The 135,561-nt window shown below is 45.9% G+C and overlaps 16 protein-coding genes across 35 annotated transcripts in view; 9 read left to right on the plus strand and 7 right to left on the minus strand.

Moving 5' to 3' along the window:
* The window catches only part of LOC100472320 (ankyrin repeat and KH domain-containing protein 1), a 120,740-nt gene extending 119,552 nt beyond the window's left edge, over positions 1–1,188 (plus strand). For all 3 annotated transcript variants that reach the window (XM_034656122.1, XM_034656123.1, XM_019795673.2), the window contains 2 exons: positions 264–428; positions 698–1,188. In XM_034656122.1, coding sequence (XP_034512013.1) covers positions 264–428; positions 698–757 — 225 coding nt within the window. In that variant the 3' untranslated portion in view covers positions 758–1,188. The remainder of the gene's footprint in view (positions 1–263; positions 429–697) is intronic.
* Positions 1,189–4,859: 3,671 nt separating this feature from the next.
* EIF4EBP3 (eukaryotic translation initiation factor 4E binding protein 3) lies at positions 4,860–9,587 on the plus strand. The gene is made up of 3 exons (XM_011220253.3): positions 4,860–7,025; positions 8,141–8,314; positions 8,477–9,587. Exons 1-3 carry the CDS (start codon positions 6,923–6,925, stop codon positions 8,503–8,505), a joined length of 306 nt encoding a protein of 101 aa, XP_011218555.1. The 5' UTR covers positions 4,860–6,922; the 3' UTR covers positions 8,506–9,587.
* A 146-nt stretch (positions 9,588–9,733) lies between these two features.
* Positions 9,734–15,779, minus strand: SRA1 (steroid receptor RNA activator 1). Its single transcript, XM_011220172.3, has 5 exons — positions 15,645–15,779; positions 15,392–15,517; positions 10,782–10,987; positions 10,358–10,466; positions 9,734–10,203 (listed from the first exon to the last, which is right to left on the minus strand). The coding sequence occupies exons 1-5, from the start codon at positions 15,667–15,669 to the stop codon at positions 9,992–9,994; spliced, it is 678 nt and encodes a 225-aa protein (XP_011218474.3). The 5' UTR covers positions 15,670–15,779; the 3' UTR covers positions 9,734–9,991.
* APBB3 (amyloid beta precursor protein binding family B member 3) lies at positions 15,721–22,590 on the minus strand. 12 transcript variants are annotated; one of them, XM_019795712.2, is made up of 13 exons: positions 22,105–22,588; positions 21,481–21,644; positions 21,322–21,398; positions 20,718–20,778; positions 20,327–20,510; positions 20,077–20,204; positions 19,820–19,825; positions 19,520–19,655; positions 19,297–19,381; positions 18,980–19,063; positions 18,597–18,712; positions 18,271–18,519; positions 15,721–15,855 (listed from the first exon to the last, which is right to left on the minus strand). In XM_019795712.2, the coding sequence occupies exons 1-13, from the start codon at positions 22,444–22,446 to the stop codon at positions 15,790–15,792; spliced, it is 1,698 nt and encodes a 565-aa protein (XP_019651271.1). In that variant the 5' UTR covers positions 22,447–22,588; the 3' UTR covers positions 15,721–15,789. The 12 variants fall into 12 exon arrangements, with proteins under 12 accessions (XP_019651271.1, XP_019651256.1, XP_019651244.1 ...); XM_019795697.2 differs by lacking the exon at positions 15,721–15,855 and adding an exon at positions 16,421–16,978 and having other exon boundaries at positions 18,271–18,462; positions 22,105–22,589; XM_019795685.2 differs by lacking the exon at positions 15,721–15,855 and adding an exon at positions 16,421–16,978 and having other exon boundaries at positions 19,520–19,634; positions 22,105–22,587.
* A 29-nt stretch (positions 22,591–22,619) lies between these two features.
* On the plus strand, positions 22,620–24,688 carry LOC117801477 (SLC35A4 upstream open reading frame protein). Its single transcript, XM_034656127.1, has 3 exons — positions 22,620–22,770; positions 23,756–23,854; positions 24,459–24,688. Exons 1-3 carry the CDS (start codon positions 22,756–22,758, stop codon positions 24,654–24,656), a joined length of 312 nt encoding a protein of 103 aa, XP_034512018.1. The 5' UTR covers positions 22,620–22,755; the 3' UTR covers positions 24,657–24,688.
* A 360-nt stretch (positions 24,689–25,048) lies between these two features.
* SLC35A4 (solute carrier family 35 member A4) lies at positions 25,049–27,006 on the plus strand. The gene has a single exon (XM_002912563.4). It carries the CDS (start codon positions 25,086–25,088, stop codon positions 26,058–26,060), a length of 975 nt encoding a protein of 324 aa, XP_002912609.1. The 5' UTR covers positions 25,049–25,085; the 3' UTR covers positions 26,061–27,006.
* An 853-nt stretch (positions 27,007–27,859) lies between these two features.
* On the minus strand, positions 27,860–43,961 carry LOC105235977. The gene is given in 18 exon segments (XM_034655627.1): positions 27,860–28,092; positions 28,094–28,141; positions 28,220–28,378; positions 29,197–29,361; positions 29,940–29,984; positions 30,285–30,382; positions 30,741–31,218; positions 31,290–31,498; positions 32,575–32,708; positions 35,987–36,103; positions 36,181–36,267; positions 36,757–36,839; positions 37,114–37,191; positions 37,568–37,687; positions 37,832–37,879; positions 37,955–38,040; positions 41,654–41,768; positions 43,863–43,961. Coding segments are annotated over 18 exon segments (2,283 nt in total). The 3' UTR covers positions 27,860–27,978.
* A 5,860-nt stretch (positions 43,962–49,821) lies between these two features.
* Positions 49,822–51,695, minus strand: CD14 (CD14 molecule). The gene is made up of 3 exons (XM_034656128.1): positions 51,612–51,695; positions 51,134–51,258; positions 49,822–51,044 (listed from the first exon to the last, which is right to left on the minus strand). Exons 1-3 carry the CDS (start codon positions 51,685–51,687, stop codon positions 49,932–49,934), a joined length of 1,314 nt encoding a protein of 437 aa, XP_034512019.1. The 5' UTR covers positions 51,688–51,695; the 3' UTR covers positions 49,822–49,931.
* A 3,350-nt stretch (positions 51,696–55,045) lies between these two features.
* On the plus strand, positions 55,046–62,118 carry TMCO6 (transmembrane and coiled-coil domains 6). Of its 5 annotated transcripts, XM_019795652.2 has the most exons (13): positions 55,046–55,496; positions 55,673–55,785; positions 55,892–56,005; positions 57,704–57,819; positions 57,924–58,107; positions 58,348–58,452; positions 58,629–58,714; positions 58,946–59,062; positions 59,282–59,393; positions 59,508–59,694; positions 59,855–59,949; positions 60,342–60,509; positions 60,752–61,020. In XM_019795652.2, the coding sequence occupies exons 1-13, from the start codon at positions 55,085–55,087 to the stop codon at positions 60,863–60,865; spliced, it is 1,923 nt and encodes a 640-aa protein (XP_019651211.2). In that variant the 5' UTR covers positions 55,046–55,084; the 3' UTR covers positions 60,866–61,020. The 5 variants fall into 5 exon arrangements, with proteins under 5 accessions (XP_019651211.2, XP_002912662.2, XP_034512020.1 ...); XM_002912616.4 differs by lacking the exon at positions 55,892–56,005 and having other exon boundaries at positions 60,752–62,118; XM_034656129.1 differs by having other exon boundaries at positions 60,342–61,020.
* On the minus strand, positions 61,089–63,483 carry NDUFA2 (NADH:ubiquinone oxidoreductase subunit A2). The gene is made up of 3 exons (XM_002912562.4): positions 63,323–63,483; positions 63,094–63,200; positions 61,089–61,292 (listed from the first exon to the last, which is right to left on the minus strand). The coding sequence occupies exons 1-3, from the start codon at positions 63,421–63,423 to the stop codon at positions 61,201–61,203; spliced, it is 300 nt and encodes a 99-aa protein (XP_002912608.1). The 5' UTR covers positions 63,424–63,483; the 3' UTR covers positions 61,089–61,200.
* Positions 63,484–63,591: 108 nt separating this feature from the next.
* IK (IK cytokine) lies at positions 63,592–75,829 on the plus strand. The gene is made up of 20 exons (XM_011220111.3): positions 63,592–63,754; positions 64,290–64,356; positions 66,251–66,343; positions 66,834–66,893; positions 67,938–68,105; positions 68,276–68,390; positions 68,854–68,924; positions 69,022–69,068; positions 70,163–70,326; positions 71,439–71,547; positions 71,891–71,930; positions 72,091–72,310; positions 72,562–72,580; positions 73,258–73,336; positions 73,617–73,697; positions 73,948–74,005; positions 74,954–75,042; positions 75,241–75,349; positions 75,522–75,556; positions 75,641–75,829. Exons 1-20 carry the CDS (start codon positions 63,739–63,741, stop codon positions 75,666–75,668), a joined length of 1,668 nt encoding a protein of 555 aa, XP_011218413.1. The 5' UTR covers positions 63,592–63,738; the 3' UTR covers positions 75,669–75,829.
* A 2,361-nt stretch (positions 75,830–78,190) lies between these two features.
* On the plus strand, positions 78,191–83,086 carry WDR55 (WD repeat domain 55). Its single transcript, XM_011220099.3, has 7 exons — positions 78,191–78,473; positions 81,313–81,413; positions 81,496–81,583; positions 81,674–81,853; positions 81,950–82,049; positions 82,131–82,300; positions 82,385–83,086. Exons 1-7 carry the CDS (start codon positions 78,283–78,285, stop codon positions 82,701–82,703), a joined length of 1,149 nt encoding a protein of 382 aa, XP_011218401.1. The 5' UTR covers positions 78,191–78,282; the 3' UTR covers positions 82,704–83,086.
* A 156-nt stretch (positions 83,087–83,242) lies between these two features.
* Positions 83,243–85,923, minus strand: DND1 (DND microRNA-mediated repression inhibitor 1). Of its 2 annotated transcripts, XM_019795638.2 has the most exons (4): positions 85,648–85,923; positions 85,398–85,515; positions 84,549–85,010; positions 83,243–83,864 (listed from the first exon to the last, which is right to left on the minus strand). In XM_019795638.2, the coding sequence occupies exons 1-4, from the start codon at positions 85,669–85,671 to the stop codon at positions 83,413–83,415; spliced, it is 1,056 nt and encodes a 351-aa protein (XP_019651197.1). In that variant the 5' UTR covers positions 85,672–85,923; the 3' UTR covers positions 83,243–83,412. The 2 variants fall into 2 exon arrangements, with proteins under 2 accessions (XP_019651197.1, XP_034512023.1); XM_034656132.1 differs by having other exon boundaries at positions 85,398–85,923.
* A 146-nt stretch (positions 85,924–86,069) lies between these two features.
* Positions 86,070–99,072, minus strand: HARS1 (histidyl-tRNA synthetase 1). The gene is made up of 13 exons (XM_002912560.4): positions 98,898–99,072; positions 98,530–98,619; positions 93,431–93,550; positions 91,241–91,336; positions 90,468–90,593; positions 89,691–89,798; positions 89,441–89,539; positions 89,116–89,209; positions 88,813–88,940; positions 88,477–88,719; positions 87,137–87,253; positions 86,816–86,962; positions 86,070–86,474 (listed from the first exon to the last, which is right to left on the minus strand). The coding sequence occupies exons 1-13, from the start codon at positions 98,985–98,987 to the stop codon at positions 86,403–86,405; spliced, it is 1,530 nt and encodes a 509-aa protein (XP_002912606.1). The 5' UTR covers positions 98,988–99,072; the 3' UTR covers positions 86,070–86,402.
* Positions 99,073–99,130: 58 nt separating this feature from the next.
* Positions 99,131–106,668, plus strand: LOC100470062 (histidyl-tRNA synthetase 2, mitochondrial). The gene is made up of 13 exons (XM_002912559.4): positions 99,131–99,442; positions 100,814–100,888; positions 101,154–101,273; positions 101,399–101,494; positions 102,592–102,717; positions 102,823–102,930; positions 103,189–103,287; positions 103,577–103,670; positions 104,006–104,133; positions 104,227–104,466; positions 104,631–104,747; positions 104,954–105,100; positions 105,865–106,668. The coding sequence occupies exons 1-13, from the start codon at positions 99,335–99,337 to the stop codon at positions 105,922–105,924; spliced, it is 1,518 nt and encodes a 505-aa protein (XP_002912605.1). The 5' UTR covers positions 99,131–99,334; the 3' UTR covers positions 105,925–106,668.
* Positions 105,920–113,463, plus strand: ZMAT2 (zinc finger matrin-type 2). 2 transcript variants are annotated; one of them, XM_034656133.1, is made up of 6 exons: positions 105,920–106,051; positions 107,898–107,991; positions 109,495–109,618; positions 111,026–111,099; positions 111,557–111,702; positions 112,417–113,455. In XM_034656133.1, exons 1-6 carry the CDS (start codon positions 106,013–106,015, stop codon positions 112,558–112,560), a joined length of 621 nt encoding a protein of 206 aa, XP_034512024.1. In that variant the 5' UTR covers positions 105,920–106,012; the 3' UTR covers positions 112,561–113,455. The 2 variants fall into 2 exon arrangements, with proteins under 2 accessions (XP_034512024.1, XP_002912604.1); XM_002912558.4 differs by lacking the exon at positions 105,920–106,051 and adding an exon at positions 107,412–107,565 and having other exon boundaries at positions 112,417–113,463.
* The last annotated feature ends 22,098 nt before the right edge of the window (positions 113,464–135,561 follow it).

The following is a 135,561-nucleotide window of genomic DNA, read 5'->3' on the forward strand; positions in this document are numbered from 1 at the left end:
TGAGGGTATTATATGTGTTCATCAAAGTTGGGAAATTTCCTGATGATTTGATACTGGATTTAGTCGGGGTTTTTTTCTACTTGTTGAAAAGTATTGCTGATGCAGGTAAACCACTTCTGGTTTTTCAACACTGTATGATGCTGTATTTTTAAAGGCTCCTCGGGAGTTCTGTGGATGAAGGGAAATTAGGGAGATCTAAGCTGGTATTATAGAATCATCATTTCACTTCAGGATTAAACTTTTCTTTCTGCTTTCTTTCATAGGGTCTGCCAATTTCCATGTATGGAGGCACCATAATACCCTCTCATCCTCAGCTTGCTGATGTTCCAGGAGGACCTCTGTTTAATGGACTTCACAACCCAGATCCTGCTTGGAACCCTATGATAAAAGTTATTCAAAATTCTACTGAATGCACTGATGCCCAGCAGGTAAAATAGACTTAGTGCTCTCTTACTTTGTCATGTCATTCTTTTAATTCTTTGGGTAATGCAAATTCTGAATATCAAATCATGACATCTGACCACCTTCATCTAAATTAAGTTTTTCAATATCAATATGATGCTACTAAACATTTTATCTCATGTATGTATATTCTTCCTAGGCAGAAACAGTGAATTGCCATTGCATTTATATATTCATTTTGTAAATGTCTAAAGATTCCTAATTAGAAATTCCAATTTTTCCTCCCCCTTTTCAGATTTGGCCTGGCACGTGGGCTCCTCATATTGGAAACATGCATCTCAAATATGTCAACTAAGTTAGAAGGTCTTATTCTTTAGCCTTGTTGAGAAACCTATGAGCTTGGAAGAACCCTGGGGATTTTTTTTTTTTTAATGTGCCTAACTAAGAAATTTTCTCTGAGGCGTTAGCAATGGAAATTTGATTGCCCATTGTATAAGAACAAAGTGATTTCCTATCCACCTGATTATGTTCTCTGGTTAGTTTAGCCATTTTGAACCTAGTGCTTTTGGCTAAACATACTGAATGCTACTTGTATGCAGAAGAGAATTAGATGATTACATGTTTCAACCTTTTAGGGTGGTAAATACATGTACAATTGTTTACATACTTAAAAGGAAAAAGTTGAGTAAATTTCTTGTCATATAGTGGCTCTACTTAATGTAGCCTGTATTAATGTGAAATATTTACCAGAATATTCAATAAAAAGATGAACAGTGTTTAGAAGTGGGGTGTGATCCTTTCAGTGGTCATGCAGGTATTACCCAATCTACAATCCTATTGAACCAGGTTGTTAATACTGTATTTCTAATAGGCGTCCACGTTTTACACTTTAGAGATCATTTTTAGACTGCCTTGAGAAAGCGTTTTGAAGACTAGTTATCTGCCTATTCTGTGTTAAGCATTCCTTATTTTTTTGCTCTCTGCCATCTCATTTTGTAAGTGGGAAATTTTCAAGCCCCTGCAATGTGTCTTATGTGACTTTAGCAGATAGGCCTTTGCCGGGGTTAACTCCTTATGGATCATGAATGTCAATAAGGACCATAGGATTGCAATCAGATGACACTGAACAAACCTAGGGACACCCAAATCCTCAACTTCAGGTTCTTTTTTGCTTCCTTTTATCTAAAAACTTATTTGGTTATAGTGTTTTATGTTTTATTTGGGTTGAGACAGGAGTGGGTGGGAGTGCCTCCTGTAATACTGTGGTATTGTTGAATCAGCGGAGTAATCTTTATAAATATGTGACTAATTCTGGGCTTGGTTCCACAGCCCCAAGTATGAAGAGCCAATATGTTTAACAAGCTAAACACAGGAACACTAGAATGGATTGCCTTGGCCAAACTATAGGCTATGCCAAGAATCTGATGCAATATAGAAGGAAAAACAACCCTCTGAAAAGAACAGTCATCAACTTTTTCATGTTTTAATATAGTGGAATTTCCTGGTTTTATGTATAGGCACTCTAGAAAAGAAAACAAGAAAATGCTTCAGGCCAATAGAGAAGTCAAAACATGTATCAAGGCAAAGAAGAATGTACAACAAAATAGTTACTAGTGGCAGAGCCATACAAGCAGCACTTTTCAACTTTCATACCACCAGGAGTTCTTCCTCTTCTCTCCCTGGCTCCTAAAGCCACCACTAAATGAGACACACCAAGTTCTGTGTTAGACATGCCTGGTTCTTTTGTCTTCCCTATCATCTTACATATGAGAGCTACTTTAACCTCATTTCTTGTTTTCTATTTTGAATGGATTTGGAAAGTATCACAGGTGTTGAAGTGACTGCTTTTTTAGTGCTTGATAACCACATCAAGTATTCTCAAGAGACCCCTTGGATCACCTATATATCTTGCTTTTTCTGTTTACCACTAACAACAACAAAAATCACCTAATATTAGTGAAATGAATGAAACTACTCTTGATGAAACATACACTAGTACGAGATAATATTAAGTAAATTATTCAGTGGGACAAAAATGTTTTTCCTGTCTTAACAGTCTACAATACATTTGAATTATCTGGGAGAGCCCTTAAACCCTATCTTCTGCACCGTGAGAATAACAGAGTGAGAGATTGTATCTGAGGTCAGGAACTAGAATCCATGAGAAGAGGGGACAATGAGGAGAAACCCCTAGGAGAATTAGGAAAAAACAGGAGCTGTGTGGTCGGTGGTAGTTATTCAGGATGCCCTCCTCCTTGCCCTCTTATCAGCACGGCCTTCTTTTCTTTCTGTTTGGATCCCTCCTCCCCAACCCATTTTGCCTGCTATAATCTCTTCTTCCTCTGTCTTGCCTCTTCCTGGCATTACTTTACTGCTCTTTTACCAACCTGAACCTTGGATTAATACTAGCTCAGGTAAGAACTTAATTACTTTAAAAACATTTGAGGGATTTGGGGGGAGGCAGCATGGGAACAGTGGAATAAGACAAGCCTAAATTCTGTTTTCGTTTCTGTCGCTTGAAGCTCTATGTCCTTAGGCAAGTCATTTTTCATTTCTGGGCTTGCTTCACTTTCCTCATCTGAAAATAAAATTGAACGTAAATGAACTCAAAAAAGTCTCCTAGTGCTAACACAGATTTTCTCCTTTTTCTTGTCAATGAGAATATACGGGATGGGAGTACTGGAAGCCAATAGAGTGTTTACATTACTGAACTTTGAGAGCCCCTACCATTGGGTCTCACATGGAATCAGAAGCCTGCTGTTGTGTGGGACAGTACTGATTTGAGATTTTAATAGAGGCAGAAGAAAACCTTGCACATTCATAGTGAGACCTCAGAACATTAAGAAACATCCTGTTGAGGCATAGATCAAACCCCATGAGAATAACAGTTCTTTCAAGGAATAAAACTATATCATCGAGGTTTCTGGACCCACTTATTTCAAGTAGTAGTGTAATAAAATTCCACCACCAATAAAATTATTGATGTTTTAAGACCCTTTAAACCTATTGTGGCTACAGTGTGCTGACTTGCCCTTTTATAGGCCAGTCTGCTTCCTTCAGTCCCTGCTCTCAAAGGGGAAATCCCATCACCTCAGCTAACCAGACCGAAGAAGAGAGTTGGACAGCCAATGGTGGCCTCTCCTAACCAGAGGTAAGAAGTCTCAGGACTTGGAACTACAATTTTCATCTCTTCTTGTAGGTTCTGGCCAAATCCTCCTCCCATCCTCGAAGTTAGCCCATGAGGGGACCAGCTTCAGTTTGAGGCGGCTTGTAGAAGGGGAAAGGCTAGTCATATTACAGTTTCAAGCCAAACAAAAAGGAGTAGTTAGTATACTTGGTTCTGTCCCACTGTTCAAGACCTTTGGACTGCATTGTAAACCCAGGAAGTGGCAAATAAGCCTGTAGGAAAACAGCTTCTGAACATCTTGTTCTCTAGCCTAGATCTCTTCTACCAAGAAGCGTTGCTGGTTGTGACATCTTCCCAGTGGACCCTGTGCTGGGGTGAGGGGCTCTGATAACACTGTATTTTCTATTCATCCTTAAAGATTTGTCACCATTTGCCATCAGGCAGATTCTTCACCTTTACTTTATTCTGTAGCAAATGAGAGAAAGATGGTTTTAAGTATCCAGAACTTATGTGTATTAAGACCACTTCCAATAAAGAGCCTAAGGCTGGACTCTAAGACCTAATAAGGAAAATAGGGTCGTGAATCTCACCACCAGACTGCCAACCTGTTTTGATTACTTTCGCTTCCTGTTTTATCTTTAAGCTACTGGTATAAGTCCAAAGTAGTTTGTCTGGTAGCAGAGACCTGATATTCCCTTAAAGGCTTAATCATAATCAGATCACTGGGGTTGGAGCCTGGGCATAGGTCTTTTCTTTTCTTTTCTTTTTTGCATGCTTGTCTGTTTTAAGCTCCCATATTCTAATGGGTAATCATTGCTGAGCCTCTGATTTAAACTCTCGGTCCTTCATCCAGATTGCATGCATGATGTATCTGGCTTTCTCTCTAAGGCCAACAACCTATCTCTAGTTCCCCACCCCTTAGAGCACACAACACTGCAAGAACAGTACGCGTCTAAGCAATAGTATTAGTTTTTTTTTTTTAAGATTTTTTTTTTAAAGATTTTATTTATTTATTTGACAGAGATAGAGACAGCCAGCGAGAGAGGGAACACAAGGGGGGAGTGGGAGAGGAAGAAGCAGGCTCATAGCGGAGGAGCCTGATGTGGGGCTCGATCCCAGAACGCCGGGATCACGCCCTGAGCCGAAGGCAGACGCTTAACCGCTGTGCCACCCAGGCGCCCCTTTTTTTTAAAGATTTTTATTTATTTATTTGACAGAGACAGCCAGCGAGAGAGGAAACACACGCAGGGGGAGCGGGAGAGGAAGAAGCAGGCTCATAGCAGAGGAGCCCGATGTGGGGCTCAATCCCATAATGCCAGGATCACGCCCTGAGCCGAAGGCAGACGCTTAACCGCTGTGCCACCCAGGCACCCCTAAGCAAATAGTATTAAAGTAGTAGTACCTGCTGCTGTCATTTTGTAGTAGATTAACAGAAGGGTGACCTCACTGCCACAGTGATCCTTCTTGAAAACTTTTTAGTCTCTTTTGGTGAACCCTCTTCTTCCACTACCTCTTAAATAAATGTTAATGTGCTCAGGCCTCTTCTTAGGCTCTATCTTCTGTCCAGGTGATCTCATCCCACACTCTTGGATTTCATAGGCACCCAGGTCTGAATCACAGACCAGATTTCTCCCCCTGAGCTTCGACCCGTGTATCTACCTTTTTACTGTGCCATTCCATCTCAGCATTCCACACATATTATACATTCCCCAATATAAGATACACTTCTCTTGTTTTTCCTGGTATATTAGGGGGTACTACTATTACCAAGACTTTCAGATCAGAAGACTGGAAATTATCCTAGCTTAGCTCCCTCTCTCTCACCCCGCTCTTAATCCATCACCTTCTCTTTCCCTCTCTGTGTATGGGGATCCTGACCACTTCTCTCCATCCTCATAGCCACTGCCCTTCGGTCCACCCCATTTCACTAGGCCAGAATCTTCACCTTCAGTCTCACTGTCCTCCATCCTATTCCTTACTCCCCCAGCCAGACTTATCTCAAAAACTGAGTTGTGATAGACGGCTCCCCACAGTCTGCTCCCAAGCCTTACTCTCCAGCACTGTAAGGAAAGACCCTTCTTCTAGGCATACACGCCACTTTGTAAGAGGCTCAAAAACATTTTGGAACAATAAAATATAAATATCCTTGCTACCTGAAGTGTTACTGCAGACCTAGGGACTGCATCATCTGGGATCTTACTAAAAATTTAGAATCTCAGGTCCCACCCTAAACTTACTGTATCAAAATCCTCATTTATAAGATCTCCAGGTGATTTATGTGCACATTAAAGTTTGAGAAGCACTGAGTTATTAAACACAATTTTTTTTTTAATCAGTGGAGAAATCAGAGTTAAGGGAAAATCTGATGAAGTCAGAACTGAAGTAACATTAATACTGTTAAATACATGAAGTCCAGTGGTCTGTACTTAATTGGGGGCTGGGTGGTAATACCAAATTTGAGGAAATTGGAAGACAACTTGATCAACATTTTTAGTATATGTAGGTACTAGGCTTAATACTTTCTCTTCCACCACCCCTCTCCTGCCTCCTTTCATATTACAGTGCCTACATCAAAAAATCCCCTAAGTCCAGACTGTCTGATCTTCCTTTCCAGGGGACTAAAGAGCAAGCACTCCTCAACAACCCCCTGCCCTTCCTTAGTTTCCGGAGGTTCATTAGCTGTGGCAGCAAGATCAAAGAGCAGGCCTCTCCTATCCCTCAACATCAGTTCATCCTTTAGTCAGTCCTTCTTCCAAAAAGGCCACCCTCCCTCCCTGACCTTCCCGTTCCAGCTGTGCTCCAGGCCATCGGGCCACTTTTTACGCTGGACTGTAATTGATTAATGGGAGGCAGTCCCCAGCTGTGCTGAAAGGCACAGGCTTTCGAATCAGATACACTCAGGTCTGAATCTCAGCTCCCCCTCCTACAAGATATGACTTTGAACCAGTGACTTAACCTCTCTGGGCTTTCCTTTCCTCACCTGTAAAATGTGGCTATTAATGGTACTTTACTGTCCAAAACTGTTGGGAGAAATGGGTGAATTAACACATGGCAGTAATGTGTGCCATACCTCACCGGTCCCGGCGCCCGGTTTAAACAGTAAATAGCTGAGTGGCTGCAGCACTCATGGTCACGCTGGCCAATGTTGAGCCAGGAGGAACTGGAGGCCTGTGCGGGGCTCGGGACTCCTTTACCCTTCGCCCAGTCGGGCCTGCCCCCTCGCGAGTAAGGCGGGACCGTCGGATTGAGTGACGGCTAGTGGCCCGCCCCGGGCGTGACGTCGTCCTGGTGTTGTTGCTGCGGCCGCACGTGGTCCGCTGAGTCCGCTTCAGAGTTAGCTGCACTCCGTGTCCTCGGCAGCAGCCGATTGCCTTCCTGCTCGTCCCGCTCGCTATGTCCACATCCACGAGCTGCCCAATTCCCGGGGGCAGGGACCGGCTGCCCGACTGCTACAGCACCACGCCGGGGGGCACGCTATACGCCACTACCCCGGGAGGTCAGCGGGCCGGGCTGGGGGTCCGCGGGCATTGGGCACGCGAGCGCGTTCGTCCTGCTGCGCGGGGCGGGAGTGAGGAGGTGCAGGCCTTGGATTCTGTCCGCAGGCTCTTTTGCAGGTTGTAGCTTTTGCAGGGGGTGGGGGATGTTTGGAGCTGAAGGCAGTTTCCTGAAACCTCAATAATGCACCGTCGCTTAAAGCCTAGCTTCCGGGTGACTGTGGCCTGGGTTCTGGGTGCCTTGCTCACCCGGCCCTCCCGACTTGGCCGACTGGGATTAAGAGCCGAAGCCTCAGCTGAGCGTGGCCTGAGCAGAAAGCACCCGATCTTACAAAGCGTCTGGAGCAGGACTCAGGCAGTGGGGGCCGGACGCTTTCGGTATCTGTGGCTGGGCTGGCTAGCGGCTGTTTGGTTGGGCTGGTTGCCTGGGATCTGGAGCTGCTGGGCTCCTGACCCAGGGTTTCCTGCCACGTGGAGGCAGAGGGGAGGGGCAAGAACAGGGTAGGGCCCTTTGAGGACAGAACTGGGGCCAAATTTCTGCAGGCTGGGGCTGAGCCTGATAGGACTTGGGAGGGGTCAGGATAAGAACAGCCTGTCCCTGTGTTTCACACGGAAAGCAACTGTCCAGAGGAACACAGCTTCTCCCTGCAGGGTATTGGAATTTAGGTGGCAAGCAGGGGTGAAACTCCTTTTTACATCGGCTGTTTGGCTTCCTTAGCCAACTGCCTGAAGGGCTAACGCCCCCCACCCCCAACCAAAGTAGGGAAGTCCCAGAGCCAGCAGAGTCAGACAAGAACAGTCTGAAGTACCTGAGTTCTCCCGTTTTGTGTTCCTCCTAGAACTGAGACCTGAAACTTCCCTAAACCAAAAGCCCCTGCCTGGACCAGCTGGGAGGCCCCACTTGCTTTATGGCACTTAGTCACATCTTGGTTAGGCCTGGAAGTCTTTAGGTGCTCTGACGCCTAGTCAGCTGAGATCCCAGCTGGGCTGCAGAGGAGCAGCCCTTTAATACATGGGGAAACATGAGTCCCAGGTCCCTAAAAGGCCTGTGTGTGACACCCCATACAGCTCTGTACCCAAGCTTCAGCCTCTTTAACTAGTCCCTACCCGTTGACAGGCACCAGGATCATCTACGACCGAAAGTTCCTGCTGGAGTGCAAGAACTCACCCATTGCTCGGACGCCCCCCTGCTGCCTCCCTCAGATTCCCGGGGTCACAACTCCTCCAACAGCCCCACCCTCCAAGCTGGAGGAGCTGAAGGAGCAGAAGGAGACAGAGGAAGAGATACCCGGTAAGGAAAGCAGGGCCTAAAATTAAGTGTTTGAGTCCAAATTGAGCCCCTGTTAAGTAGAGTGGGGATTTAATGCTGAGAGGGGTTTCTGCACTGATGCTAAGCTTGCTGAGCTTGGAGACTCAGCCCAGCAACCAGTCCTCCTGCCTTCTCTTTCTCCAGATGACGCACAATTTGAAATGGACATCTAACCCAGTGCAGATGATCCGGTGTGGAATTAGAGGAATCCCTCATACCGCTGCTGCCATCACCTCTTCCTGGTGTATTCCAAACATCAGGTGGCCTCATGTAATCTGGAAGGGAGTGACTTGTGGTTCCGGGCCTCCCTTAGTTCTGAGGCAGCTAGACCAGGGATAGGAGTGGGCAACGTGCCAAGCCCTTAGCTCTACTTTCCCTTCGGTCTGTAGGTACTCCTCCCAACCCCCAGCCCTCCATCATCAGAGGCTGAGGCTAGGACTGAGGGATGGAGTATGTCACTGTCTGATTGCTTAGTAAAAATTCAAAGAAATGCTTTGACTCTGGTGTTCTCAACACTGATCTTCCCATCTCAGCCATACAGCTGAGGCCCCCAGCGACCTGGTTAAGATCAGAGGTCCCAGGTCCCTTCCCAGCTGTCATTGGGCCCACCTCTAGCAGCAGTTAGAGCCTAAGGTAGGCCATGGGGGCAGGCTATAGGAGCGGCCAAACCATAAAGAGCAATAGCCTGACCCCTGCCAAGGGCTGTTCCAGCTTTTCCAGTAAGCAGCCTTCCTGGAATTGGGCCTCTCCAGCCGTCCCTCCCTATCTGTTCCACAGCAGGAAAAAAAGAGGCACTGTCCTAGAGTTTAACCTTCTCCAGGCTCTCCCCATGCCTTTTCTGCCTTCCACCTGTAAATATCGTCCCCTATTCCAACACTGAAAACCTATATCCTCCCTTCTCAGCATGATTTGAACCTCTATGGCCCCTTCCACTTGGCTCTCTTGTCCTCAGAGGGTTAGAAGAGACTTTAGGGCCCAAGATGAGGTAGCAGCTTACTTGACAAGTCAGATAGAGTCATGATCCTACTCCTGACCACCCCCCCAACCCCCAAGAAAGTCATGATCCTGTATATCAGCAATCTAGTCTTTTTCTCCTTCAATTAGCTGTGTTCTAATCTCTGTAGCACTGTGTAGCTCAATGGTGACAGTGCAAACAGGGCAGTCTCCTTTTCTAGAGGGAAAATTCTCCCCTGCTATTTGAGCTTCTGTTTTTATGCTGAAACGAAATTATCTAAAAATAGAGATACTCAGCCCAGCAAGGAATGTGTGTTTCCGTCTATTTTGGGGGAAAGTGGCAGACAATAATTGGTCATGCCTAGCAAAGCCATTCATGATGAATGGAAGAAGAAGAGAGTAGGGTACACAGGGAGCAAGGCAGTCAAGAACACCACAAGCGACTAGTATGGCACAGGAAGGGCTTCTCTCTCCTACCCAGGGCCCACTATTAAGATGTTTTTATTGAAATGCATATGTTATGGGTAATAGGTGACTTTCCTGTTACCCAGGTGGCTGACACCTCTTCCCCCAGAGATGGGTGGGTCAGGCCAAGGATCCCAAAGAGGCAGACAGTCTCCCAAATGGTAAGAGGGAGCCAGGTGAGAGAAGGCCTCCCTGCCAAGGTATAGGAAATGGTGTGAGGTGAGTTGGGATCCCACAGGATTATGGAGCCTCTTGGACGCCTGGTGCCATCTGGTTCTCCTCAACTGTGGCTGTAGATTTCTCTTCGTCAGCCTCTTCCTCTGAAGACAGATTCCTCTTTTCTGCAATTAATCTTTTAACTCCCACCATCCACTGACTGACCTCAGTCACATGGTCGACCATGAGTGAACGGTGGATGTCATCTGCTGCATCCCACTGGTGACTTGAAAGCTCTGAGGAAAGAGAGGAGGTAAATAAGCAGCTTGGGGCGAAAGACCTAGCTCCCACTCCTCTCTTTGCAACCAGTCAGAATCTCAGCATCTCTTCCAGCTCAGCCATCCAGGACAAGTTGAGGGAGCTAGGCTATACCAAAAGACCTACCCATACCTCGCACCAGCAGAGCCATCCTCTTCCTCACAGGCACTGACAGCTTCCCTCCGGCCCACTGTTCCCGCAGCAGAGCCAGGCGTCGGCTGATGTCATCACATACTTGCTTCTGAGAGACAGAAGCCCCCTCCAAGTCAGTGCTGCTAGCCCAGCAAGGGCAGGGGAAAGGCAACACCAAATAGATAGTGGACCTGGTTTCTCTGGCCCAGAAAAATAATCTTAAGAGTTCTGGTTAGAGGCCCCACTGAGAATCTGATAAAACTTAGGGATCTCCTCCCAAGAAAAATGTATATATGGCTAGAATTTTACAATTTCCAGAGTTTCTCAGAGCCTCAGAAACTCATTCTGGAGTGCTGCTTTACAAGTAAGAAAACAAAGGACCGCCGTCCTTTTATGCCCCCACTGGTGTGCCAGGGCTTATTACCTTTGTGTGGCCACGGCAATCCTCCAGTGCCTCTTCCAAAGGTTTGAGCACATCTTCCAGCAGAGTTTCAGATTCGATGACTGGGAAATTTATTGGCTCCACACCAGAGGCAGGACAACTCCCCACAGGTGGGGGTCTGGAACCCTTACTTAAAGGAGGTGGAGGCCCCACAGGGGGGATCCCAGGGGAAGTCTGTGAGGTGGGGACTGAAAAGGTAAAGGGAGATCAAGCAAACATGGCTAAGACAGGCAAAAAGCTCGATTCTAACTTCATCCCTTCTAGGGGGCTACTCTCTGGGACAAATTCGTTCACTCAAAAGTGTGTATTTCTGAAGTTTCTACCAAGTGCCAGACAATGTGCAAGGCACCAGAGACAGTAGTAAACCAGATGGATTAGGTTCCTGACCTCAGAACAGAAATTCTAGGGAAAGGAAACACAAACACACATAGAGATACACACACACACACACACTAAAATTACCAAATTATGTTGCATGCTACAAAGAAAACATGATGTTATAAGAGGAATAGTAGGGGCGCTTGGGTGGCTCAGTCAGTTAAGCCTCGGACTCTTGATTTCGACTTAGGTCATGATCTCACGATTGTGAGACGGAGCCCCAAGTCAGGCTCCGCGCTCAGTCTGGAGTTGGCTTGCTTGAGTCTCTATTCCTCTCCCTCTGTCCCCACCACCCCCACATCCCCCACCCCACGCACGCCCACTCTCTCAAAATAAATAAATAAAATCTTTTAAAAGGAGAGGTATAGTACAGGGAACCACCTAGACTGAGTGTTCAAGGAAGGCCTTCTGAGGTGACTTCTAAGTTTATCCTTGGTCACCCACTATGTGGCACGTGGCAGGTTACCCTTAACCCCTGAGCTTGGGTTCCTTTTCTGTAAAATGGGGATTATCATGGTAGTAGCACTTACTTCACAGGGTTGTAGTGATGATTAAGAAAGACGATAGGTGCAACTGCTAGATTACTGTGTAGCAAAAAGTGTTCACAAAATTAACAGCTAGTGGATGAGACAGACGCAGCCACAAAAAATCATGTACTAGGCAGAGGCAAGGGCAGTGCCTAAAAGCCAGGGTAAGTCCCAACTTGTTCAGGTTACACCAACCAGCCCTGCATGGCTAAAAAATTAACACTGAAGAAAGCAGTATTAGCAGTCTCTGGGGAAGCAAGCAGGGGTCCAGACCGTATAGGGCTCTGGAAGAGTTTGTTCTTGAGCCTAATGGTCATGGGAAGCCATCATGGGCAGGTTTATAAAAGCAGGGGGTGATGTGACTAGATTTGTTTTTTTAAGACATTCACTCTGTATGGTCTGTGAAAAATAGATGAGAATAGGTCAAGAATGGAGGCATGGACAATAACTGGGAAGTTAAAGGGGTAGTCCAGGAAAGAGACTCCTGGCATGGACTAGAGAGAGAGCAGATGAGGGGAAATGGAGTGGTCTGACATTTATTTAGGAGAAGGGAGCAACAGGACTTTGTGGATGGGGAGTGAGGGAGAAAGGAATCAAGGATGACTCTTGGTTTTTGCCTGTAGTAATGGGATAGTGGAAAACACTATGGAAAAAGAGAAGAACAGAAAAGTCAATTGACTTCTAGGCATTGACATTCATATGGATGATTAATTCGTCTCATAGTTTGGCCTCTCAGTTTCTTGAGCTCCTCACCTCCAATGATGATTTTTCCCACCCTTCCTCAGCCTCTCACTCCTGTCTGCCTTGTTCTCAACAACACTGCACCATCTCCAAAACCTGACCAACCCCCCTATCCTTCCAGCCCAATCAACCAGATTTCATGCATTAAAATCATTCCTTTGTAGACACTCTTACTCACTTTATCCCCTCCCACTGTCCCACTTTCCTGGTAAACTCAACTTGCCTGCACTTGTCAGAAGGAAAAACAGAACCATGCTGTTGAGTTACACTTTAAATTCATGGGTACAGGTATTAAAAGGTACCCAACACGGCCTGGAATTCCTATCCTTTGCCTCGTTTTTCAATTCTTCTGAACTCTTTTCACATTTTCTCTCTGAATTTTACTATCTTCTCCCCCTACTTTTCCTTTCCCTGCATCCTACATCCGACAGTGTCACTACCCAGGAACTCTCTCATCTCCTCACCACCAGTTCTACTAATCGGCCTGTACCTGTGGCCACTTTCCTTCCTCTGAGAAATGAAAGTTTCCTGCTCCTATCCGAGGCCATCTTTCCAGCTATACTAATGCCAGCCTCTTGTCTTCTCTAGGTTTCTCTCCTGCAGTTACCCTGTTTTCCTGCCCCACCAGTTCTCCCACTAGAGAATCATCCAGTCAGCATACAAACATGCTCTAGTGTTTACCATCTTAAAAACAAAAATCCTCCTTTACCTCACATTCCATCCTTAGACACAGCCTCATTTTTCTGTCTCACAGCAGAATTTCTTGATGAGCTGTATAGTCTACAGTTAGTCTCTCTACTTCTTTTCACATTCTCTCCTCAGCCCATCCAGCTGGGTTTCTACTCTCATCACTCCAAACTGCTTCTGTGGTAACCAGTGTCTAATTTAGCTCGGCAAATCCAGTGGGCCCTTCTCTCTATCTGTCCATCCATCATGGTTGAGTCCAAATTTTACTCTGAGTAAATTTTACTTTTCTTCTTGCTTCTTTAGCTATTTCTCAGGCCCCTTTGTAATTCCTTTTCTACGCAACCTTGAAATGCTAGAGAGCCTCAGGGCTCCATCTTGGATCCTCTTTAGGCCTCTATCCACACATTCTTCTTAAGTAACCTTATTCAAGTCCACAACATCAAACACCATCCACACAACCATGACTCATTTCTGTAATTCTGGCCTAGACCTCTCCCCACAGTAGCCGCCCAAATTTAACATGTCCAAGACAAAGCTTGCTTTTCCCCTCCCCCCAAACCTTTATTGCCCCCCATTCCCTGGTTTCCCATATCTGTGAAAAACACCAGCCAGTTCCTCAAGCAAAAAATTTGTTACATTCTTCTTTCTCTCACCTATATATATATTCCTACCGGCTTCCTCAGTAACATATGCCATATCCATCCAATTCCTGCTACCTCTATACTCCCACTCTTGTCCAAATCATCGTTAAATCTTGCCCATGTTACTGGAATAGCCTCTTAATTTGCCTTTCCCCATTTTTGCTAAAATCTGTTTTCCATACAGCAGGCACAGTGATCTTTTTAAAGATGTACATCAGTCAGTGTTTCTCAATCTGGAGAGATTCTGCCCCTGGGGGCAAATGTCTGGAGGTGCTTTTGGCTGTCACAACTGGGTGAATGCTACTGGCATCTAGTGGGTAGAAACCAGGAATGCTACAAACATCCTACAAAGTACAGGACAGTCCCTCACAACAAAGAATTATCTGGCCCAAAATGTCAGTCATGCCAAGGTTAAGAGACCCTGGGTTGTGGGACACCTGGGTGGCTCGGTCAGTTAAGCACTCGTATCTTGATTTCGGTTCAGGTCATGATCTCAGGGTCATGAGATTGAGCCCGTCAGGCTCTGTGCTGGGCATGGAGCCTGCTTCGGATTCTCTCTCTCCCACTGCCCCTCCCCCATTCACTCCCTCTTTAAAAAAAATAAATAACAATAATAATTAATAATTTAAAAACCCTGGTTTGTGTCATTCCTCTGCAGTGCTCAGTGTGGACAACACAGGGGTGCTGAAAGAACTAAATCTGAGCCTGTTTGGGGCATACCTCCAACTGTTCGCACAGGACAAGCTCAAAAGTAAAAGCATCCTTTAAACTTTTTGACAGCTTCCAATTTTACCCATTTTAAAATACAAACTCCTTATCCTGGTTTACCAAAGCCACTCTGATCTGGCCCCTGCCTACTTCTCAGATTTTAATTTCTCTACCTAACCCACTGCGCCCTAGCCATTAGGTATTCCTTCAGTCTCTGAATTTGCCAAACTCGTTCTCAGGGTCTTTGCTCTGTTTTCAGCGTGTGGAATGCTCTTCCACCTGATCTTTGCTTGGCTAGATTTTAACCATTCAGCTTAAATGTCAGCCCTCAGCCACCTTAGTTACAAAGTCACTCTTGCATTACCCTGTTTTCTCTGCAGAGCCCTTACCACTACTTAATTTGTCTAGGCTACACTCTAGCTTTGGAGATAGACATGAAAACACAAACCTTTTTTTGTCTTGTTCACTGCTGTCTAGTTTGCTCTCAAGCAGTGCCTGGCTCAGACATGCTCAGTAGATAACACTGATTGGATGAATGAATGAATGAATGAATGAACGCAGTAAGTCTGGATGCTTATCATACAACCTAGTGAAGATGTAGCACAAGACGAATGTATCACTATGGTATTCAGGTTGGAAAAAAACGTGAAAACAATTTGAGAATAAAAACTATATAAAAAACCGTAGGTCTGGAAGAGCTCACCTACAGTGAAAGCAAAGAGATTCTATTGAAAATCACCATTTACTACTGACCTAGACAGGAGAAGAGGAGCCCGGAAAGGGGCCTCCCCTGTGCCCCTTTGTGGAGTTCAACCTCTCAGACCTCAGAGCAGCAAAAAGGGCCCTCGGGCCAAGTTTATCCCCGGCACCGCCCTCTTGGCGGGTCTCCGCGCACCGGGCCCCCACGCACCTCTGGGGGAGCCATCCTGGGGAGCGGCGACCCTCTTGGTGAGCGGCGTGCGCTTGGGTCCACCAGCCAGGGTCTGCAGCCCGTACGAGAACTGCGGCGGGTCGTTCCAGCCACGCTCCTTGTTGCCTGCGGAAGCGAGGGGACATGTGAAGCGAGCCCCGGAGAGACCAAGGCTCCACCCCCCCGTACAGGAGCCGCCCTCAGCATGGGTAGGGGGACGACCCAGCGCCCCCAGGCCGCCGGCCGCGCTCACCCGGCTTCACGTACAGCTCCGCCATCTCCACTTCCGCAAGGCCAGCAACACATCGCGTCACTTCCGGGGCGGCCGTCCACCCGAGCGGGGTGGGACAGCCCCCGGGCCGGCTGGTTGCCAGGAGCCCTCTACGTTGAGCGGCTGTTCAGAAATGCCGGGGAGCCGCTGTGGGAACGCTGCCCCAGCTCCCCGAGGAACTCGAAATCTCCAGCTAATAAGGCATCAAGGCCCTGATCAGAAGGCACTGAAGGGGGCTGTTTTCCAAGAGGCGGCGCTCTAGGAGCCCTAATCCCCTGTAGGTTCAAACTCTGTCACAGTTGCTCTCAGGAGTAAGTTTTAACCACCAGACCTCCTGCCCCACAAAAGTCTCTGCGTGATCTAGCCAGGTGGAATTCTAGAACCTCACCTCTGTCTACTGCCCTGCACATTTATACTCTCTGGAATCAGTAACTAGTACTCATTTTCCTTCAGTACGTAGGTTAAGTGTCTCACTGGAGCCTCCACAACCCTGAGATTTCCTAGTTGTACTATCTTCTACCTTATTTAATGCTTGTTCATCTCCCCTTCTGAAGGAGGAACCCAGATTTTATATCCCCACCGTCTAGCACACAGGCCTTAGAAAATACGTTTGTTGAAAGATTGAAATTAGATTTCCGCCACACCCATGTCCTCATGTGACTACAGGCAGCCACCAACACCAAGCAGAGACACAGACACTCACCTCACACGGGTGTTAACCCCCAACCCTGTCCCAGGCCCAATATACTCACACCCAGTGAGGTCACTGAGGGATTTTTATTTGTACTGATTTTGCTATAAAGTGTTGCTGAGGTAGAGCCAACTGTCCAGGGCTGGACAGGGGCAAGGAACACAGGGACCGAGGGGAAGGACAGCCAGGGGCCTGGGTTATGGTGCAGGGCCTCTCAGTCATCCCTATAAACATTAATAAACTGGGCAATAAACAGAGGGTAGGCAAGAGCCAGAGGGGCAGGCAGAGAAGTCTTCAAGGAGTGAGAGGCTACAGACCCCTGGAGAATGAAGGGGTATAGAGTTGGGCATGGATCCAGAGCCTCCTTACCCAGTCCTCCTGGATTAATTTAGGGCATATGGAGCAGAGAGGGTTTCAGGCGGAAGGCATCAAGAAAAGAGAAGACACCCCGCTTTCGAGGGGCTGCCCCTGCACCCCCAACCCCTCCTTTGAGCAGGGGGAGCGGCAGGGGACCTCCTGGGGAGTCCACGGAGCTGGTCCGCTTGAGCCGCAGGCGGGCACGGGCCTGGGCACCCCAGGCCTTGCCTCGAGCTGCAGAGGCCACAAGACACTTCTGGTACTGAACCTACGGAAAAGGGGAATGTGAGGATCCAGCTCCTTTCTGCCCCTGGACTCCCTGAAAGCTTCTGCAGAACAGGCAACTGGCCATGGCTTCAGTCTGGTATGAAGGAGGCTGGTAGCTGGCCCTATCTGGAGCCCCTACAGCACTCCCAGGGAGCTCAATAACAGAAACAGAAAATTTGACGTTTACTGAGCTGAGCATTTAAGGAGAGCTGGACACCGTGCTAAGTGCTTCACGTAATCAAACTTAATCCAAAGTTATTCATCAGGTGTTATTACCGTTTTGCAAATGAGGAAATTTTGGTTCAGAGAGAATATACATGACTTGCCCAAGGTCACCTATGCAAAAAATGATAGAACTGGAATTCAAACTTACCCATAAGGTACCTTAAGTGGTCTTCCTGATCCACAAACTTAAATTCACTGCTCAAAACCTTTCAGTGGCTCAAAGTGACTTGCGACAAAATAAACTCATGACCACAATCTCTAAATTCTTCCATGACCTGGCGTTTTTTTTCTGCCCCATCTCACTTCATCCGCCCCTCCAGATACACTAGATTCTTTTAGGTGCCGTAATCCACTAATATTGCTCTCATCTTCGCAGCTGGGCATCCTTGTATTTGGCACACCTTCTGTCCCATTCCCCTTCACCTAACTTCTTCCTCGGACCTTCAACTCTCAGCTTTCTATCACCTCTTTCAGGTAGCCTTCTGGAATGGGCTGTCTTCTCCATCATCCTGTGGTGTACAACTCCCTTCTGGTCTCTGATCCAACCTGAGTGTTTGGGTGTTCTGTGAGGGCAAAGTCTGTGCCTTCGGTATCAATGAATTCCCAGGATCAAGTATGGTGCCTGGTACCCTGTAGGCACTCATGTTTGTTATGGAAAGAGTAAGCTGAATTCATAGAGTGCAAGCATCCCACATTCCAATGCCCACAGGTGCCAGGAAATATCCTAAATGAGACAAACAGGAGAGATAGTGCCCACCCTACAGCGAACAGCCCCTACACAATTCAGCTGAATGTTGAAATTTATGTGTGTTTACCCAGTATCGAGGTTCTGATATTTTAAGAGAAACAGGAATAGTAATTAATACGTAAAATGTCCTGGCTCTAAATGTTAGCAATTAACTTAAACTTATTAAAAACAACAAGAGGGCCAAACAAGAGTAGTTTACTATAGTCAGCCCTGGGATTACTGGTTGGGGATTTCTGGAGCGTGCCGATCCTGAGCCCCAGTCACCAGCACACAGCAGCTGCAGGGCCACCCCCACCCACCCATTCCCACCCGTAACTCACCATACAAGCAGCCTGCACAGCTTCAGAGAGTCCCCCTGCATGGGGCTGGCACCAGAAGGCTGCACACTGAAAGCTCTGACGGCCCAGGTCAGCAATGAGGCCAAAGGTGTGAGGGTCACGGCCAACACCAATAAAGGTCACAAGGCGCACAGGGCACTGCCATAGTGGTTCCTCCTCTGCACCAGCTTCTGCCTGCCCACACCAGGCCTGGTCACCAGAGGACCGGGCACTGGCTGGACCCTGTGAGCTCTTTCAATAGCAAGCAATGAGCCCCTCAGCATCCATCCCACCCCTCCACATCCCCCAACTTCACCTTCTTCTGGTACCTGAATGGGATGTGCAGTCATCAGAGAGTCAGACACACTGAGCATGGCAGGGACCCAGGTATCCTGGTCCCCTCGGTTGGTGAGGGTACAAATGGCCTCATTCAGCACGTCCATGCCTGGGGGGACATGCCCACCATAGTGTCTCCCAGATGTAAAGAAAGAAGGGATCTTCAGGGAGTGTCTAGGCCCCTCTCACTGACCTGGGATTCAGAGACATGGCAATAAAAGGGCTGGGGCTGGGCTTAGAATCCTGAGTTGGGAAGGATGGCACATTCTAGGCCAGACAGGGCCATGGGAGCACTCTGAAAAATGGTGGCAGATCCTACCATACCCACCTTCCCTGACCTCATGTAGCCCACCTCCTCAGACAGCTCAGTCCTCACCCATGGCTTTGTTGACTGGCAAGGTCCCCATGTACAGCGCCTCGTACTTCTGAGCAGCTTGACTCACTGCATCCAGTAGCTCCACTGAAATGTACACACAGCAAGTTGGCCTGGGCGCTCTCTCAATGACCCCCTTACCCACCCTTCTGAGAACTGGAGCTAGCAGAAAGAAGGCCACAGGTGCTTCTCCAATTCAGAGTTTGGGATCCCTGGAACCAGCACACATCAGAAGTCCCACATCTCCAGGGAAGTACTAAACAACCCACACTTTCACTAAAGTAACCTCTTACTGCAATGCAGGACCTCCCTCCCCATACCTTGCTGTGGCAGGTCCTCAGGGGAGATGGGGTCTAGGGAGGAGCAAGGGGAATCACCATTGACACCTACACGCTCTGACAAGATCTGAAACACAATGCAACCAGCATGAGATAAAGGGAGAGGGGAACTGAGGTAAGGAGCCAATACTTCCCGAACCCAACCACCTTGGGAGCTTCAGACCAGCTCCACACCCACATTCCCTGCCCCACTCTTGGCCCTTACCTGGGCACAGAGCCCCTGCAGGGCACTGGCGATGGCCTTGGCAGGGACATCACAGCGAAACACATGGCACTTGAGCATACAGCTGTCTTTGTCACCCGCCACAAAAGCGAAGTCCCTGGCAGGGTCAGAGATGGGGCTGGGACAGGGGCAGGGATGGGCAGAGATTGGGGTAGGGTAGAGGCTGGGTAGGAACAGGGACCTGTACTGCTTGCAGGACAATGGAAAGTCAGGCAAAGGACGTGGCGGCGATAGAACAGGGAGATCAGCGCTGGGGCTCAAGGCACTGGGGCTGTCGCTCACCTGTCACTGTTCCGGAAGCATGTGGGAGCACAGGAGAGAATCAGCCCAGCCTCTCAGGCTCTCCCCCATCCGTCCCTGCTGAGCTGGGCCCACCCTCCCAACCAGAGCTGGACCAGGCAGGGGAGGTAGAGCTTGGGTCCATGTCAGAGGATCTGTGTCCGGGGGTTCAAGTACAGAGGATCAGCATCAGTGGGGATCACAGCCTGCAGGGGGGAGGGAGGAGCAATGCTCACTTGTGGGGAGGTAGGGGTCCTCACCGGCCCTTGGAGCTGCCCACACCCCACACACGGATGTGCACCAGAGGCTGGCAGTGGATCAGACTGTGGTCCAGAGGATTCACCAGGCTCATGGCATCCTTCTTTAGGATCATCAGCATGTTCTGACCCTGCCAAGGAAAGGTCAGTCCAGAGCTCAGATGAAGGTGGTTGCCACAGAGAACAGGCAATTCAGCAACAACTGTCTCTGCTGGGCCCTGGGCCGAATCCCTTGAAGGCCCAGCCAGCTCACCTCGCCCCAGGCACCCTCTGGGGGCTGGCTGCGGCTACGGCTGCGCATCTGAGCCAGTTGCTGGATGCAGTTATTGACTGCAATACTGCTCTTCCCTGGTACCAGATCCTCTTCGGGTACCTCTACCCAACCCAGGGAGCGGACTGCAAAGCACTGACGGGTTAGGGGAAAGGACAGGAGGGCCCTGAGTGAGTGGAGGCGGACATGGAAGTGGAACAGGAGGCAAAATAAGATGGGACGTGTCACAGTTTCCACACACATAAACCTTCCAGTACCCACTCCCTTCACCCTTCATAATCTCTTCTCAGCCCAATCCCACCCCTGACCTTTCCCTTGGAACAATCCACCACCGCCACCACCATTCCTTGGGCCCTCAGGCCCAAGACACTACCTTAGCCCCTGGTTCCATGCTCTGGATGTAGGATTCCTCACCATACCAGGACAGAGAGTTCCTGGAAGAGTGGAGAGCTCATAAGGTGACCACACTTCCTACAGAAGGGACAGTGGGGAAACCCTGACTGCCTGACGTCATGAGATGTAGGATAAGACCCAGAACATAGTGCCCCAAATATAAAACCAGAGTGGGAGAGGGCCCAGGACATATTATATAAATGTAACTGAGAGTGTGGTTTAAAATTTGAACAAAAAAATTCAGGACATGGGACATAGAATAAAAGTTGCAAATATGGAACAGGATCCAAAACATGGACCAGAACCCCAAATTGAGAAAAGACTCTAGAACACAGGACAGGAACCCCCACGGAAAGAGCTCAGTACAGTGGCCAAGATCTAGAACATGATTTATCAGTACCCAGAATAGGGAAGAACACGTAGCAAAACACAGATCATGGAACAAAGGACAAACTTCAAAATACCAAGACTAAAAAATGGGACAGAGCCAAAACCTGGGCTTGAAAGCAGAATGTAAGTCCAGCTGCATCACTGAATGCCACAGAACCCCAAGTCTTTCATTAGGTCTGGCCTATCCCTGTTACCTGCGGTCCAGTGAGCTCTCCAGACTAGAGAAGGATCTCCCCTTGGGGGGCCGAAGTCCCCAAATCCCTTCCGTCCTCTGTAAAGAGGGAACTAGGTCAGTGTGACAACAGGCCTAGATCCACACACGGACTCAGACCCCCTTCTCCCACTCCACCTACCGTGCCTGGGTCCTCTGCATCTCCTGTCTCCCAGGTTGGGCGCTGCCACTGGGTGCTGCCACTGGGCACATGCCAATAGTAAGTACCTGCAGCATCGCGTATCTTTCTCCAGCCAGGGGGCAGTCCTGGCTCCCCCTCAAGACTCTGGTCCCCCCACAAGTCATCTACCGGAACATGGGATGGGGAGAGGAATCACGGGATTGGAGAGGGAAGGCATATTAGTGAGTTCAGAATAACCCTGTCAGAACCCTCCCTCCAGGGGCGCCTGGGTGGCTCAGTCGGTTGAGCCGCTGCCTTCTACTCAGGTCATGATCTCAGGGTCCTGGGATCAGCCCCACATGGGGCTGTCTGCTCAGCAGGGAGCCTGCCCGTCCCTTTCCTCCCCGCTTGTGCTCTCTCTCGCTCTCTCTCAAATTAATAAATTAAAATTGAAAAAACAAAAAACAAAAAAACGCTCCCTCCATCCCAAAGGGAACAATCCTTAGGATGGAGGTCCAGAAGGTAGGTCCTTTACAGCGCAAAGATCCAGGGTTCATTTGTCCCCTGGTCCTCACCCTAAGACATACCCCGTCAACTCTTTCACCCTCAGCTCCCCATCCTCCCATTGAGCCCCTCCGTGCACACCATCGCAGTTGACCAGAATGATGGCCAGCATGTAATCCTTGCCCAGCATAGCCCCGACCGCGTCCCCGCCGGCCTTCGCCGGCCCGCAATCTCAGCCCAGCTCGACCTCCGGATCTGCTGTGCCCACAAGCCCAGCCTCTCTGCGCTGGCCGGGCCAACAGGCGCCGCACAAATACGAGATGGGGTACGAGCCAGATCCCAGGGGCGGGAAAGGACGAGCCCGAGCAGCGCCGCCCGCCGAGGGGTGGCGCGTGTAAACAGGCCTCTGGATCCCCAAGTGGGTGCGCGTTTCCGTGCGTGGCTCCGGGAAAGGCGCACCGACGCCAACGGCCCCACTGACATCACGCCGCAACTGTGAGTTCATCAAAGGGCGGACGACCAGCCAGACGAACGTGCACAGCGCGCACATGCGCACGAGTGAGCTCTTCGCTTCCAGGTCGTGTGCGCGCGCGGACACGCAGCTTGTGCCGCGCCGGAGGCGTCACGTGGGAGTACCTGAGAGACGGAGACTACCCGGGCTCCGCCGCCCGAAGAGCACCTTCACCCTTTCCAAAAATGCCCCGGAAGTGCCTCCGCCCTCAGTAAAGATGGCCGTATCACTTAGCATGAGGGGGGTGGGGCTGCGCCTGCGCAACAAGTTCGGCGGGGAAGATGGCGGATGACAAGGTGAGTGGATGTGGGGGTTTTCCGCAGTGTGGGATGGTCTTCACACCGTCCTTGGGAGAGACGACACTGGAGTCTCTCTTGCGTAGGGGTGCCGTTTATGGGGTTTTTCCTCTTGTTGGGTTTATACTCCTGTCGACTGCCTCAACATTGGGGAGTGGAGTAGCGGAGCACTACATGAGGCAAGCAGAGCCGGGCATCTCCCAGGTGTTCTCTCCCGGGACCCTCACGATCCTTAGTTACTGGCACACACTCAAACACACTCACCCTGACACACTCCTCACTCTTTCATTCCCTAGCCCCGCGAAATTTCTCTCCCAGGAAGACGACGTTTCCAAGCCACACGGATACGCACATTCTCATTCAGACTCTATCGCGCTTACGCTGAATTTCATACTTTGAGGTGATCAGAGCCACTCAGTTCATTTATCCATACTCCTGCAGACAGCCACCCCACCCCCACCCCAGCTAGCGCATCCAGTTACACATTCAGTGTGAGAAGCCCAGGCAGAAATCAGATTTATCCCAGAGCGTCCAGGGAACTGCCTCAGGCCATTATTCACCATTGGTGTGAAGCTCAGCACCATCCGCACATTTTCTAAGTACTTACCAGTCTTTGTGTTAGGCTTGGGGACCCAATAGGCCGACCGGTTGCCACTTTCAGGTAGCTTATAGTCAAGTCAGTCAGCCCGATAAATTTAATTGAAGGTGCTAGCTGTTCCTCTTGCCTCTTGCCTCTCTGCACACTGCTTGCTATACAAAATTCTGTAAGGGTTGTCACAGATGAAGATCCCATCTGTCACTCCCTCCGTGGCTCCCGTGTGAATTCACTTTTGAATGTCTTTTCTTTGTTACCACCATCTTCTCAGGAAGTTTTTGTAAGAAGAGATTTCTCATGCTCGCACCCCCACCCACCCAGCCTCTGATAGACCTGAGCGGAGAATGGGGCTGCGTTAACCTGCTGGAGGCGGCTTCTTTCTTGTTCTAGGATTCTCTGCCCAAACTTAAGGACCTGGCATTTCTCAAGAACCAGCTGGAACGCCTGCAGCAGCGTGTGGAAGACGAAGTCAGCAGTGGTGTGAGCCAGGTAAAGTCGCACATGCCTACCACCCTCCCCCACCACCACCGTTGGGCTGCATGGTCCTATATGCTTTTGAATGGGTAATAGAGATTTATTCAGCAAATGGTTATTGAGGGCTGTTTCACTGTGACCCCAAGGAAAGTTTCCCTAAGAAAATGACACTTGAACTGGCATCTTAAATAGAAGTTAACTAGGTAAAGAGGAGAGGATAGAACATTTCAGGCAAATGGAACAACATATGCAAAGCTTTCATGGTTGGAAGTAGCATGATGAACTTGGGGAGTGAAAATAGTTTAGTTTCGCTGCACTAATGGGAAGCATGATAGGAAGTGAGGCTGGAGAAGCAGGCAGGGGTCAGATTCCTCAGAGACATCTCTGTACCTTTGTGGTAGGGTTCTGTGGTTGGAGTCTTCTAACCACAGCGTTCTGAGATTGTGTGATCAGGACTTCTAGGTTCTTTTTCTGCCTCCAGAACCTTGAGAAAATCTTTGAAGAGAATACTGCAGAGTAAGGAGGAGCAGGTGGTGGGATGCTCTAGGGCCAGCTTGAGTAGATCCTGGGTAGAGAAGGGAGACCCTGGCTGAGTTTCTTCCTTCATTTTGCTCCACAGGATGGCTCGCTCATGTCCTCCCCATTCCTCAAGGGCTTCTTAGCCGGCTACGTGGTGGCCAAACTGAGGGCATCAGCAGTGTTGGGCTTTGCTGTGGGTACCTGCACTGGCATCTACGCAGCTCAGGCATATGCCGTGCCCAATGTGGAGAAGACATTGAGGGACTATCTTCGGTCATTGCGAAAGGGGCCTGACTAGCTCTGGATCTCATGGGGGAGGAAGGATGAGCACCTCGGGCCTGCAGGTAGAGGCCTTTCAACCACAAACACCATATTTGGCTTCCCCACCTCTCACCCTTTTGCTGTCTCCAACTTGCCCACAGCCTTCATCCTTGCTTTCCTTCCTGCAGAGGGTAAACAGTGGCTTATCAGCCAGCAGTTTGGACGCCCCTCCTTAACCCCATGGGACTGGCCCCAAGACTGTAGCTTCTAGGGCCACACCAGCCCCTTCCTCTTCTAGCCCTGACTGTGGAGTTTGCAGCTGACTCTGATTCTAAGTATTCTCTCTAGCGATGTACCACGGCTCCTCCCTCCTGCGAGCTGGCTCCATACTGATTTTCCCCAAACTTGTTACAATTCCCGCTACTCCCTTGCTGGCTACACAGGCCACCCAGGGTCTGGTTTGGGCATGAGTGTAGAGGATGGGGGTTCGCCAGGCCTGGGCCGACCCAGGAAGGCCCGCTGGACCCTGATGCTACTCCTATCCACTGCCATGTACGGTGCCCATGCCCCGTTGCTGGCACTGTGCCATGTGAACGGCAGAGTGCCCTTCCGGCCCTCCTCGGCTGTGCTTCTGACTGAGCTGACCAAGCTACTGTTGTGCGCCTTCTCTCTCTTGGTGGGCTGGCAGGCGTGGCCCCAGGGGGCCCCACCATGGCGCCAGGCTGCCCCCTTTGCACTATCAGCCCTACTCTACGGAGCTAACAACAACCTGGTGATCTATCTACAACGTTACATGGACCCCAGCACCTACCAGGTGCTGAGCAATCTCAAGATTGGAAGCACGGCCCTGTTCTACTGCCTCTGTCTCCGGCACCGCCTCTCTGCACGCCAGGGCTTAGCACTACTGCTGCTGATGGCAGCAGGGGCCTGCTATGCAGCTGGTGGCCTCCAGGACCCCGGGAACACCCTTCCTGGACCCCCTTCAGCAGCTGCTGCTGGCCCCATGCCCCTGCATATCACTCCACTGGGACTGCTGCTTCTCATCTTGTACTGTCTCATCTCAGGCCTGTCGTCCGTGTACACAGAACTGCTTATGAAGCGACAGCGGCTGCCCCTAGCACTTCAGAACCTCTTCCTCTACACTTTTGGTGTGCTCCTGAATCTAGGTCTGCATGCAGGTGGTGGCCCTGGCCCAGGCCTCCTGGAGGGTTTCTCCGGATGGGCAGCGCTTGTGGTGCTGAGCCAGGCACTAAATGGACTGCTCATGTCAGCTGTCATGAAGCATGGCAGCAGCATCACACGCCTCTTTGTTGTGTCCTGCTCACTGGTGGTCAATGCCGTGCTCTCGGCAGCCCTGCTGCGGCTGCAGCTCACAGCTGCCTTCTTCCTGGCCACGCTGCTCATTGGTCTGGCTGTGCGCCTGTACTATGGCAGCCGCTAGCCCCTGACCACCTCCACCCAGACTCCTGACCCTGTTGATTGGGCACCACCATCAGAGCCACCTCCCAGGCCTCCCGACCCTTCCTCAGCAGCCAGCCCTGTAACAAGTGCCTTGTGACAAAAGCTGGGGAGGTGAGAGCAGCCAGGTTAGTCTCTGGAGATGCGTAAATGAAAGGTTACCCCAGGAGACTTGAAGACTGGGTTTGATTAAAGAAACTTCCCAGAAGTTCATCCACACTAAGGAATTGGGGGAGCATCAGTACCTAGGCCTTAGAAAAGACCCTACCCCGATGGAGGAGGCTCCTTGCCTCATCCTGCATGAATGCAGTTGTTTCAATCAGGGTATGGGCAGCAGTTGGCTTTCCTTGCCTCCTGTGGTCGCCCCAGCAGACCCATTACCCCCAGGCCTGGTGTGGGCTACTCCAGCCCCGCTTTGGTACATGACTCCCCCATTAAAGACATTCACCCTTCACTGTAATGCAGGAAAGCCCAATTGCCACAGCTTTTATACCAATCACCCGGGCCCCTCTTCCAAGCTCCCCTAGATCCAGCAGCACCTGGAGACAATGCCCCATGCTCCTTCCACAGCACTGCTCTCCACACCCATCCAGCCTTTGTTCTGGAAACCCCAGAGAGGGCTGGAGCTTGACTCATCTCAGGGAATGTTGCCCCTGGGCCCTGGCTTAAGGCTACACTCCTGACCTCTCTGCTCACCCCAAGGGCCCTCTCAAAGCCCACTGCCCCTCTCTGCAGCTCCTAGGAGGTACCATTCTTCTCACTCTGGGTCCTGCCACTGCCTAGCAGTGCCCCAGCTCTCAACAGTTTAGGGAAGCTCTACACAGAGTGACCTGGAACCAGGCACAGGGAAATGTGGTGTAGCTCAATCAGTGTCTCTAACTATGTAAGCAATAAAGTCTTAATAAAGTGTTCTGGGGGTGCAGGTGGTTCCTACAATTGGCTACGATAGTCCTGCGTCTTCTTTGTTGTGTAGCTTCACTCAAACATAATTTTGTTCTCCTAGTGCCCTGAATGTCTTAATGCTCGAGTAACTTACAGACTGGGAGAAAAGATTCTTTTCCCCTAGTTGTTCCCAGGAGCATTATTTCCTTTCGGGCTCCATGGAGTGGAGACTGTCCTCTGTCAATAGAACTTTCCAAATTTCTCTGAAGCACAAAACTTGGGCGCTAGGGAATTCGGAGGGATTCTTGGGAATAGAAGGTATGGGCCCGGCAGGACAAACTAGATTTTAGGCTAGAGAACTCATGGGTTCAGTATGGTTTTGATTCACATTTCCTCTAGTTCCCTCGATATTCCTTCCTGTCATCTCTCATAGCCAGAGGAACATGAGGCCCTGCTCCCATGGGAGAATACCAAGTAAACTTAAAAAAAAATAAAAAAGAAAAATAAGAGTGAGACCTATTGGAGAATCTTAGGAAGTTGCGTAGAGTTCGGGAATCTTTTTTTCTTTTTTCTTGTTCCTTAATGTCCCTAAATGATACCAATACACTGCATCTTGTGAACCACTATGTGCAGTGTAGAACTATGGCCAGCCAGGCTTGAATTTGAATTCTGGCTCTGTCACTTATTAGCTGCCTGTCCTTGGGCAGTTACTTAACCTCTCCAAGCTTTAGTTGCCTTACCTCTGAAATGGGGGTCCAATGGCACCTACCACTGTATGGGATAGTGGGGAAGGCTAAAATGAAGTTGTGGATATTCGGCGCTTAACAGGGACTGGCACAATGAGACCTGGTTAGTAGTATTGTTAATTATCCATAATGAAGATTAGCTTGGTTATTGTGTCCCAGCTCCCTCTCCCTTCTAGGCCCCTTAAGAATGAAGAGACAGGAAGCTGCCCCTGCAGGATTACTGATCATCAGATTTCTCCCCAGGGCTGCAATCCGGCAATGACAGGCCTCGGCCTAGTCTGCTCCCTGCCGAAGCTGCTGCTTCTGGGCTTGGAGCTCCTGGTTCTGCGTGGCCAGGCTGATGTTGTCTTGCAGGACACCAGCCAGCAGGCTGCGGTGGTGATGCTCTGGTGGTCACGGCCTGCTCCTCCCACAGCCTTCGCCAGGCTCGGAATACCTGTGCCCAGATTCAGAGATGCTCGTCAGTCAGCCAGCCTTGGAACCATTTCAAGGGCTGCCTTTTGGCCTCACTGACCTGCAGCATATGGCGTGTCCGAGCTCGGGCAGCCTGCACGTGCAGGTCATAGAGGGCTGCGAGGTCCTGCTCCGCAGTGTCCTGCTCTGCCTGAAGGGCCTCCAACTGGAGTCTCAGCACCTTCTGCTCCCGGGACCATCTCTGCCTCTCCTTGCCGGCCTTCAGTGATAATACATATTCTTTGTTCAGTGCCACCTGTGTGCCAGGCTCTGTTCTAAACACTTCATGTGTATTATTTCATTTTATCCAATGAAAACCATATGGGGTAGTTGCCATTTTAGTTTTCCAAATCTGGTAGATACGGAAACTGTGGATCAGAGAAGTGACCTAACCTGCCCAAATTCACATGGCTAGTGAGGGACAGAACTGAGATGACATGTGCCTTTCAGTGGTTCTCTGTCATTCTTAGGGTAAAGTCCAAATTCAGAGGCATGGCACACACTGGTTTCTTTAGCCTCGCCTCTGACTCTGCACCTGTCAGGCCCTGCCAGCTGGGCAATTTGCTATACCCAGACTGTACCTTGCCACTGCTTCCCTCTGGACCTTTGCTCATACAGTATTGTCCTCAGAACATATCCCAACCCCCATGGACACAAATTTTCTTAATTTGTTCAAACAAGTTATATTTACTCAGTGCCTCTATGTGATGAGTACAGACTGCCCAAGCGGAGCTCAGTCTAGTGAATTCCTCTGGCTGATTTCTTTTTTTTTTTTTTTTTTTTTTTTTTTTTTCTCAGCTAAATGCCATCTTCTGTAATCCACTCCAGCCTGGGTCAGGCACACCTCTTTGTTCCCACAGGCCCTTAGCTCCCTGCATCACAGCACTTAGCACTGAAAATTGCTTCATCTGTCCCCCACAAAGCTGTGAAGACTATGAGAGAGGTTATGGCCCAGTATGTTGTGATTGAGGCTGGACCCCAGCACACTGCCTGGACCAATTAGAAGGAGCCTCAAGTCCCCTACTTGACCCTCCTTACCTCCTTTGCAGCCACCAGGCCTTTGACCTGGTCACCTGCCACCTCCTCCTCCTGTTCCAAATGCTTCAGCTCCTCTTGGATCCATATTTGGTGCTGTTCATGCAGTCTCTTCCTCCGCGCCTGGGCCAAGAAGAACTGCAGGGCCACATCTGGGACCTCCCAGGCCTAGGTGGCATTAGTCTAGGCTCAGCCAGAAGCCCATGTGTGTCCACAGCCTTGGGACTCAGGGTCCAACTTTTCAACAGAACCCCACTACCAAGACTGCTCCTAGAACTACAGCCAGGACCTAATGGCCTTTAAGAGCCTGTAGCCTGGACAGAGACTTGAAGGTCATAGGGACAAAGGGGAGGTATCGGCCCTACCAGTAGGTGCCATGGAGGCCTGAAGGATCCTATACCCCTAATGTGACCCAGTAGGAAAACAGCCTTCCTTCCCATGCCCCTCCCTTAGGAACCACGTAGCCTTTTGGGTCTTCTTTTTGCCAGAAGCTCCATATTTCTCCCTGATGTCGCGGCAGGGAAGCAGTAGACATATTAACTGGGCTCTGCAACTCCACTCCCCCAGCAGCTTCCAGCTGTTCTGGGGCACGTGAGGTATTACCTGTTCCTCAGAGTCCCTAAGAGGATGATTTTGGTGGAGCCCGAGTCCTAGAGATGCTGTTATTCCTACCACTGGAAGAAAATGCAGCTAAGCCCAGTAAAGGTGGAGAAGATACCCAGCTCCACCCCAAGCCCCAAACCCACCTTCAGGCTCTCCCTGGAAGCCTGGGCTGTGGTGTGCTGTTGAATCTATCACCTGCTGAGAAAATAGTAGGAGTGAGAATTCCATACCCTTCTTCCCAGGATAGTGTGAGTTAAGCTCAGGGCTTTAAAATCAGATAGATCGGGGTCCCAGCCCCTCCTCTCCTCAGCTGTGTGACCTCAGGCAGGTGACTAGTCTTTTGAATCCATGTAAAATAGAGCTGATGAAAGTTGTAGAGAGCATGAAATAAGATAAGGCACCCAAACCACAAGTGACAGGCACTGTTCAATAAATGGGAGCTTACATGCCTAATTCCCGAGCTGTAAAAACAAGTTGTAAGTAATTACGAAAAGGGCAGGGGAGGTGGACAGGAGCCGCATTCCAGCCGCACTGTGGCAAATCCTGGAAGACAGTGCCCCCTTCTGTACAGAACCGGCCATGCAGTCTAAACACATGCAAAAGTACCATGTTGAGTCTAAAGGCTTGGTATGTTTGCCCCTCTGTTACCTTGTATCAGTGACCCTGAGATACCCAGATCACCTCTCTGAGCCTCAGTTTGCTCACCTGAAAAATGTAAGCAGTATTATCTTCTCTGCTTAAAAAAATTTTATGGTTTCCCCGTTGACCTTCAAGATGAAGTCCAAACATCTCAATAAATTTACAAGGCCCTTTATGACCTGGCCCCTGCTTCACTTTTTTTTTTTCCCCACTTCACTCTTCAATCCTTCTCTCTTGACTCTTCTTCAAACTATTCTCCAGCAAAGTGAGCTACTTGCAGTCCCCAAAAGAGATCAAGCTCTCACTTATTTCTGAGACTTTGCCTGTTATCTTCTGTGCCTGGAATGTTCTCTCATTTTCCTGGCCACCTCCTTCAGGAATTAACTTCCTCCATGAAACATTCCTTCCTTCTCTTGCCAAGACTAACTTAGATGCCCCATAGAACCCTGTGTTGATAAGGCCTTCAGAGCATTGATCATCTTGTTGTAATTGTTTCTTTCCAGAAATTGTAAACTCCATGAGGACAGGGATTTCCCAGGGTCTACATAGCACTGTGCCTGACACATAGTGAGAAGTCAGTAAACGTCTGGGAATCAATAAATTAGTGAATGAAGGAAGGGCCTCCACATAGTGCTCTGCAAACAGGACAGGAAGCCAGACATCAATGGGGCTCCTAAGAGGTTGAACGAGAAGACCTACCTGTAGTGCTGGAAGCCCCACAGCCTCAGCTTTTACCCTTTCGAGCATCCGGCTTCTTGGGCGCTGGCTCCAGGCTTTTACCACCTGTAGAGAGAGGGTTCAGGGAGCCTCCAGCCGTTGCTTTCTCAGGCACCTCCAGGCCTCACCTTGCTTACCTGCAATTCTCGCAATGCCCTGCCCAACTGGCTGAGCCCACTCTCTTTCAGGTTGTCTCCAAGGAGGCCTGAACGCAGGCTCTTCAGGCCAGCACGGCGGACCTGGGCCTCTTCTACCGCATCCCACAGGGTAGGCCTCACCTGTTTCACCTGCATCCTCCTTCCCTCGGCCCCTAACAGAGCAGCCCAGAGCAAGCTCAGGGAGCCACCTAGTGAGGGGAGATTCAGAGTGAACCACTCCTGGATTCCAAAGGACGCCACCTGTAATACTTTTAATTTTTATTAATAGTGCTATTTATAAAGACAGCTAATATCTATCAGGTGTTTACATGTGCTTGTTGGCACCACGCTAAGGCTTTGCACGGATCCCCTTTTCATCCACATAACACTCCAGTGGGGCAGCAACTCTAATTTGTCTTACCCCCGCACTTTCTAGATGAAGCAAATGAAGCTAGCTCAGAGAAGTCAAGCAACTTCCTGGTGAGTAGCAGAGCTAGAACTCAAGTCCAGTTCTGTCTGGCATTAAGGCCTGGGCCCTTAATCATGGTACCAAACTGGCCAGCGTATACACACACTTTTGTCCTTCACTGCTTTTCCTTGAGGGCATGAACTGCCCTAACTTATCCTCCTTACTCCACAGGGCCTGGCACAGTACGTAGTCTGGGAGTATATTAGTCAAATTAATGTACTTTTGTTGATTGGGAGACAGAGAGCCAGGCTCTTTTTTTTCTTTTACCTTTGTTATAGAAAATTTCAAACATATACAAAGTAAAGGAAACCCATCTATTTATCACCCACCTTCAATAATTATCAACTCTTGACCATTCTTGTTTGATCTATACCCTCCACTTGACCTCCCACACGTCTCTGACATCATATCATTTCACAGAGGCCCGATATTTAATAAGTGTGTGAAAACAGGCAAGTTCTTTCCCTTCTCTGATCCTCCCTTTCCTCACTTATAAATTAAGCTTCCCTCTCTTTCCTCATCTAAGTTGGATGTGTCTCATGGGGTTATGGTAAGAATAAAAGGCATTGTATAAAAGTTCTTGGTAAACTGTTGAAAGTCTCTGAAGGGTGAGGAGTTGCTTTTACTACTGGCCCTGCCTCTCCAGACTTTGGCAACCTAACCATCCTGGGTCCTTTCTGAATCCTGGCCCTCCCAGAGGGTCAGGCTCTCTCTGGACTGCGGGTGGGGCTGCAGCTGATTTGGTGAGAGGGTGAGTCAGGCATAAGTTAGATCCCAGAGCTTCCCCTAGAACCCCATACCCTCCCTCCAGGCCACCTTGAGGGTCCAGGCGAAGAAGAAGGCCACTGTAGTTGTTTCCTTCCAGAAGCTGTGCAACAATCCATGGCAGAGAGCCTTCCACCGCCTCACCAATAACCTTACCAGCCAACACCTGCAGCAGGGGGCAATCTCTGCCAGAGGGAGGGAGGAAGAAAAGAGATGTCCACTGGTGGATGGGGAAAGAAACTGGCCCAAATCACACTCTGATGGAAAGGTTGACTATTTCCAGTAACTTTGGTGCACCACCAGGCAGATTTGCAATCTTGCCTAGATCTTTATTTTATTTTATTTTATTATTTTTAAAGTTATACAGTGTATTCTCCTAGTACAAAATTCAATTTGTCTATCTGATAAGGGACTTGTGTCCAGAATGTTTAAAGAACTCTTACACCTCAGTAATAAAAGACTAATCACCCAATTTAAAATGGCAAAGCAAGGCCATCATGAAAATGGCAGAGTAGGGAACTCTGGGAGTCTGTCCTTTGCAAGAAACATGTGGCAAAAATGGTCAGAATCAACCTTCCTGGAACTCTGGGGGACAGTCAAAGGTTTACAGCAACCAAGAGAATACTTCACTGAGAGAAACCCAACTTAAATATGTTGAGCTCTTTGTGGTGTTTTAACTTACCCCAGCCCCAACCTCTTCCCCAGCACAGAGGTGGTCTTGAAAGCAACAACCCACATTTCTGGTGGGGGTACTTGGCTCTGGAGGGAGCTGAGCAGACCTTGTTCCCAAGGAATTGTGTTTGTTGTTTTGACTCTCTAGGGCTTCCCCCAAAAGGACTGACAAAAGGGGCTTCCCTTTGTTTCACTTGCCTCGGAACTTTCTCAGGGCCGAACAGCTATGCTGGAGGACAGTCCCTCAAAACATTGAAAGATGAAAGAATGAGCAAAAATAACAGTTGGAGCAGGGGCGCCTGGGTGGCACAGCAGTTGGGCGTCTGCCTTCGGCTCAGGGCGTGATCCCGGCGTTATGGGATCGAGCCCCACATCAGGCTCTTCCGCTATGAGCCTGCTTCTTCTTCTCCCACTCCCCCTGCTTGTGTTCCCTCTCTCGCTGGCTATCTCTATCTCTATCGAATAAATAAATAAAATCTTTAATTAAAAAAAAATAACAGTTGGAGCAAACAACAGATGCACGGAAAGTCTGGGAAGAAAAGTTGGGGAGTGAGATTTTGGGGGAATAAGGAAAATTCCCCCACGCCCTAGGGATCCTAGGAAGCCACACACATCCCCAGGGCAGGATGCATACTGAGAAAAGACCTGAGAAGATCCTGAGTTTTCATTTCTGGCTTATTTTTAAGCTCAGTGCAAGTGGGAAGTGAGGCTAAGGCAGAGCCATAAATGTACTGGCTAAGCATAGAAGGACCAACCCAACACAGAGCCAATCTACAGAATCTTGGAAATTTTTTTTCTTTTTTCTCTTCTTTCTTTCTCTTTTTTTTCCTTTAAAAAAAGGGGGGGTTGGTCCCAGCAGTTTAAGGAATTCTATGTCAGGTCACTAGTTAACCACTGAGATAACAGAATGGAGACTTCAGTGAGCACAAAGAAAACAGTCTTTGCAAAAATTGTTTGGAAAAGTAACTAAGCAAGCAGATAGCTGCAGCCCATAGCAAGCAACAATGCCAACCCTAGAAAGGATGTAGAATCTGGTTTTCAGAATTATCACATTATCATACCCAAAATGTCAGAGCATTAAGGAAAAGAAATGGAGACTTAAGAGACTAGCACAATAAAGAATATAGTCTTTACAAAAATAAAAATTCTCAAATTGGCCAGTTTCCAACCAATTTGGTTGGAAATCCAACCAACAAATTCCAACCAAAAATATCAGGCCTGCAAATAAACAAGAACGAATGGCCCACCCACAGGAAAAAAAAAATATGAACAGAAACTTCCCTGAGGAAGTATAGACTCTGGGTTCATTACACAAAGACTTTAATTCAACTATCTTAAATATGCTCAGAAAACTAAAAGAAATCAAGAAAATGATGTCTCAATGAATTGAAAATATCAACAGAAGCATAGAAATTATAAAAAAGGAACCAAGTAGAGGGGCTCCTGGCTGGCTCAGTTGGTGGAGCATGAGGCTCTTGATCTCAGGGTCATGAGTTCGAGCCCCACGGTGGGTATAAATCTTACTTAATAAAATAAAATAAAATAGGAACCAAGTAGAAATTCTGGAGCTGAAAAGTACAGTAACTGAAATCATAAATTCCCTAGAGGGCAGATTTGAGCAGGCACAAGAAAGGATCTCAGCAGGGGCGCCTGGGTGGCACAGCGGTTAAGCGTCTGCCTTCGGCTCAGGGCGTGATCCCGGCGTTATGGGATAGCCCCACATCAGGCTCCTCCGCTATGAGCCTGCTTCTTCCTTTCCCGTTCCCCCTGCTTGTGTTCCCTCTCTCGCTGGCTGTCTCTATCTCTGTCGAATAAAAAAAAAAAAAATTTAAAAAAAAAAAAAAAAAAAAAAAAAAGAAAGGATCTCAGCAAAGTTGAAAATAAGTCAAACAGAATTATGCAGTCCAAGAAGCAGAAAGAAAAAATGAAGGAAAATGACCCTAAGGGACCGGAGGATGCATCAGGTGTATAAACATAGGCAGAATGGAAATCTCAGAGGGAAAGGAGAAAAAGGGGGCAGAAAGATTATTTGAAGAAATAATGCTCAAAAAATTCCCCCAAATTTTATGAAAAACATTAATCTATACATCCAAGGAGCTCAACAAATTCAAGAAGGATAAGCTCAAAGAGATCCATGCCAAGACATATTATAATCAAACTCTCAAAAGCCAAAGAGAAAACCTTGAAAATAGCATAAGAGAAGCAACTATGTACAAGTGATACTTCATAAGACCAATTTCTCATCAGAAATTATAGATGCCAGGTGCCCCTGGGTGGCTCAGTCAGTTAAGCATCTGCCTTTGGCTCAGGTCATGATCCTGGGATCAAGCCCCACGTCATGGGGCGGGGGGGTCCTTGCTCAGCAGGAAACCTGCTTCTCCCTCTCCCTCTGCCTGCCACTCCCCCTGCTTGTGCTCTCTCTCTCTCACTCTCGCTCTCTCTCAAATAAGTAAATAAAATCTTTAAAAAGGAAAGAAAGAAATTATGGAGGCCAGAAGTCAGATGACATGCTTAAAGTGCTGTAAGACTAAGCCTGTCAACTAAGAATTCTATACCTGGGAAAATTATCCTTCAAGAATGGGGAGAAATTAAAGTATTATCAGATTAGTAAAAGCTGATGGAATTCATTGCAAGTAGACCTGCCTTACGAGAAATGCTAAAGGAAGGGGTCCTTCACCACGTCCGAGGTGAGGAAAGGAGAGTCTGGGGTTGCCCTGTGTCTGCATCCATATTTCAGCCTCCCCCCCAGCCACCACTCCCCAAAGCAGTCAGAAGACTCCATCAGACTTACAGGGCTCTGGGGAGCTGCAGGATCCTCAAGGCCCCTCGCCATATGCCCTGGATCCCAGGCCCCTCAGGAGGATCGGGCCCTGGGCAGGACATGGTGACAGTGAGCAGAGAGCAGGCCCTGTGAGAAGAGGGTAGGATCAGGCCAAACATCTAAGGGATGGGGGTGGGAGGTGACAGATACCCTCCTGTCCTCACCTGCCTTTGCCCCCTGCAGCCTGCAAGTACACCTCCGAGGCTGCTCTTGAGTCAGACACCTCCACCTCACTGGCATTTTCCACCACCCTGCAGGAAGGGGAGGCTGAGCTCAACTCCTAAGCACCAGGGTTCTGTCCAGCCCCCCAGAACCTCTGTTTGGGAAGTCCATTGGGATCCCAGGAGCCTGTGAGAATCATCCCCAATTTCCAAGCTCAGTGTATCCCCTAAAAGCCTCTCATCTTCATGATCTCTTTTTGCCTCCTATCATCTGCCCAGTGAGGCAAAGAGGCTCATTGGGATTTCTCCCATTTTACAGATGGAGAAACTGAAGTTCTGCTCCGTGAGATGCTCAAATCTCCCAGAATGATAATGACTGAGTTGAAGAGGTGTAAACGGATAGGGTAAGAAGAGTGAGAGGGTTGGGGATATGAGATGCAGGGAAGAGGATGAGAGGGCATGATAAGCATGACCCCAAGTGCGTGGCAGTGGGGAGAAATCTCCAAGGGCTGGGTTTGGGAGTGTCGGCCCTGCTTTAAGACAAGCACCCTCAGATCCCGTTGGGCCCTGGACACTCACAAGCCCAGGGGAGACACATCTAGCACTGACAGGTTCTCTGTCCCTGGAGAGAGCAGGTCCCGAGTCCTCCCGCCGCGGCTGAGCTGGAATCACGCAAGCACAGCACTGGTTACAAACAGAGCCTTTCCCAGACTTCAGCTCACACAATCCTCCCGCCGGGGCCCTGTGGGCCAACCAGGGCACCAAAATTCTGCCATTTCAAGAAGGAAAAAGGAGACCTTGAAGGGCAAGCCCACGCTGGTGAGCAACAGAATGAGGCTGGGCTCAAGCTCCTCTGGGTGCTCACAAGCCTCAGGCTCTTTCTGCAGGACCGCAGGGGCCTTGGCTTCCAGGTCTCCCCTCCCTACAGGGTCTCACCTGCACCAGGCTAAGAGTAATAAGCACAGGATCAGGACCTCCGCAGGGCAGAGCTTCCTCAAATAGCATCTGCAATAGCTAAAGTGGAGAAAGAGCTTCAGTGGGGACGCAGAAAGGATTAATCCGAAGCCCTGAAAACAAAACCGTCAAGTTTATTACCAGTATTATGAAAAACTGTGAAGATTAGATCTCCCTGGATATTTGATCTTTGCACACCACCCCTCCCTGACCCTCACCCCATGGGCCCCAGCCTCCCACCTTCCCCAACCTCTCAATCGCTGCCCAGATTGGCCCTGGCAAAACATTCTGTATGGTCTGCAGTGCATTCTAGGAACCCCAAGGAGGGGAACCTAATCCAGCTAGGAAGGGGAAGGAAAGTTTCTCAAAGGTATCCAGCAGGAAGCAACACCTGAGCCTCAGGAGACCTATGCCTGGTGGCTCCTCTGGGACTCACCTGAGGTACGAGCCGGGGTGTCTCTGCTTCCCGACCCCGAAGCAGTAGCGCCACACTGTACCCTCGGGCCACCAAGCCTAGTGTGGACTGGACTCGTGCTAGCAGCTCCTGCTCAGCCTCCTGCGGGGGATGCAGAGACATCCCCTGATCTCAGGTGCCCTGACCCAGTCTGTCCGAGCAGAAGGCTTGGGAAGCACTCAGCATTCCAGGATCCAGGAGCCTGAGGGCTCCCGTGCTCCTCCCATCTCCCTACAAACCCCCTACCTGAGCAGCATCAGAGCCCAGGACTCTGTCAAAGGTGATGCGTCGTTCCTGTGGGGAGTGCTAGGCTCAGCATTGTCATCCCAGTCTTCCCCAGCCTTCACCCGCACCCCATCCCATTTTTACCTGAGTGTCTAGAGTGCCCGGCTGAAGCAAGCAGATGCTCTTGGGCCCCTCCAGAAGGAGTGTGGGGCAACAGGTGTCCTCAGGGCCTGAGAAAGATGGACTACATATCAGCTCTCATGGGCGAAACTGCCAGGACTCCTAGGGCCTGCTCTCAACTTTGGCCTCAGTTTCCTAACCTAGAATACTACACACAGGAGCAGAGCCCCTGAGAGGGAGAGCTTCCTCAAACAGCATCCGCAGCAGCTAAAGCAGCAAAATGACCTCATCCTTCCCCTCTCCCAAGAGGCTCCCCCAGGCCGCACTCCCTCTAAGAATGAATGTGTAAGGACCTCTTACCTGATCCTCTCCCTTGCTCTACTTCCACCACTACAGTCAGCCTGGCCTGGGGGTTGACCATGAGGGCTGGCGGCACAGAGCTGTCCTGGCTCAAAGCAGCCCCTGCGCTTGCTGCCTCTCCACACTCCATGGCTTCCATGCCTCTCAGATTCCCCTCAATAATTCATCTCCCTGATCTGAGGGCTCTGGGGAGGGCCTCTAAATAACAACTTATCAAAGGAGGTGACAGTCCCCCCCTTTCTTTTCTTTTCTTTTCTTTTCTTTTCTTTTCTTTTCTTTTCTTTTCCTTTTCTTTGTGTGTTTGTTTGATTGTTTTAGTGAGTATAAGCAATATAAGTTTATTAAGCAAGGATACAGAAAAAGCTCTCCGGGGTGAAAGGGATCCCCATAGGGTTAAACTCTTTCTTTTTCTTGAAAGATTTTATTTATTTATTTGAGAGAGAGAGAACGTGCAAAAACATGAGTGGGGGAGGGGCAGAGGGAGAGTGACGGAGCCCAGAAGGACCCCGATATGACCTGAGCCAAAGTCAGACACCCAAGTGTCCCAACAGTCCCCTCTTTTCTGAGTCAGAACATTGCATTGGATTCTTCTTTTTTTCCTCTTTTGAAAAATGTCAAACACATACAGTCGTGGAGAGAAGAGTGTGATGACCCTCCAAGCATGCAGCTTCAGCAACCACCAACCTACGGTCAGTCTTCTCTCTTCTGTTCCCTCACCATCCCCTATGGATTTTTTTTTTTTTGAAGCAAATCCCAGACATCTTATGTGTCATCTATAGCTATTTCAGCCTTTATTTATAGAAGATAACCAGCTTTTTAAACAAAATGATGGCTTACTTTGGTGAGGATGAAGAGAAAGGGGAATGCCCTTACATTCTTGGTGGGAATGCACACTGGTGCAGCCACTCTGGAAAGCAGTATGGAGGTTCCTCAAAAAGTTGAAAATAGAGCTACCCTATAACCCAGCAATTGCACTACTAGGTATTTATCCAAAGGGTACAAACATAGGGATTCAAGGGGACACATGGCACCCCAATGTGTATAGCAACAATGTCCATAATAGCCAAACTATGGAAAGAGCCTAGATGTCCACTGACAGATGAATGAATGGATAAAGAAGATGTGATATATACACACATTGGAATATTACTCAGTCATCAAAAAGAATGAAATCTTGTCATTTGCAATGACGTGGATAGAAAAGAGGGTATTATGCCAAGTGGAATAAGCCAGAGAAAGACAAATATCATATGATTTCACTTGTATGTGGAACTTAAGAAACAAAACAGATGAACATGGGGGAAGGAAAGGAAAAATAAGATAAAACAGAAAGGGAGGCAAACCATAAGACACTCTTAACCATAGGGAACAAACCGAGGGTGGAGGGGAGGTGGGTGGGGGATGGGGTAACTGGATGATGGACATTAAGAAGGGCACATGTTGTAATGAACACTGGGTGTTATATGCAACTCACCAATCACTAAACTCTACCTCTGAAACTAATAATACACTATATGTTAACTAACTTGAATTTAAATTTTAAAAAAATTTAAATGATGGCTTATCAAGATATAATTCATATATTGTACATTTTATCATTTAAACTGTATATTTCAATGGTTTTACTATCACCATTTTAGAACCTTTTCATCACTTTATAAAGAAACTTGGTTTCCTTTATTATCACCTCCCTAACCCCACTCTACTACAATCATTAAACAGCCATTAATCTATTTTCTCTCTCTATAGATTTGGCCGTTCTGGACATTTCATATAAAAGGAACCACACAGTCTGTGTTCTTTTTGTGACTGGCTTCTTTCACTTAGCATAATGTTTTCAAGGTTCATCCCATGCTGTAGCATGCATCAGTACTTCCTTCCTTTCTATGACTGAATGATTTTCTACATAGAGGTGAAATGACTTCTGTCACCAACTATGCAGAGTTTGGCCAAACTTCACAGCTAAGAGCACGTCCCACAAGATTGCCCTTACTTCAGACATTAGTCTCAAGCTTGGGGTCCCCAGTGCTTCCTCATTCTGACAAGCTAGCAACATTTTCAGGTGTTCCCACTATTCCTGCAGGTGCCATAATTTGCTAGAATGACTTACAGAACTCAGGAAGGCGCATTACACTTACTGTATCTGACACCAATTCTCTGACACCAACTGGGCATCCAATGTTTCAATCCAATTTTGACACTAACTACTTGGAGTTAGCACCAGTTCCCACAAGGCCCTCAACAAGACTGCCCTTATTTTTGATGACAGCCACAAGTGGGGTCCCCAAGGGGCTTGCACTACTGTCTGACTTGGCTACAGATTTGGGGGTTCTGATAACTACCCTTCAGGGTCAATAATTCACTAGAATGACTCATAGAACTCAAGAAGGTGCTCTACTTACGATTACCTTTTTATTACAAATGAACAATCAGAAAAAGAGGTACCTAGGGCGAGGTCTGGAAGGGGCCTGCGCACAGGAATTCCTGTCCCTATGGAGTCAGGTGTGCCATGAGAGTTATTTTTAATTGAGCTTTCATTACGTAGGCCTGTTTCATTAAATCATCGGCTATGTGACTGAACTCAACTCCAGCCAATTACATGGTTGTTTTTTTCTGGTGAGTAGCCTCCTCCATCCTGAAGCTATCTGGGGGTCCAACCAGAAGTCACCTCATTAGCGTAGCAAAGACTATCATTCAAGAAATTCCAAAGCTTTTTGAAGCTCTGATCCTTCAACTGGAGACAAAGACCACATATATTCTTTATTATATCATAAACCACTTAATGGTTTTTTACCAAGGATCCCTTAGAGCAAAAGGATCATACCTGTTTGATTATCTACATTTTGTAAAGTATTTATATAAGAGAACAATAATAAAAACATGAATATGGTAGTCCCCCCTTATTTATGAAGGGTATATTCCAAGACTCCCGTTAGACGCCTGAAACCACAGATAATTCCGAACCCTATATATGCTATGCTTTTTCTTATGCATACCTATGGTACAGTTTAATTTATAAATCAGCCACAGTAAGAGATACACAAAAATAATAATAAAATAGAACAGTTATAACAATATACTGTGATAAAATTTCTGTGGATGTGTTCTCTCTTTCAAAATATCTTATTGTTTGGGCACTCGGGTGGCTCACTTGGTTAAGCATCTGACTCTTAATTTTGGCTCAGGTCGTGATCTTGGCATCATGAGATCAAGTCCCGCATCGGCCTCCACGTTGAATATGGAGTCTGCTTAAGATTCTCTCTCACCGTCTCCTTCTGCCCCTCCCCCTGCTTGCTCACGCTTGCACGATCTCTCTTTCTCGGAAAAAAAAAGAAAAAAAGTATCTTATTGTACTGTACTCACTCTTCCTCTTCTTGTGAGGATGCAAGATGATCAAATGCCTTCGGGAGGAGATGAAGTGAGGTGAATGATGTAGGCATTGTGACAGAGCCTTGCGGAACTGAAACTGCAGAGTTAACTATAGAAAAGGGGTAACGAATTTATGTATGCCTAACATTTGAAGGAATTAGTGTGGGGTAGGCATAGGAGGCCGTTAACTAAATTTCCCAGATATTATAATCTTATCAACAATGCCAGTGCTTTATCTCATTGTGTAGATGCCATAGAAAAATAGGAGTAATTAGTCCAGTCCATCACTCTATTTTGTGATCACAATGTCTCCCAGGGCAGGCTACCCAGGTTTGCAGTCTTCCATTTTAATCTGGTCATACAGTTGTGTTGAATAGTGCTGCTATGAACATTTTGGTACAAAATTTTGTTTTGCATATCCCTTTTCAATTCTTTTGCATATGTACCTAGAAGTAGTATTGCTGGATCGTATGTTAATTATACGTTTAACTTTTTGAGGAACAGCCAATCTGTTTTTCACAGTGGCTGTCCCATATTACATTCCCACCAGCAACATGTGAGGGATCTTATTTGTTCACATTCTCACCAACAATTCTTTTTCTTCTTTCTTTTTATTAGAGCCATACTAGTGGATGTGAAGTGGTGCCTCATTATGGCTTTGATTTGCATTTCCTTAATGACCAATGATTTTGAGAATCTTTTCACGTTGCCTGTTTGGCCATCTGTACAGCTTCTTTGGAGAAATCTCAATTTAAGTTCTTTGCCCGTTTTAATTATTGTTTGTCTTTTTGCAGTTTATTAATGAAGAATGATATTAAGCATCTTTTCATCTGCTTTTCAAGCATGTGTATAGTTTCTTTGGAGAAATGGCTATTTAAGTCTTTCCCCCACTTTTTACTTGAATTGTCTTTTTTGTTGATGAGTTATATGAGCTGTATATTTATCCTGGATACTTGACCATTATCAGATATATAATTTGCAAATATTTTCTCCCATTTTGTAGGTTGTGTTTTCATCTTCTTTTTTTTTTTAATATTTTATTTATTTATTTGACAGAGATAGAGACAGCCAGCGAGAGAGGGAACACAAGCAGGGGGAGTGGGAGAGGAAGAAGCAGGCTCATAGCGGAGGAGCCTGATACGGGGCTCGATCCCATAACGCCGGGATCACGCCCTGAGCCGAAGGCAGACGCTTAACCACTGTGCCACCCAGGCGCCCCTGTTTTCATCTTTTTGATAATGTTTTTTGATGCAGAAAAGTTTTTAATTTTGATGAAATTCAGTTTATTGTTTTTTTCTTTTGTCGTTCTTGCTTTTGGTGTCATATCTCAGATTCATTGCCAGATCAGAAGTCATGAGGATTAATTTCTGTGTTTTCTTCTAAGAGCTTTATAGTTTTAATTCTTATATTTGGGTAATTGATCCATTTTGAGTTAATTTTTGTATACAGTCTGAGTTAAGGATACAAATTAATTCATCTGTATCTGGATAGCCAGGTGTCCCAATGCCATTTGTCTGAAAGATTTCTTCATTGAATATTCTTGACATCCTTGTCGAAACCAGCTGTCCATAGAAACATGGGTTTATTTCTGGACTCTCACTTCTCTTTCACTGATCTCTATGTTTGTCCTTATGCCAGTATCACAGTGTCGTCATTCCTATTGCTTCACAAAAAGTTTTGAAATCAGGAAGTGTAAGCCCTCCAACTTTGTTCTTGTTTTATAAGATTGTTATGTCTACAGCATCTGTGGAAATTCCATATGAACTTTGGAATTACCTTGTTAATTTATACAAAAAGGTTAGATTCTTATAAGACATTAATTGAATCTGCAGATCAATTAGGGGAGAATTGACATCTTAATAATATTCAGATCCATGTATATGGGATGTTATTCCATTTACTTAGATCTTATTTAATTTCTCTCAACAGCATTTTGTAGTTTTAGGAGTATAAGTTTGCTCTTCTTTGGTTATATTTACTCCTAAATATTGTATTCCTTTTGATGCTATTGTAAATGAAATTTTTTTGAAATTTCATTTTCAGTATGTTCATTGCAAGTGTATGGATATAAAGTTGATTTTTGTACATTGACCTTGTATCTTACAACTTTATTGAACTTGATTAGTTCTAATATATTTTAGTGACTCCACAGGATTTTTAAAATATACATGATCATAAAATCTATGAATTTAGATAGTTGTACTTCTTGCTTTCCAGCCTGGATGTCATTTATTTCTTTTTCTTGAGTAATTGCCATGACCAGAATCTCTAGAACAATGTCCAATGAAGGTGGTAAGGACATATATCCCTGTTTTGTTGCTCATCTCAGGGCAAAAGCACCCAGTCTTTGATTATTAACTATGACATCAACTGACTTTTTTTCATAGATGCCCTTGATCATGTTGAGGATATTCCCTTCTCTTCTTAGTTTTCATGAAAAGTGTTGGATTTCATCAAATGATTTCTCTGTTTATTTAGATGGTCTTGTTTTTATGCTCTATTCTGATATGATATGGTGTATTACATTCACTGATTTTCAGATGTTAAACCAACTTTGCATTTCTGGGATAAATCCCAATTGGTCATGGTATATAATTCTTGTTATACATTCTTCTTATAAATTGCTGGAATCAATTTCTAGTATTTTATTGGGGGTGCTTTTATTCACATTCATAAGGGATATTGGACTGTAGTTTTCTTTTCTTGTGATTCGTCAAGCACTCTTTCTTAAACTTAACCACAGTATCGTACCTATCACATAAAATACCATACATAAAAAAACACTGGTGATTTTTTTTTTATATCCTCAAAGATCCAGGTCAGTGTTCAAACTTCTTCCACTGTAGGTAATTTGAGGTGGCTCATAAAGAGCCTCTCCTGATCTAGAGAATAAGGGGGTTCTGATTATGATAAGTGGTGGGGGGCTGTCAGAGAAAAGACGACTCTGTGGGAAAGAGCAGAAACTCTTGACTCAGGGTATAAGGACTTCTGAGGAAAAGAATTGATGTCCATTTGGTTCCAGATGACAGCCCAGGGACAAAAGAGGAAGCTACAGGGAGACTTTTTGGCTCAGAAATGCAAGTCCTATGACCCCAGTCCCACTCTTGCAATATACAATTCGTCACACCACACCAGATATCCAAATTCATTGTACATGTGGAAGTAGAACTGTTGCTTCTCCTAATCCATGTCTCACTTCTTGTTACTTCCTTCCCTGTCTAGGGCACATTTTTCAGCCTCGCCCTTCTCAACACAACTTGTTCAATCCTTGGGTCTCAGTTGGGCTACCCTGTGCACCCACCCTCAATTTTGCTTTGCCAGTTTTTAAGTTTTTTTTTCCCCAGAAGAAATTGTATTGTGCATAGCTATAGATTCAGTGTATTAGCGGGAGAAGATGAGTTCAGAATCTTCCTGCATCACCCTTTTGAACAAGAACCTCTACCCACCCCCAATTTTGAATGAATGAATCCTACTCCTATGCTGCTGTACACTGTCAGATCAGAAAATGCCACAGGCCTTGTGACTGGAACTGTGACACATACTTTATGGCCTCCCACCTCAGCTAGACCAATATTTTTATTTGACCTTAATGAAGCAAAACACTAATCAGTTTTTTCTCACTTAACTCAATGGCAGCAATAAGGCCCTCAGCCCACTCTTTCCATTCATTCAATCAATTTTTTAGTAAAGATTTATGGAGCACCTACCGTGTGCCAGGCACTGTCTTTGGAACTAGAGATTCAGAAGTAAACAAGATTGACGCAGCTGCTGCTCTCAGCAGTTGTCATGCAACTTCCAACACAATATTCAACAAACAAAAAAGGTATAAATAAGATGATTTCCGATTGCGATTAATGCTGTGAAGAAAATAACATAGGATGTTGTGATCAGGGTGATGAGGCAGAAGGGGCTCCTCCAGATGAGGTAACATTTGAATTGAATCCTGAAAAATGAGGTGCCTGCCATAGGAAGATCTGTATTTAGAGCTTCAATTTGGCAGAAGTTCCACAGTCTACTGTTACTGCAGCATCTTTGCCCAAACACTCTGCCTTCCAGCCTGGTGAATATAAGCTGACTATGTGCTTATCCGAAGGCCAACCCCTTTACTGGTGAATTAGGTACCGGTCCTTTTTTTACCTGTTCAAGGACATTCCTCCAGCAGGACTCCCTTCTTTCTCCTGTATCATCAAGTTTTCCCTCTCTACTGGATTATTCCCATCTGCATTCAACCATGCTATTTCTCTTATCTTAAAAACCAATTAACATGGGGCGCCTGGGTGGCTCAGTCGGTTAAGGACTGACTCTTGATTTTGGCTCAGGCCATGGTCTCATGGTCGTGGGATGGAGCCCTACATCAGGCTCTGCGTGTCAGGAGTCTACTTGAGATTCTCCCTCCCTCTCCCTTTGCCTCTACCCCAGCTTGCACGTGGGTGATCTCTCTCTCTCTAAAATAAATAAATCTTTTTTAAAAAATGTATGTCACCAATTAACATAACACCATGCTCAATAGTGAAAAACTGAAAACTTACCCTCTAAAATTATGATCAAGACGAGGATGCCAACTTTCGCAACTTCTATTTAACTTAGTGGAATCCTAGCTAAAGAAATTAGGCAAGAAAAAGAAATAAAAGGAATCTAAACTGAAAAGGAAGAAGTAAAATTATCTCTATTCACAGATGACATGAACTTATATAGAGAAAATCGTAAAGAGGGGCGCCAGGTGGCTCAGTCAGTGAGGCATCCAAATCTTGGTTTCAGCTCAGGTCACGATCTCATACATTGTGTGTTTGAGCCCCTTGATGAGTGCCAGACTCAGCGGGGAATTGGCTTGAAGATTGTCTCCTTCTGCCTCTCACCCCACTCATTCATGCGAGCTTGCTCTCTCTAATAAATAAATAAATCTTTTTTTAAAAAGAAAATCATAATGATCCCACACACAAAAAACTGTTAGAATAAATGAATTAAGAAAAGTTTCAGGATACATAATTAACACATAAAATCCAGTGAGTTTTGGGATGCCTGGGTGGCTTAGTTGGGTAAGTGTCTGCCTTCCACTCAGGATCCTGGGATCGAGTTCCGCATTGAGCTCCTTGCCCGCTTCTCCCTGCTTCTCCCTCTGTCTGCCACTCCCCCTGCTTGTGCTCTCTCTCTTTCTCTCTCTGACATATAAAAAAATAAAATCTTGAGGCACCTGGGTGGCGCAGTCGTTAAGCGTCTGCCTTCTGCTCTCTCTCTGTCATATAAATAAATAAAATATTTTATTTTTTTATTGTTTAAGATTTATTTATTTGACAGAGAGAGAGCACAAGAAGAGGGAGGGAGAGAGGGAGAAGCAGGCTCCCCACGGAGCAGGGAGTCCTACTTGGGGGTTGACCACAGGACCTTGAGATCATGACCTGAGCTGAAGGCAGACCCTTCACTGACTGAGCCACCTGGGTGCCCCTAAATAAAATCTTTTTTAAAAAAGTTTCTGGGTGGCTCAGTCGGTAAGCGTCTGCCTTCGGCTCAGGGCGTGATCCCGGGGTTCTGGGATGGAGCCCCACATCAGGCTCCTCCGCTGGGAGCCTGCTTCTTCCTCTCCCACCCCCTGCTCTCTTCCCTCTCTCGCTGGTTGTCTCTCTCTCTGTCAAATAAATAAATAAAATCTTCAAAAAAAAAAAGTTTCTGGGGCGCCTGGGTGGCACAGCGGTTAAGCATCTGCCTTCGGCTCAGGGCGTGGTCCCGGCGTTATGGGATCGAGCCCCACATTGGGCTCTTCTGCTATGAGCCTGCTTCTTCCTCTCCCACTCCCCCTGCTTGTGTTCCCTCTCTTGCTGGCTGTCTCTATCTCTGTCGAATAAATAAATAAAATCTTTAAAAAAAAGTTTCTAACCACTCATTCTTGACTTTTTAAACTTACCTCCTGTAGTTTGGTAATAAACAGTGTGTGGGCTGGCACTTGCCTTAAATGTATTTTGAGTAGCATTGCTTTACAAGGCCCTACATAATCTGGCCCTGCTATTCTCTCATGTTTTCTCTTACTGTTCTTCCCTACCACCCCTGCTCACCCTGCTTCAGCCACACTGGCCTCCTTATTGTTTCCTTTAACATTCCAAAGACCTCAGGATGTTTATGCTTGCCATTGTCTCTACCTGAAATGCTATTCCCTCAGGTATCCCCAAGCTCACTTTCCCAATTCACTCAGCAATTTTTTCAAATATCCCCTATCAGAGAGACCTTCCTAACACTCCCATATAACATATCAATCCTCAACAGTCTGTCCTCTTTCTCTTCACAACACTTATCATAGTTTGATATACATTTATTGTCTTCCCCTGACCCCCACTATCCAACTAGAATCTGAATTGCATATGAACAAGAACTTCTGTATTATTCCCACTATATCCACAGGGTTTAGCATAGTCCCTGGCACATAATCGGCACTTGAATGAATGAGTCTCCAGCTTCCATCACTGTGATCTCCAGCCCTACCTAATCAGCTATAATTCCCAGATCTGGCCATATACTTTCAGGTTTCTGAGCCTTTTAAAGTATCCATTTTTGCCTGGGAATGTCCTTCCTGAGGGAGTGATAGTCATGTCTCAGACCCAGATTAAGTGTCTCTTTTCCGTTGTTTTTTTTTTTTTAAGATCTTATTTTATTTATTTGACAGAGAGAGAGACGCAGCGAGACAGGGAACACAAGCAGGGCAAGTGGGAGAGGAAGAAGCAGGCTCCCAGCAAGGCAGGGAGCCCGATGTGGGGCTCCATGCGGGGCTCGATCCCAGGACCCTGGGATCACGCCCTGAGCCGAAGGCAGAGGTTTAATGACTGAGCCACCCAGGTGCCCCAAGTGCCCCCTTTCCTGTACAATCTTCCAGAGGACCTCATAGAGTTGATCCCTCCCACTCACTGAATCACAACTATCTTTTCTGTGTACATCTCCCTTATTGGATTGAGAATTCCCTGAGGACATGGATGTTTTGGATTCATCTTTGTATATCAGGATCCTAACACAGGGCCTGAGGTTGAGCGGGGGCTCCATAACTTTGATGAAGAGTGCTCAAAGCTATTCAGATATAAGGAGCTGCTTGAGGTCATTAGTTCTCTGATACTGGAAATGTTCCAGGAGGCTGGATGAAGTTCTCTTGGGGATACTCCAGGGGGTTTCCTGACTGGGGTTGGCAGTTTATCCGTCCCCATGATTCTTTGAGTCTGTGGTCTGGTAACCTGTGTAACTCTCCCAACAATGTTACTTTGCGTCTTTCTTTCCTACCTGTGTGGCTCTGGACACTGGAAGGCAGCAGGCCAGAGGGCTGTGCATATATGCACCCCACCATCCTCCTCCCCCGCCGTCCCTCTCCCAGATCCTCTGTGAGGCAGGTGTCTAGCTCTCTGATGGATGTGGCTGCCTCCTCGATATAAAGAAGGGACTCCTAGAAGGAACAGTACCTCTTGGCCGATGCCCTGGGTCTCTGAGATAATGTGGTTTGGAGTGCACATGTCACTAATTGCCCTGTGAAAGGTCTAAGATCCTGTGAAGGGTCTAAGCTATTATCCTATTTGCAAATTAAAGATCCAGCCTGAAACAATTATACACACATTTACTAACCTAATGACAAGATATGTGGTTCAGAGACAGACTGTTTAATGACAGCACCTTGCAACAGTGCTCCATGCACAAATTCCTCAGGAGATGACACAGTGAAAGCCAGTGTAGCTGTGTGTGCAGAGGAGCTTTACACAGCAGAACAGAAACCCTGAAATTACGAAACTCAGAACTTATGTAGGACGGGTGGCAGAGCTGTCCCTTCTCCCTGGAGAGTGGGAGAGAGGAAGACAGAGAGAGAATCAGCAAGTAACTCTGGGTTTTATTACCTTTGAAAAGGGGAGCAGCTGGCTCTTGCACCAGAGAGGAAACATTCTGTACCTTCCTAGGCATGTTCACCATTCAAACATTCTTTAACGCGGGTGTAAGTAACCTCAGAAAGCCGGATTGCACAGACACCCTCATTTCTCACCCATGGCCCTAGACAGGAAATATTCCCTGCCTCTTCCACCCTTTAAGTTCTATTCTTATGTTTCTAGGGAATTAAGATGAAGAAAGCTAAGTATAATGGATTTCACAGCCAGCAGATCTGTGCCCCGGCAGATCACAGACACCCATTGAGCGAATGACACGCATAGTTCTTTCACATTTTAATGAAGATGGGGCAGAGGGTTGGTTGGTTACGACGTCCTGATAAGGCTTCCCTGGGGCAATCTGAGCCAATTCAGTTGTCTCTCCGTTGGCCTTAGACGAAGCCCCCCACCCTTTGAAGTACCGCGAAGGTTCCTGACATCCCCACTGCCAGGGCCGAATGCGCGCAGGCTGGGACCACGCCAGACTTCGTCGGGTCTTCTTGGTAGTTGGGGGCTTCAGGGTCCAGAAAGGGATTTCCATCCAGTGTCAGGTTACTCACCTTGGGCAGCTCTTCTGGCCGAGGCTCTCTGTTCAGCCTGTTGCACCTAAGATCAAGCACGCTAAGCCTGGCCGGTAGTCCCTTAGGCACCTGCTCCAGCCCAGCGAACGACAAGTTGAGAGAGTTCAGTGTGCTGGGCCAGACACACCCAGGAGCGCCTGGGGCGGTGGCGCGCAGCGAGTTGCGGCTGAGGTCTAGGTGCTGGGGCTGCACACCCGCCACTGCCATCGCCAAGCACACGCCGTTGGGCGTCTCTATCCCCGCGTTCCGTAAAACTAGAGCCCGGAGGGCTGGGAACTTGTGAGGACAGAGAGCTGCAGTCAGTCCGTGCTCACCCAGTCGGGGATTGTCGGATAGGTCTAAGGTGGTGAGGGCGGGGAACGTGCGGAGTTGCGCGCAGGAAAAAGCAAGCGGGTGTGCTTGCGCAATGCGCAGTACCTTGAGGCCCGGCTTCAGCCACTGGTGCAGTTCGGTGAGCCAGGCACCTCCCGTTGCCCACGACACGTTCCGCAGAATGAGGGTGGAGAGCGCAGGCCCAGTGGTTTCCAGAGGCGGCGGCGGCGCTGCGCCGGTTACCTCCAGGTCCTGGAGCGTTAGTTCCTTGAGGCGGGAGTACCCCAGCGCACGCAGGAAGGCGCCCACAAGCACAGCAGGAACCTGTGCAGAGGCCACTGTGAGCCGCCGCAAGCGCAGAGCCTTGACCATGTCAGCGTACTCCTTTGGGTCGGTGTCTGCGCCTTTGAGAAATTGTTCCAGGCTGCGGCCGCCGCCATGGATCTCCACCTCGACGGCACTTATACACTGGAAGGCGCTGGACCACTCGGGCTGCGGATCCGTGAAGTTGCAGAAGCAGCGGAAATCATCGTCGTCCACTTCGCAGGGCTCCAGTGAGATCTCAGAGACGCACAGCACTGGCAGCAGCAGCAGCAGGCGGGGAGCGCGCACCTAGGAAGAAAGCGGAGGTCAGGGCGACCCCAGTCCGTCCCTGGGGTTCCTTGAGCAGTTCCCTTTCGGCCCCAGGTCCGTACACTCACCATGTTCGTTTGGTGCTCCGAGCCTCTGCGTCCCGGCGGGCTCAGGGAAGGCTCCGGCTTCCTTCCTACACAACCGCACCCACTGGTTTCTAGGCTCCACACGCGTATCTGTCCTCTTTGGCGGCCTGAGAGTTTATGTAACCCTGGGATGTCACTTTGTTCTTTTCTCTGTGAACCCTGGTAACTCCCCCACCTCTCTGCCACCCAACTATTCCAAGCAGTACCCTTCCGGGAAGTTTTGCAATGAAAGATGTTGCCAGGACTGTAACAGGAAGGATCTTGTAGGGCATGTAGGGTGCAATGCTCCAGGCAGTGCCCTGATGAGTCAGACGCCCCGGGCTGTTTGCTAGCTTTGGGGAAAGAAAAATACCTAGTGCTTCAGGCCAGGACTCTCACCTCCCCCTGCCTTTATCCCAGCGACTCAACCCGGGTAGTTTCTTTAACTTTTCTCCAGTCTTGGTGTTTACTATTAACTTACCGACACCCAAATCTGATCCCCTGAATACCCTCAGATATTTATCTAGATATTCTGTGGAGATGATTGCAAACTTCATCTGTTGACTCCAAGGGGTAGAATGAGGTTCAAGAGAAGGAAGTTGGTCTGAAGAACGACTCCCTTCCTTTTTTTTTTTTTTTTTGCTGACTTGGTGCTTTTTTGAACTTTGTTTATTAAGAAAGTAACAGCTTCTTTTCCCCTTCAAGTTTATTTATTGGGGTACCTGGGTGGCTCAGTTGTTAAGCATCTGCCTTCAGCTCAGGTCGTGATCCCAAGGTTCTGGAATTGAGTCCCGCATGAGACTCCCTGCTCAGCGAGGAGCCTGCTTCACCCTCTCCCACTCCCCCTGCGTGTGTTCCCTCTCTTGCTGTCTCTCTTCCTGTCAAATGAATAAATAAAATATTAAAATAAAAATAAAGTTTATTTATTTATTTATTTATTTGAGAAAGACAGAAAGAGAGAGAGGGACCACAGGGTGAGGAGCAGAGGGAGAAGGACAAGCAGACTCCGTGCTGAGCACCCAGCCTGATGAGGGGCTGCATACAAGGATCCTGAGATCATGACCTGAGCCCAAACCAAGAGTGGGACATTCAGCCAACTGAGCCACCCAGGCACCCCAGTTTTCATTCTTTTTAAAAAAGATTTATTTATTCATCTCAGAAAGAAAGACAGAGAGAGTGCTCGAGCAGGGGTGGGGGGGGCCCAGAGGGAGTGAGAGAAGCAGACGCCCTGCTGAGTGAGGAGCTCCATGCAGGGCTCAATCCCACGACCCTGAGATCATGATCTGAGCTGAAACCAAGACAAGATGCTTAACTGACTGAACCACCCAGGCACCCAGAAAATAATAGCTTTCTTAAAAGTAGAGGTGTTTAACAGAGACACATTGGCCAACTAGCTCCACCTCTTGCAGTTTCCATTTCCTTGCCCCGAAATTGAGAAATAGGTATTTCTAACCCAGTTTCCCCCCTTGCGCCTGGCTCTCCCCTGCCCCGCAATCCCCAGCACAGTCCCTATGTCCTGGGAAGGAAAGGCTGACCTATGTTGAATGAGGATTAATTAGTAACTCGCCTGTTTTGCCAAGAAAAAAAAGAGAGTGTCCCAGAGGGTGAATAGGGGCTGTGCTTTTACAACCACCCTCACAGTTCTTCACCTGTAGATTCTGGGGCAAGAGCTATATTAAAAATGTTTGAATTCTCACTTCTCCCATTTTTTAATAAATGGCTTCACATCTGTCCTCATTCCAAACAAGGAGGTTTCATTAGACCTCACTGCTCCCTGTGTATCTTGTTGGGCATGCCCTGATACCCTGAGCCATGTCCCAAGACCAGCCAGGCCAGGTCACTGGAATATCCCTGAGGACCAAGAATGTGAATATAACTCAGTGTTAAATATGCGGACTCTGTGGTCAGACAGACAGGCTTGGAATCCCAGCTCTACCACTGAGGTTATAATACTTGGGCAAGTTCGTGGGCATCAGATTTCCGGGCTCCAGATTTGTAAAATGGAGATAATGGTAGTACTTGTCTATGACTACAGAGCCATACCTATTAAGGTATGTCCTATTATATACACTATTAAGAGTAGTCCTGATTTTTTTGTTCTTCATCAATGCCTCTGCATTCAGAAGACTCAGGCCACTGAAGCCTGGCTCCTTAGCAAATCCCATTGTTTTAAGGGAGGCACTCAGGATGACAGTTGCAAGCAAAAAGGGGCAATAATGGTTCTGCAAGGATCCCCAACTCACACCTCAATTCAACAAATATCTATCATTTGTCTACCAAATGTCAGGGGCTGGTACAAAGCCCAGGGATGCAAACATGACCATTACACCATCCCCCAAGTACTCCAGTAGGTGGAGGAGGCAAACGCAGATTCAGACTACAGTCCATAGGGAAGAGGACTCACAGAGGAGAAACTAAGGACTTGTAGGAGCTTTGGAGAAAGGAACAGCTAGCTCTGTGTTAGAGAGGACATGGGGCTGTTTTTTTACAGGGTTGACAGTGTTGTTGGGCAGGTAAGTGCAAAAAAACAGAGTGGGCAGCTGTAACTGTCTGGGCAGACATTTTGCCTGGTGACTTGGATTACCTTCCCCATCAGGGGAAATATGTGGGTGTTAGAAGCAGCCTGTCCCAAGACAAAGGAGATAAGACCCAGACTTTATCCCCAGCCAGAGCATGGTGCATAGCAGTTGCTCAGTAAATGGCTGTCCCAGAGCTGGGTGCATGCTGGACCTGGAGAGATGTGGGGGCAGGATAATGGTCTGCAGATATTTAACTAGGTGGTTTGTGGAAGAGATTAAAGAAAATTGACTCCAAGAGGTGGAATTAAATTCTAGGAAAGGAAGTTGGTTTGAAAGTGCCAAATCCTAACCACTAGACCACCAGAGGAAGTTGATTTGAAGAACAGTTTCCTTTCTTGGATTTGTTCTTACTTGTACATTTCCCTAAATAGTAGCTTTCTAAAAATTAGAGACCTCCAATAATTTTTTTTATTTTATTTATTAGAGAGAGCAAGAGCACAAGCAAAAGCAGGGGGAGTGGGAGAGGAAGAAGCAGGCTCCTGGCTGAGCAGAGAGCCCGACTTGGGGCTCGATCCCAGGACCCTAGGATCATGACCTGATCAGACAATAGACGCTTAACCAAGACTGAGCCACCCAGGCACCCCCTCCAATAAAAATTCTTAACTGCTACCAGGACTCCCCACTCTCTTGGAGCTGTGAAGGGCATTTGGGGAGCAGAGGACATCAAACAATTACACTGTAACTTCATGACAGTAAAAATGGTTATGAAGTATATGGTGCTATAGGCTCTCATGACAGGGACAGAGGTCCAATAGCTCTGAGTAGGGGACATTGGAATTGAGATCTTGACGGTGGTGTTAATTAAGGGAAGGGTGCTGGTAGGGGGGGCAGGCAGAGACAGGGCTCTAGGCAGGGCAATAGCCTGCCAAAAGCCTGTAAGAGGAAAAGAGGAGGGCTTGTTCAGGGAACAAAGAGAAGATCCCAGGAGAGATGAATAAGGTAAGGTGCCCTTCCAGTGAACACTGAAGAGGTATGCAGGGATTAGACCATGTAAAGCTTATTTTGCCACAATTTGGATTTCAAGGGTGAGGAACACAGTTTTTTAATTCACCAGTGTTTCCCCAGTGCGTAGTAGTTATTGGCGCTTAAAATTTGGTTTAAGTATTACTTTATCCCCAAAATACTGAAATTCACTTTTATGCAGAACAGTGAAATAATTATATTTGTCTCATTTTCTTCACACACGCATAATGGGGATAATTGTCGTTGTGGAGAACACTCAATAAGGTAATGCAAATCCAGCGTTCATCAGTGGGAGCTGAGTTTTTGGTGAAATCTTCCTAGAACTCGGGGTAGTTTTGAATGTTCGTCTACGGTGTGTTAGGTGTAGGGAGGCTGTATTTGTTGAGCGGAAGGTGACGCACTGGCAGTCCGGATGGGGGTTGAGCTTCTTTGCTGGAATTGGGAAAGAGAAAGAATTGGGAAGGAGAAATACCAGAGGCAGAGCGGGCGCTGCCCTCCGCCGCCCAGGTCCAACCCGGCCTCTAGCTTTCGCCCCGCCCCTCCCTGCCCTTGCCCCACCCTATTCTACTCTCCCTTCGCTCCGCCCCTCCCTCGGTCCGCCCGCCTTCATTTTGCACTGTGCTCCGCCCACTCGCACCTCTTCCGCCCTGCGCTGCGGCTGCGCGGTACGTCACGTCTTCTAGGCTCGTGGACCGGTTTCCTGGCTCTGGGCTCGGTGCGACTTTTCTTCGGCTCCGCCATGTGGAGCGGGCGGCAAGGCCGCCTCAGGCCGGTGGGCTGCGTCGTGGAGGAGCTACGGTGCCGTCGGCGGGAGCGGGAGGCAGGTGCGGAAGGGCAAGGGAGACGGGAAGATGCCGGCGGGGGCACCGTAGCTGCTCCACTATGGAGGAGTGGTGTGGTGTGGTATGGCGGTCGGGGATAAGATGAGGCCCCCGGGTCGCAGACGGGATTCAGGGTCCTAGTTGCACCTCCTACGTTCAGCCGGCTCCTTTGCCCCCAGCACTGCGGAAGGCGCGGAGGGAACAGCAGCTGATCAGTAAGAGGCTGCTGAGAGACGACGTTCCGGTGGAAGCCGAAGGGGGATGTGTGGCCATGATCCTCGGGGAAGCTGAGGTGAGGGGACCGGGTGCGCGGTGAGTTCTACGCCTACGGGCGCCACATTCCTTTTGAGGTCCGCGCCAAACCTGGACGCGGCCCCTCAATACCTCCATTCATACAGTGGGCCAAGCCGGAAACCGGGGAATCATCCTCGAGAACGCTGCCCCTCATCCCCACATCAACACATCAAGTCCTAACCGTTTTTCACCTGAAGAGCTCTGGCGTCCTTACGATGGTGAATATCGCAGCTACCACTGTCCTCTTCTCCGTACACTCACAGTAGCCTTCCAACAGGTCACCTGCATCTATCTATGCTTGCCGCCTTCAAGTTCGCATCAGTCAGATGTGTCTCTTAAAAATCCAAAAACCAGGGCGCCTAGGTGGCTCAGTCAGTTAAGTGTCTGACTCTTGGGTTCAGCTCAGGTGATGATCTCTGGGGGGTGAGATCCAGCCTCCCCCTCCCCAGTCAGGCTCCGTGCTCAGCATGGAGTTGGCTTGAGATTCTCTCTCCCTCTGTCCCTTCCCTTGCTTGTGTGGGCTTTGTCTTTCTGTCTCTCTTTCTCTCAAAAATTAAATCTTAAAAAAAAAAAAATCCAGGGCGCCTCGGTGGCGCAGTTGTTAAGCATCTGCCTTCGGCTCAGGGCGTGATCCCAGCGTTCTGAGATCGAGCCCCACATCCGGCTCCTCCGCTGGCGGCCTGCTTCTTCCTCTCCCACTCCTCTGCTGTGTTCCCTCTCTCGCTGGCTGTCTCTGTCAAATAAATAAATAAAATCTTAAAAAAAAAAATCCAAAATCCTTCCATCCCAGACGGATGGCCTAACGTTTGTCTACCTCCAACCTTGCCAGTTTACTCATCTTAGCCAAAATCGTCCCTTTTCAGTTTTTCAAAGAATATACTAGGCCTTTAACTGTCTCAAGATCTTTACATTTGCTTTATCTAAAAGTGGGTCCCTTTTAATATTCTGTCTTGACAGCATGCTTGTTCATCGTTTCTTTAACTGGACTTCAAATCCATGGGAATCTAGACTCTATCTTATTTGTTGTCATTGAAAACTCAGGTGCCCTATAGTATCTGGCATATAGTAGATGGGTCATTATTTATTGAATAATTGAATGAATGGCATGATTAGTTTTAGCTGATTTATTCATTCAGCAAGCATTGGGCATCCCCTTTGTTTATTTTGTCTGTTTTGTATATGTTGTTTACAAAAGCCCTCATGCCTAGGTTATACCATTGGTTCATTGGTTCATTGTGTGCTTACTTTATGCCAAGGCACTGTGCTGGGGACTGAGATACACAAAGATGAGGGAAGTCCCTTTCTTTGTGGTACTTGCAGCAGCCCAGTGAAAAAGACTGGCGTGCTACCACCTGTCATGAAGGAAACATGAGGCACAACAGAAACCCCTAAGTCTGTGAAAGGAAGCCAGAAAAAGCTTACTTCCCAGAGGCAGTAATAGGGACAAGTCTGAAGAGAATGGAGGACCTGGAGAGTATCCCAGGCAGAAGGAATAGATTGTGCAAAAGCTTGGAAGCATTAAAAGACAAGTCATGTTATGTTGGGTGGTGTTGGAGTATAGGTTTGCATGGGGAGAATGGCTAGGGGGTAGGTTGTGCCAGACTGAAAGGTTTAAATGTTATCCTTGAAATAACTCTGTAAGAAGGCAGGAAACATGTTATTCCCATTTTTCAGGTGAAAAACTGAGGTTTAGGTTCCTTGTAAAGTAAGTGGCAGGACTGGTATTTAACCCAGTTCTGATTCCCTCTTCTGTCTACTGCAAGATTGATGCTTATTAGCCATATTAGTGTGAATGACAAGTTCTAGGGATGGTGGGACATTAGAGTGCTCACAGGTGAAGTGGGCAAAGTAGGACTCATGCTTGCTTTCTGGCAACTTTGTGTTGCCATCGCTCCTCTCCCTGTCCTGCGCTCCAGATCCAACAGTTCCTCCAGTTGGCGCAGCGGGGGACAGAGGAAAAAGAGAGAGAGAGGGCTCTGGTCAGCCTTCGTCGAGGCTTGCAGCACCCTGAGACGCAGCGGACCTTCATCTGGTCAGTATGGGTAGTGAGTGGGGGCCTGGGCCTCTGAGGGATGGACAGGAGTGTGGAGGGGATGGGCCACAGGCTGAGCAGGGCTCTGGTACTCACTCATGTAGGCTGGAGGGCAGCATGCGGACCTTGGTCGGGCTTCTGACCAGCAACCAAGCCCTGTTGCAGCTAGAGGCCGCTCGGTGCCTTCATGAGCTCTCTCATTCTGAGCAGTCTGCGGTGGCTGAGGCCTGCCTGCCAGCCACTTCCTACCTTCTCACCTACCTCTCCGGTCACAGCTCAGACTTTATAGTAAGCCCCGTCCCTTCCTACCTTGTTCTTGGCTTGGATTTAAATATTGTGCTTTTGGGTCTAGTTTGAGCTGGCACATAGGGGGAAGAAGAAAATTTGTTTCCCCTAATGTTCATAGCCATCATCTTCTGCTCCCTTTTGCCCAGCGCCTCAAGGGCAAGACTGTTCATCCTCTGCACTCCCACCCCCACCTTAGCCTGAGACAGTCCATGCCCCGTGCTTTTGTTGTCCCACCCTCAGGAGCTCTGTCTGTATACACTGGGTAACCTGATTGTGGAGAGTGAGGCTGTGAGAAGGCAGCTCCTGCCACAAGGCATTGTTCCAGCTTTGGCCGCCTGCATCCAGGTAAGCATCCACTTACTTTCTCCGTCCTTGAGCAGCCCTCCCCTGTCTTGTCTCTACATGCCCCCCCCCCTTTGTTTAGGCAGCTCCAGCCTCTGCCCTCTGCTAAGGGGTTGAAAGTCACAGGAAATCTTATGACCCAGCTTCCAGAGTCAGATCTCTACCCTGTCTACTTCTAGTCCCCTCATCTGACTGTGCTGGAAGCCCTTGGATATGCCTTGTCCCAGCTCCTGCAGGCTAAGGAAGCTCCAGAGATGATCATCCCGTAAGTAAAATTGTGTCTCCAGATGTGGAGGCAGGTGTGACCTATTTGCTAATGTAGTCCCTGGACACCTGATCAAGTCTTGTTTCCAAAATTGTTGAACATTTTAACTCGATGTATCTGGTTGGGAAGAGCTGTGGATTTGGATACTTTCCCACCTGCTGTTAGGGTTTGGGAGGAATGTCTGGCATTCTTGCCTTTTGTGGTTCCAACTCACAACTCTCCTGTTGGCAGCTCCGTCTTGGGCTCCGCTCTCCCCCAGCATATCCTGCGACTGTTGCAACCTGGCCCAAAGCTGAACCTTGGGGTCGCTGTGGAGTTTGCCTGGTGCCTGCACTACATCATCTGCAGGTAACACAGACCGTTTGCAGAAGTGCCACAGACTTGCCCTGGGGCTCCCTTCCAGACACTTGGGTTTTTGAACTTTGGCTTCTGGAACTGCAATGAGTTTTCTTTGTTCTGTGGTCTTCTCTGCTTGGACCCCAGGAAACCCACTGGTTTTCCAAAGGCCATTTACCATCCTGAAGATGGGATTGACTGAGTAGTGACTACTTGCTTTCTGTTGCCTAGCCAGGTCAACAACGCCCTGCTTATCTCCCATGGGGGTCTATCCATTCTGGGGATGCTGCTATTGGACGTGGCTGGGGCTGTCCAGAGAACTGAGGATGCAGGACTGGAGTTGGTAGGTGAAGAGGACAGGTCAAGATCTGGGCTACCTTTCTTCCTTCTTTGCTCCTCCTCCACTATGTAGGTAGTCCCTTCCGTCTTACACTGTACTTCCAACTTGTCTCTGCAGCTGGCATGCCCTGTGCTTCGGTGTCTAAGCAACTTGCTAACAGAAGCAGCAGTGGAGGTTATGGGAGGGCCAAATCAGCTCGAAGATGAGCATGTTGTGGCGGCCTTATTTATCCTTCTGCAGTTCTTCCTCCAGAAACAGCCCAGCCTACTTCCTGAGGGCCTCTGGCTCCTTAACAACCTCACTGGTACGTACCATAATGTGCCTAGGCCTAGACTTTTAGATTCTGGGTATGCTTCTTCACTGCCTGGGCTGAGGTGGGTAGGATTGGGGCCGGGGGGAGGGATGGGGGCGGCCAGGTTCGGGCCCCAGTTTGAGGGACTTTACCCTGACATTTTCCCTTCCAGCAAATAGTCCTTGTTTCTGTACCTCCTTGCTCTCTATGGATCTGATCGAGCCCCTCTTGCAGTTGCTGCCAGTTTCTAATGTGGTCAGCGTATTGGTAGGTATTGGGGTCGCTTAAGTCCAGGACCTGATGGCCAAAGTAAAAACACTGGGAGGAGGCTTTTGTACTCAGAAGTACCCTTACCTGTGGACTGGCAGGGGGTGTGGTATGGACGGCTTCAGGGCCAGACCAATCTAGGTGTGAATCCCTAAATTGTTTTACTAGTTACTAACCTTGGGCAAATCAGCTTACCACCTTGAACTTTAGTTTCCTCATGTATAATTTGAGAATAGCAGTGCTACCCGAGGCCAGCTGTGGGGATTACAAAACATGCATGTAAGTGCTTGGCACGGTGCTTTACCATGTGGTCAGCACTCCTTGTATTTTAGCTATCATTAGCCTTTAGTTTTCATCCTCTGTGGGGACTGTGTATACACGTCTCTCTGCAGGTGCTCACAGTTCTATGCAACGTGGCAGAGAAGGGTCCTGCTTACTGCCAACGTCTGTGGCCAGGGCCCTTGCTCCCCTGCTTGATGGGCACGCTGGCCTCCTCTGACACCGAAGTAGTAGGTCAGAGTTTAGAGCTGCTGCAACTGCTGTTCCTCTATCGGCCAGAGGTGAGTTTTGGCCCTGGTACCCCTATTCTGAGGCCTCTCATCTCCCCATGGCCCCTTTCCTTCCCATCCTATAGTCACTTCTCTGGGCCTGGCAAGCCTGTGTGGACTCCAGGTCAGAACTTCCAGCTTCTTTTTGGGAAGGCACTCTTTGAAATAGAGGTGGGCTAACCTATAAGGCTGTGGAAATCGAGTGTTGGGGCACAGGGACCCAGGTGTGGAATCCTTTTCTTCCCTGTCCTCAGGCTGTGGAGGCCTTTCTGCAGCAGTCAGGGCTGCAGGTCCTAGAAAAGCATCAGGAGGAGGCACAGCTCCAGGAACGAGTGCATGCTCTTCAGCAGACAGCTCTTCACAGGTGACCTGGCTTCTCGATGTCACTCATTCAACTCATCACCTCCCCCACTCTCAATTTCTTTGCCCTTGGATCCCCTTTTGAGGACTTAGAAGCATAATGACATCTCGTGCTCTCTGCTCCTATGTCTGGGACAGAATAAAGTTTTATTTTTATATTAAACTGCTTTGCCTCGGTGGCAGCACGATAAGTGGCGGAGGGTAAAACGAGGACAAGAACATCCAGAGATGGCATTTTTCAGCACAAGCTTTATAAAGAACAAATGAACACTTTTTTTATATTGTACTCAGTCCAAAAGAGGCCAAGCTGTAGGGCTGTTGCTGTTAACAATCAGTGGAGGCTTCAGGCTTTGCCACTTAGCACATTCTCCACAGCTCTGGTTACCTGATCAGCACTGAAGTTGTTCAAAGAGACATTCTTCTCTTGTCCAAATGCTGAGGAGAGAGAAAGGGGACTAAATATCTAGTATGCACCGTGGGGGTTACCAAAATATTAAAAGATCTTTGTCTTCAACTTTGTCTTGTTAGAATGGAAAAAGTAGTATAGAGATATGACCGAGGTGTATTTGGGATGCCTAGAATTTATCCAGGGGGTCTCAAACACATCTAGGAAGCCCAGGTCCTAGGAAGTCTAGAATTGTGGCTGATTCTGGGTGGCAGCAGTGGGAAGGAAGGTGTTTCAGGGAAGTTTTTATTAACCACTATGAACAGTGCTTTGCGTGGGCCTAGCCTTGGCTGGGTGCCACTTCTGTGGCTCCTGTAGTACTGGTATAATACACTAAAGTAGGGGCGCCTGGGTGGCACAGCGGTTAAGCGTCTGCCTTCGGCTCAGGGCGTGATCCCGGCGTTATGGGATCGAGCCCCACATCAGGCTCCTCCGCTATGAGCCTGCTTCTTCCTCTTCCACTCCCCCTGCTTGTGTTCCCTCTCTCGCTGGCTGTCTATCTCTGCCGAATAAATAAATAAAATCTTAAAAAAAAATACACTAAAGTAATTTGCGTCCATCTCCTCCTCTAGTCTCCTTGCTTTTCCCTCCTCCAAACAATTTTTAATGCATACTGCAGTTATCTACTGTTAGAACCAGACTACCTTAGGTATGACTTCTTTTCTCCCGGCCCCGACATTCCTAGAGGAAGGCCTACTATGTGTCAAGCAACATAACCGTAATTTTCAGATTGTGGTAAACTTAAATGGAGGGTATAATAAAAAGGAGCAAAGGGCAACGTTACATAATTTGCCAGGGAATGCCTTATTAAGGAGGTGATATATAATTTCAGACCTGAATAACAACATAAATTCTAACCAGCTAGCCATGAAAATCTGGTAGAAGTGCATCCTAGGAAGAGAGGACAGGTGTAAAGGCTAAACCCTGCTGTATCCTAGCTACATAACGTTAGGTATGTTCCATAAAAAAATTTTTTTTGGTAAGTTCTATGCCCAACGTGGGGCTTTAACTCATGACCCAGAGATCAAGAGTTGCATGCTCTAGGGGCACCTGGGTGGCACAGCGGTTAAGCATCTGCCTTCGGCTCAGGGCGTGATCCTGGCGTTATGGGATCGAGCCCCACATCAGGCTCCTCCGCTATGAGCCTGCTTCTTCTTCTCCCACTCCCCCTGCTTGTGTTCCCTCTCTCGCTGGCTGTCTCTATCTCTGTCAAATAAATAAAATCTTTAAAAAAAAAGTTGCATGCTCTACTGATTCAATCAGCCCGTGCCCCTGTTCCATAAGATTTTTTATTCGCCTTTCTAACCTCCACAATGAGAAAAGAAAGACTCCACCCCCTCATACAATTAATGAAGATTAAATGACATTTAGGCAAGGAAGTACTCAATGGAAACCTTAGCATTAAGTGCTCAACAGAGTCATTATATGCTTGTATTATTGAGATTCTCACACTACCTGAAATGGCACTGTCCACAAATCATGTGTAAGAACCCACTTCGATAGGAATTGAGCATCTCTCTCTTTTCCCTATCTGAACCCTGTTCTGAGTTATGAAACCGACAGCTCCTGGTCCCTATGCAGGACAGGGCCCGCCTCCACATTGATATTACTCGAGAATCAGCATTCTAGAACACCGCGAATGTAAGTTTATCTGAAACAACGTCAAAAGCAAGGCCTAAGTTCCGAGTTCCAGTCTCCCTACAGGTTTTTCTGTGACCCTGGATGGCCCTTCATCTTCTCCAACCCCTATTCTCCTGCCGGGTTCCCAGATCGCCCGCTTTCCCGGCTTACCGTAGCGGGCCCAGAGTTTGGGCTGTACATCAGAACACTCGCGGATTAGAATGGGCAGGCCAGGGTTCGCCTTCTTCAGCTCCACATAGCGTTTCTCGATGAATTCCCTATGGGGCGGGAGAGAAAGCCGTGCGTGCTGTCTACGCGCGGGCCTCCCCAAACACCCAGAAGGTAGAGGTCATGACCTAGGCGCCCCGAAGCCTACCGGCCCTACCATCTTGCGCCTCACCTGACGCCCTGGCTGCCGGGCGAGCGCTGGCACAAGTGGAGGCGAATCTCACGCAGGCCAAGTTTGGCCCCGATCCCGCGACTCGCTGCTGCAGCCGCCATCTTCGCGGGTGCCTAACTCCCCAGCCCAGGACTTCCGTCTAAGCTCTCCAAGAAGACCAATCGCGGCCCCTCCTGTTCCCGCGATAGTTAGATGACGTGAGGGGGCGGGGTAAAGTTTAGCCAATACCTTAAAATCATTGCAGAGGAAGCGCTCCACTTCTTCCCATTTTCTCCGCGAGCGGGTGGTAGCGGTCGGTCTCCGGAGCGCAAAGCACTGTGGGCTTGTTCCTGAGGTGCATCGTGGGAAAAATCTTGTCCCGGCAGGGTTGTCTTTGGAGCGTCAGTCCCTGCCGGCGTTGAAACACCGCAGACGAGATGCCAGAACGAGACAGTAAGGCTCGGGTCATTTGTCCTTTATTACCTGCAGGACCTGGGACACTTGGCGCGTTGTTTTCGCTTCAGAGTTTAAGCCCTGTGTGAGTGGTGTGACGCTGGAATCTGGCGAAGCCGTTTGGTCTCGAAGCCGAGCAGCTCTGGACTATTGTCTCTAAGCTTTGTCCTTGCCCCAGTGACGACGGGTGTGTTTTGTCTGTGAACTACCCCCTACCGCCAGCATTTAATCTTGGGTTGCGCCAGTTTATCTTACTCGCAGAATCTTGGATGTCGTTTTCCGGAAGTATTTGCTGATCCTCCAGCGCTGGTTTAGGGGCCGCCTCCTCTGCACCAACAGCTCCTTGTGTTTTCTCACTTGGGCGCTTACTACTTTGTGTGGTCACTGTCGCTGTTTTTGCCTGTGAGCAGTTTGACGTGAAAACGTCAGTATTGTTCACTATTGTAGTCCGAACTTTCGCACAGGAACTGACATGAAAGAGATTGATTAAATTAATGCCGTTTTTTTTGTTTGTTTGTTTTGTTTTTTTTATAAGGCGAACCTTTCTCCAACCCTTTGGCTCCAGATGGCCACGATGTGGATGATCCTCATTCCTTCCACCAGTGAGTATTTCAGCCTAGGACTAGGGGCATGAACTGGGGGATGAATAGAGTGGTGTGGGAATGGAGAAGGAATTCTAAATGTCTTGTCAACAATGATGGTGAAAAAAATTGTACCACTTGACCCTTTATCTCTAAACTTTAGCTGGATCAGGTCAACTGCATAAGAGTATTAGAGGGGGAAGTTCTGGCTGAGAGGGTGCTAGTTTTTAAAGTTAATGTTTAATTATACATGATACAGGAATCGATTCTTGTAGAAAATTAAAGTAGAAGTAAGGGTAACGTTCCTTTTGATAACATCCCCAGTTCCAGTCCCTTTCTTAGAGGTAACCACTGTTCGTTTTTTACATGTGTCTTCTCTTCCTACTTTTAAAAAAAAATCCATGTATATACATACATGTATGTCTGAAGAAGATATGTTACTATTTAGTAAGTTGAAGTATTAAAATTAAACGGCATATATTTATATCATTTTGTTGCTTGCTTATTTTCCCCACTCATTGTTTGGGAGATTATTTTCATGGCAGTGACAAGGACTCTGTCCCTTTTTTTTTTTTTTAAGATTTATTTATTTATTTTAAAGATTATTTCAGAGAGAGAGAGAGAAAAAGTAAGAGTGTGTGAGCATCAAGGAGGGACAGAGAGAGGGGGGAAGCAAACTCCCCACTAAGAGGAGCCCCAGGCAGGCTTGATGCCTGTGCCTTGATCTCTGGACCTGGAGATCACGACCTGAGCCAAAACCGAGAGTCAGACACTCAACTGACAGGTTGCCCCAAGGACTCCTTCCTTGACTAGACTTTCATCAGGCTTCTCTGGGGTCCATTTTTGTCTAGGCCTGTTGGGTTCAGTTTTAGCAAAGAATGCTGCTAAGCCATTTTATGGAGAGTCCCTTTAAGTAATCAAGTAGATCCAGTCAAGCTCCTTTTTCCCCACCCTTGATGGCTAACCAAGTTCCTATTAGTAATTTTTTTATAAATCCCCAGTTGTCCCAGTTTTTTTTAGAGTTGAGTTTCAGTCCTTCTCCCCTATGGCAGTAGTCTTTATTCCTATTACAGTAATCTTGAACAGTTTCTTCCTTGGGAACACTTAGCAGGATTCTTTGCTAAAACTGGGCACAGTAGGCCAAGGACGAGACTCAGTCAGAAAAGGGCTCAAAAGGGCCTGACTAAAGTTTGGTCAAGGAGTCTTTGTCACTGTACTGATGAAAATTGTATCTTATATCATCATTGCTGTTTGCAGCACATTTGGAAAACACTGTCACAATCTAGTCTCTGGTTAATGGACATTTAGGTTGTTCCCAAGTTTTTATTACTTTCAAAGCAGAAATTGAGGGGTGCCTGGGTGGCTCAGTCTGTTAGGCATGTGCCTTTGGCTCAGGTCATGATCCGAGGATCCTGGGATCAAGCCCTACGTTGGGCTCTTTGCTCAGCTGGGAGTCTGCTTCTTTCTGTCCCTCTGCCTGCCGCTCTTCCTGCTTGTGCATGTTCGCTCACTCTCTCTCTGTCAAATAAGTAAATGAAACCTTAAAAAAAAAATGCTGAAATTGAACCGTTTTTACATGCCTTTTTATACATCTATGCCAGTAATTAAGAAAGCTGAATATAGGTGAGTGGAGTTGCTAGGTCATAGGATATACACACTTAAATTTTGATATAGCCAAATTTCCTTCACATTGGGTGTACTGACTTACGTTCCCTTTGGCAGAATATTCACTTTACAAATTCCCACACATACTTGATTTATCAGACTTTATAATAGTCAACACTGATGCATTAAAGGTGGCATGTTTTTGTTTTAATTTGTATTTTCCTGATTTCTGGTAAAGTTAACCATGTTTTTTATATATGCCTTTTCCAATTCTTATTGGGGACTAATTTTTAAAATCTTTGCCTTCTAGATCAAAACTCACCAATGAAGACTTCAGGAAACTTCTCATGACCCCAAGGGCTGCACCCACCTCTGCACCGCCCTCTAAATCACGTCACCATGAGTAAGTTCTGGGGTCTTCGAACCTTTCTCCCATCTCCTTCCTACAGAAAATCTACGAACTATATGTTGTAGGAACTGGAATCCTGCTTGTTTTTTGAAGCCTGTGATTCTGCTTCTCTCTCACTGGAGGTGGAAGCTCCAGTGAAGACTAGGGCATGCTAAGATCTCAGAGTATGTTCCACACAGCACTTGTACTACTACAATTGCTGCTAGTTCTTAAAAGGGCAGATTTCAGGTCCATTTGAACCGTAGGGACTCAGATACTGAGGTAGATATTGGGGGATGTAGAATTTTAATAGTGCTTCAGGTGGTTGTGGCGCTTTCTAAAGCTAAGAACCACCTACCTACAAATAGAGATCTGGGTCTCCGCATGATCAAAGCTGTTGCTTTGCTCCGTATTTTAGGCTTTTCTTCAGTCCTCAAGGCCAGTTGTTGGGGGTTTCTGGGGCTGTGGCAATATTTTGCTATCACTGAATTTCTTTCTCTTCTAGGATGCCAAGGGAGTACAATGAGGATGAAGACCCAGCTGCACGAAGGAGAAAAAAGAAAAGGTGAAGGAAGGATGGAGAAGTGTTGGACTGTAAGGTGGATAGTGATTGTTTGAAAGGAGTAGGCTCTAGGAGTTATGAGGCTAGAGATTGAGGTTTTCCTTTATTATCTTGAGGTTCTCTGCTTTAGTGGAGAGGAGTGATAGGCAGAGTGGCCATTTAAGACTGGGGTCAGTGTGCAGTATTTTAATCTCATCTTTACCACTTCTTAGCTGGATAACCATGGGCATATTCGCTAACATTTCTAATCGTCAATATACTCATGGGTAGAACAGAGTGATTTCATAACTTTATTAGGTTGTCATGAGGATCAACTGTGATAGTGTGTGTAAGCACTTAGCACCAGCGCCTGGCATGTTGTAACCACCCAGTAAATCTTGCCTGTCATTACCACCATCATGATCGTCATTATTTGTAAGATACTAAAATTTCTGGACCTGGTATTTTGCTGTTCCTCTCTTCTGGGGAAAAACCAGCAAGGAATGATTTTCTTTCTTTCTTTCTTTTTTCTTTAAGATTTTATTTATTTATTTTTGCGAGAGAAAAAGAGAGAGCAAGCGAGTACGCGTATGAGCATGAGTTGGGGGGAAGGGCAGGGGGAGAAGCAGACTCCCCACTGAGGGGGAGCGTAATGCGGGACTCAATCCCAGGACTCTGGGATCATGACCTGAGCTGAAGACAGACTGAGCTTAACTGACTGAACAACCCAGGGGCCCAGGAATGAGTTTCAGTTGAAATTTGGAAGGTGATAAAAATTTAGATAACTTCCTAGTTGCCCTACGGAAAAGTCTCATACCTCTTAGAGACTTGGTGATACAGAGTTGGGTGGCATTAAAGAATTCTGAAATGACAGATGGAATGTTCTGAGGTGGCGTTGAAAGTATATCTGGGAGCAGGAAGATGCTATAATTCTGATTTTGAGGACTGTCCAGAGGTGGCCAGCAGTTCTATGAGGACATGTATGAGCTTTCACCAGGCAGGAACAATTCTGCTGATCTTGCAATAGCAGCCGGTGAGCCTTATGCATTTGTTTTTCTCTGGTCACAGTTATTACGCCAAGCTCCGTCAACAAGAAATTGAGAGAGAGAGAGAACTAGCAGAGAAGTACCGTGACCGTGCCAAGGAACGGCGAGATGGCGTCAACAAAGATTATGAGGAAACTGAGCTGATCAGTACCACAGCTAACTACAGGGCTGTGGGCCCCACTGCCGAAGCGTGAGTACCCAGGCGGCCAGGGCACGATTCCCTCAGCATCCCAGAGTCCTACAGTCACAGTGTGAATTCTTCCTAACACTTTCCCCACTTTGGAACCCAAGTTGAGCCATTTCAAGAGGGACTTGGCACTCACAAAGGACTATTCTAATGTGGCTTCTTTCATTATACAGGGATAAATCAGCTGCAGAGAAGAGAAGACAGTTGATCCAGGAGTCCAAATTCTTGGGTGGTGACATGGAACACACCCATTTGGTGAAAGGCTTGGATTTTGCTCTGCTTCAAAAGGTAAGCTGTGGTGGGTGGGTAGAGAGTAATTCTAGAATGCTGAATCCTCCCGTATGGGCCTTTCAAGGTGAAGGAGGGAGACTGCTGTCAGCCCAGACCATATAGAAGGGCTAATGGTGGCTCTTGCTTAGGACTAATTGCTACTTATCCTTTAAGTCTCAGCCTCAATTTTATTTTCCGGGGGGAGGGGGGAACCTTCCCTGATCACCCAAGTATGGTTAAACCCCATTCCTCATTTCCCACTTCTTGTACCATTGCATAGGTCTTTTATTTCACATATCATAGTTATCACATTTTGTTCATTTGTTTGTCTCTTCTGCTGTAAGCTCCATTAGGGCAAGGACTATATTGTCTTGTTCAGTATTGAGTTCTTAGTTCCTGGCACAATGTGGTAAGTAGTGGTGTTAGATAAAAAATAATGTAAAATGAATAAACGTCTAAATCTTTCATGCTTCCCTGTTAGGTACGAGCTGAGATTGCCAGCAAAGAGAAAGAAGAGGAAGAACTTATGGAAAAGCCCCAGAAGGAAACCAAGTAAGTAAAAACCGGGAAAAGTTTGAGAGTTTAGGTAAGTGGGACCTAAAGTAGGAACACATTTGGCAAAAAAGAAAAAATGTTTTTGTCTTTTCAGGAAAGATGAGGATCCTGAGAACAAAATTGAATTTAAGACACGTTTGGGTAAGTACAGAATTTCTACACTAGTGATTGTGTATTTTAAGTGAATCGTAGGGAGTTTAATGCTCTGAGCAGGATATGCTTTCCCTTTCTCTCAAACTGCTTTCCTCTCTTTCTTTCTCCCAGATTAGCTGGTTCTCTTAGAGTACTCTACCAGAACTTAGATGTGGACTTAGTCATTTCCTGTATGTTATTAATGTCTCCTCAGTTAGCTTGGAAGCTCTTGCGGATTGTGGCTTATGCACTAAGGGAGGTAGCTTATAGCTTCTGTGTTAAAAGAGGTAGCATGGTTGGTGATTAAAAGTTCAGAATTTGCAGTCAGAGACCTGGGTTTGAGTCCTGGTGATGAAACCACACTAGGGATGTGATATGAGGCAGTTGACATCACATTCTCAGTGCCTGTTTGTTTGTCTGCAAAAATAGGGTTAATTAGGGGCGCCTGGGTGGCACAGCGGTTAAGCGTCTGCCTTCGGCTCAGGGCGTGATCCCGGCGTTATGGGATCGAGCCCCACATCAGGCTCCTCTGCTGTGAGCCTGCTTCTTCCTCTCCCACTCTCCCTGCTTGTGTTCCCTCTCTCACTGGCTGTCTCTATCTCTGTCAAATAAATAAATAAAAAAAATCTTAAAAAAAAAAAATAGGGTTAATTAACCTCTTGGGATTATTGGAGCAACAAAAAATAGTATCTGCAACATGCCTATCATATTGAGCATGTAGCTGACCTGGGTTTTCCATGACCGTCAATATACCCTTAAACCTCATCGTTCTTGGGCCTAATACAATGCGAGGCCCATAGTGTCCTTGAGAAGACAATGTAAAAGAGTGGGTGGGAGCTCAGGCTTTGGAGTTAGACAGGCTGGGTCCCATTGTTTATTCTCTTGCTTAGTAGCTGTATGTCTTTAGGTAAATCACTTCACTCTCAGCTTTAGTATTCTGATCAGTTAAAAAGAGATAATAACGTGTACCTTAGAAGGCCTTTGTGAAGATTGAGGCAATAGTATTTGGTGTGGTGGGTGGCACAGAGTAAGCACTTACTAAATGGCTGCCATTATTGTAGAAGTTTCTCAGTGGCTATGCTTGCTCCTTCCTCTTTTTGTAGGCCGCAATGTTTACCGCACGCTCTTTAGGAGCAAGGCGTATGAACGGAATGAGCTCTTCCTGCCGGGCCGCATGGCCTATGTGGTAGACCTGGATGATGAGTATGCTGACACAGACATCCCCACCACACTTATCCGCAGCAAAGCGGATTGCCCCACCATGGAGGTAAGTGATCTGAGTCCTGAGAGCCTGTCATGTGGGCCTCAAACCTGGGCATCAGCCTGCATTCTGCCCTGGACCACATCTACCACATTTAACCCATCACTAAGTCCTGTCCACTTTTTACTTCCTCATTTCAGTTGAATCCATTCACTTTTCTCTATTCTATCGGTAACATTCCAGTTGAAGCCGTCATGTCTTGCTGGACTATTAAAAGATGCTTCTATTTTGTTTCCTCACTTTCACTCTGGTTTCTTTCCAGCATTTTATTTTATTTTTTTATTGAGCTGTAATTCATGTGCCATATAATCCACCTTTTGAAAATGTACAGTTCAATGGCTTTTAATATATTCATAGAATTATGTAGCCATCACACAATTAAAAAAAATTTTCATCCACCCCCCCGCAAAAAAACCCTCTGTACTCTTTAGTCATAAGCCCCACAATTGTCCTATCCCCTTTTCCACTGTGATTTTTACATATGGCCAGTGTGATCTTTTCAACATGGGAATTTTTGTCTCACCACACTTGAGAAGCTTTCAGTGATTTCTCACTATTAGGATAAAGAGTAAAATCTTTGTTGTGGCCTATGAGCCTCTGCAACTTCTGGCCTTCCAAGCCACTTTCTCGCCACGATTCCGTTTGTTCTCCAGTGAATCCCAGCTTTCTTGAATGTGCTAGGTTCCCTCCCTCCCTCCCTCCCTCCCTCCCTCTTGCTTTTGTTTTAGGAGAGAGAGGATGAGCAGGGGTGGGAGGGGCTGAGGGAGAGAGAGAGTCTGGAGCAGGCCTATTGTGGAGCCCTGCTCATGGGGCTCAGTCTCATGATCTTTAGATCATGACCTGAGCCGAAATCAAGAGTCAGATGCCCAACCAACTGAGCACCCAGGGGCCCCTAGATTCACTTTTGACCCAGACCTTTGTATATATCATTCTGTGTGCCTAGAATGTCCTATGACACCTCCTTTCCCTGTTTTTTACCTAGTTGGTTGTAATTTATCCTTCAGTTGGTTGAATGAGTGAAGAGATTCTTGCTCTGAATGGATGAATGAATGAAGGTGAATGAATGAATGAAGAGATTCTTGCTCTGTGGATAATATCCTGGTGCTTGGGGTTTTCAGGCCCAGACCACACTGACCACAAATGACATCGTAATCAGCAAGCTCACCCAGATCCTTTCCTACCTGCGGCAGGGTACCCGCAATAAGAAGCTCAAGAAGAAGGATAAAGGTAACCTGGAGGGTTAGGAAGAGAAACCTGAACTCTGGAGGGGCATCTGAGGGTGGAACCAAGGTTTCCTGGAGCTTTCTGCGTGTAGAACATTGGGAGGCTCTTGGGGAGCAGAAAAAATGGGAGCAATGGAGCATTAACAAGGAGATGGTTACATCCAGGTTCTGTCTGCTTGACCTACCCAGGAAGCAATTGGTCAGCCTTAAGGCTTGAGAAGGGAGATTATGGGGAGCTTTTATCTCACCTTCTAAACAGATGTTTAAATGGGCATTCAGACTTGAGAGTACGGTTAGGCTGAGTGGGAATCAGGAATGTTTTCTTCACTACTCTTTTTATATTTTAGGGAAGATGGAAGAGAAGAAACCCCCTGAGGCTGACATGAAGTATGTATCCTATCCCTGTCACCTGCTATGTGTGAGGAAAGGGTTCTTTGTTCCTTGTCTTTGGCATTTTGGGGAGGTCTTGATGTGAGAATCTGGAGAAATGGCCAGGGAAAATGGAAGTGTGTATGACTTTGGCAGCTGGTGATCTCTGTTTTTCTAGTATATTTGAAGACATTGGGGATTATGTGCCGTCCACAACCAAGACTCCTCGGGACAAGGAGCGGGAGAGATACCGGGAACGGGAGCGTGATCGAGAGAGAGACAGAGACCGTGACAGAGAGCGGGAGCGAGAACGAGATCGGGAGAGGGAGCGGGACCGAGAGAGAGAGGAAGAGAAGAAGAGGCACAGCTACTTTGAGAAACCAAAAGTGGATGATGAGGTGAGATATGGCCCTGGTACCAAGTGGTGGAGCTACCCATCCCTGTGCCTGCTCCGCCAGACACAAGATTTGTCATATAGGTGCCTCATGGCTCCATAGCAGCAACTGGGTCCACTAATCCAGGGTGGAAAGCATCCTGAAAATGAAGCAAGAAGTGGGTAGGGAATTGATTCACAGATCAGTCAAGTGGGGGAGAGATGAGTGCAAATCCCTCATGGCAATACTCACTTCAGTTTCTGTTTTCTTTCCAGCCCATGGATGTTGACAAAGGTGGGTGATATGTGAGACATCTTGCATTCGCTCTGGCAGTCTTGGGCTGAGAGGATGTCCTAGAGCTCAGAGCTGGCAAAGGTTGGGATTGTGGGACTTCCTGGTCTGAGTTCTCATTAAGATCCACATCTTGCTCCGTGATATAGAAAGAAGATGAGTCTGGAATTACCTGCATCTTCCTGGGCGATGGCAGGGCGTATTTGCTGTTAGATAGAGTTCCTCCAGCTGGGGGTTTCTGAAGACATGAGGGAGGTCGAACTGGCAATATTCTGTGTACATAACCTCATCTCAACCAGCGTAGCTCATTATTTAAGGATTCATTTATTTTCGAGATAGTGCACACATGCACACAGAGTGGGGAGAGGGGCAGAGGGTGAGGGAGAAAGAAAATCAAGCAGATTTCCCACTGAGCGAGAAGCCTGACAGGCGGGGCTTGATCCCAGGACCCTGAGATTGTAACCCGAATGGAAACCAAGAGCTGGCTGTTCAACCCACTGAGCCACCCAGGCGCCCTGGAGTAGCTCACTATTAGTTGGAATTTGATTAAAATTTTGTTAGCTAAAAGTTTTTTCTGTTGCTTAAAAAAAAGATTTTACAAAAACAGGTTGGAAGTATGTGTGGGGGGTAAAGGTAAGTTCCTTGTTTTTCAGTCTGAACAGATCTCTCTTTCCCCCTAGGACCTGGATCTGCGAAGGAGTTGATCAAGTCGATCAATGAAAAGTTTGCCGGGTCCGCTGGTTGGGAAGGCACTGAATCATATCCTTTATTTCAGTATGTTGCTGGATTCTAGAAAACTGTTGTCCCGTTTTCTTTCTAATTCTACCTACCTCCCTGCTTCCCTACAACCCCCGGCCCCCACCCTGCTTCTTGCCTTTTATAGTAAATTTTGACAGGGATGTGGTCATTATGACTTTCCCATTTCTCAGATGACCATTCAGGTCCTTAAGAGTTTTCATTTTGGGGCTTCTGGCCCTTGGCCCTTCCTTCTTGAGGCTTTTCTACTATAGGTGGAATTATTTTCTTTAACATAGTGTATGCTGAAGAAGCCAGAGGACAAGAAGCAGCTAGGAGACTTCTTTGGAATGTCCAACAGTTATGCTGAGTGTTACCCAGCCACGTACGTGAGACTGTTAAGGGAGGCTGGGATGGCTGGAGAACAAGTTGTGGGGAGGGAATGAAGTGGAAATTCGATTACCTGGCACAGAGGGGTACTTCTTGGGTGAACTGTTCTTTTAGGTGCTTAGTGGGAGGTTTCGGGTGGAGGGGGGGTTGGTCATTTTTAGGCATATAGCATCTCAGTTGGATAGGTTTCTGGATAAAGCACTGGGGTCTGGGTCTGCACCATCTGTTTGACTGTTTCTCTTTAGGATGGACGACATGGCTGTGGACAGTGATGAGGAGGTGGATTACAGCAAAATGGACCAGGTAAGGAGTTGGAAGGGTGAGTGGGGAGTCTTGGGCAGTTGCTCTTTGGCACATACCCCCTTCCGCATTTCCCAAAAGATGTGTGTCTCATTTTCTGGGCCTTAACCTTCCGTCAGCTGCAACAGTAAGAGCAGCAGCATTGTGGAGTCATGGGAAGATTAACTTTTAAAGTGCTTGTACAAAATCAGATGAGATAGGCCAAAAATAGATTTACTTTTATTTCCTACAAAGTGCCAGGCTTTGATTTTCCACAGTAGGCAGTAAGCAAGCCTTTAGTGCATAAATAGAAAGGGTAGAAGGCATTTCAGTGTAGAAAATAATTGAATTGTATTCTAACCAGGATTGAAATATTCTTCTCTGGTCTTAAAAACAAAAATAGTCTAGGGGTGCCTGGGTGGCTCAGTCAGTTAAGTGTAAGACTCTTGATTTCAGCTCAGGTCTTGATCTCAGGGTCATGAGTTCAAGCCCCATGTTGGGCTCCATGCTGGGTGTGGAGACTACTTAGAAAACAAAAACCCCACAAAAACCCTGACACAACACCATTAATGGTGAAGAGATTTCATCTACTTTTTCCTTGTTTCTCTTTACTGCAATGGTTGAGCCTGGTTTAATTCCATCTTGGAGACTAGCTTAACCCTGGTTCTGCCACTTACTAGTTATATGACCTTGCCAGTTTATTTTACTGCTTGTGCCCCAGTTTACTCATTCATCAGGAGAGTGGAGAGGAATATGGTTCTCTTTTAATAGAGTTTGAGAGAATTAAATACATGTTTAGTGTTCAGAGTAATGCCTAGTATGTAGTAAGTACATAGTAAGCATTTATTATTTATCAGGGTGGGATTTATGAATAAAGAAACAGGATAGTGGGAAACCTGGCTTTAGTAAGGGCTAAAACTCTGTTTCCACTGACATTTCTTCCTTCCCTGTGCCCATTCTGTCCTCCAACAGGGTAATAAGAAAGGACCCTTAGGCCGCTGGGACTTCGATACCCAGGAGGAATACAGCGAGTATATGAACAACAAGGAGGCTTTGCCCAAGTGAGTCGGTACTAAATATGGCCAGGGAGTGAGGAGAGGGATGATGGGGTGGGCTAGCCTTCACCAGGTTAGAGGGTGTAGCCTGGCTGAGACATTCCTAAATAGATTGTTTAGTCACAGGGCCATCTGGGAACACCTTGGTACTGCTATGCAACCTCTGGTGCCTTCTTTCCCCCAACTGTCCTTTATTTTTCTCAGAGCTGCATTCCAGTATGGCATCAAGATGTCTGAAGGGCGGAAAACCAGGCGCTTCAAGGAAACCAATGATAAGGCAGAGCTTGATCGCCAGTGGAAGAAGATCAGTGCAGTAAGTAAGATCACCTCTTGAGTGGACTTCAGCTGGAGGAGACACTGGCCCACAGATGCAGGAACAGGCAGAGGGTTGGAGAGCCAAGGAAGTAGGAGAGAAGTCAGGCTTGTGCCTCAGGTGATCTTAGACTGACAGCGTAATTCTTGGGTATAACTGTTCTTTTTTGTAGATCATTGAGAAGAGGAAGAAGATGGAGGCTGATGGGTGAGCACCAGCATTCTTCTTTTGGGACACTGTGGGAATTGCTTAGAGTATTGATTTTATGCTGACTCACTTCTTCCATTTCAGAGTTGAAGTGAAAAGACCGAAATACTAATCTTCAGTCCAAGTCCAAAAAGATTCCCCACAAGGATGGGCTCACCAGTGCTTGCTTTCTACAACGCCCAAAAAAGTTGTAAGATCTCTTTTTGTGAATGTATATAAAATGTTATTGTATAATCACTTAGTTCCATTAAATCTGGTTAACCTATTAAATCATGTCTTCTCTGTTTGAGCATCATCCTTCCCGGGCCCCTGAAGCACTAGGAGGGCTACTAATTCCACTGATCTGTAAAATGCCCATGCAGAAAGTTAGCCCAGTCCTTCTCTGAGCTGTGGTTTTAGATTCCTTGACAGTAAGGATCCTAGCCAGGATGCCTAGTGAAGAAGGAAGTAATGACCTCACCGATGGGCAAGAGGTAGATAGAGGAACATAAGGATGATTGGTCTCCAATGTCAGTCATTCAGGCCCATTTGGGGGCCTGTTTTTAGCATAGAGATTCCAGGGGAATTAGGGTCCACCCAATGGGCTGCCAGTCTGATCCCAGGGTTATGCAGGACTAGGCTGTAGGTGAAGGCAGCTGATGAGAATCACTTGGGGAACGAAAGTGCATTTATGCTTTCCTGAGAGCTTTAGTAATTCTAAGCACAAATTGCTGCTTCTTTGGCTGAAGGGATAACCTTGGGGAAGTGCCTTGGGGGATTCCTATGCTAAACCAGCAGGGCTTGGTGCCCTTCAACACCCTGAAATGTTTGCCAAGGCCTAAGGCAGATCCCTTGGCCTCTGAATCATTCTATCTCCAACCTTTTCCTCCTCTCTGCTCGTTGCCAGCACTTTGGTCTGGTGCTCATAAGGGTCATCCCTTTTTTTTTCTGGCTGGATCCCTAGCTGCCACTGCCTGCCCTGAGCCTAAGACCTGTGGCATCAGCACATACAAGGGAAGCTAGAAGGCCACCTTAACCTTTGCCTTGCCTTTGGTCACTTTCAGCTTGATAGGGCAAGAGAATTTGAGGAAGGCAGCCTTGTGCATGGCATGTAGGAGGTTGAAATTGGGCTCTGTCTGCAATAGCACATAGAATGCTAATATCAGACAGTAAAGGACACCCTGGTTTCATGGTTGTAGGCATTGGTCCCAGTTAACAAAAGGTCACAGAGACCTGGCTTAGATGAAGATACCTAGAGGGTCATTAAATTTAAGGCCTGGAGGTTGGGGTGTGTGGCGGGCTCAGTCTGTAGAACATGTGACTCTTGATGTCAGGGTCCTGAGTTCAAGCCTTGGGCAACATTGGGCAGAGAGCTTACTTAAAAAACAAAACCAAAAAACCTGGGGTTGACTGTCCGTTTAAAAAATCTGTTTCTGGGGCGCCTGGGTGGCACAGCGGTTAAGCGTCTGCCTTCGGCTCAGGGCGTGATCCCGGTGTTATGGGATCGAACCCCACATCAGGCTCCTCCACTATGAGCCTGCTTCTTCCTCTCCCACTCCCCCTGCTTGTGTTCCCTCTCTCTCTGGCTGTCTCTATCTCTGTCGAATAAATAAATTAAATCTTAAAAAAAAATAAAATAAAAATCTGTTTCTGCAGGGGAGCCTGGCTGGCTAGCTCAGTTGGCAGAACACGTGACTCTTGGTTGTGTGTTCAAGCCCCGCGCTGGGTATTGAGCTTAAAAATAAAATCAGTTTCTACAAATACCACCAAGCCTTGTGGACATGCAAAAGGTCCTCTGGTTGGCCACATGGTGAATGACAAGGATCCCCAACACCACATGGCAACTTTTCCATTCACACAGGACATACAGCTTCTCTGAGGTTCCTCACCTCACTTTCACTTCACATTGATTGAGGGCGTTGGGCATCAGCATAACAGATGTCTTAGAAGGCTTAGAAGAACAGTAAAGTGAGTAGCTTCTTTTCAGTCGCAGGAGCTTGTGCTCCTTATTTGCGGCACCAGAATGTTCCCATCTTTATGGAACCTGTGATAACCAGAATGTTCAGAACGTCGACTGTTATGCCCATTTTCCTCTTAAGCAACTCCTTGCCAGCTCTGAGTACTGCTGGCCTAGCTCACTGAGAGTATGCCGCCAAACCTCAGGACCCGGCAGGGCGCTGTTCCTTTGGCCCGAAGATGTTGCGCACAGACGAGACGGCAGCACTTTAGGCTCGTGCTTGGGCTGCCTGCTGTCCGCGACCTCCACTAATCAAATTCTCGCGGTGTGGGCTTTCGCTGCTTCCGGACTAACCTGGAGGCTGCTCTTGGGTGTCACCAAGCCACGAAAGACTGGCGTCCCCCTTTCCTATCCTGAGGACAGTAAATCATCCTTACTAGTTGCCGGAGGGAGTCTGAAACTGTCAGCATCGATCAGGATGAGGGGAAAGGACTTAAAAAGTTCCCAACTTTACGTGACGTGACCAAGGTCAGCACTGACAGTCGCGCCGTCTACCTGGCCCAGGAAAGAGCCACAGTAACGCGGACAAGGATAAGCTGCTCAGCTTGAGGGCCGGGCCCCTGGGATCCACCGCACCCACACTGGACGCGGCCGACCCCGCCTTTTCCCGTCTGAGCGTCACTTCCGGCTCCGCCCACAAGGCGGAAGTGGATCTGGGCCACTCCTCCAAGCCAGTGGGAGGGTTTCGGGTTTGCCGCGCGACTGTTGAGCCGCTCGAACCCTTGGGTGCATGGACCGCACGTGTGAGGAGAGGCCCGCCGAGGATGGGAGCGATGAGGAGGACCTCGACTCCACGGAAGCCTCGGTCCGCATCCGAGACACCCCGGAAGACATCGTGCTGGAAGCACCGGCCAGCGGGCTTGCGTTCCATCCGGCCCGTGACCTCCTGGCGGCGGGGGACGTGGACGGGGACGTGTTCGTGTAAGTGCGGGGCAGGGCTCAGGGCTGCGGGATCTGGAAGCTCCCTAGAGATGGAGGTGGGATGAGGAGAGAAATGTGCAGGGAGATAAATCTTCCAAGACTCATCTGGTCCGATTCGTTCAGTAACATTTGGTTTTAAGCCAGTTACCACACAAATCTCTTGAAATAACTCAAAGGAAAACAAAGTGGCTGGAATATCCTGACGAAGCCCAGAGACAGGAGTAGGACAAGAAGGCGTTCAGGACAGTTATTTTTCATTGGATTATTATTATATTGAGCTTGAAACGGGCTGAACTCCCCCCACCCCCGCTTTGCTTCTTGCCTGCTTTAATTGATCTTTCAAAACCACAAATCCAGCCACCTTTCTTAAAACCCTTCACTAGTTTACCTTTGTTTTTAGGATTAAGTCAAAACTCCTTAATCTGGTTTATAGGGTTTCAGCCATCTGGTCCTCGCTGGCTTTCCCCTTACTTTCTGTGCTCATTCATTCTTACCTTTTTAATATATCTTAAATCCTCAACTATTTTGCAGGTTATTTCTTCTGCCTAGAAAACTCCTTTCCCCCCAATTGTACCCACTATCCCTGAGTTCTCAACATCTCTACACTCACCCTCCATTCCCCAGACTAAATTAGATTACCCATTAGATGCTGAGTTGGCACCAGAGAGCTTTCCCTCATAAACTTCCTAATGATTTGTAATCCTACACCCATTTGTGTCATTATTTGAATGGTTGTCCCCTTCACTTAAAAAAATGTTTTTCAAACTTTTTTGACTTCGCCCCACACCAAAAGTAATTTTTATGTGTGATGCATCCTGATATTTTCTGGTTTATTACATTGTTATTGCAGGCACACAGACATAAAATGCTGATCGTAGTGATCGTAGCTCACTAAGGTCATGACTGGAGTTTGAAAAACACTTTTCTGTCGTCTGTTTTGTTCTCCTTTGTATCTCCTGCTTCTAGACGACGGTCGTGCTCAATACAAACTTGATTTTGAACGAGAGAAGTAGGCTGGGAGCAGTAAAAAGTCATTGAAGGTTTTAACCAGAAGAGTTGTGCTGTCAGATTTACTTAATGACATTTAACCTCAGTCTCCTCCTTAGCTTCAGTCACCTTGGGCACGTTAACTTCTATATTTTCATCTTCAAAAATGGGGAATAATACAGGCTCTGAGATATTGCAGGTTTGGCTCCAGACCATCGCAATAAAGTGAGTTACACAAATTTTTCGGTTTCCCAGTTCAAATGAGTTAAGTATACACTATACTGCAGGCTATTAAATTTGCATTAGCATTATGTCTAAAAGACAATATACATACCTTAGTTAAAAAATAGTTTATTGCTAAAAAATGCTAACCATCATGAGTGAGTCATAGTCACTGGGCACAGATGACCATAACAAATATAATGAAAAAGTTTGAAATATTGTGAGAATTACCAAATGTGACAGAGACACAAAGTAAGCAGATGCTGCTGTAAAAATGGCACCGATAGACTTGCTCCATACAGGGTTGCCACAGACCTTCAGTTTGTAAAAAATGCAGTGTCTGTGAAGCACAATAAAAAGAGATGTATCTGGATCTACCCTGCAGAGCAGTCAGGTGTCTACGGAGTTCAACAAATGTGGGTGCCTTTCTACTACTGTTCATACGTACTTAACTTCATGCCAGACAGTTGGGAGTCACTCTGGACCTCCACCATTACTCACATCGCCATTGCTTCAGTTTGTCTCCTCTTCCCTACCCTCCGCCACTGCCTTTTGTCAGGCTTCTGACTTCTCCCATGATCATTTCAAAGAGGTTCCTTTTCCCATAGGATTAAATTCATACTTCTGCTTGGCCCATATGGTGTGAAGTCCAGTTCAACCCATCTTTCCAGATTCAGCCATTTCACTCTCCTGCCACTGGAACCCTCCTCATTCCCTGTCTCTGCCCTAGAAGGGACACTGATATCTGCCTCACTATCTGCTAGGTTAACTCCCTAACTCTTCATTACCTAACTCACATTTTGACCTTAGCTTTCTAGGGCTCTTTTCTCATGCTAGGCACTGGGACAGAGCAAAATAAGCAGACCCAGTTCTGCTCACCTCAAACTCCCTGGCAATTAAGCACTTTGTCATCTGGCCCTTTTTGAAGATCTGCTCTGAGGCAGGCGCTGGGGATACACTCTGGACAAGTACTTGCCTCAAAGCTGAGCTTCCAGGCTGGCCCTTCTCTGTTCCACCTCCATCTTGATCCTGCCTCCTTTTCAGCATGTGACCACACTGTGCTGTAATGAGTTTTAACTTTCTTTAGCTCCTACAGACCTGGAGCCTTGTCTTATTTTTTTACACTTCAAACTCCTGGGGCTGTTTTTTTTTTTTTAAACATTTTGTTTATTTGAGAGTGAGAGACTGAGAACACAAGCTGGGGGAGGGGCAGAGGGTTAGGGAGAGGGAGAAGCAGACTCCATCCCAGGACTCTGGAAGCATGACCTGAGCTGAAGGGAGATGCTTAACTGAGTGAACCACCCAGGAGATGCTTAACCGACTGAGCCCACCCAGGTTCTTCTGTCTTTAGCACATATTTCATGCGCTCCGTAGTAGTCCAGACCTAATCTAATCTTTCCCCAGGCTGGGGCTTTTAAGGATGATGTGGGGTCAGTTCACAAAGAAGTCCTGAGCAAATGTACTTTGAATTAAAAAATGAACGTTTGAAAGTGGAAAAATGGGATGGTAAGCTCCTTGGGTTTGGTGGTATACATGCAGCAGTTCCTAGATAGGCCGAAAGTTGACTAGTTGGCCTTTATATTTCATGCTGGCAGGGTGTGGAGTCATTCACTCTTCCTCCTCCCCCTAGCTTTTCCTACTCATGCCAGGAGGGAGAAACAAAGGAGCTCTGGTCCTCAGGTCACCACCTCAAATCCTGCCGAGCCGTGGTCTTCTCTGAAGATGGACAGAGTGAGTATTGGGCAGGGCAGCCAGCAATCTGGTGGCAAGGGAGCAGTGAGCAGCACCATGACCTGGGCACCTTTCCCCCCAGAACTTGTCACTGTCTCCAAGGATAAAGCCATCCATGTTCTAGATGTGGAGCAGGGCCGACTGGAAAGACGCATTTCCAAGGCTCATGGGTAAGGGGAGCTGATTGTGTGTTGAGGTCAAGGGTAAGGTGGTAGGTTCCTCCCGGGACAAAGATGCTTCAGGAAGCTCTGTATCTCTAGTGCCCCCATCAACAGTCTGCTGCTGGTAGATGAAAATGTCCTGGCCACTGGGGATGACACAGGTGGCATCCGGCTGTGGGACCAGCGGAAGGAGGGCCCCTTAATGGATATGCGGCAGCATGAGGAGTATATTGCCGACATGGCTCTGGACCCAGCCAAGAAGCTGCTGCTTACAGCCAGGTACAGCCTCAAAGCTGCCTCCCTTTCCCTTCCCTGGTAAAGTGCCCTCCTTCAATGGGAGTTTTGGCCAAGCCTGCTGCTCTGCTCTCTCTACAGCGGGGATGGCTGCCTGGGTGTCTTCAACATCAGGCGACGCCGGTTTGAACTGCTCTCAGAGCCTCAGTCTGGAGACCTGACCTCTGTCACTCTCATGAAAGTACATCTGGGTATGGGGGTTTGGGAGTATGATAGGATCTATTCTGATAGGGCTCCACAAACATGGTTTTATTTCCTGCAGTATGGGAAAAAGGTGGCCTGTGGCTCCAGTGAAGGCACCATCTACCTCTTCAACTGGAATGGCTTTGGGGCCACAAGTGATCGGTTTGCCCTAAGAGCAGAGTCTATTGACTGCGTGGTTCCAGTCACGGAGAGCCTGCTGTGCACGGGTTCCACTGATGGAGTCATCAGGTGAGAGAAGCCAGGACAGCCCTGAGATCACACGAGGGGCAGACCCAACCAGCCAACATCCAACACCCTTTTCTCCCTGCCCAGGGCTGTCAATATCCTGCCGAATCGTGTGGTGGGCAGCGTGGGCCAGCATGCTGGGGAGCCCGTGGAGAAGCTGGCCCTCTCCCACTGCGGCCACTTCCTGGCCAGCAGTGGCCACGACCAGCGCCTCAAGTTCTGGAACATGGCCCAGCTGCGGGCCGTGGTAGTAGATGACTACCGCCGGCGCAAGAAAAAGGGAGGGCCGCTGCGGGCGCTGAGCAGCAAGGCTTGGAGCACAGAGGACTTCTTTGCAGGACTGAGGGAAGAGGGTGAAGACTCCACAGCTCAGAAGGAAGAGGAGAGTGAGGATGATAGTGACTGAAGAGATGAGCTGAATCTCAACATAGGTCCTCACTGGGCAAGTCTTGCTTCCTGGCTGGACACCCAGAGAGGCTATGAACTTCTGACCTCTTGTGCACGTGCAGAGATGCACAGCCAGAGGCTCAGGACTGAGGGCCCCGACGGGAGGAAGTACTCGCTCCCTGGCAGCCGCGCCCTCTGCCAGCGTAACAGAAGCCCACAGCTGGGGCAAGACACCACGGACACAGGTGTACACCAACCAGGGGTTTAATATAAATACAACCAGCATAGAAACCCAAAATCACACATACACTATAACCAGAATGTCAAGTAGTGGGGACAAAAGGCAGATTTCTGACCCTCTGGCTCAGCCAGCCTCCAAATAAAATCAACAAAGATGACAAACCAAAGTAAGAAGTGAGATTCATACTAAGCTGTGGGAGGAGAGGGAGTGTTTGTGTGTCTATCACACACAGAACGGCCAAGGAATCCCACGGGCCAAGTCAGAGCCTGGGCCGGGAGGGAGAGAGCAAGGTCCCTCACCACAACTTGGCCAAACCTGAGCTTTCCCAGGTGTGCTGGGGCCCTGCCCCAGCGGGAGGCTGCGTCAGAGGTAGGGCAGGGCCCGGCTCCACCTCTTCGAGATCAGGTGGTGGCTGCCTAGGCCTGCTGGGCTGGGGGCTGACACAGGTTCTGCCAACTCGTTCAGGCTGCCTGTGAAGAGGACGGGGTCACTGCTTAACCATGGCACCCGCCTCAGCCGGCCGTAAAAGGCTGGCTCCGGATTCACTCAGCGCCTCTAACAGCCTTGCAGACACCGCATCCTTAGCCACCTCGTGCCCATCCTGCCCATCCGGGGCCAGCACAACCCAGATGAGGCCGCTGAAGGGCACTGGATGCCCAGGGACCACCACCTGGTACCAGAAGCGGTGCCAGCCAGCAGGGCCTGTGCCCAGACACTTGGTGAGGAACACAGGGCTGCCCAGCTTCATCCGTTGGCACAACAGCTGCAGGGCAGCCCGAGCCCCCTGGGACTCTAGCTTGTCCCTGGCTGGGGCCAATCGACTGCCCTCTGGCTGTAGGCACTGCAGTGAGGGACCCACGAGCTGCTGGCGGAGTCGCTGCTTCAGGTCTGGCTTAAGCCACTCCACCGCCACCTGCTCTCCGCAGAGGCGTGACTGCCCTACAGGAAAGAGACAAGGGGAGGTCTAAGTCCTGGATCCAACCTCCCAGGCCCTGGGAACCCTTTGGAGTCTACAAGGCCTGTTAAATTTCTAGCCTTCCCGTTTCCTGGTGGTGTGACCTTGGGCGAGTTAACTTCTCCAACCTTCATTGTGTTTCTTTGAAAAGGGGGTGTTGTAGCTGCTACCTTCTAAGTTTGCTTACTGGAGTGCTGGGGGATGCAGGCTTTGTCTACCTCATAACCATCATAATAGCTAACCTTTACTGTGATTACCTTTACTGTGAGCCCTTTTCACGACTCAGGCATGTGCTAAATGCCACCTAATTCTCACAACAGCCCGAGGTAGGAAGTTCTATAGTACATAAAAGGTAGACTCAGTAGGACTGCCCAGGGCAGATTTAATTTCTCTCCAAACCCTCTCTTCGTATCTAAAGAGGGAGATCATTCTGTGTTTCATTGGAATGTTGGAGACTAAGTTATGAGATAATGCATGGGAAATGTTAACGTAGGTGGTACCTGGTGGCACCAGCGGAAATTAAAAATCTCAGGTCATATAGCATGACGTTGAAAATTCAGGCATTCTTAACCCTACGATCTGGCTTTGCCCTCTATGCTGACGGGTAAAGTGCATGGCGAAATGTGTGCGGCCCCCACCAGCGGCCCCCCGCAGCCTCGCCCCCCTACCTTCCACCAGGGCTTTTTTGGCCATGGCGGCCGCGCGGTGCGAGCTGAACTTGAGCAGTGCAATCTGCGCGGGCGCCGGCCCGGGGCTGGGCATCAGCAGCGCCTCCTGCAGGCCGGGACCCAGGGGCTGCAGCGCGAGCAGGAGCGCGCGGCGGCTCAGACCCGGAGGCAGCCCGTCCACACTCAGCTCGCACTTCTCGGTACTGCGGCACACGAGCAGCGGGCAGGACGGCCGTAGCGGGTGGTTGTGCAGCGTGGCGATGGCTGCCTGCGCGCCCCGCCGCGAACTGTAGCGGGCGTAGGCGAAGCCGCGGTTCAGGCCGCTGAAGGTCATCATCAGGCGGAACTCGTAGAGGCGGCCCACGCGCTGGAACAGTGGGATCAGCTGGTGCTCGTAGACGTCCTGAGGCAGCCGCCCGATAAACACCTCTGACCCGGCCGGCGGCGGGCTGCCCACCCAGCCTGGGGAAGGGGCGGGAAGGGGCACCGTCATCCTCCGGGACGGTTCCGGGTGCGGGCCCGGGAACCCAGCGCGAGAGGGCCTGTGCGCAAACGTCTGTGAAATGGGTGCAGCACTCGCACCCCGAGTCGTTGGCATAACCGGGTGCCTGAGCTAACAACGGGGCTGGCACAGGGTAGGTGCACCTTAAGGCTGGCTCCCTCCCTTGAGGAGGCAAGGTGGGTGGGTGGAGAGCCACAGACAAGTTTCCTCAGCTGCTTGACTGGAGGGGGTGCAACGGACAGACTTCTGCCTACAGAGCACTGGGACAGGCCCCTCCCCCAGAGGGTGCGGGTCGGGACCGTCGAGGCTGGTGGAGCCCGGCAGAGGTAGGGCTGGGGCTACCGTACCTGGGGGTGGCCCGCCATACTTCCTCTGCCCGTTCACCTGCACCAGGCGGATGCCCGTCTCCCTGACCCACGCCTCCAACGCCGCCTTGTTCTCTGGATTCACCCTCTCACACCACAGCTGAAGGCGAAAGGGCAGGTTGGAATGGCGGATCGCCGCGCCCGCCCCACCTCGCCTGTGCAGCCGGAGCCCAAGGGGCCACTTCTCCCTGCGCAGGTGGCACTTGTCGAGCCCCTCTTGCCAGCCCCTTACCTCACACTCCCGCTTGGACTGCATGGCTCTCCCTCCTGCTCGTGGGTACCCCCTTTATAACCTCCTCCGCATCTGCCTCTGGAAGCTTCCCTACTCCTCCTCCCCCCAAGCTCTCATTGGCTCTGAACGCGACCCCGCCTCCCCGAGGGGTGGGGGTATCCACCGCACGTGCGCCGCGGGAACCTCGGACCCTCAGATGAAAGCTGGAAACCTTAACGGGGTGAGTGTACCACAGCCCCACCTCCTAGGGCATGGATGGGCGCTGGAGCCAGGAACCTCGGCGGCGCCCTTGACCCTGGGCAAGTGCCCGTGAGGCCTACTGTAAGTCTTTCTCCCCACTTTCCCACCACTCGAGCAGTTGGAATGCGAGGCCCAGGCTCCCAAAGGGAAGGCAGGGCTAGGCAACAGCGACGCAGGCAGGCTCCAGTGATTGAGTCATTTTATTGGACCTTTAAGGATTGGTTGGGGGAAGCATTCCCTCCATCTGGTTAGGGTCCTGCAGGGGAGACCATCTTAGGCTCGGTCCCTGGAACACAGCCTGGACTAAGCCTCCAGGACCTCCTATGGAAAAATGGTGTAATCCCTGGCCATTTTTGCCAGTGATTACCAATAAAATACTCATAATAAAAAGTCTCTGTTCTGACCACTGTTCAGGTCTTCCCGCTGGAACAGAAGTGTGCAAAGCTAAGTATATATGCAGAGTCTTGTCTTAGCCTCAAATAGTGCCAGTCCCACTTCCCGATAGTTTGCTCAACTCAGCAGATGCAAAGGGGCTGGCTTGTTCTCCTTTTGATTTCTTCCACAAGGTCTTCTCTTCGGACGTCCACCTGGCCAGGATGGGGAAAGAAGGTGGTATGAGCATCTCAGACTCTATTGCTCCTAAGTGCCCATTCCTTCCTCTGGTCATCAGGCTTGGCTTAGCTGGGAGCAGGAACGCAGGCAAACACAAGCAAAAAGCAGACAGTGCTTCTTGGGGGAGCCAGAGACACAGGGTATAGATGAGGTGGGACTCCTACCCTACCACGACCATAGTTAGAGGTGAACCCTTCGGTGCTTTCCAAGTGGGTACTAACATGAGTGCTAGGCTTTTGCTCGGGTCTTGATTGGGCATGGCCTGCCAAAATGCCATAGACTCCCTCTCCCTCAGCCCTCCTGCCCACCTACCTACCTCTTCCCTGCTGGCCACTGAGCGGAGCTTGATGACCCCGTCCTTGAGCTCCTGCTCACCGATGATGGCCACCAGTGGGATGCCTGCCTCCTCACAGTATTGCAACTGGTTCAGCAGCTTTGGGTTCTTCTTGTAGAGCAGCTCCGCCTGCAGGGGACCAGGGCAGAAGATGAAGGCTGGCTTCTACCATCCTCAGGGACAACTTCCTTGGGGCCTGACTGCTCTTAGTTCTCCTCCACGAAGTTGCTATGGATGAGCTTTTATTTAGTTTGTTCCCCTCACTCCCAAGTTTGCTGCCACCCTGGGGCTGGCCTCCTCTACCTTGATGCCAGCATCCCAGAGCTCCGAGACGAGCTTCAGTCTCTCCTCCAGCAACTTCTTCTGTGCAGATGCTACAAGCACTTGTGTCTCTGTGGTCCGCACCTTCTCCTCCAAAGCCTGGGGAAGGGCCAGGTAAGAGTCAGAGAGCTGGGCTACTTCAAGGAGCAAACAGAGCAGGCTGTTGTCAGGATTCTGAGACAGCAGGCCCAACTGCATGAGCTCCGCCAGGACAGGGGCCCAGTCTTCTCCCCTAGCAACTGGGCGTAAGGTTGCTCCTGGAAGTGAACTGACTGGCTTGTACATGACTTGCCAGAATAGGTAATGTAGGACAAAAGCAAAGGTGGTTTATGTACAATAACTTCAAACTTGTCTCCTTTTAGTACCTTACAGGTCCACAAGAACATTCACACAGAAGCGATACTGTGAGCTCACCCTGTTCCCACTTACTGTCTGCCCAGTCAAGAGACTGTGCCTCTTATACTTCAGCCATAGGGCCCGACCCTGGGTGTGGGCAGACAGGAGGAAAGGGAGAATGCTGCTGCTGCCCCTTGTCTTTTTCTGGAAAACTATTTTCATAGTTCTTAACAACATAAAATGCCTACTGGAACAGTGACCTCAAATGGTAAACATGGGTGGTTCTGGCTCCAGAGAAAAGGATGGGAGCACTGGGAAGATTACTGCCAGAGAATTCCCCAAGGGATGAAATGCAGCCAGCCAGTTAAGAGCAGCAGCAAAGGAGGGCTTGAGCCATGAGGACCTTCCCTGGTGTTACTTTAGGGACTAGAGAGTGAGGATAGCCATCTGAAGGATCCCAAGGCCTCAGATACATGCTTTCCACTTAGAGAAAACATAAGAGTAGTTAGGAGCAAGACTTTGGAGTTAGACTGTCTGGATTCGAATTCTGACCCTGCTACTTAAGAGTTGCACCACCTTGGGCAAATTATGACCTATAATGCTTCAGTTCCCTTGTCTAGAAGATGTAAATAATACATTTACAGGGCTGTGTAAGAATTTTACTAGATAATGCATTAAAAGCAGTAAGCACTGGTAGTAAAATATTAAGCATTCTGTATTCTGAAGAAGTTCCGGGTCTTTGGTTATACCAGCCATGACTTCTGACAGCACTGAGGGAAGCAGGGACCCAGAGGAAAGGATTCTGCGAAGAAAGAATGATCAAAGATCCATAAAGCTGGCCTACAATGGGGTGGGAGTCTGAAAGACAGCAACCACCTTCTCTCCATTTCTTTCCAAAGACGCTCCTTGACCAAAACACTACCATTTGCTCCCTTGATCAAAGAAAACAGCACACGTGCCCCCAGCTGCCCACGCCCAGAACGTACCTCTAGCCTCTGTTCCACAATGGAAAAGATCCGCTCCACCCCAATGCTGAGCCCCACGCATGGCACCTTGCGTCCTTTAGGGTCGAACATGCCCACCAGCCCATCGTAGCGTCCTCCGGCAGCCACACTGCCCACCCCCAGGGGCTCTTCCCCTGCCCGGACTGGGGTTTGTAGCAGCACCGCCTCATAGATCACCCCAGTGTAGTAGTCTAGCCCTCGAGCAAGGCTCAGGTCAAAGGAGATCTGTGGGGACAAGATCACAGTCAGTACCAGATGAGGATCAAGGATGTGACACCCCGGAGCTCAGCTAAGGTGTCCACCCCCAGCCTGACTCACCTTGTCAGAGATGCCAAACAGGGTCAGGTACTCAAACAGTAGTTTTAGGTCTCCCAGGCCCTCCAAAGCCTGTTTGTTTTGGGACAGTTCAGGATCCTGGAGCAGCTGTTCCACCAGGGATACCCCACCTGGGGAGACATCATTTGTGAGCCAGACTGACTGACAAGAGCAAAAAGGTAGAGGCGCTCTCTACCTTTTTGCCTGGACTACACATGTATGCATGCGCACACACACACACTCAGTTTTGGCCTAAGATTTGAGGCCAGTTAGCTGGCTGTTGGAGATGCAGGGTCTGTTCCTCACCATGCTGCTGGACATAGTCCCCAATGCGGTCAGCCACCTCGGGTGCGAGGCCCTTCTCTCCCACCATCTCGTTCTTTACTTCCTCCCAGGACACCTAGGCAGACAGATACCAATAAGGGACCCCTGGGTAGTTTTCCACTGCAGAGCAAGTGTGGGCCCTCCTGAGGGGGCAGTTTTGGAGCAGAAGTTGCCTTTCACCCTGTATTCTGGCGCTAATCTTCCTTTGGTGAGCACAGAGGCAGGCCCCCCTCTCCTAATCTTGTTTTACGTTTCTCCGAGCAGGGTGGGATCTGAGAAAAGAAGAGTGACGTGTTTAGGTCATTACCTTGTCCAGCTTGTCCACTGAGGAGCAGATGGTCCGGAACTTGCTATCAGGAACACCACAGACGGCAAACATCCCATCTAGGATGCGCCGATCGTTCACCTGCAGGGACCCAAGGCACAGTGAGGAGAGAATCTCTTTGTGTGACCGTCAGTAGTCTTGGTCACTTGGGCTACTGGTCTCTCTGCACAAGGATTTTCTCCTATGAGAAGCTAGGCCCACCTGTGCCCTCCCAAACCCATTCAGCTCTGACCTTGACCAGGAAGTCGCCTATCTGAAGGGAACTCAGGATCTCACACATGATCTTCAGGCACTCTGCATCAGGGATCATGGGGTCAAACTGTCCAGCAATGTCAAAGTCCTGCAAGGAGATGGGTAGGTACAGTCCTCAGGGTTTTAACCTTCTTAAGGGTGGGGTGGGGAAGGGGGTGAAGACAAGGCCCTGGGAGCTCTGCTTTTTCCCTATAAAGGCCTGTCTGCACTCATGCACACACCACCTTCTTCATTATCTGTGCGATCACCAACCCAGACGCAACTCCCAGCATCCTGGGGTCTCTTACCGGTCTTGGTTTCCCTTCTGTCTACATTTCTTCATTATCTCACTCATCTACTTTTCCTTATTTTCTCCTAGCACTGTGGGGGCAAATATATGTGGCCTTACTCCTTAGCCATTTTCTCTATTTATTCAGCAGCTCTGCCACCACTCTGGATGATCTGCTACTTCCAATCCAATTTCACCACCCTTTGCTGTGATCCAATCACTGTGGTTTAATATAAAGAACACAGGCCCAAGAGTTCCACTCCGGACTTTGGCTTTCTTATCCCTATGATCTCTTAATCCTGCTCAGTCTCAAGTTTACTGGTAAGTAAGATGGGGAGGATATGCCCTATCCTCTACATAAAAACACTCAAGACACCTGAGGGTTAGCACCGTGCGGTGCGTCCAGTTTGTTCAGTACAATATAAATACTCAGTAGATTCTGCTACGTTGAGGGAGGGCCAAGTAGCCCATCATGCCTCACATACTCACACACTGATAGAATTCCCGATACCGGCCGCGGGTCATGGCTGGGTTATCTCGCCGATATACTTTGGCTATGTGGTAGCGTTTAATGTTGGTCAGTTTATTCATTGCCAAGTACCGAGCAAAAGGAACCTGATAACAGTTAAGGAGAAAGCCCCCTCCTCACACAGTTTTTCGGCGGTTGATTATCACCAACAACAGAAGCTGGGGTCTGACCTCTCTGTGTGTGAGTAAAACCACAACCTGTAAGATTAAGAGCATTTCTGAACATCAGAATCGACTCTGTCAGCACAGCAGAAGTCTCAAACAAGATTAGGGTTCCTCTCTCTTTGGTTAGTGTCTCCCCTGGACTATGCTGAGCACAGGAGGGGGCCGGGCAGAGAGGCCAGAAAGCAGAAAAAGGTCTCCATGTAGGATTTCTGAGCAGAGGATTCTCTGAATTGGCTTGGAGATAAAGGAAATGTTCTGTTGGTCAATTAAGGAGAACTCTGTCCATTGGACAGGGCAGGGGAGAGATATTCTGGAGCCAAGGGATTATTGAGTTGGAACTGGTTCCCACCATAAAGCTGAGGTCTCACTCAGGATTCTGAAGATTTTTAATACGTTCTGTTTGGCTAAGGTCCCATTTCTGGTTTAAAGAAATAAGTTCCCTGATTGCCATAAGCATCATATTTAATCCCACCTATGTGTGGCTATCCCCAAACCTGAGGCTAGAAATAGCCCCAGCCCAATGAGAACCACTGATCCAAAGTACCAAGAGCCCAAGTTTAGAAAGATACAGTGAGGTCATAGCGAAGGGACAGGAGCTCTCCACCCTGGTCTTTCAGGTCATAGATAAGCTTAGAGTCTTCTCCATACTTTCCAGTCAATGTTTCCTGGAGAAAATACAAAGAAAGGTAGTTACAGTGATAAATATAACAATTTAAAAGGAAGTTTTAAAACAAAAACCCACCATCCTAACATGACTGATCCCAGCTTTCTATACTTCTGCTCTCTATCCCAGTGCTTATGTATTTGATATTAACTGTAATGAATAGGAAAGACCAATTTCATTTTCTGCTTATCACATTTCCATTTTGTGTCACAGCTAAAATATTATTTTTAAAAGCTGCATAATACTTCAGTGAAAAGCAGCTCTGTCTTTCCTTCCTTCCTAGGGTTACACTGTGAGTTGATTAGGTTGTTTTTTTTTTTTTAAGTTTCCTAATATTTCAATAAATACACTTCGGTATATAGTTTTTTCTTTGGAATATACTCCTAAGAGTAGATTATTAGATCAATAAACTCCTAAGAGTAGATTATTAGATCAATAAACTTAAATGTTTTTATGATGCCTAAAGTTTGAACAATGTCAAAAGGCAAAACTGAAATAGCAGTTCTTACCATGTGATGCCTTCAATAAGGTGATAACATATTTCACTTACCAGACTGGCAAAGTTTAAAAAGCCTGAAAATTCCCGGTGTGTAGAATTAGAAAGACTCATACACTGGTGTTATGGGCTGAACTGTGTCCCCTTCAAAATTCATATATTACAGTTTTATCCCCCAGTAACCTCAGAATGTGGACTGTATTTGGAGACGGGGTCTTTGAAGAGGTAGTTAAACTAAAATGGTGTCATTAGGGTAGGCCCTAATCCAATATAAGTGGTGTCCTTATAAAAAAGGAAAATTGGCCATAGACAGGGAAGATAATGTGAAGACACTGGGAAGACACCATCTACAGCCAAGGAGCAAGGCCTGAAATAGATCCTTCCCACATGACCCTCCGAAAGAAACATCCCTGCTGATACCTTATCTTGGACTCCTAGCCTCCTGACACTAAATTTGCTGCATCAGCCACCCCGTCTACCGTACTTTGTTATGGCAGCACTAGCAAACTAGGAGACTTGGTAAACATAAATGAGTACAGTCTTTTGACCTAGCAATTTCATTTCTATGAATTCACCCTGCAAATGAATGCCCACCAGTACCAGACATTGTTCTTTTTTTTTTTTTTTAAATATTTTATTTATTTATTTGACAGAGATAGAGACAGCTAGCGAGAGAGGGAACACAAGCAGGGGGAGTGGGAGACGAAGAAGCAGGCTCATAGCAGAGGAGCCTGATGTGGGGCTCGAACCCATAACGCCGGGATCACGACCTGAGCCGAAGGCAGACGCTTAACCGCTGTGCCACCCAGGCGCCCCCCAGACATTGTTCTAAGCACTGAATATATATCAGTGAACAAGACAAAGGTAGTCCATACCCTCATGGATTTTTCCTACTAAGGAGAGGAGACAGGCAGTAGATTAAGGCAAGGAAACAAATTAACAGATAATTTCAGTTAGTGATAGCTCCTCTAATGGAAATAAAACAGGTCAATATGATAGACAAGGGATACTTTAGACAAGATAGCTGGAGAGGACTATTTGAAGAATGGCATTTTAGTTGAGATCTGAAATTAAAATCTTTAATCTCTACTTTAATTTGAAATTAAAGTCAAATAAAGAGCCTGGGGCAAGGGAGTTCAGGAAGAGGGAAGACCAAGTACAAAGGCTTTTGTTATAAATGGATTTTGTTATAAATGCAATGGTTTTTAACAGGGAGTGATGCAATCTGTTTTTTTAACAGTAAAGAACTAGAAACAATATCAGGGTCCATCAACTGGAGAACAGCTATATATTTATTTTTTATATATATGGTCTGCATGTATCTCAAAACATCTCAAGTACGGGTACCAGGGAATTCATCGCAGATAGGACCATAACAACTTCCACTAACAAGGGCTCTCTTTTGGAAGCCACCAGCCATGACCACGGCAAATAAAAAGCAGGGCCTCTCCTTCTAAACCAGGCCTGCCCTCCTTCTCACTGGAGAAAATACTGGTCTTTGTCCCCAACAGGAGAGACACCTCTCACTCTCTTGTCCTCTTCTTTGTTGTTTGTATATTCACTCTCCCACCACGCAGTTTCTCCTCATCCATCCCTCACCTTTAGTTCAAACACAGGCGTATCGATTACTTCTGCACCATGACGCTTGAAGCAGCTGACAATTACATCAAACACCTTCTCTCGAACGGCCATCTGCCGGGGACTGTAGTCTCTTGTACCCTTGGAGTCCAAATCAGCCAAAGAACCAGAGATGGGATTTAAAAACAAACAGGGAACATTAAGGTCTAGAAATATAAAAGCATGACCTCGAAGATGACAAATGCAAACACCACCCCAAACTTTTTTTTCTAGGGCTATGGAGTTGTAAAGCAAGTACAACCAATTCCTTAGTAATTATCACACCCATTTGCTATCACCCTTCTAAATTCTATCCCCTTGTTAGAGTGGTTCTATTTTCTAGAATTCTTAGGCTATTTTCTTTCTTTCTTTAGAACACTATTTTCTGAGTTTTCCTAAAAATTCTTTTTCTATGATACCAGAACATTTCCCTTCCTAAGAAAAAACATCTACCTGATGACAGGTATATAACCAACTCAAACTGGCTTAGCTAGTTGAATTCCATATTTTGTAAGTAACATTTTCCCCCAGCATAACTTAAAAAAAAATTCTAATAAATACTATTTGTTCTCTAATTTGTTTCTAATAGCCCTATGACATAGGCTGGGCAGATGCCTTTTATGGATGAATTACAGGACACTGAGAAGTTACATCATTACCTAAGGCTCTCAGCAGGTTCGTGGCAGTCAGGACTAGAAACCTGTTCTTCCAGGTGTTTACACTATACTCTCAAGTCTTTGGTCTCAGGACCTCCTTAAACTTTTATTATTTATTAAGGACCCCAAAGTGGGTTATGCCTATCAAAGTTTATTGTATTAGAAATTAAAACTGTAAACATTTAAGAATATTTATTAATTCACTTAACAAATAGTAAATCCATTACATGTTAACTTAAATAACATTTTAGGAAAATGTAACTACTTCCCAAAACAAAAAAAATTTGATTTAATTTTTGCAAATCTTTAATGTCTGGCCTAACAGATGACAACTGGGTTCTTATACATGCTTTATGCATTCAATTCTGTTGTGATATGTTGTTCTGGTTGCATAAAGAAAATCTAGCCTTACAAAGATGTGTAATTGTAAAGGAAGGAATATTTTAATAAACTTTCCAGCTAACTGTAGATATTCTTCTTAAACTACACCAAAATCCAACAAATGGTAGTTTCTTAAAGACTGGTTGCAAGGTGGAATCTGAAACTTCTTTATCGATGAACTTTTCATACTGTTACATTAAAATCCATTACTTATATATGGTAACCAGAATTCAGAGACACAGAAAGTAGAACAGTGGTTACCTGGGAGCTGGAGGGAGGGTAGAGGGGGGAGTTACTGCTTAACTCATATCATACCAGGTTGGTATGATAAAAAAAAGTTCTGGGGATGAATAGTGGTAATGGTTGCATAACAATGAGAAACTACTTAATGCCACCAAACTGTATCCTTAAAAATGGTTAAAAAAGGGACGACTGGTTGGCTCAGTTGGGTAAGGGTCTGTCTTCAGCCCAGGTCATGATCCCAGGGTCCTGGGACTGAGCCCCACATCGGGCTCCGTGGTCAGTGGGAAATCTACTTCTCCCAGCCTCTCTGCCCACCCCCCCTCCCCCAGTGCTCTCTTACATACGCTGCTCTCTCTTTTTTTTTTTAAATATTTTTATTTATTTATTAGAGAGAGAGACAGACAGCGAGAGAGGGAACACAAGCAGGGGGAGTGGGAGAGGAAGAAGCAGCCTCCCAGCAAAAGAGCCCAACATGGGGCTCGTTCCCAGAACTCCAGGATCACGCCCTAAGCCGAAGGCAGACGCTTAACGACTGAGCCACCCAGGCGCCCCTGCGCGCGTGCGCTCTCTCTCTCTCTCTCAAATAAATAAATAAATAAATAAATAAATAAATAAAATCTTTAGAAAATGGTTAAAATGGCAAATTTCATGTTAAAATGTTAACATGTTAAAATGGCAAATTTCATGTTATTTCCCATAATTTAAAAAAATATCAATTACTCCATCTTGTACTTTGAATCTTTTACCCATGCATGATTTTAGAACATTATACATTGGTCATGTGGAAAATATGGGTTCATTGATAAATTATACAGATCTGCCAAATATTTACACACTTCATCATATCAGAAAACACATTTGTTAACATCAATACAGACCTCACCTGGGAAGTCTTTAACTACTATATTGAGAAGCCGTCTAGATCATGGAGAAAGATACAAGTTCCCTAAAATCCTAACTTTCACTTGAATGCTTGAATTTTATCACTGGCAACAAATATTGTCAGATGTTTTCCTTGAGGTGACAAAGCTCACTTCATTCATTTTCCTCAAGACGTCTGCCAAATACCCAAATCTTTAAAACAACAGTTTGTCTTTCAGTTTTTCTTTCAAATAAAAAATGTGTTCTGTGAAAAAAATAGCTAGTTAGCTTAAACTCATGCAACAGCACAAGCGTTTTTCCTACTTTGAAATGCAGCACAAGTGCTTTATGTATACTTACAATTACATCATACAGGATACTAAAAAAGAGCACTCAAGGGTTGAGATTCAATAAAATGAGTAATTTTTACTGTTTTATCAAGGACATTCCTAAGTAAAACTGATTTATTTTTACTTATTTTTTTTACTGCGAGTGCATGAAAGTAAAGAACATAATGGCTTAGTGTAGCGCCACTGTCATCATGTTTCATTCTAAGACGCCAGCAGTTCTACTCACCAGTGCTTTTGCATCTTCATAGCAAATGTGGTCACAAAGGTAAATGACGTTTCAGTTTAATCATAAAAATAATTTTTACCATAAAAACCTCTTGAAAGAGTCCTGTCCCCATGATACTGGGTTTTCTGTTAATATAAATCACACATTAAGAAATGTGTTTCAACAAACTACAGTGGATGTTAACTCTCCAGTATAATTTCGTTTTCTTTTAAAATAGTATAGAAATTTTCAAACACACATTATAGAGAATAGTATCATACACCACCACATTACTGATTACCCAGCTTCAATAACCATCAGCATCTGTTATTTTTACTTTAAGCCCCAACTTTTTTTTTTTCCTGGAGTGTTTCAGAGTAAATCCAGACATCATATCAGTTTGCCCCTAAATATTTCAGTCTGATTCTCTAATGCACAAGGTTTAAAAATAGCCAAAACACTACAATACCTTTATTACAACCAACAAAACAAACAGCAACCCTTTCATATTATCTAATACCCAAGCCATGTTTAATTTTCCCCAATTGCCTCAAGAATACTACTTTTTTTTTTAAAGATTTTATTTATTGGGGCGCCTGGGNGGGGCACCTGGGTGGCACAACGGTTAAGCGTCTGCCTTCGGCTCAGGGCGTGATCCCGGTGTTATGGGATCCAGCCCCACATCAGGCTCCTCCGCTATGAGCCTGCTTCTTCGTCTCCCACTAAATCTAAAAGATTTTATTTTATTTATTTGACAGAGAGAGAGAGACAGCCAGCGAGAGAGGGAACACAAGCAGGGGGAGTGGGAGACAAAGAAGCAGGCTCATAGCACAGGAGCCTGATGTGGGGCTGGATCCCATAACACCGGGATCACGCCCTGAGCCGAAGGCAGACGCTTAACCGTTGTGCCACCCAGGTGCCCCTCAAGAATACTTTTTTATGGTTGAGTTGTTTGAATTATATTCTAAATGAAGCCCATTCACTGTATTTGCTCTTGCCTGTTTAATCCACAACAGCTTCCTTTTTTTTAAAAAATGTCATTTATTCATTGAGGAAATTGAATCATTTGTCCCAAAGAACTTTTCATATTCTGGGTTTCATTAATAGTATATTCAATGTGTCATTTAATACATTCCTCCATCTCCCATATTTCTGGTAAACTGGTAGGTCAGAGGGCCTGATTAGATTCAGGTTCAATTTTTCTTGGCAAGAATACTTCATAGGTGGTGCTGTGTATTTCTTATTGCATCACAGCAAGAGAAACATAATGTCTGGTTGCCCTACTTTTAGTGATGTTAAGATCGATCATCGGGTTTAAGTGAGGCCAGCCTGATCTATCACAAATTCCCCATTAATTTTTCACTAAATAGTTTGAAAAACTATTGATAATCACTGCTTTGTGATTTTACATGTCTCTTTAACCTCTGAAATTATCTGTGTGAGAAAGCAATAGCTCAATGAATTTAGGAGCCCAAAGAATGAACCTAAAAAGGCGACACCTCAACACAAGGAAGACCTCTCTCCTTTGGAATCCAATTTCACATACAAATATTCATCGAATTATCTGTTCAGTTCCAGACACCCAGTCTCAGCCTCCCAGGGTAAATAAACCATGTGAACAACTAAAACTCATCAAGAAATGCAATAATAGAGATATATATGAAGTGCCAAGGGAACCCAGATGGAATGGTGAATAGTTTTGTTTACAGAACTTAAAAAGACTGACATCTGAACTGAAATCCTAGAGACTGGGCTAGTAATCTCCATCGTCATTCCGCTCCACTCCACTCCACTCTCTGTATTTGGTTCTACTCATACAGGTCTTTTTCTAGTTCCTGGAAATTACCAGGGTTCCTTTCTCCTTCAGGATTTCCATACTCTACCTGGACCTATTTTCATCACACTCTTCCCCTGGCTATCTCCCATTCATCTTAGGTCAATTAGTGTATCACTTCTTCAATGAGGCTTCTTCAGACTCTCTAGTTCTTTCTTATTTGTCTCAGAGAATTCTTATTATTTCTTTATATCATTTATCACACTTTATAATTACATATTAAAGAGTGGGATTTTTTGTCCTAAGTCTGTTTCCTTCAGTAGAAGGTAAACTCCATGAGGGCAGGCTATATTGTTCACCATGGCATACTCACTGCTTCCTACGGTGCTAGGCACATAGTAAGCACTCAAGAAATATATACTTAATGAAAGAAGGAGTAGCAGTAGCTGGCATACTCCCTAAGCATCCAGCTGGTCTACTTTCTGCCATCACTTTGCTAACCCAGAATGACTCAGACTGCAATTCAGCCCAGAGCAACTGTTCAGAGAAGCAGGGGCATCCACCCTTGGGAGAAGGATTAGGGCCTTTCTCCTTAAAGGAATTATATTTACCTTGGGGGTTTTGAGCACAAACTTCTGTTTCCCTTCATCAGGGCCCAGCTGCGCCTTCAGTTTCAGTAGTTTTGCCAACTCCTCCTCGATCTGTGGGGGTAAAGTGGGCGCTGAGCTATCACGTCTGCCACTCCCTTCCCTCCTCAGCCATTCATTTAGTATCCCTCCCCCATCAGAATCTGGGGCAGATCTCTCTCCCTAGGCCCAGCTTCGCTTCTCTCGGGTCCTACCCCGGCCACCTGCCGACCCAGGCCCTGCTTCCCTACACGCCCGGTCCCTTTTCCCCACATCTTTCCTCTATGCAGACCACCCAGCTCTATGTTCTCCCTGGCCCTACTTTGGCCTCTTCCCTGCCACCTAGGTCGCACCTGCTCAGCGCTGGCCTTCTGCTGCTTGAGGCCCCGCACGCGCTCTCCTTGAAGCCGCACTAGCTCCTCCAGTGCTGCACGTTCTGCCATACTGCGGCCAACCGGCGCTGAGCGCTGTCTAGATCGGCCGTCGTTACCGCTGCCTCAGCTCGGACAACTTCCGGCTATAGAGTCACTGGTCCCCAGGCCTAGAAAGCCTCCGCCGAGCACAACAACCACTTCCGTCAGCTACCGGAAGTGCTGAAGCTGAAACGGAGCCTGAGAGGTCCGGAGATAATCCTCAGGCTTGGGAAGGCGCGGAAGTGATCACCTTTTTGTTGGTGCTACGGCTAACCTCCACAGCCCTCTGCACCCTTACTGGGGTGGGCTGAAGTCCGACCTGCCTCGTTCCCAGGTCCTTTGGCTCCTGTCTCGGAAAGGCGGCCTCCTGTTACACGATGCCCCCGTTGGGACTCCTGCACATGAGGGCCTGGGCTTCACTGTTTAACCGGCTCCTGCGGCCGTCCGGTGTTGTGTGCATCAGGGAGGTCCATTTTCATAGCCAGGTGAGCCAGACTGAGTGTTCTGTTGGGGCAGGATATCCAGGTATGAAAGCATGGACTCGCAGCCTGCAGCCCTGTAGTACAGTCGGGTTTTTTGAGCAGTTTACCGGTACTGAGCTAAGCATTTTAGATGCTTTGTCATTTAATCCTCATAGCCTTCTTGAGAGGTTAGGATTATTTCCGTTTTACAGTTTAGGAAACAGTTTGCAAGGTTAAATGACTTATGTAGGGATATATAGTAAGGGAGCATTTTTAATTGAGGTCCACAATCCCTTATGTGAACCTTTTGGGGTCACATTCTTAACCAAAGTATATGAATATCCCCATTAAGTGAGATGACTGAAGACCCCAGATAGACTGAGTTCACATTAGAGTTTACCTCAAAATGAGCTTCCAAAAGAAACCAATTTTCGGTTTTTAGAGATTTTTGGATTTTGAAATTGCAGAGGAAGGACTGTGGACCTGAACTGCCATTCTTTGGAGGAGAGAATCCCCCAAAATATGGAACTGCCACACCCTTTGTATTTCTGGAAGGGCATACAGCCTGCTGCTAATAAACAAAATTACCAATTCAGTTTTACTTTGGTAAAGACTGTAGCAGGTGCTTTGTGCTATCATGAACAGCAGGCTTCAGATCTTTTGTTACTAATTTTCAGTTACAGCATCCTACCAGTTTGATTTTTTAGTTCAATTTCGATATCCATTCCTGTTCACTCCACAAGCATGTTGTGTGCTTTGGGCTTGTTCTCTTCTATCTTTAGATTACTTTTTCCATGTCTCTAAGCCTAATGACCATTGCTATCTTATTAAAAATTCATGTTTGTGGGGCGCCTGGGTAGCGCAGTCGTTAAGCGTCTGCCTTCGGCTCAGGGCGGGATCCCGGCATTCTGGGATCGAGTCCCACATCGGGCTCCTCGGCTAGGAGCCTGCTTCTTCCTCTCCCTCTCCCCTGCTGTGTTCCCTCTCTCGTTGGCTCTCTGTCATATAAATAAATAAAGTCTTTAATAAAAAAAAATTCATGTTTCTGCTCTTTGAGTACGAACTAAGAATTGGAGATCATACTAATCCCTACTCCTAGATGGTTGGTGGCGGTAGTGGTGGGTTGTTCTGTGCCTTCATTGTTCTCAGGTGCTTAAACTTTTCCAGACATTTAAAAACTCCAAGTATGATGAAGACCTGATCTCATGTGTATTAAGTATATAGTGCAAATACGATGTATGTTTTGGAGGGAGGCTGAGATTGAAATAGATAAAACAGTGTTCAGGCTGACTGTTGCTCAGGGCCAGATGTCTCTGCAGGTCTGGCCATAGGGGCAGAGATGTCCCAGGTCTGGCCAGTCTTGTGACTCACATCTCACATTCCTTTTTCTGCCAGGTTTCAGAGGCAGTGTTAACGTCCCAACTGAAACCACAGCACGAGAAATCAAATTTTATTATCAAGACACCAAAGGTAATGCCCTTTACCCCACCATGTCCTATTAGAGTGCCTTGGAGGACTGCCCTCCTCTCTGCCCTCCACTCTGCTTGTCTCTTCCTAATCCCTTTTAATGTCTTTTAAGACTGACTTAAAAAAACTTCACTATTCTTGAGATACTGATCAGGCTCAGTAAACTGAACTCAAAGAGATTTCAACTTCAGACTTTTGATTATAGATGTTGTCTTAAATGGCCTTGTTTTTGGTCTGTGTTTTCACTATGGCTGCTTTTGGTTTCTAGGGCACCAGAGATCTTAGTCCCCAGCAGATGGTTGTGAGGGAGAAAATTCTTGATTTGGTTATTGGCTGCTTTAAACGTCATGGAGCAAAGAGATTAGATACTCCAGCATTTGAGCTTAAGGTAAGAGGAGAAAAGAGAGTGCTGGAACTCCATTTCTTTACCTGCCTTCAGTTTCCCAAAGAGCTTTTAGCCTGTGTTCTGGGTTCCTTCTTTGAACTGTGGTGGTTTTCGTTTGATCCCTGCAGGAAATGCTCACTGAGAAGTATGGAGAGGACTCTGGGCTAATCTATGATCTGAAGGATCAGGGTGGAGAGCTACTGTCCCTGCGCTATGACCTTACTGTATCTTTCTGAGTGTTAGAGACTGACATCTCTTTCCAAACCCAGAGGGCTTTCTTTGACAAAAGCAACAGCAGTGCCTCTGGGATCCCGTAGGTCTGTTTGCAGCAGCCTTTACTTCCAGTTCTTCCCAGAAGGCAATTCTGCCAGCAGAGCTTGGCCTGGAGCACTGTCATTTAACTTTATTGTGTATCAGACTCCCTTGGTGAAGATTGCAGAAATACAGATTTCTGGCCCTTAGCCCCAGATATTAATTCTGTACGTGGAGTGGAGTTCAGCAATCTGCTTTTTTTTTTTTTTTTTTTTTTTAAAGATTTTACTCATTTATTTGACAGAGAGAGAGAGACAGCCAGTGAGAGAGGGAACACAAGCAGGGGGAGTGGGAGAGGAAGAAGCAGGCTCCCAGCAGAGGAGCCTGATGTGGGGCTCGATCCCAGGACTCCGGGATCACGCCCTGAGCTGAAGGCAGACGCTGAATGACTGAGCCACCCAGGCGCCCCAGCAATCTGCATTTTAAACAGTCACCAGGGGTCATGAATAGGCAGGTGGTCCTCAACCTATACTTTAAGAAACATTGACATTAAAAAAAAGAAGAAAGAAATAAAGAAAGAAGGAAGGAAGGAAGAAAGAAAGGAAAGAAAGAAAAGAAAAGAAAAGAAAAAAGAAAGAAAGGGAAAGAAGAAAAGGGAGGAAGGAAGGAAAAGAGAGAAAAGAAACATTGACAAAGAAGTTACAGACAAATCCAGGTTCTGAAACTTGACTATTTTGAAGTGGTTGAGAATTGATCTGAATGGAAAGTAATAGCCCATACTTGGAGTTCTTGGGTCATTTCTGTCTCATTCAGTGGGCAGTAGGCCAGCTTTTCCTGCTTTTTTACTGAGCTTGCACTTTTGCTTGGTGGGATTCCTTCATTCCTTTATATATATTGAATGTCAAGCACTGCTAGGCCTTGGGAATAGTGGGAAACAAGGCAGAGAACGTCCTTCTTTTCATTGTAATTGGATGAGATCCCATTGGTAATGGCCCAGTTCTCCCAAATGTCCGTACACTGGGCCTAAGCTTTGGATGCAGTATGCTTTCTCCTTAACCTGTTATGTGAGGTCCCTTTTGCTCGTTATCTGGCCATGAATAAAGTGAAGAAGATGAAACGCTACCATGTTGGAAAGGTGTGGCGGCGAGAGAGCCCAACCATAGTCCAAGGGCGCTACAGGGAGTTCTGCCAGTGTGTAAGTGACCAGATGTGGGCGGCATGGTTTGATAGTTTGGGGAGCTACAACCTGGGAACAGCCTGCTCAGTGAAGATTTTTCTTTTCCCTTTTTCTTTGCTGCAGGATTTTGACATTGCTGGTCAGTTTGACCCTATGATCCCTGATGCAGAGTGTTTGAAGATCATGTGTGAAATCCTAAGTGGGTTGCAGCTAGGGGACTTTCTCATTAAGGTGAGACCAGGGTTGAAGACTGAGGGGAGAAGTCTGGATTTGGCCTGACGCTCTTCTAAAACATAGGTGAGCCTGGCCTTTAAGCCTGTAGACCTGGGACTTTCTCAGTACAGCTGTTGTGTTTCATCTATATCTATATACTCATGCTATGATATTTTTTTCCCTGTCCTTTTTATGAGACAGGCTAATAGGGACTGCCATTGTTTTGAGGGAAAGGGCATTGACAAGGCACTTGGGTTATTTCCATTGAGTTCATAGGTCAACGATCGGCGGATTTTGGATGGGATGTTGGCTGTCTGTGGTGTTCCTGAAAGCAAGTTCCATGCCATCTGCTCCTCAATAGACAAACTAGACAAGGTAACTAAAAAGACATGCTTCAGTAGATGACATCAGAGTCTCTGCCCTGCCCTCAAATCTGTACCCCTAGAGAAAAATAAGGAGACGGTGACTGGAAGTGAGCTTTTTCTGGGGAAGGTAAGGAGATATTCCAAAGCAAGACCTGAGATTTGTTGTGTAGTGGGTTGACTGTGGCTGCATTTCCTAAGCTGCCTCTGACTTTTTTGAGTATAGTGTTAGCTACTCGTGACATTTCCAGTTAGATGAAGAAGGATCTTGGAACTGGGCTAATGTTTGGTTGTTTGCACAGATATCTTGGAATGATGTGAGACATGAGATGGTGGCAAGGAAAGGCCTGGCTCCTGAGGTGGCTGATAGAATTGGTGACTATATCCAATGTCATGGTAAGAACCAGCGTTTTCAGAGCTGTGTGATAGAACTGGAGTGAGGGGGATGTGTGTACAACTTCTACCTCTGAAACAGCTCCTTTCCAAAGACAAGCTAAGCGCCAGAGCCTGACCTGAATTTAATTTCACTTTTACTTAGTGTAATAACCACTTTATGTCTTCAGATGGCAAAGGCAGAGGAGGAGAGTCTGGTCATAAGAGATCAGGATTTTTTTTTTTTTTTTTTAAATAAGAAAATGAGGAGGATTAGCTGGAGCATATTAAGAATAAATTTGGGTAAAACACATCTGTGTGAGAGCACAGACCTTATTTCTCCCCATATGTCTCCCCAGGTGGGGTGTCCTTGGTAGAGGAAATGTTCCAGGATTCTATACTATCCCAGAACAAGCAGGCCATAGAGGGCTTGGGGGACTTGAAGCTGCTATTTGAATACCTGACTTTATTTGGAATTGCTGAGAAGGTAAGCTGAGTTGGGAGTGGACTTCCTGCTGAACTTTGGGATTCTCAGCGTCCTGAGTCTTTTTTTGGACTTACTATAGTCTTGTTCCCACAGATCTCTTTTGACCTAAGCCTAGCTCGGGGACTGGACTACTATACTGGAGTGATCTATGAAGCAGTGCTACTACAGACCCCAGCTCAGGCTGAGGAGTCCCTCAATGTGGGCAGTGTGGCTGCTGGTGGACGCTATGATGGGTTGGTGGGCATGTTTGACCCCAAGGGCCACAAGGTGCCCTGTGTGGGGTTCAGTATTGGGGTGGAGCGAATCTTCGCCATTGTGGAACAGAGGATGAAGGTAGGTCCTAGGTAGGGGTGGATTGGGCCTAGAGACTAAAAACTCATGTTTGTGGATATACAGTTGGACTGTTTTTCTGATGATTCTTTTTGTCTTTTTTTTTTTTTTTTGATGCACAGGAAGTTTTTTTTATTAGTTTTACTTTCTTTTCTCTCTTTAATCAGACTTCTGGTCAGAAGATACGGACCACAGAGACCCAAGTGTTTGTGGCCACACCACAGAAGAACTTTCTTCATGAACGGTTGAAGCTAATTTCAGAGCTTTGGGATGCTGGGATCAAGGTATTGTAGAACCGATATCCAAGTCATCTAGGTATGTGTAGCCATTTCAGGTGGCCATTTCTACCTAAAGTCTAAGGTGGAACTCAAGACCTTTCTAGTCTTCACTAAAGTGTCTTCTAGTAGGAGGGCTAGCTACTTATTTCTTTGGAAATGCTTGAGGAGTGTGGTTACTTCTAAGCCCCTTATTCTGACTTCACCCTTTTCAGGCAGAGCTGCTGTATAAGAACAATCCTAAACTACTAACTCAGCTGCACTACTGTGAGCACATGGGCATTCCACTGGCGGTCATTATTGGTGAGCAAGAATTGAAGGAAGGGGTAATCAAGCTTCGTTCAGTGGCCAGCAGGGAGGAGGTGAGTGGGGGAAATAGAAGGAATCAAGTATTTTACCTTTCTTAGATTCTTTAAGAAATTTGTGTCTTACGGCTGAGGAAATATCTCCAGGGTTAATAGTGTTAAAGATGAATGAAGACCCACGCAGGCAATCCTTTAACCAGTGAGTATTAGCAAAGTGGGCAGAAGGACAGATGAAATCTTAATGGGTATTTTGAGACCAGTCCAACAAAATAGGCGTAGATCAGGTGTTTGAAAACCCCTCTCCACCGCCCCCCCCTTTTTAAAAGATTTTATTTTTTATGTAATCTCTCCACCCTGCTTGGGGCTCGAACTCACAATGCCTAGGTCAAGGGTCACATGCTGTACCACCTGAGCCAGGCAAGTGCCCCAGATGTTTGAATCTCTTTAGTGTTGAAGGCATACCTTCTTGAAGCCCACACTTCTTCCTACTGGTTTTATAAGTAGTGGGAGCAGATGCAGGGTAAAATGAATCTGGAAAAGCAGTGACTAAGAAGCTAGTATCATGGGGCGCCTGGGTGGCACAACGGTTGAGCGTCTGCCTTTGGCTCAGGGCATGATCCCGGCGTTGTGGGATCGAGCCCCACGTCAGGCTCCTCCCCTATGGGCCTGCTTCTTCCTCTCCCACTCCCCCTGCTTGTGTTCCCTCTCTCGCTGGCTGTCTCTATCTCTGTCAAATAAATAAATAAAATCTTTAAAAAAAAAAAAAAGAAGCTAGTATCACTCTTTATAGTTTGCCACATGAGGGTTCTCTTGTGTTACAGGTGGCCATTAAACGGGAAAATCTTGTGGCGGAAATTCAGAAGAGACTGTCTGAGTCTTGATTGTTGCCTGCTTGCCATCTGCTGCTCTTTCTAGAAGATGTTTCTTTTAGGACGAAGTTCCTGATGGACTTCACAACTGCTGGCCAGGATGGGTGACATGTTCCTCTGCCTCCTCCATCCTTTCTGGGTACAGAACTGTAGGAGGCCCTGAGGACTCCTGGGCTAGTGTGAGCAGCCGTTCTGCATGGGTGCAGATGGCTGGTATGTGAAAGAGACGTGCTCTAACTGCAGAGACAGATGGCAGATTTGAAGTGCCATTGAATGCTGCCAAGAGGTGCTGAGATGGTTGCTTTGAGCTCAAGGCTCTAGGAAAGTTGCTTCAGGCTGAGACCATTGAGATCAGAAGTCAGATACTTGACCTTCCACTACGGCTTCTGAATCAGATTCTTGGAAATTTGTCCACAACCTGCCCTTGGCTTGTCCAGGGAGTTTTGGGAGACAGCAGGGGAGGGGCAAATGGCTGCTTTCTCCTTTGTGAGGACAAAGATGCTATCCTAAGGGCATAGCAGTGCTCATTTTGATGTGCTATCTCTCTAGTCCATCTACTCTTAATTGAGTGAGGCTGTCTGTTTAGTAATCTGAATGTTGAATGTAATAGGTGACTGACAAAATGGTCTAATCTTTTGAGATTTTGGAGACCATTTCCTGTGCCAGAATTACTGCTCGACTGTATTCCGTGTTCTCCCATGGAAGTGGCTGTTCTAGAAGTGATTGGATAATATATTAAATAAAATATTAAATGTAGTAGTTTGGGTGATTTGTTATCAGGAGATTGGTTTGCATAGGCCGTAGAAAACGCTAGAGTGTACACTGGAGAATTCTGAGAGCTAGGAGAAACCTCCCGGGGTGATGCTTCTGTATTCAGTGAAGGGAGCAGTCACAGTTCCCCAGTGCTCCCCACTGGCCCCCCCCCCAACTTGGAGATACAGTCATGTCGAAGTCAGCATATAGTGAGCCATCTGCCATAGTTCTTCACTCTACCGCGTTGCTGATGACTGGCCTTTCCAAGTCCAATCAGGTTGATTAAATTGTGCTCTATAGATTGAATGACTATGAAGTTCCTCACTGAAGGAAAGATGAGTTGAGCGAAGGGTGATAGTATTGCTTCCAAATAAAGAGACAATGTGCAAAAACCGATTTCTATATATGCGCTGGGAAGGCTGCAACTTAAAAACACTGGTGTTGGGGCCATATTTTTAGTGCATACAGGTAAATGGGGCAGCTAGAGGCTCCCCATAACCCATTCAGCCTCAAAGAAAATTTAGAAACTCTTGGCAAACGCACGCAAAATTGATTAGACTAGATCAGAGGGCACTGATTTGAACCGTTTCCTTGTTTGTAAAATAGACAAGTTGAAGCAGATCAGCACTTCGATGCTTGTTTAGAAAGCCAAGGCAAAAAACATTTGTAGGCGCCCTTACTTCCGTGTTGCTTCATACTCTCTGTGCGCATGCGCCATTTCCTCGGGGCAGAGGAGGAGCCGACAAGCCAGTTTTAGAAGCCCTCCAGTCCTGAGCTCGTTTAGAACGCGAGACTCTCAGCTTATTGGAGGGTAAGCTTGCTTTACGGCTCAGGGCCGCTTTTTACGTCATTTTCCGGCTTCCCATTCACTTCGCAGTGAAGATGGCGTCGGGCAGCGGGGTAGGTGTTGTGTGAGGAGGCTTTGGTCGGGGGGCAGGGGGTGGCTTCTCAGCGCGGAATATCCTGCACCCGACTGGCTTCTCAACACCTCCTCGCGGTCCAGTGGCCCGGGTTCAAGAGCTTCCCCGTGGAGTGCGGGCGCAGGGTCTATGGAATCGCGGAGGACTCTCGGGTTGGGGTCCTGAGGCCACCTCAGCCTCCTGGTGCAGTCCGGAGAGTCTTCGCTCTTTACAGGTCCGGGGGTCGCCTTGCCAGCGTGGACGCGGTCCCTTCCGTTCCTCTAGGGGTCGGATATGATTAGCGACGAATCTTGAGCGCTTTTCTCCTTACAGACAAAAAACTTGGACTTTCGCCGAAAGTGGGACAAAGATGAATATGAGAAGCTCGCCGAGAAGAGGCTCACGGAAGAGAGAGAAAAGAAGGATGGTGGGTGCTTGCTCCATCAAGGGCTACGGATATTGTAGAGGCGAAGTCACAACAGGAGAGCGGGTTGGGTAGTTGAAATGAGATGTCCTCGTACCCTGTGTAACCCCTGGCAGTGTTGCCTCCCTGGTTCTCGATTTCTTAATGTATAAAGTGAGAGCGAGGAAATGGAGTGAAGCGGTTTTGAGGTGTTTTCCAGCTCTGTTTCCTCTGCTTTCTTGCCCTCCTTTTGCTTAGCTCATTTCCTATTTGCCTCAAGTACAGAAAAGAGAGTAGAATCCTTAGTACAGAAGTGGAGTATTTTGTTGCTGTGCGTTACTGCTACTGAAGATACTCTTTTCCTTGAAGTCACTTAAGGAGAAGAAGAACATGACTGGCCCAATGAAGACCTTCCCCTATAGTCTGGGAAGAGCACGGGTACTCACCAAGAAATGTGTGATTGTATTCAACTGGTGATTAGTAGTACTGTTCTGTGCTTTGTACAGTGTCAGGGAGTTGGTTCTCCTTTCCTAAATAGAGAGTCCCCTATACAAAAAGAAATTTTGTTTTTTCATCTGTTTTCATTTTTTTTTTAAAGATTTTTATTTATTTATTCGACAGAGATAGAGACAGCCAGCGAGAGAGGGAACACAAGCAGGGGGAGTGGGAGAGGAAGAAGCAGGCCTCTAGCAGAGGAGCCTGATGTGGGGCTCGATCCCATAACGCCGGGATCACGCCCTGAGCTGAAGGCAGACGCTCAACCGTTGTGCCACCCAGGCGCCCCTTCATCTGTTTTCAAACATATGCATTCTTCTTTCACTTTACTGTCACACCACCTTGTATACGATCCTTTTAGTTTTGATGTAATTTGTACAGTAGTGCCAAGTATGTAACAGGCATTTCCTGAATGTTGGTCCCCTTTTAAAAATTTTCCCAGCCCTCTGAAGATTCCTTTTGTGTTATGCTTGGGGTGCCTGTCTGAAAGTATTACTGAATATTCTTGATTTTATTTTAATATTTTTTATCTTTTTTTTTTTTAAGATTTTATTTATTAATTTGAGAGAGAGAATTAGCAGGGTGGGGGCAGAGGGAGAAGCAGACTTCCCGCTGAGCAGGGAGCCTGTTGTGGAACTTGATCCTAGGACCCTGGGATCATGACCTGAGCGGAAGGCGGATGCTTAACCGACTGAGCCACCCAGCACCCCTCCTTGCTTTTCTTTTAAAAGTTTGCTTTTTGTGAAAATTAAGAACTCCCTTCAATTCAGTTAATCAATAAATAAAAAACTTTGCTTTTAGATTTGTTGGTTTTAAAGTGATAAAAGTCTCTAGAGAGTTTAGGGATTGCTTATCATTTTTCCTATGTTGAAATTCTCCCTAGCTGCTTCTAGAAGTAGTCATTGTGTCCCTTGGTTCAGGCTCAAGAAAGAAATGAGAGTAGACATCTGTATTTCCGGTTTCATGCATTTTTTTCCTTTCTGCTTAAGGAACTGTAATATTAAAGGGACTTCTTTCTCTATTATATTTTAGGAAAACCAGTGCAGCCAGTCAAACGGGAGCTTCTCCGGCATAGAGACTATAAGGTGGACCTGGAATCCAAGCTTGGGAAGACAATTGTCATTACCAAGACCACGCCACAATCTGAGATGGGAGGGTGAGTGACTTTTCGTCTTTCTCAGGAGCCAGGAATAGGTCAAATAAACTGTCTTTGTTGGTTTTAGCAAATGTTGAGGAGGTTCTCTGGCCCCAGGAGAACAGCCATGTTACCCTATAATTCTACCTTTAGATTTGTCCCCCCACCCCTCCCCAAGGCCTCAACTAAACATTATAGTGTCTCTAGGAGGGACCACTCTGTAGGCCTCTTCATATTAGCACTGTAACTACCTCTTAATATCTTAAGAGGACGAAATGAAGGAAAGGACTATGGAGAACATTTCTAGGGGAGAGATTAGGTGGAGCTAGAATGGAGCCTGGGAGCTGTTGATGGTGAATAAAGGGAGTTGAGGTTCCAGATTCCCTGCAAAGTACATTGTAGTTGTTATGGATTGCTTGATCGTAAGCCTTCCTCCTAGACTAAGACCCATAACCCATGGGAAGAAGTGTCCTGCAAGAACTGTAGTCTTTTGCCCACCACTACTTCTCTGTTCATTTAGGTTTTCTAGTAGGAGGGCAAAACAGCAGTGAGTGACATGTCTCTGGGTTGCTTAGAAAACCCACTAACATAATTTCTCTCTGTGTTAGTTATCTGTTGCTGTGTAAATTAACAAATTCACCCAAAATTTAGCAGCATAAAACAGCAGATAGCTTACAATTTCTATGGGTAAGTAATCTGGACAAGACTTACCTCTGTAGTTCTGGCTTAGGGTTTCATAAAGCTTCACTGAAGGTGTCTGCTGGGTCTGCGTTCATCTGAGGTGTAAGTGGGTGTGATTGATTTGATTGAAAGCTCTTTCATGTGACAGTTCTTTGGAGGCCTCAGTTCTTTGCCTCATGGGCCTCTCCATAGTGATGCTCACAATAAAGCAAGTGACATCCCCAGAGTAAGATATAGACAAAGACTGAAGCCACTTTTTTTTTTTTATAACCTAATCTTGAAAGTGCTATAGCATCACTTTTGAACTTTTCTTTTAAGATTTTATTTATTTCTTTGAGAGAGAGCACGAGCAGGAAGAGGGGCAGAGGAAGAAGCAGACTCCCTGTTGAGCAGGGAGCCTGATGCAGGGCTATCGTCCCAGGACCCTGAGATCATGACCTGAGCTGAAGGCAGATGCTTAACTGACTGAGCCATCAGGCATCCTGAAATATTCTTTTGGTCACAGACCAACCTTGCTACAAATTGGGAGGGGACTGCCCAAGGTACTAATACCAGGAATTTGGGGATCGCTTTGGGGCCATCTTGGAGGTTGGCTACTGTACTCTTCCAAGAGGTAATGCTTTATGAAAATGAGAAGTGCCTTCTTTGTAAAAAGAAAATTTACCTAAAAATATGAGTTTGTTGGTTGAAAACATTAAGATCCTTACAGCTAGATTTGACACAAGTGCTGTTTCTTCTGTTTGCTAGGTATTACTGCAATGTCTGTGACTGTGTGGTGAAAGACTCTATCAACTTCCTGGATCACATTAACGGAAAGAAACGTAAGGCTTGGAGGTAGTTTGTGACTAGGGCTGGGACTGGGTTTTGAAGGTGGAGTAGGGGAAAGGGTGGTTTCAGTTGGATCTTTTTTTAATGCCTGAGAATTTCTCCAGTGGCTTCAGTACGGGGTGTGCTTTACTTCATTATCTAGTGTTTCTGGAGGCCCTGAGATGAGACACTATTCTAGGCTCTCAACAAGCCCAGACCGTGGTCTTCTCCAAGGCCTAGCTGTCCCAGTTGGTGTGCATTTGCTCAGTAAGGGCAGTTGAAACCGCTTGCATCTTGCTATCTGTAGCTGCTGCTTCTGGGAACAAGTAAAGCCAAGGGAGGTTTTTTTTTTCCAGTCATAATTATTTTTGCTGTGTATTTTATGAGAAGATTTTTTTTAATATCAAAAACTTTCTGAGGGTCTGAGGATATTGTAATGCCATTACCTTTTTCACTGTTGATCCCACCCAGATCAGCGAAATCTGGGCATGTCTATGCGTGTGGAACGTTCCACCTTGGATCAGGTGAAGAAACGTTTTGAAGTCAACAAGAAGAAGATGGAAGAGAAACAGAAAGATTATGATTTTGAAGAAAGAATGAAAGAGCTCAGAGAAGAGGTAAGGCTCTGCTATCCTTCCATCTTTTGTCCCCCAGCTTTGAATTTTATGTTACAAATCAGGAGGAGGCTCTCTTCTTCATTCCACTCCCACCCCCAGAGGATAGTTGTATCCTGAATTTCACTATATTGGGGGAAACATTTGTTTTCTTTGTTTGGGACTGTTGTGATCTTAAGGATATGGCTGTGAACCTGTCCTTTTTTTCCTGGACTGTCTGGGCCTACTTTTTTTTTTTTGGCTGCAGGAGGGATTAAATACACCTAGTCCCCATGAGGCACATGGAACCAGGCTGACTGGGTCAGAATTCTGTTTCCTTCACTTACTGGCTATGACTTTTGGACAAGTTATATAATCTCTCCATGCCTCAGTTTTCCCATTAGAGATTTTAGTTTATAATCTCCATAAAGCGTTTAGATCAGTTACTGGCATGTACTGTGTGCCCCAGGGTGAGAGTTGTTATATGTGGTTTTGCTTCCGTAACCTTTTTAAGAACTAGAGATGAACTGGAATGTAGGACTGAGAAGTGCTCTTCACAGGCTAAAACTGCTGTTTGTTGTTTCTTAAAATCTTTACTGTGGCTTTTCCTCTGCTCTTGAAATTTTACTTGTCTTTAACTATTTTCTCCTAAAGATAGAAAGGAATCTTGACACTCACTTGTCTCTTTCAACGTTTGGCTCAGGAGTCTGAACTGATTCTGAGTGATTTCCCCCCTAGGAGGAAAAGGCCAAAGCCTACAAGAAAGAGAAACAGAAGGAGAAGAAAAGGAGGGCTGAGGAGGACTTGACCTTTGAGGAGGATGATGAGATGGCAGCTGTGATGGGCTTCTCTGGCTTTGGTTCCACCAAGAAGAGTTACTGAGGCTTTCTGTGCTTGGCTCTTTGCTAACTTTGTGTGTGGGGGGGTCATTTTTTGGGGGGTACTTGGGAAAGTCCTTGAGAGCCGCAATGGGGAGGGCTAGAGGGTGGGTGTCTGTGGTTTCCCTCTACTTTGGAAGAGAGCACAGGATGCGGAGGTAATGCTGTGGCATATTCCTTCAGCCTCAGTATATCACTGGAGTCACAGGACCTCTGCCTGAATTCCCAATAAAGAAAAATCTCTTCTGAGGCTGCTTTCCCAAAACTCCCCCTATATCTTTCCCTCTTCATCTCTCCAATCTCTTCTCTGAGCATCCTACATTTATCCTGTGTTTTCCCTTTGTTTTAATTTTGACTCTTGCTTAGCCTGCAGCAGAAGGGTTCTCTGGGTCCCCAGTGTCCAGTTGATGGCACATTTTTTACCAGCCCTCTTTTCCCCCCAACCCCCCTGTGGTTCTCTACCACCTGTGCATGCATGTGTATTTCTGCCTGGGTCAGTGGTATGTGCGGGCGTGTGTGCATGAATTTGTCACATAGAGGGAGCCTGAGCTAGAACCTCAGAGCTTTGCTGCCTTGGGGCCTGATGTTCTTGGCTCCCTCAGTGCATGTAACAGGAAATTAAATGGGATGAGTGTTTGGTGTGGTTTTTGTCTGGTGAATTTTTTAACCTTTGTTTTTCATGTGTAGACTATTCAGCTTTTCCTGTTTGTTTCATTTCATTGAGGATTACTCTTTTTTTTTTCTTCCTTGTGAGCAGGCTCTTGGAAGAACCTGTTTGATGCAAAAAAGAAAAAGGAAAAAAAAAACTTCATATGGGAGCCCTTGGGTCTCAGAGACTGTTCAACATGTATAATAAATGGCATTGACTGGGCCTATTCACATTTGGTGGGAACATTCCATATTCTTCCCTGTGTATTGTTTTTTTTCCTTCCTACACTGAGTATTTACATACAGAGCTGCTTCTTTCTTCTCCCTTCATTTGAGCCCTGTCACTTTTTTTTTTCTAGGTTCCTTCAGCACGAGTTGTATTTTCCTCTGATGGGATGTGTGTCCGGAGGAGTCTGAACACAACTTTTCCTATAATTTTAGCCGCCTTTGGTCTGTTTTTGGAACAGAATTTAGGGTTGGACTTAGTGTTTTCCTTACTATCTGCAGTTAGGCTAGGCAAGGGTTACTCGGTTTTGGCACTGTTGACATTTTGGGCTGGTTAATCCTTTGTAGTGGAGGTTCTCTTGTGCATTTCAGGATGTTTAGCAGTATCCCTAGCCTCTTCTCACCAGAGCCTGATAGCATGTCCTCCCCAAGTTTGACAAATAAGGATGTGTCCCAGGAGTTGGGGGTGAAATCCCTCCCCCAAGCCCCATTGAGAAGCATTGATAAGCTCCCTTCCCTACTTTGTTCTAACTTGAGAACTGGATGGCGCAGACTGCTTAACTAAAGAAAAAGCTTTGATATTCCCTGGATTAGGTGCTGTGCCAGATCCCAGAAATACAGAGGAAAAAAATCAGTCTGTTGAACAAACCCAGCAATAGTTACACACACTCCAACTGGGTGAATTCTATAATAACCTTTGGTGGTTCTGTATCCTGAAAAGTGGGCTTTATGTGGGTTAACCAGGCTGCCACCATATGGCTTATTTACATTCTCTGCCTCATTTAGCCCGTTGTAGCATCTGAACCACCTTTGGGTCCCTTAAAGTACTATACTCTTTCTTTTGGGCTTTTGTACATAACTCCCTTGCTGCCAGGCATAACTTTTGCCTAATTTATTTCTGATGCTCAGTCTTGCCATTGGGATTACTGTGAATGTGTCTACTGGCTCAGAGCATTTCACATACAGTATTTGTTGGCCAGTTGCAGGCAGATTAGTGGGTTCTTTCCTTGACAGGATTTTGTGCTCTACAGGTCCTTCAGGTGATGCTCTACTCTGGTAGACTGGGCCCTTTTCCTCCCCCTTTCAAAGTAGGCTGGAGAAAGTGTCAGCTGAGTTCCTTCCATTTTTTACTATTCTTCAAGAGTAGTAATTCAGCTTGTCTTCAAATGATTTCCCACTCTCTTTGGTACAGTGGAATCTTAACTTCGGTCACCTGTACTCTAAATTCAGACACCTGTCTCTAAATTCTCTTGCGACTGACAAGTAGTTTGGGTCTCTGAGGGGTTGGTCTAGGTCATGGGTGTGTGAAGGGACTCAAGGTGGTGACTTGGAAAGAGAGAAGAAGGAGATGGGATGGAAATTTAGGAGCCCAGAACAATCCCAGATAACTCTGAAATCTCTGGAAGAAACTTATTTGATATTTGTAGTCTTTCTAAAATCCATGGAAATTTTGCATTCTGGTTGAGGAATATGCCTGCAACTGGCCTACGTGTGTTCATTTATTCAGTGATTGCTGAGATGCTGAACGTGTTCTAGGCCCTGGTATTCTTTTCTGGGGTAAGGCATCAAGGTTCTAGCTGTCATGGAATTTACATTCTGGTGGAATTGCCTTTAAAGTACCTAGGGAACAAAAGATCTGATGGCTTCAGATGATTCTTTGGCTTCAGGCACCTCCGGGGACTCTTGCATCTCTCATAACCCCCTCCAAAAATTTAAGTGTGAAGATTCTTTAATCCAGCAATTCTACTCTTAAGTGTCTGTCCTAAAAACATACCTGTGTATGTGTACATATACTTACAAGGATGTTTACTGCAGCTTTGTTTTTATAACAGTGAAACATTTAAAATAAAACTGGTACATTTATTCTTGAATATAATGCAACCATTACTACATATGCGAATTAGATCTGTGTACTAACAAGAAAGATCACCAAGACATACTGTTAAGTAAAAAAAGCACAAAACCAATACCAGACAAACTGATTTCCACACCCACCTGACCTCCTTCATAAAACTATGTTGTACATACAGTTAAATATATAGATTGAGGAAAAAGGACTGGAAAGGCACACTGAGATTATAACTGGTTAATTGGAAGGAATTATGGGAAGAAAAAGGTTAGCTGTTAAACTGTACAAAAAAGGAATAGAATATCCATGTGGGGCTATTTATTTTTGGTGGTTTTTTAAAAATTATTTTTGGTGCCAAAACCCAGGAATGAATATACATGGGGGTTAGAATAATGTTTAAAATAGTAATAGAAGTAATACCATGTAACACCTATTATGACACCGGGGAGAGGAGCTGTGGGGTTTATCTGGTTTAGCTTCAAAGTACCAAGGTAAGGCCTGGAGTATAGTTTGCACCTTGTAAAGATTCCACTCTTCTTACTCAGGCACTGTGAAAATTGATTTGATCAGAGTGACTCCCTGTGGTTGTCTGACGAGTGTAGAAGCTGGAGGGGGTGTCCAGAGACTTGTGGACTAGGTGACTGCTGTGTGGTAATAGAGAATAAGCTTGGAAGGCAGCTGCTTGGGAGAGCTTGCTAGGGGTAAACGAGATGTGAGTCCTCACAGCAGTGTGTCCTTGGATGCTCACTCAGTGTCTGGATAGGGCAGTTTTTTGTTGTTGTTGTTTTTAAAGATTTTATTTATTTGACAGAGATAGAAACAGCCAGCGAGATAGGGAACACAAGCAGGGGGAGGGGAGAGGAAGAAGCAGGCTCACAGCGGAGGAGCCTGATGTGGGGCTCCATCCCACAACGCCGGGATCACGCCCTGAGCCGAAGGCAGACGCTCAACCGCTGTGCCACCCAGGCGCCCCTGGATAGGGCAGTTTTTTGGACGCTAGAATGTACAGGATCACTCCTGTTCTGGTTACTGTATCACACGTCTTTCTCACCAAGATAATATAATCTAGTAATTATAGAAAGAGGATGTGGCCAGGTTGGCCCTAGCTGAGCAGTTCCTTCAAGTAAAGCATCTTCTAACCACTGGAGTGGTTCAGGACCTTCTAGCCCTTTTGCCACTATGCTGGCTCTCTTCATTTTCCCAATAATCAGTCTTGGAGAGAGTGTTTAAGACTCCTCCCCTGTCCAGAGCACCAGAGCCACTGGGTTTCCAGTGCATGTTCAGCTCCCTTTACACCAGGAACCAGGTTTCTCGGAGAAATGGTTGATGGTAGGATTGGGGAAGGAAATAAAGAGCTTTCTGGCATCTTGTAGTGTCAGAAAGTAAGAAGAGCTAACAAACAAAACCCAAATAAATGAAAAACTCTTTTAAAATTACTTTTGGTGTTTAGTAATGTTTGTCGTTTTGTTCCAATGGTTACGGTTACACTTGTATCTTCTCTCAAATTTCTTTTCCTCATTCGGAATCTGTATTTTAATTTCTCAGCTATATTTTGACTCCCTCCTATTATATAACCACAATTTATTTTATTCTGTTTTCTCTCCTCCCGTTTTTTTAGTCATGTTGTTTTAAGAAGCAGAATTTGCATACTATTTCCCACTCTTATCACCACCTTTATTTTAAAGATCTACAACTTAATATATTTAATGCTCCCCATCATAAGGTTCTCTGATTTTCCCCCCAGTTAGTCTTTATTTGGATGAAATTCCTTTTTTGGTAAATTCCTTAAGAGAGTTTCCTGAATATATTCTTAAGTTCTTGCATATTTAAAGCTGATCTTTATAGCTTTGGTATTTGAAGGACAGGTGGATATATAATCTTGGTTCATAGCTCTTCTCCTTGAGTTTTTAAAAACTTCTTTGCTGGGGCGCCTGGGTGGCGCAGTCGTTAAGCGTCTGCCTTCAGCTCAGGGCGTGATCCCGGCATTCCGGGATCGAGTCCCACATCGGGCTCCTCTGCTGGGAGCCTGCTTCCCTCTCCCACTCCCCCTGCTGTGTTCCCTCTCTCGCTGGCTGTCTCTCTGTCACATAAATAAATAAAATCTTAAAAAAAAAAAACTTCTTTGCTGCCTTTCTTTGTATGTTGTAGTGGAAATGCCAACCTGATTCTTTAATTCCTAAATTATTTTGTCTTTGCCTGAGGCCTGGATGGTTGTTTTTTTTTTTTTTTTCAAATCTAACTGGATTTTCTAAGATAAGTCTCAGAGTTGACCATTCCATATCAATTTTCCCTAGGTTCATGGAAAGACCCTTTTGATGTGTAGATTCACATTTTATTTCCAGGAAGTTTTCTTGTATTATAATTTTGAATATTACATCTGTTCCATCATTTTGCTTTTTTTCTTTAGGGACTATATAGAATATATGTTGGATTTTTTTTTTCCTCTGTATCTAGCACTTTCTCATCCTTCTTATTGATTTATTTTTATTTCTTTTTTTTTTTTTTTTAAAGATTTTATTTATTTATTCGACAGAGATAGAGACAGCCAGCGAGAGGAGACAGCCAGCGAGAGAGGGAAGGAGAGGAAGAAGCAGGCTCATAGCGGAGGAGCCTGATGTGGGGCTCGATCCCAGAACGCCGGGATCACGCCCTTAGCCGAAGGCAGACGCTTAACCGCTGTGCCACCCAGGTGCCCCTATTTTTATTTCTTGACTTTTAATTCCTTTCCTTAATATCACTTATTATATTTTAAGTAAAGTCTGTTTCCCTTGGACATCTTATAAATTAGTCTTTATTTCCCCCCGAGATGATTTGTCTTTTTCTTTAGTTTTTCCTGATTTTGAATAACTCTTGTCTTATATCTTTTCTTTTTTCTCCACTTTTGTTCTGCCTTTTTTTGATTCACAATGTTTTTTCATAACACAAAATGACTTTTTAAGGTTATTCAGTTGGGGTTGGAATGTTGTGTTTGTTTCATAGGTTTTTAAATGTATGTATTTATTCTCCTTTTTGACTTTTATAACATAAAACCTGCCATTTTTTATTCATTTTGAAATGCCTTTATTTTCCAGTTTCAGCAATTGCAAGTGAGGCAGGCAGTGTTTCTTACTTCAAGAAAGTGCTCTTCTGTTGGCAGTATGAAGTGAAATAGAAGGCACTTTCTTGCGGGTGGAGCCCAGGCTAGCATTCTATGGGAACCTGAAGGCCACCTCATTTTTTTCCTGGAAAACATTTTTAATTGTGGTGAAATACACAGATCATAAAATTTACCGTATTAGCCATTTTTATGAGCACGGTCAGTGGTATTTACATTCCCATTGTTATGCAACCATCACAACCACCCATCTCCAGAACTTCTTTCATCTTGTAAAATGGAAAGTCTGTATCCATTAAACCCTCCAATGCGCACTCCCAGCCTCTGAAAGCCATCATCGTTATTGGTACATCAATCATCAATAAATTTGACTACGTTTCTTATAGAAGCGGAATCACAGTATTTGTCTTTTTGTGATTGGCTTTTTTTTTGGTGACTGGCTTATTTATTTTACTTTGCGTAATGTGCTCAAGGTTCATGTGTGCTGTAGCACGTGATAGGACTTCCTTAATTTTTAAGGATGATTATATAAACACCACATTTTGTTTATCTATTTATTCACCGATGGACACTTGTGTTGCTTCCACCCCTTGGCTATGGCGAATTCTGTTATGAAGATGGCTGCATAAATACCTCATCAAGATCCTGCTTTAACCGCACTTGCCCTGTAGTGTAGAGGTTAAGGGTCTGGGCTCTAGAAGCAGAGTACAGGGATTCAAGCCCTGGTTCTAGAACCTCCACACTCTATAACCTTAGCCAAATAACCCTACCTCTGTTACAGTGCTTTCTGATTTCTTTTCTTTTTTTTTTTTTTTTATTTGACAGAGATAGAGACAGCCAGTGAGAGAGGGAACACAAGCAGGGGGAGTGGGAGAGGAAGAAGCAGGCTCACAGCAGAGGAGCCTGATGTGGGGCTCGATCCCATAACGCCGGGATCACGCCCTGAGCCGAAGGCAGACGCTTAACCGCTGTGCCACCCAGGCGCCCCGCTTTCTGATTTCTAAAACTGACACTCATAGCACCTACTAGTTCTTGTGAAAATTCATTGGGTCGGGATGCCTGGCTGCTCAGTTGACAGAGCATATGACTCTTGATCTCGGGGTTGTGAGTTTGAGCCCTATGTTGGGTGTATAGATTAGTTTAAGTCTTTTTAAAAAATTCATGATTTAATACCAGTAATATGCTTGGAACAATAACTGGCTCATAATTAGTGAATTATTATTACTGGTACATCAAATAACTTAGGCAAGAGAGTCATTTTACCATCAGCACATCACTAAGTCACTAAAAGTCACTGACATCAATCCAGAATCAAGTACAACTACTAGGTAATAAAGAGGGCAAGATCCTGCTTTCAATTCTTTTGGATATATACTCAGAACTGGGAGTGCTGGATCACATAGTCATTCCATTTTTAGTTTTTTGAGGAACCTTCATACTGTTTTCCATAGCAGAGCACTATTTTACGTTCCTACCAACAGTGCAGAAGAATTCGTTTCTCCATATCCTTGCCAACCCTTGTTGTTTTGTTGGTTTTTTGTTTATATGGTAGTCATTTTAATGGGAATGACGTGATTCTTCTTTATTCTTGCATGTTTATTTTTCTGTTATTATTGTCTGCATCCATAAAATGTTGGCATTTTATTGGGATCATATTAACTTATCTATTAATTTGGAGACAGCTGACATCTTTATTATATTGAGTCAAAGGGAAGTTTTCCACTTGTTCAAGTCCAAGTTTGTGCTTTTTAAAGTGCATTACATTTTTCCATACAATGAGATTTTGTACATTTAACAAGTTTGCTTTTAAGAATTTATCTTGTTTTGTAGAAGATAGGATCTTCTATTCCTTAACACTAATTTGTTATTTTTTTATTTTATTTTTTTAAAAAGATTTTATTTATTTATTTGACAGAGACAGTCAGTGAGAGAGGGAACACAAGCAGGGGGAGTGGGAGAGGAAGAAGCAGGCTCATAGCAGAGGAGCCTGATGTGGGGCTCGATCCCAGAATGCCGGGATCACGCCCTGAGCCAAAGGCAGACGCTTAACGACTGTGCCACCCAGGTGCCCCAACACTAACTTGTTATTATTCATATATTGAAGATTGCTGATTTTTGTGTGTAAAATTCATGTGCTGACACCTTACTGAATTGTTTTATACTTCTTTTCCAATTTATATACCTCTGTTTGTTTTCCTTTCTCTGACGGCATTGGATAATTCCTCCAATGTAATGTGAAAAAGTAGTAAAAATAGAAAGCATCCTTGCCTTGTTCCTGACCTTTATTAGAATTCTTCCATTGTTTCCCCATGAAGTAAGATGTGTCTCTAACATGATTATGTATGTGTGTATATATAAAATCCTAAGATGATAAAATATAATTTAATGTACACAACATGGTCAGGTTTGAGATATAGCCACCAATTCCCATTTTAATTATTTTTAAAAATCTGGAATGTGTTTTGAATGTTATTGAAGGGTCTTTTAGCATATAGGGAAAGAGTTATGACTTTTCTTCTTAGATCTACTGATTTGGTAAATTATACTGTTGTAATTCCTAATATTTCATTCTGCATATCTGGGAAAAATTCCACTTAGTTGTGGTGTTATTTATATAATTTGTTGGATTGTGTTTGTTTATATATATATATTTTATATATATATATTAATTTTTTTGCCTCAATAAAACAGTGGTAGGTTTAGAGAACAATTCCACAGAAAGTAGAGAGGACCTATATGCCGTCTCTCTCCCTTTCCACCTTTCTATTATTAACAACTTGCATTAGTGTGGTAGATTTGTTATAATTAATGAACTAATATTGATACATTAATATTAACTAAAGTCCATAGTTTACTTTAGTGTTTACTATTTGTGTTTTATACCTCTGTGGCTTTTGACAAATGCATAATTTCATCTTTGCACCATTAGAGAGAGTATCATATAGAATAGTTTTACTGCCCTGAAAAATGCTGTGTGCTCCACCTATTAAAATCCCACTTCCCTCATCAAACTTCTGGTAACCACTGATCTTTTCACTTTCTACATTGTGTTGCCTTTTCCAGAGTGATATATAATTGGAATCTTAGTGTATGTATACAGCCTTTTCACCTGGCTTCTTTGACTAAGCAATATACATTTAAGATTCCTCCATATTTTTTCATGGCTTGATAGCCCAGTTTTTTAGTCACTCAAAAATATAGGCATACTTTTTCTTTCTTTCTTTCTTTCTTTCTTTCTTTCTTTCTTTCTTTCTTTCTTTCCTCTTTTCTTTTCTTTTCTTTTCTTTCTTTCTATTTTATTTATTTATTTGACACAGAGATAGAGCCAGAGAGCACAAGCCAGGGGTGGGGGTACGATGGCAGAGGGAGAAGCAGGCTCCTCGCTGAGCAGGGAGCCCCATGTGGGGCTAGATCCCAGGCCCTTGGGATCATGACCTGAGCTGAAGGCAGATGCTTAACTGACTGAGCCACTCAGGTGCCCCCAGGCATACTTTGTTTTATTGTACTTTGCTCTACTGCACTTCACAGATAATGGTTTTGTTTTGTTTTTTTTTCTAACAAATTGAAGGATTGTGGCAACCATGTGTTGAGCAAGTCTACTGGCACCATTTACCCAACAACATTTGCTCCATTTGTTTCTGTGTCATATTTTGGTAATTCTCACAATATTTCAAAATTTCATTATTATATTCATTATGGTGATCTGTGATCTTTGATGTTACTATTTTAATTGTTTGGGGACACCATGAATTGTGCCAGTATTAGACATTAAACCAGTAGTGCTTGGGTGGCTCAGTTGGTTAAGTGTCCAACTCTTGATCTCAGCTCAGGTCTTGATCTCAGGGTCATGAGTTCAAGCCCCACATTGGGCTCCATGCTGGGCATGGGACCTACTTAAAGAAAGGGGAAATATATATATTGTATTTATATTTATAAGACAGCAAACTTTATCAGTAAATGTTTGATTCTTGACTACTGCACTGACTGCCTGTTCCCCCATTTCACTCCCTGTCCTTGGGGCTCCCTATTACCTGAGACACAACAATATTGAAATTAGTAATAACCCTACAATGGCCTCTAAGTGCTAAAGTAACAAAAGACATAAAGCTAGAAATGACTAAGCTTAGCTAGGAAGGCATGTTGATAATCAAGATAGGTCGAAAGCTAGACCTCTTGCACCAAATAACCAAGTTGTGTGTGAATGGAAAGGAAGATTTCTTTTTTTTTTTAAAGATTTTATTTATTTATTCGAGAGAGATAGAGACAGCCAGCGAGAGAGGGAACACAAGCAGGGGGAGTGGGAGAGGAAGAAGCAGGCTCACAGCAGAGGAGCCTGATGTGGGGCTCGATCCCAGAACGCCGGGATCACGCCCTGAGCCGAAGGCAGACACTTAACCGCTGTGCCACCCAGGCGCCCCAGAAAGGAAGATTTCTTGAAAGAAATTGAAAGTTCTATTCCAGGCTGGTCCAAGGGTCGTGAGTTTTCTCAGTTGACTGTTCACAATCAGTTACAGAAAGTTCTATTCCAGGGAACACATGAATGATAAACTGAAACAGCCTTGTTGATACGGAGAAAGTTTTAGTAGTCTAGATAGAAGATCAAACCAGCTACAACATTCCCTTAAGACAGAACCTAACCCACAGGAAGGCCCTAACTTTCTCCAATTCTTTGAAGGCTGAAAGAGGTGAGGAAGCTGCAGAAGAAAACTTTGAACCTAGCAGAGGTTGGTTCATGAGGTTTAAGGAAAAAAAGCCATCTCCATGACACAAAGGTGCAAGTAGACATGAATAGATGTTTTTCCACAGGAGACATACAGATGGCCAACATCACTCATCATCAGGGAAATACAAATCAAAACTACAATGAGGGGGCGCCTGGGTGGCACAGCGGTTGGGCATCTGCCTTTGGCTCAGGGCGTGATCCCCGCGTTATGGGATCGAGCCCCACATCAGGCTCCTCCGCTATGAGCCTGCTTCTTCCTCTCCCACTCCCCCTGCTTGTGTTCCCTCTCTCGCTGGCTGTCTCTATCTCTGTCGAATAAATAAATAAAATCTTTAAAAAAAAAAAAACTACAATGAGATATCACCTCACACCTGTCAGAATGGCTAAAATCAACAACACAAGAAACAACAGGTGTTGGCAAGGGTGGAGAAAGGGGAACACTCTTTCACTGCTGGTGGGAATGCAGACTGGTGCATCCACTCTGGAAAACAGTATGGAGGTTCCTCAAAAATTTTTTAAAAAATAGACTTACTTGAGATGATGGGTGGCTCAGTCGATTAAACCTATGACTCTTGATTTTTGGCTCAGGTCATGATCTCAGGGTCTCAAGATTGAGCCCCACATCAGTCTCCACCCTTGGTGTGGAGCCTGCTTAGGATTTTCTCTCTTTCTCTCTCCCTCTGCCCCTCCCCCTCTATCTCTTGGGGCACCATATATATATATGTGTGTGTGTGTGGGGTATATATATATATATATATATATATATATATATGGCACCTGGGTGGCTCAGTCAGTAAGGAACTGATTCTAGGTTTCAGCTCAGTTCATGATCTCAGGATCATGAGATTGAGCCCTGTGCTGGGCTCCACACTCAGTAGGGAGTCTGCTTCATTCTCTCTCTCTCTCTCTCTCTCTCCCTCTGCCCCTCCCCCTGCTTGTGTGCTCTCTCAAATAAATAAATCTTAAAAAAAAAGATAAGGGGAGCCTGGGTGGCACAGCTGTTAAGCGTCTGCCTTCAGCTCAGGGCGTGATCCCTGCGTTATGGGATCGAGCCCCACATCAGGCTCCTCCGCTATGAGCCTGCTTCTTCCTCTCCTGCTCCCCCTGCTTGTGTTCCCTCTCTCGCTGGCTGTCTCTATCTCTGTCAAATAAATAAATAAAATCGTAAAAAAAAAAGATAAGAAAAGAAATAACGTATGATCCAGCAATTGGATCTACTAGGTATTTATCTAAAGAATACAAAAATGCTAATTCAAAGGAACATGCACCCCAATGTTTATAGCAGCATTATCTGTAATAGTCAAACTATGGAAGCAGCCCACGTGTCCATCGACTGATGAATGGATAAGGAAGATGTGGTATATATACACAATGGAATATTACTCAGCTGTAAAAAAAAAAGAATGAAATCTTGCCGTCTGTGATGACATAGATGGAGCTAGAGAGTTATGGTAAGCTAAATAAGCCAGAGAAAGACAAATGCCACATGATTTCAGTCGTATGTGGAATCTAAGAAACAAAACAAGCAAAGGGAAAAAGGCAAATCAAGAAACAGACTCTTAACTAGAGAGAACAGACGGATGGCTACCAGAGGAGAGGTGGGTGAGGGGATGGGTTAAATAGGTGATGGGTATTAAGGAGTGCACTTATGATGAGCATTCAGTGTTGTAAGGAAGTGTTGAATCACTATATTCTACACCTTAAACTCACACTGAAAGTTAACTAACTGGAATTTAAGTAAAAACTTAAAAAACAGTGCAAGTTGAAGATCTTGCTAACGTAATTCATGAAGGTGATACACCAAAGAACATATTTTCAATGTAGACAAAATAGCTTTCTGTTGGAAAAAGATGCCACTTTCATAGCTAAAGAGAAGTCAGTGCCTGGCTTCAAAGCACAGGTTTACTCTCTCAACAGGCGTTAATGCAGCTGGTGACTTTATTTTTTTTCTTTTTAAAACATTTATTTAAATCCAGTTAGCCAACATATAGTACATCACTAGTTTTTTTATTTAAATTGAAGCCAATGCTCATTTACAATTCGAAAAAACTGAGGGCCTTTAAGAATGATTGCAAATCTACTCGGCCTGTGCTCTGTAAATGGAACAATAAAGCCTGGATGACAGCACATCTGGTTACAACATGGTTTACTGAATATTTTAGTCCACCGTTGAGATGTATTCCTCAGGAAAAAAGATCCTTTCAAAATACTACTGCTCATTGACAATGCACCTGGTCACCCAAGAACTCTTATGGAGAGGTACAGTGAAATTTATGTTGTTCACATGCCTGCTGACACAACATTTCATTCTGTAGCCCATGGATCAAGGAGTCATTTTGACTTTCAAGTCTTGTAATTGAAGAAATACATTTTGTAAGGTTACGGCTGCCACAGATGATTCCGTGGATAGATCTGGGCAAAGTAAATTGAAAACCCTCTAGAAAGGATTCATTCTAGACGCCATTAAGAACATTTGGATTCATGAGAAGAGGTCAAACATTTGGATTCATGAGAAGAGGTCAAACTATCAACAGTAATAGAGGTTTTGAAGAAGCTGATTACAACATTCATGGCTGATTTTGATCCACTTCAGTGGATGAAATAACTGCAAATGTGATGGCAATAGCAAGAGAATTAGAATGAGAAGTAGAACCTGAAGGTGTGACTGAATTGGCACAATCTCATGATAAAAGTCCTCATGAGGAATTGCTTCTTATGGATGAGCAAAAAAAGTGGTTTCTTAAGATGGAATTTACTCCCAGTGAAAATGCTGTGAAAATTGTTGAAATGACAAAGGATTTAGAATGTTACATAAACTTAGTTGATAGAGCAGTGGCAGGGTTTGAGAGGATTGACTGACTGACTCCAATTTTGAAAGAAGTTCCTAGGTAAAATGCTGTCAAACAGCATCACATGTGGGGTGCCTAGGTGGCTCAGTTGGCTAAGCATCTGACTCTTGATTTTGGCTCAGATCATGATCTCACAGTGGTGGGATTGAGTCCTGCACCAGGCTCCATGCACAGCGGGGAGTGTGCTTGGGTTTCTGTCTCTCCTTCTCCACCTGCCTCTCTCCCCCCCACCCCACTCAAATAAATAAATAATAATAATAATAAATAGCATCACATACTACAGAGAAATCCTTTGTGAAAGGAAGAGTCCATTGATGGAACAAACTTCATTGCTGTCTTATTTTAAGAAACTGCCACAGCGACCCCAACCCTCAGCAACCACTGTCCTAATCAGTCAGCAGCCATCACTGAGGCAAGATGTTCCACCGGCAAAGCAGATTACAATTTGGTGAAAGCTCAGATGATGATTAGCTTTTTTTTTCAATGAATTATATTTAAATTAAGATATGTACATTGTTTTTTAGATATAATGCCATTGCACATTTAATAAACTATAGTATAATGTAAATATAACTTTAATATGCACTGGGAAATCAGAAAATTCTTATTCAAACATTATTGTGGTAGCCTGGAATCAAACCCACAATATTTTCAAGGTATTCTACCAATGTACCATGCATTGTTTATCCATTCATTTATTGAAAGATATCTAGATTGCTTTCAATTTTGGACCATTATGAATAAAGCTACCATAAATATTTGTATGCAGGTTTTTTTGTGGACAAAGTTTTCAACTTATTAGGGAAGTACCTAGAAGCACAATTGCTGGATCATATGGTAAGCCTATGTTTATTTTTCTAAACAATAACTGCCACAATGTTTTACAAAGTGGTGGTGTTCTCACCAACAATGAATGAGAGTTCCTGTTGCTCCACATCCATGGCAGCATTTTTTGTTGTCAGTCTTTTGGATTTTGGTCACCCTGATTGCTGTATAGTGATATCTCATTGTTTTAACTTTCAATTACTGAATATCTTGTGATGGTGAACATCTTTGTATATGCTCTTTTTGTTGTTCTTGGCCATTTGTATATCTTTTTTTGGTGAGAGAGATGTGTGTTCTGATCTTTGGTCCATTTTTAAATTGAGTTTGTTTTATTGAGTTTTAAGAGTTCCTTGTATATGGTCTTCATGTGTTCGGACTGCTATAGAAAAATGCCATAGAATGGTGACTTGTAAGCAACAGAAATTTAGTTCTTATAGGTCTAGAGTTTAGGCTCATGGCACTGGCAGAACTGTGGTTGGTGAAGGCTTCCTGATTCATGGATTGCCATCTATTCACATGACGGAATGGTATTAGGGAGTTTTGTGAGGTTTCCTTTATAAGGGCACTAATCTTGTTTATGAGGGAGGACCATCACTGTTGGGAGTTAGGAATTTAACATCTGAATCTGGGGGGACAGAAACATTCAACCTCTAGCATATATTTTGGATACAAGGTTTGTTTTTTAAATCAGATATATATTTTGCAAACATTTTCTCCCAGTCTGTGGCTTATATTTCCATTCTCTTAATAGTGTCTCTCATAGAGCAGAAGTCTTTAATTTTAATGAAGTCCAACAATTTTTTTCTTTAAAAACATTTTTTAAAAGATTTATTTATTTGTCAGAGAGCACACAAGCAGGGGGAACGGCAGGCAGAGGGAGAAGCAGGCTCCCTGCTGAACAAGGAGCCCGATGTGGGACTCAATTCCAGAACCCTGGGATCATGACCTGAGCTGAAGAGATGCGTAACCAACTGAGCCACCCAGGCATCCCATCATTTTTTCCCCTTAAACTGTGCTTTTGGTGTTCTATCTAAAATGTGATCACCAGACCCAAGGTTGCCTAGATTTTACTATGTTATTATCTAGAAGTTCTATAATTTTGCATTTTACATGTAGATCTGTTGATTCATTCTGAGAATTAATTTTTGTGAGAAGTATAAGGTCTGCATCTATGTTTTTGTTTGTTTGTTTGTTTGTTTACATTTGGATGTCTAGTTGCTCCAGCATGGACATTTGCTGCAAAGATCCCCATCTCCATTGAATTGCCTTTGTTCCCTTGTCAAAGATCAGTTGACTATATTAGTGTGGGTCTATTGCTAAGCTTTCTATTCTGTTCCACTGATTTATTTTTCATTTCTTCGGACAATACCACACTGTCTTGAACACTGTAGCTTTATATGCTAAGTCTTAAAATCAGGTAGTATCAATCCTCGTTGTTTTTGTTCGGTATTGTGTTGGCTACGCTGGGTCTTTTGCCTCTCCACATAAACTTTAGAATCAGTTTGCCAGTATACACAAAATAATTTGCTGGGATTTTTATTTGGACTGCATTGAATCTATAGATCATCTTGGGAAGTATTGACTTCTTAATAATATTGAATCTTCTTCTCAAAGAATATAAGATATCCCTCCATTTATGTAGATATCCTTTGATTTCTTTCATCAGAGTTTTGTAGTTTTCCTCATATAGATCCTTTACATCCACAAATTTTGCTGTGTAATATTTTCATTTTCATTTATAAAAATTTATTCTGTGACTCCTTATTTGACTCATTTAGAGGTCTGTTGTTTAATCTCCACATACTTTGGTCTTTTCCAGCTATGTTTTAAACGTTTTGTTAAATTTATACCTAAGTATTTCAGTTATTTTGGTGCTAATATAAATAGTATTATGTTTTAAATTTCAAATTCCAGTTGTTCATTGCTGTTATATAGAAGAGCAAATGACTTTTATGTATTAACTTTGTACCCTGCAACCACCTGGCTATCGTTTCTTATTGGTCTCAGAAGTTTTTTGTTGATTCTTTGGAATTTTCTACATAGACAATGCTATCATCTGCAAGCATAGATAATATTCTTCCTTCCCAAAATATGTAAATTTTATTTCCTTCCCTTGTCTTACTGTATTAGCTAGGACTTCCAGTATCACCTTCTGGAACCACCCTTGCATCTGAGGAATAAATCCCACCTGGTTGTGGTGAATAATCCTTTTAATGTACTGTTGGATCCTATTGGCTAGGATCTTGGTAAGTGTTTTGGCATTCATGTTCATCAGGGATATTGATGTGTAATTCTTCTTTTTGATGGGGTCTTTGTCGGGTTTGGGGACCAAGGTAATGGTGGGCTCATAGAAAGAGTTTGGAAGTTTTCCTTCCATTTCTATTTTTTGAAACAGCTTCAGAAGAATGGGCATTAATTCTTCTTTAAATGTTTCGTAGAAGTCCTCTGGGAAGCCATCCGGCTCTGGACTCTTGTTTGTTGGGAGATATTTGATTATTGCATTAATTTCCTTGCTGGTTACAGATCTGTTCAGGTTTTCTATTTCTCCCTGTTTCAGTGTTGGTAGTTTATGAGTTTCCAGGAATGCATCCATTTCTTCCAGATTGCCTAATTTGTGGCATATAGTTGTTCATAATATGTCTAACAATTCCCTCTATTTCCTTGGTACTGGTTGTGATCTCTCCCCTTTCATTCATGATTTTATTAATTTGGGTCCTTCCTATTTTCTTTTGGATAAGTCTGGTCAGAAGTTTATTGATCTTATTAATTCTTTCAGAGAATCAGCTTCTACTTTCCTTGATCTGTTCTTCTGTTCTTCTGGTTTCTATTTTATTGATTTCTGCTCTAATCTTTATTATTTCTCTTCTCCTGCTTGGTTTAGTCTTTATTTGCTGTTCTCTCTCCAGGTCCTTTAGGTATAAGGTTAGCTTGTGTATTTGTGATTTTTCCAATTTTTTGAGAGCAGCTTGGACTGCTATGTACTCCCCTCTTAGGACTGCCTTTGCAGTGTCACATAAGTTTTGAATCAATGTGTTTTCATTTTCATTAGCTTGAATGAATTGTTTAAGTTCTTCTTTAATTTCCTGGTTGACCCATTCATTCTTTAGCAGGGTGTTCTTTAACCTCCAACTGTTTGAGTTACTTCCAAATTTCTTCTTGTGATTGAGTTCCAGTTTCAAAGTATTGTGGCCTGAAAATATGCAGGGAATGATCTCAGTCTTTTGGTACCTGTTGAGATCTGATTTGTAACCCAGTATGTGATCTCTTCTGGAAAATATTCCACGTGCACTCGAGAAGAATGAGTATTCTGTTGTTTTAAGGTGGAATGTTCTGTATATATCTGTTAAGTCTGTCTGTCCAGTGTGTCATTCAAACCCTCATTTCTTTGTTGATCTTCTGCTTAGATGATCTCTCCATTGCTGTGAGTGGGCATTGAAGTCCCCTACTATTAATGCATTATTATCAATATGTTTCTTTACTTTGAATATTAATAGGTTTATATAGTTGGCTGCTCCCACCTTGGAGGCATAGATATTTACAGTTGTTAGATCTTGTTCAGTAGACCCTTTGAGTATGATACAGTGTCCCTCTACATCTCTTACTGCAGTCTTTGGTTTAAAATTTAATTTGTCTGATGTGAAAGCTACCCCAGCTTTCTTTTGAGGTCCACTAGCATGATAAAATTTTCTCCATCCCCTCACCTTCAATCTAGAGGTATCTTTAGGTTCAAAATGAGTCTCTTGTAGACAGCATATGGATGGGTCCTGCTTTTTATCCAATCTGATACCCTATGTCTTTTGATTCAGCCCATTTACATTCAGAGTACCTATTGAAAGATAGGAATTTAGTGCCATTGTATTGCCTTCACAGTCCCGTTTCTGTAGATTGTCTCTGTTACTTTCTGGTCTATGTGACTCTTGAGGTCTCTCTTCGCTTACAGTATCCCTCTTAATATTTCTTGCAGGGCTGGCTTGGTGGTCATATATTCTTTCAGTTTCTGTCTGTCCTGGAAACTCTTTATCTCTCCTACTCTGAATGACAGCCTTACTGGATAAAGTATTCTTGGCTGAATATTCTTCTCATTTAGTACCCTGAATATATCTTGCCAGCCCTTTCTCGCCTGCCAGGTTTCTTTGGATAGGTCTAATGTTATTCCAGTGTTCCTTCCTCCATATGTAAGGAATCTCCCCTCCCAGCTGCTCTCAAGATAGCTTCTTGGTCTCTAAGATTTGCAAGCCTCACTATTCTATGATCTGTTTTTATTGATTTTGGGAGGGGTCCTCTCTGCTTCTTGGACATGAATGCTTGTTTCCTTCCCCAGATTAGGAAATTTCTCATAATTTGCTCAAATATACCTTTAAGCCCTCTCTCTCTCTCTTTCCAGCCCCTCTTGGATCCTGATGATTCTGACATTGATTCTTTTCAATACATCATTAAATTCTTGAAGCCTTTCTTCGTGGGCTATTAGTTGTTTTTCTCTCTTTTCCTCAACTGCCTTCCTTTCCGTCAGCCTGTTCTCTAGATCACTCATTCTCTCTTCTGCCTCATTGATCCTAGCTGTTAGAGCATCCAATTTAGACTGCATCTCATTCATAGCACTTTTAAGTTCGGCCTGATTAGATTTCATTTCCACCCATGGAGATTCTGTATTGTCATTTATGCTTTTATCAAGCCTAGCTTTTAACATTATAATTGCTGTCCTGAATTCTATCTCTGACATCTTGCTTATATTCTGTGGCCGAGAACATTGCCTCTGGTTCTTTCCTTTGTTGTGAGTTCCTCCTTCTAGTCATTCTGCCCAAGGAAGGATGGGTGAGCAAATGAATAGTCTAAAATATCAATCATGACCCAGGCAAAATGCACCCTAGAAAAAATCTTAAGCGGTTGGAAGCTACCACAGAAAAGCAAGCAAAGCCAAAATGAACACAGCAATAAAAAAAAGGGTGGGAGAAACTATAATCTCACAGGGTGGACAAAGCAGGGTGACCTGCTTGTTCCTGATTGAATTTTGATCTGTGTGTTAGAAGACACTACATCCCAAAATTGCAAAGAAAACAAAGTTTATGTGTGTGTATATATGTATGTGTATGTGTGTGTGTATATATATATAATAAAATTGTGTAGAGTGAAAAAAGGACGAGAATGAGACATAAGTCTATAAAATGTAGATGTAAAAAAAAGTTAAAGAGCAACTTAAAAACATAAATTGGTAAAATAAGAATCTAGTTGAGCAACGCCTGGGTGGCTCAGTTGGTTAAACGTCTGCCTTCTGCTCAGGTCATGATCCCAGGGTCCTGGGATCGAGTCCCATATTGGGCTCCTTAGCTGGGAGCATGCTTCTCCCTCTGCCTGCTGTTCTCCGTGCTTGTACTCTCTCTCTCATTCTGATAAATAAATAAATAAATAAATAAATAAATAAATAAATAAACAAACAAACAAATAAAATCTTTTTTAAAAAAGAATCTAGTTGAAATGAGGGAAAAAGGTTAAAAAAATGTAAGATTTTAGACTGAAGGAAAAATGAGTCGTGAGGAAACACCTGGAGCCCAAAATATTATTTTTCACTGGTGCTGGAGTTTTACAGTCCTGTGGGATCTGTAAGCTTGTCATTCACCTGTTCTTCCAGTCTGTCTTCTGGGGGAGGGGTCTGCTGTTCTGCTTCTCAGGTTTCTTTGCCTGGGTGGAGTTGCCCCACCCCTAGTCAGGGGGATCAGCTCAATGTAAGCTGTTCCTCTGTGTGGCTTTTGTTCCCTGGTTGCTTTCCGCGCCCCTTCAGAGGGTCAGGGGAAAAATGGCTGTGCCAGGATCTCTGGCCCAGAGCCACAAAATCACCATACCCCTTCTTCTGTAAACCCTCCAGGTCAAACCATCTCCACTTCTGTGTGCACCAAACCTGCAGACTTGTGGTTCACCCCCACTGCAATTCTCCCCAGGGGGATTTCCCAGGGCCCGAAAACCACAGTTAGCTTTGTCTTTGTAACTGCAAGCTGTTGAGGGCTCATGGGCACACTCTGCTTTGCTGCTCCCTCATGGCTGAGTGGCCTCCTACCGTCCTTTCCAGGGCCACCATCACCCTGAGATCTGTTGCTCGATGTGGGCGCAGCCATTTCCTCCCCCCCCCCCGGGGGATTTTAAACAGCCCACACATTCCAGTCCTTTTCAGGGTGCTCAGGCAGAGTGGTCTCCCTACCTGCCCCACTTGTGGTTTATGGCCACCAGAGCTGAGAGTCCCTTCTGAGCTCACTGACCATAACAGATTCCCCACTCCGCTGCTTGGGCACTCTTATCGAATCAGACATCCCCATTCTTTGTGTGTCTCCTGGGATCCTGAGACCACAGTGACAACCTAGAATTCTGCTCTTTTCATCCCCTCTGCCCCTTTCAGGAAGGGATGTCTCTCCCTGGGGCAGATTTCTAAGGGTTCTGATTTTGTGCTCCCAAGTTATATCACTTTCGAGTAGCTGGCTTATGGAGGATGCCTCCCCCCTTCCATTTATCTTCCGATATTTCTCTGCAGATTCATGATTCTGCACCTCCTACCTTGCAAAAAGCAGTTGTTTTTCTGCTTGTAGAGTTCCAGATATATTTTCTTACATCTCGGGCTGAATTTGTGTGTGTTCTGAATGTTTTCATAGATATCCAGCTAAATTCAAGGGACCAGATAAAATGAAGTCCCTTAGGCAGCCATCTTGCCTCCCCTCTCTGCCTTCTCTAGTTCTGATTGAGCATTGTATGTGATTTCAGATTCCATCCTCTCTTTTTTTTTAAAGTTTTTTTTAAAAGCTTTATTTGATTGAGAGAGAGAACACATGAGTGGGGTGAGGGGCAGAGGGAGACGCAGACTCCCTGCTGAGTAGAGAACCTGAAGCGGGATGCGGGGTTCGATCCATTGACTCCAGGATCATGACCTAAGCCAAAGGCAGACGCTTAACCAACTGAGCCATGCAGGTACGCCTTTTTCTAAAGTTTTTATTTAAATTCCAATTAGTTAACATACAATGTTATATTAGTTTTAGGTATACTATATAGTGATTCAACACTTCCATACAATACCTAATGCTCATCACAGCAAGTGCACTCTTTAATCCCCATCACCCAGTTAATCTATCCCCCCAACCACCTCCCCTCTGGTAACCATTGGATTGTTTTCCCAAGTTAAGAGTCTGTTTCATGGTTTGCCTCTCTCTCTTTTATTCCCCTTTGCTTTTTTATTGTGTTTCTTAAATTCCACATATGAGAGAAATCATGATATTTGTGTTTCTCTGACTGGCTTATTTCCCATAGCGTTAATATTCTCTAGCTCCATCCATGTCACTGTAAATGCTTAGATTTCATTCTCTTTTATGACTGTGTCGTCTATCTTTTTTTAAAAGATTTTATTTATTTATTAGAGAGAGAGAGACAGCCAGCGAGGGATGGAACACAAGCAGGGGGAGTGGGAGAGGAAGAAGCAGGCTCCCAGTGGAGCAAGGAGCGCGATGCAGGGCTTGATCCCAGGGATCATGCCCTGAGCCAAAGGCAGACATTTAATGACTGAGCCACCCAGGTGCCCCTCTATCTATCTATCTATCTATCTATCTATCTATCTATCTATCTATCTAATCTGTTCATCAATCGATGGACACTTGGGCTGTTTCTGTAGTTGGCTATTGTAGATAATGTTGCTATAAACACAGGGGTGCATGTATCCCTTTGAATTAAAATTTGTTAGTTCTTTGGGTAAATATCTAGTGGTGCAATTACGGGATCATAGGATAATTTGATTTTTAACTTTTTGAGGAACTTTTGTATGTCTTCCACAGTGACTGCATTAGTTGGTATTCCCACCAACAATGCAGAAGGGTTCCCCTTTCTCCACACCCTCACCAACACTGGTTGGGTTTTGTGTTGTTAAACAAAAGAGGTGAAAGACCTGTATTCTGAAAACTATAAAACACTGATGAAAGAAAATGAAGATAACACAAACAAATGGATAGTCCATGCTCATGGGTCGGAAGAACAAATACTGTTAAAATGTCTATACTATCCAAAGCAATCTACACATTTAATGCAATCCCTATCAAAATACCAATAGCATTCTTCACAGAGCTGGAACAAACATTTCTAAAATTCGTATGGAACCACAAAAGTCCTAAAATAGCCAAAGCAACTTGAAAATGAAAAGCAAAGCTGGTGGTGTCACAATTCCAGGTTCAAGTTATATTTCAAAGCTGCAGCGATCAAGACAGTAGGGTGCTGGCACAAAAATAGACACTCTCCCACTCCCTTTGACTGTGACCCCTCTCGCTGTGTCTCTCTCTGTCAAATAAAGAAAATATTAAAAAAAAAAAAAGAAAAAGGAGAAGAAGGAGTAAATTTAAGGAATCAATGAAAGTTAAACAAGGTCCTGGAGGTGGAGAAGTGTAAGAGAAGAGTAGGAGATAGGTAAAGGAGTATAACAAAATTTTATGGATCTACAAATGAGGCAGATCTAAGTTTCTCATGTTTTTAATTTGCTAAGCAATTATTTAGTAATTTAATTTGCTAAGAAATTATTTAGGGAGGCAATTTTAAAGTCCAGTTTCAAGGTGGAAGACTACTAATGCCAATTAAAGAAAGCATGCCATTGAAAAGGTTTCCTTACATACTTTACACTCACAGATTTTTTCAAATATGAATTCTCTGAGGTTGAGTAATTTTTTTAAAAGATTTTATTTATTTATCTGAGAGAGAGAGAGTGCATAAGGGGGGAAGCGTCAGAGGGAGAAGCAGCCTCCCTGCTGAGCAGGGAGTCTGATGCAGGACTTGATCCT

Source organism: Ailuropoda melanoleuca, chromosome 3 (assembly GCF_002007445.2).
Source record: "Ailuropoda melanoleuca isolate Jingjing chromosome 3, ASM200744v2, whole genome shotgun sequence".
Taxonomy (NCBI): Eukaryota; Metazoa; Chordata; class Mammalia; order Carnivora; family Ursidae; genus Ailuropoda; species Ailuropoda melanoleuca.

Bases quoted from the DNA above. Each gene is read 5' to 3' on its own strand.
- EIF4EBP3 (XM_011220253.3), top strand. From the start codon at position 6,923: ATGTCCACATCCACGAGCTGCCCAATTCCCGGGGGCAGGGACCGGCTG. The intron at 7,026-8,140 runs GTCAGCGGGCCG...ACCCGTTGACAG, and splicing joins ATACGCCACTACCCCGGGAG to GCACCAGGATCATCTACGAC. The intron at 8,315-8,476 runs GTAAGGAAAGCA...CTCTTTCTCCAG, and splicing joins GACAGAGGAAGAGATACCCG to ATGACGCACAATTTGAAATG.
- SRA1 (XM_011220172.3), bottom strand. From the start codon at position 15,669: ATGGCGGAGCTGTACGTGAAGCCGG. The intron at 15,518-15,644 runs GTGAGCGCGGCC...TCGCTTCCGCAG, and splicing joins GGAGCTGTACGTGAAGCCGG to GCAACAAGGAGCGTGGCTGG. The intron at 10,204-10,357 runs GTATGGGTAGGT...CTCTTTCCTCAG, and splicing joins GATGGCTCTGCTGGTGCGAG to AGCTTTCAAGTCACCAGTGG.
- APBB3 (XM_019795681.2), bottom strand. From the start codon at position 22,446: ATGTCAGTGGGGCCGTTGGCGTCGGTGCGCCTTTCCCGGAGCCACGCA. The intron at 20,779-21,321 runs GTAACAGGGATA...CCACTCTTCCAG, and splicing joins GAGAGCTCACTGGACCGCAG to GAACTCTCTGTCCTGGTATG. The intron at 18,520-18,596 runs GTACCAGAAGAA...TGCTATTGAAAG, and splicing joins TGACTGCACATCCCATTCAG to AGCTCACAGGGTCCAGCCAG.
- LOC117801477 (XM_034656127.1), top strand. The intron at 23,855-24,458 runs GTAAAGTCGCAC...TTTGCTCCACAG, and splicing joins TCAGCAGTGGTGTGAGCCAG to GATGGCTCGCTCATGTCCTC.
- SLC35A4 (XM_002912563.4), top strand. From the start codon at position 25,086: ATGAGTGTAGAGGATGGGGGTTCGCCAGGCCTGGGCCGACCCAGGAAG.
- CD14 (XM_034656128.1), bottom strand. From the start codon at position 51,687: ATGAAGTTTGCAATCATCTCCACAGAATATCTAGATAAATATCTGAGG. The intron at 51,259-51,611 runs GTAAGTTAATAG...ATAAACTCTCAG, and splicing joins GGGATCAGATTTGGGTGTCG to GCCGCCAAAGAGGACAGATA. The intron at 51,045-51,133 runs GTGAGTGTACGG...CTTTCTTCCTAG, and splicing joins CGGAGCACCAAACGAACATG to GTGCGCGCTCCCCGCCTGCT.
- TMCO6 (XM_034656129.1), top strand. From the start codon at position 55,085: ATGGGGGTTGAGCTTCTTTGCTGGAATTGGGAAAGAGAAAGAATTGGG. The intron at 59,063-59,281 runs GTAACACAGACC...TCTGTTGCCTAG, and splicing joins CTGCACTACATCATCTGCAG to CCAGGTCAACAACGCCCTGC. The intron at 59,695-59,854 runs GTACGTACCATA...TTTCCCTTCCAG, and splicing joins GCTCCTTAACAACCTCACTG to CAAATAGTCCTTGTTTCTGT.
- NDUFA2 (XM_002912562.4), bottom strand. From the start codon at position 63,423: ATGGCGGCTGCAGCAGCGAGTCGCGGGATCGGGGCCAAACTTGGCCTG. The intron at 63,201-63,322 runs GTGAGGCGCAAG...CCCGCCCCATAG, and splicing joins CCCGGCAGCCAGGGCGTCAG to GGAATTCATCGAGAAACGCT. The intron at 61,293-63,093 runs GTAAGCCGGGAA...CTCTCTCCTCAG, and splicing joins CAAACTCTGGGCCCGCTACG to CATTTGGACAAGAGAAGAAT.
- IK (XM_011220111.3), top strand. The intron at 66,344-66,833 runs GTAAGTTCTGGG...TTTCTCTTCTAG, and splicing joins TCTAAATCACGTCACCATGA to GATGCCAAGGGAGTACAATG. The intron at 68,391-68,853 runs GTAAGCTGTGGT...CTTCCCTGTTAG, and splicing joins ATTTTGCTCTGCTTCAAAAG to GTACGAGCTGAGATTGCCAG.
- WDR55 (XM_011220099.3), top strand. From the start codon at position 78,283: ATGGACCGCACGTGTGAGGAGAGGCCCGCCGAGGATGGGAGCGATGAG. The intron at 81,414-81,495 runs GTGAGTATTGGG...CTTTCCCCCCAG, and splicing joins CTTCTCTGAAGATGGACAGA to AACTTGTCACTGTCTCCAAG. The intron at 82,050-82,130 runs GTACATCTGGGT...TATTTCCTGCAG, and splicing joins CCTCTGTCACTCTCATGAAA to TATGGGAAAAAGGTGGCCTG.
- DND1 (XM_034656132.1), bottom strand. From the start codon at position 85,671: ATGCAGTCCAAGCGGGAGTGTGAGGTAAGGGGCTGGCAAGAGGGGCTC. The intron at 85,011-85,397 runs GTACGGTAGCCC...CCCCTTCCCCAG, and splicing joins GTATGGCGGGCCACCCCCAG to GCTGGGTGGGCAGCCCGCCG. The intron at 83,865-84,548 runs GTAGGGGGGCGA...TCTTTCCTGTAG, and splicing joins CAAAAAAGCCCTGGTGGAAG to GGCAGTCACGCCTCTGCGGA.
- HARS1 (XM_002912560.4), bottom strand. From the start codon at position 98,987: ATGGCAGAACGTGCAGCACTGGAGGAGCTAGTGCGGCTTCAAGGAGAG. The intron at 93,551-98,529 runs GTAAATATAATT...TTGGACTCCAAG, and splicing joins TTGTGCTCAAAACCCCCAAG to GGTACAAGAGACTACAGTCC. The intron at 88,941-89,115 runs GTGAGGAACAGA...ATGTCTCCCCAG, and splicing joins GGACTATGTCCAGCAGCATG to GTGGGGTATCCCTGGTGGAA.
- LOC100470062 (XM_002912559.4), top strand. From the start codon at position 99,335: ATGCCCCCGTTGGGACTCCTGCACATGAGGGCCTGGGCTTCACTGTTT. The intron at 99,443-100,813 runs GTGAGCCAGACT...TTTTTCTGCCAG, and splicing joins AGGTCCATTTTCATAGCCAG to GTTTCAGAGGCAGTGTTAAC. The intron at 105,101-105,864 runs GTGAGTGGGGGA...CTTGTGTTACAG, and splicing joins CAGTGGCCAGCAGGGAGGAG to GTGGCCATTAAACGGGAAAA.
- ZMAT2 (XM_034656133.1), top strand. From the start codon at position 106,013: ATGGGTGACATGTTCCTCTGCCTCCTCCATCCTTTCTGG. The intron at 106,052-107,897 runs GTACAGAACTGT...TTCTCCTTACAG, and splicing joins GCCTCCTCCATCCTTTCTGG to ACAAAAAACTTGGACTTTCG. The intron at 107,992-109,494 runs GTGGGTGCTTGC...ATTATATTTTAG, and splicing joins AGAGAGAGAAAAGAAGGATG to GAAAACCAGTGCAGCCAGTC.